Raw genomic sequence first — 144,179 nt, 5'->3', positions numbered from 1 at the left:
GGCAGCTGAGGTGCTATTGAGAGGGAAGGTTCTATAGGTGTAGTACCAGTGTAGCTGCCGCTAGAGGGCGCTGGTTTGCAACCTGGTTTTTTCCACCAGAATGCATTTTTGTCTGAGTGGTGTTTTTTGAAACACGGGGTTTTGGGGGTTTTATCAGGCACAGGTGTGACGTCTGTCTTTGAAAACAGTATGGGCTTGCTCTCATATTCGCATGCAGCATTGTGTCAAAATTTGAACGCAATCTGTCAAGTGGTTTTGGTGAAATGTGGATACTAACGGACATGGCCAGTTTACATTTACACACACACACACACACACACACACACACACACACAAATGAGCAAGAAGAATTTCTCCAACTAAGCCATGCAAAATAACAGCACACTATAACTAAATGCAACTAATAAATTGGAGGTGCTTCCTCACTTTGATGATTTAGCAGCACCCAATAATTCCTGCTCTATTTTCAGCAGCAAGTGGAATAGCAAATCTGCTTTCAATCTCCTGGACTCCAAATAACATCCACACGGGGGCAGTCCTGTTTGCCCAGCTGCAGTTTTTCCCTTGGGGTGGGTGGGTGCTGATATAGAGGCAAAGCTGTTTAGAAAAAGAAAGGTGGAATTGATAAGAGTTGAAAGGCGAGATGGACCACACAAAAGGGAAATGGTCAGGGCTGGCTCTAGGGGTAGGCTGGGTGGCGCGGGGAGCAGGGAGGCGCCGCACATCACGCGGCGCCCACCCACCAGGGCGGGGGCGCCGGAGCGATCTCCGCACCACGCTGCCAGGGCACCCGACCTGCTTGAGACGGCCCTGGAAATGGCTATACAATCCATGCATGTAGAAGACCATAACCAACCAGAATAGCAGTGTAATAGGCCATCTATACCTGGAGAGATAGCACAGCTGTTCCAACAGGTTTAAAAAGAGAGACAGATTTCCTGAGCTTTAAAGATGAACAGGGAAAGTGAACAAGGGCAAACATGGGAGGAGGAGCTTTTGCTCACAATATCATGCAGATGCCTTGTAAAAAATGAGTGAACAGATAGTTGCTTTTCTGCAGTACTTCTGCAGATTCTTTTTCTGAAAGAAGTGGCTAACTAACATAACCCTCACCAGGGGCGTAGACGGGGGGGCAGTTGCCCCCCCCGAACACAGGCATACCCAGGGGAAGTACGCCCCTAAAAAAGGAGAGAGAAAAGCAACTCTCTCCGCGCCTCACTCTCCCCAGTGCGCACTGGCAGGGCCATCTCTAGGCCCGGGTCCGATGGTGCGGGGCGCCAGGCCACCAGGGGAGCCACTGTGCCGGAGGTGCGCGGACCTGGGGCCGCCTCCGCCACGCGCAGGGGCATTGCAACAGGGGGCAGGCAGTGCCCCCTGGCGTAGGGCCGGCCCTATGGCCAGGCTGGGTTGCGCAGGGATCCGGCCCTCCAGGCGGCAGCCGCGCTGCGTGCTGTGCCCTCCTGCCCGTCGCGCCGGGAAACAGGGCAGGGTGGGGGCGCCGGAGGGATTTGGTGCACCACAAGAAGGGGCTTTGCACCGGCCAAGAGAGGGGGGTCATCTCCCAGTTGCCTACAGTTGCAGAAGGTGCCTAACCTTTTTCGATAGTTCCTGGGGACTCGGAGGGGGGTGGAGGAAAGGGAAAGAAAGGGCAGGAGGGGGGAGGGAGGCAGAGGACGAGGGGGCGGGGGCGGAATCTCCCCCAACCCCCTCCCCAAATTTTGCTCTCAGGTGTCCGCGTTTTCAAGACAGTTTCGGCAAAACATTTCTCCCCCTTCCCACTTTTTTTTTTAAGGTGAGTGCAGGTTGTCCCGGGGGGGGGCAGGGAAAAGAGCAGGGGACTGCCCCCTCCCCTTGGGGGGGCCTGGATGTTGGCCACGCCCCCTGGGGATCCCGGCAACGTCATCGCCAGCAAGCCAATCGGGTGGCTGGAGGTGGGGGCATGGCCGGGCCCCTTTTAAACTTGACCCCCCCCCCTAGATTTGATCCTGGGAACGCTCATGACCCTCACCATTCAACATTGGTTCCCATCTCTTTTCCTTGCAGAACTGTGTCACTTCATCATGCATTGCAGATTCGAAGACTAATAATAGATAAATTATCTCAATCATAGCAATTATATCAGTAATTATATCAAGTAATTGTAATCATCTCAGTCCGCCACATATTACAGCAGAATTTTCTTAAACACAGGTTTGGTATGAGCAATGATACAAAGGTGAGTCTAAACTCAGTGTTTTGTAATTTCACAGTTTTTGTTATTTAGTTGTTTAATCGTGTCTGACTCTATGTGACCCCATGGACCAGAGCACGCCAGGCACTCCTGCCTTCCACTGCCTCCTACAGTTTGGTTGGACTCATGTTCGTAGCTTCGAGAACACTGTCCAACCATCTTGTCCTCTTTCATCCCCTTCTCCTTGTGCCCTCCATCTTTCCCAACATTAGGGTTTTTTCCAGGGAGTCTTCTCTTCTCATGAGGTGGCCAAAGTATTGGAGCCTCAGCTTCAGGATCTGACCTTCCAGTGAGCACTCCGGGCTGATTTCCTTCAGAATGGAGAGGTTTGATCTTCTTGCAGTCCAAGGGACTCTCAAGAGTCTGCTCCAGCACCATAATTCAAAAGCATCAATTCTTCGGCAATCAGCCTTCTTTATGGTCCAGCTCTCACTTCCATACATCACTACTGGGAAAACCATAGCTTTAACTATACAGACCTTTGTCGGCAAGGTGATGTCTCTGCTTTTTTTAATTTCACAGTTAGAATTTTACAAAGAGGCAAAGATGCATTTCAAGTAAAAGTTGCAGGAAGAATTTGATGGAGTCCCATATAATTGAAATTGGGAGGAGATGGAAGTGAGGGTGGGGGGGGGGAGGGTTCAGGCTCTTTAGCTATCCTTGTTCTATGTAATAGATAATATATGTCATACGCAAAAATATTCCATAGCTTTTTTATGGGAGCTGTCTCAGGCAATCCACCAGGCTGGGATGTCTGTAGATTGGGGGATGGTTTTCCTCCACTCAGCCTTCCCATCTTCTGCCTGAGGAATGATGCCAGTCATGGACATAGCCGGGATTTTTGCTGGGGGGGGGGGGAAGAGAACCTCAGATCTGTATTGATTTTTATTGATGGGTGTGGGGTGCAGCTATGCCCATAATGCCAGTGACATTCTGCCAGAGGAGAGCTCCAGCATTCTCAAGGAAATGTGTGAACAGACCAAAGTGCAACTGGTAGGAAGCCCCCAAATGAATCACACTGTGGCTGGGGTGTGGCTGAGAGCCAGGTCAGGACCCTGATCCAGCCTCATTTGCCAGGATGGCACCAGGATGGGTCCAATTGCCTGGTGCAGTGCTTTTCCTGCTCCCCACCTTCCCTGCTGGCTGGCTTGCATTGCAGGGCTATAGATCAGGGATAGGCAACCTAAGGCCCGGGGGCCGGATGCGGCCCAATCGCCTTCTCAATCCGGCCCACGGACGGTCTGGGAATCAGCGTGTTTTTACATGAGTAGAATGTGTCCTTTTATTAAAAATGCATCTGTGGGTTATTTGTGGGGCATAGGAATTCGTTCATTTCTCCCCCCCAAAAAAAACACCCCCAAAATATATAGTCCTGCCCACCACATGTTCTGAGGGACGGTGGACCAGCCCACGGCTGAAAAAGGTTGCTGACCACTGCTATAGATGCTACAGTGGCCCACAACTGCATTAACCGCCACCAGGCAGCAGTCAGGGTCAGGATTGCAACCAAAGACAGTAATTACTAGACAATGGGAACAAAGACTCTCTACTTGAAAGACTTACAAGTAGGTGTCACGTGGTGGCTATTCTGAAGATGATAGAGAAAATTATACATCAGGCTAACATTTTGATCTTTGTTTATCCATTTTTTTCTGCATCCTTTCTCTCTATGAAAATAAATAAAAATGGAGCAAGATTCTCTGGAGTCGACCCCTAGGATGAAAACACTCCAAATGGTATTCAGAAAATAATATCACTGCGGATAATAATAATAATAATAATAATAATAATAATAATAGTCCCCATCTCTAATGCTGTTCATTCTACACAAAACCCTGTTAAGACAAAGGCTATATTCTGCAAGATATAAAGTACTTACTGCTCTGCTAAGCTAGTGATCATGTGGCAAAACAGGTTAGCTTTGTATAAGGCATTAAAAAGATTTTTGGGATAAAATACATTGTTCCCAGGAAAACTTTGATTCCATATAGTAACATTTAAACTCTATAAGAAGGGTTTTGGTTATGCTTCTTTTAGATCTGGTTTCCATGAAATTGGATGTGTGCTGTTTTGGGGTATCTCTAGAGAAAGTTGCATATAAATATTACAGTGCATAGATCAGTTTTAATAGCATAGATCAGTTACACAGTAACTGTTATGGGGATATCTGAACTGGCGATATCTGAAAAAATGGGTCCTAGGCAGAAGCCAATACAAACTGCTGTTTGTCTAGCTTCTGTTCATTTTAAATGAATTTGCACAGGAAGCTCCATTGAAATGAATGAACACTTGGGCAGTAATGGTGCCAGTGGCTCATGCAAAGTGCCATTAGAGTTGATATTCTGCTGCTAAACTCCACACCTCTATTTGAGTGAAACCCACCATGGCATTTTCTCTTCCTTTGAAAAGAAGCTTCTTCAAACATCTGTCAGTATCATCGGAAATGAAGGACCATTATGTGGCGGAGAAGAACATAATACCGTTAAGATTTAAAGAACCAAAGAATGAGTAAGGAGACTTTTCTCCGCTAAGCAGTTCCTTTCAATATTGAATAAGTTTGAGAACAATCCAATCTGCTGGGTCAAGACGGGGTCAGATTTCCTGACCTCCCCGCTCCCACATCTTGATAATCTAGAAAAGAAAATCAATTTTGGTCTCCGAGTTTGTGAAGAGCTCATAATTGCTTTAGTCCAAAGCAGAGAATTGCTGCTATTTCTGCCACCTTTCAATCCTTAAGAGATGGGGTATCATTTTTCAAGGCCAGTATACTGTCAGGATTAAATTGTGTGGTAACCAAGTAGAAAGATTTCTACTTGGAATTAGATTTCTCCTCATCACAGTGGTCCTTTGCTCAGAACCAAGAGGCTTTCTTCACCATTATCTATGGCAAGATTGCCACATGTGGTTGTGGTTTTTTTGTTTTGTTTTCTTGTGGGGTGTGGGGAGCAAATTGCTGATGGGAAACAATTTTGTCTTTTCAAGGCCGTATTTGGTGTTGATGGGCATGGTGTGCCTTAACACGATTGGACAGGTGAAGCTCAGTCCAGAATTTGAACTTCAGTCTTTATTTACTTTACAGTAAGATGCATTGCCCAGTTATGCTGCTGTGACTTCAGACAGAAACTGAATCCTATGGCTTTTATTTTCCCTGCATTCACACTGTTGTATGTTTCATATGGGTGCTGATTGCATTGAACCTAGAATCCATGAAAACGTACCATTGTCAATCTGTTAAGAAGCTATTGTAGGTGAACTAATGGGACATGCAACAGAATATTGTATTGTAGTGTGCTCCTAGGCAGAAATTCAGCTCAGATTTTAACACAAATCTAACTAATTCACTAATTAGTGAATTAATCTCTAATAGGGACGTGGATGGTGCTGTGGTGTAAACCGCTTGCCAATCAGAAAGTCGGCGGTTCGAATCCCCACGACGGGGTGAGCTCCCATTGTTCGGTCCCAGCTCCTGCCAACCTAGCAGTTCAAAAGCACCAAGTGCAAGTAGATAAATAGGTACCGCTCCGGCGGGAAGGTAAACAACGTTTCTGTGTGCTGCTCTGGTTTTGCCAGAAGCGGCTTAGTCATGCTGGCCACATGACCCAGAAAAACTGTCTGCGGACAAACATCGGCTCCCTCGGCCAGTAAAGCGAGATGAGCACCGCAACCCCAGAGTCGTTCGTGACTGGACTTAACTAACCTTTTAACTAATTCACACTTTCCCCAAGTAATATGCAAACTGAAGCACAGCTAGCCTTAAAAACCCATACTTCTCTGAATTTGGGGACACAGTTCTTCGACCAAATAATGTGCACAAAACTGTGTATACTGAGGGGAAGGTGTGTGCAGATTTATATATATATCTGCAACTAATATTCAGAAAATGCATACTATTAGGGATCATTGCTTGCAGAATGTGTATATCAGGGGAAATGCCATTTAGAAATGTGTCTGGCTAGGGTAAAGGAACTGCGAGATAAGATTGAACAATAAAGCCAAATGGCGGGAGGGAGGGAAGTCATAGCTCGACAGAGCGATGTGTAAGAGGAGGAGATAAGAGGTTTTGTATTCCTTTTGTTTCTGTGTTGTTTGTTTATTTGGAAAATTGAATAAAAATGATTTTGAAAAAAATATATAGAAATGTGTCTGGCTAGCATCCTGTATCAACTATTCCAAAGGTGCTTTCATGACAATGTATGTCATCGTAGATGTGTGACATACCGTAGTTTGCCCAGAGATAAACTAAGTAAAATAAGGTGGAAAATTAGATTTCAACCTACGTTCTTGATCCAGCAAACTATTTTCCTTTTGACGTGGTTAAATAAGGGGGTTTGTCATGCTGGTCATATGACCCGGAAGCTGTCTGCAGGCAAACGCCGGCTCCCTCGGCCTATAGAGCGAGATGAGCGCCGCAACCCCAGAGTCGGACATGACTGGACCTGATGGTCAGGGGCCCTTTACCTTTACCTATTGTTAAAAGATGGAGATTATGGAGGTCTAGCTTCCCCCTAATAATACAGAGGTATAGATAGGGGGATGGGATTCACCTAACAAGTCCCATCAACAAAAGCCCTGCGCAAGGTCTTTCACTTGCGCAAATGGGAATTGCCCCCACTCCTCCATCCATGTGGCACCATCATGCCCCTGAAATTGGTTCAGGGAGAGGTGGGAGACCTCCACATTTTTCCCACCTCGAAGTAGCAGATTGAGAAGTTTGCTGAGGACTGAATAATACAACATTCCTCCCCAAGAAAATTCACAAGAATAGAGGGCATTTTTTGTTTGTTTGTTTGTTTGTTTGTTTGTTTGTAAACAGTTAGTAGGCACAGGGGTTCAGTTTAAGGCAGAGAACCTGTAGTCCTTGAGATCAGGGTAGTGAATCTTTTTTTAGCCTGAGGGGCCAGATGCAGAAATGCATCACCTACCCTGGAGCCAAATGTTGTTGAATTCCAGCTCCCATCAGCCTTGGCCAGCCAGCATGCCCAATGGTTAGGGATGGTTGGAACTGTAGCCCAGCACATCTGGAGGGGCCACAGGTTCCTCAGCCCTGGTTTAAGGACGGGGGAAGAGAAGCCATTCAGATAAGTGGAGGACAGATGGTTGTATTGGAGGAAATAATAATTTCATAAAACTGTATTTTGATGATTCCATTTTCTTTTGAGTCTATGGCCTAGCTCAGGGGTTCCCAACAAAATTTTCTCGAGGACCCCTCATCGAGCCGCTATTGTGACAAGGACCCCCATTAATTCCTAATCCTAAAATTAAAAAGTGAGAGCCAAATTAAGAGTCTTTTTATATTTTATATTTATACGTTTTTTACAGTTCTTCCTCTTCATCTGTAGGCCTTTGTCATTTTAACGAACCACTTTTTAACCAACGGTCCATTTTTAACTACGCGAACTGTAGCTTCCGCGAAAAACAACGCTTTGTTTACAAACACTACTGTTTTGCAAAGAGGCAGCGCGCGCCAGGGAGGAGGGAGGGGAATGGAGAAGACAGGGTACCTGCGCAGTAGCGCACAAATGAAGCTGACGCGCGCAAAGCATCTTGGGGAGGTGAGCGTTAGTAGAATGTGCGCGCTGCCTCTTTGCAAAACAGTAGTGTTTGTAAAGTGCCACCTAACGGCATACAGCAGGACTACTGCCTCTATCTAATTCTAGTTTTGCGCTAGACTCTGCTCATGCAGGAAGCGGCCAAAACAAAAAATCTGTTATCATACGAAATATATTTAATATATTATTTATTCTAATAGCATCTTGCGGACCCCTCTGGCATAGCTCGCGGACCCCTGGGGGTCCCCGGACCACCTGTTGGGAACCACTGGCCTAGCTAAACTAAAATGGCCTGCACCTGTCTTTTGCAGTACAGAACTAGCTACTTTTAGGTACTGTACACTGTGAACAACCATTTCGGAACACTAAAAAGAAAGAAAAAACAATTGTCAGAATCTATGGTGGCCATTGTATGCATGGAAAGAGAATCAGCTAGGCATGGCAATTGTGATTAATCTTGAATTGTTTTGTAGGCAGATGAAACGAAACACTGGAAGGCATTTAACGAACAGGAAAATTAGTCAAAGTCTTAAAAAAGAAAGACGCTGAAAAATGGCTATGTATAATCATGTGATATTATGATGAGGGCTGATCTGAAGAGCCAAATGATTTTGATTGGTTCAGGATGATGACATTGTGTTGCAAGTACAGTGGTACCTTGGTACTCAAATGGCTTGGCTCCTGAACAAATTAGCTCCCAAACGCCGCAAATCCAGAAGTGAGTGTTCCGGTTTGCGAACATTTTTCGGAAGCCAAATGTCCGATACGGCTTCCGCGGCTTCTGATTGAGTGCAGGAAGCTCCTGCAGCCAATCAGAAGCTGCGCCTTGGTCGTCGAACCGTTTTGAGAGTTGAACAGACTGCCAGAATGGATTAAGTCCGAGAACCAAGGTCCCATTGTATTAAGACTGCTGTGATCCTTTGATTGGTGAATAGAAATGATATGTGTAATTTGGAAGTGTATTAAAAACACTTTTGATGTGGTTCTTTGCAGCCTCCTCCTTATTTTTGAATGCCAATGCTTATCACCTATGGGGGGTGGCAGCCCCCTCAAATATTTTATTGGGGGGGGCAAAGGGACCTTGGCCCCTAGGAGTTGGTTCCTATGCCCCAGAGACTGATAAGGTTCAATGGGTAGCAGCTGAAAAATATAGAGGATGGAGGACTTTGAATCTGTTACAAAGGCATCAGCTTTATGGGCAATCGGGAGTGCCAACTTGGCCCCGCGACCATGGGTGCCCGGGTCCGTGGGTGCCATGCAGCGTGCATGGCCCTGGCACTGAAATTTGTGGGTGCCTGGACTCTTATGGGGAATTTTGTGGGTGCCCGGGCACCCAGGGCCCCAGAGAGTTGGCACCTATGTGGGCAATTGTATTGAAACCTCTTTGGATTGTTCTGTGGTGGAGGGAATTCAACCAGGAAAAAACCCGCTCCACCCTGTGAAATTGTTCGATTTGATCAGCAGGACAGGCAGCAATTTGGAGTCTAAGCGCCTGCCATGCTTTTAAATATACACCAGGGGGCACCATGCTACCACATATGCTACAGTTTTGCTAATTGCGTACCCTCCCCCCACATTTTACTTTTCTTTCTCTCTCTCTCTTTTTTTTTTTGGTAGATGCAGTTGGGGAGAAAACAAACCAACAGCCATTCCGAAAGATGATGTTTCCCAAGGGGGCAAAGAACAAATCCAAATGCAGGCACGATGGAAAGGGTTGGTTTTTGCACCACGTAATGTAGAGAAAATAAATTCTTTCCCTACTAAAGTGCGGCTGATCATATTTGCAATGTATTTTATGGCAATTTCTCAAATGCAAGACCTGCTTATCTTTTGCCATACTGAATTGCAACACTCCCAAGTTACACTTTGGGGTTGTCTCTTCTTCTTTCAGAAGATGGAAGTTGCGTTTTATTTGAACTCTCCACTCCCCCCTTTTTTTGCAGCGACTTTGCCATCATTTCCCTCCTACTTTGTAGTATTTTTAGATCTCCGTTCCAAGTCTGATGGACTGATTTAGCATTGCCATTCGGAGGAACTGTCTTTCTTCTGCTCTGGTTGAATTAAAACAAAACAAAACAAAACCCTACAACAGATGTACCCATTTCATTCCCCCTCTCCTTTGTTTGATTATCTTTGCTTCTGCCACTGTATAGAATCACTTTCTGGGCGCTGCTCCCTCCTTCCAGATTTCTCCTTGTATCGAGTTATTCTTCCTGCCTGCTAGTGGCAGCCCTACAGTTAGGCTGAGTGAGGCAGTTGTCTCAGGCAGCAGAAGCTGAGGGACAGGCAGTGGGCAATGATATGTGTAGCACTGTACCCTGTGCTCCCAAAGCTAGCCTGCTGCTTTCAAGTGTGGGGTATATCCAGCCTCATATAACCTACATACATAACTTTAATTAGTGCTTGAAGGGGTTAAGACCATAGAGTAAGCTGTCCTGCCAGGTTACACACTCTCACATTCCACCATATGAACCCTACCAATAAGGAGGTCTAAGCTGGATGCTCCAAACTTGGACCACATGGCTTAAGTAAGCCATCTTTGCATGGGTGTAGCTTGGGGGGGGGGAGCTGCTGTCCCAGGATCAAGTAAAACAATAGAAATACTTAACCAATTGACCAATCACGTCAGTTCTGCCCCCCCCAATAAAAACCCTGGCTACGCCCATGCATCTTTGTGCTTCTATACAAATAATTTAGAAACCCTTACCATTTTGGAACCTAAGTCATATTGCCTGTGTTTCCTTGCTGGTGTATGGGAAAGCACATGAATGTGACCTTTGAGGAGTTTGTAAGGAAACTATTTTTTAACATATGGTCTCTTCTATGCTAAGGGAAGTGGGGAACTTAGGAAGCAACTTAGAAGGGGACATTTTAAAGGTCTGACAGCCTATATTTCCACGCTTTACTTTGCTGCTGCATCCTTTGTGATTTTAAATCTCTGTTGGGGCTCTCTCATGAAAGAGTACTTGCCCCAAACCTGGATCTAGGCATCCAACAAATTGTCCTTTTTATATTTTACCCAATCTACGGTATTTCCCCTTTTAACCAACTCAACCAACATCAAGTGCAATTGAGGATGGCCCTTCCATTGCCTCAGGCCTTGCTACCTGGTTTTTTTAACTCTCATTTGTTCCACCCATATGGATACAGGATAGCATGAGCTAACCATGGGTGATGTTTACACAGAAACAGATCTCCAAATGTGGATTCTCCTACAGACGGTGCAACAGCATTCAGGCTTAGCAGCGTCAGTTATGACAAAATTGATTGCCTACTTCCAGTAATTCTTTCCACCTGCTGTCTCACAGAATGATCCACACTGACAGGCTCTTCAAGGGTCTTTTGATGGGCAGCTGGTGTTAACAGGGGCAAGCTTTTAGAAGAATCCATTACAATAAGTGATCCAACACAAACAGATTAAAAACCATGCTGCAGAATGGGCTCTGGTTCACATTCTCTATTTAAAAACCCTGTTATTATTTTTTTTTAAAGACTCCTTTACTGTTCTTTACTGTTGATCTAGGGAAATGGAAATGCATATTTGCATTTTCTGTACTTTTGGTGAGGAGAAATACGAGAATTCAGTAAATTTACTTTGGTCTTATAGTCAGGGTACTAAAGCTTATATGCCAAGGAAGGGGAACTTGAACCCTCATCTCATAGTTCCATGCTTCTTTTGCTCTACTGGACCATGTTGTCTGACATCCTGGGCACCTGCAGACAGTCACTTTTGGGGGGCAGGATTCAATGGCATACTGGCAAATTCAGGTTGCACAATTAAAGTTCATTATTGCTCTTGCACAACAACCCTCCCATCCGACTTTTTGCAGCAAAGAAAGTGGCAGGAAAACACACTGGATAAGGAATGACAATCACTCGATGCAACATCATATAGCCTCCCTGAAAACAAATCAGAATGAATGATCCATAAGTAGCCACCCCCTGCATCTAACCTCTTTGAAAATCTGGTGCAAACAAATCAGGTTGAATGCTCAATATGCAGGTGGTCTGGAAGTAGGGATGGGGAAGAAATAGGACTCTGTTCACATTCAAAGGCAAGCTACCTAGTTTTCACTTGCTGAAACAATATGCGCACCAAAACACAGGCCGCCTTCAAAATTCCCACATCCTCAAATTTAGCAGTGCTGTTCTCCAGCCAAGTAACCAGTGTAAAGTGTGCACAAAACTGTGTATATTGGTGGGAAATGACATACCAAAAATGCATGATGTTAGGCAATTTTATTTTTAAAAAACATGTTTTAAACTTTAGAAAAAAATTATTAGAAAAAAAAGACACACTAAAATGTTGTTGAGTTTTCATGTGGGCTTCTTTGTGTTAAAAAAAGAGAAACATCACAAACCGATGTAAAAATTTGGGCAGTTGGTCTTAAAAATGGGGAAAGGGGTAACGGAGAAAAACTGAAATGTACCCCTAACTGGAGGCCCCCCCCCTGTCTGTATAGCACAGTGATAATCTAAACCATGTAGGTGGGCTCTGTTGTGACGTGGGGTTTGTGATTTCAGCTCTTTTCACATAACATGCTGGAGACAGTTCTCTAGTAACAGCTCTTTATTAAAGTGAACAAGACTGAAGACTGAGGAGAGGAAAGCTACATTTATAGGGACAGGGGACTAGCTAGGAAGGGATACATTTTGGAGGGAACAATATCAAGCAATCACAGTGCTGCCTTTTGGAGGGAACCAATAAGACAGAGGATCCAAATACAGCAGCTTAATGAACCAATAGTAGCTGTACCCTCTGGAACCAAAAGGCAGTTACTTTATCCTAATGCAAATACAGACAATAATAATACAGATATAAAATCCTTTGACTCAATACACAACACCCCTCCCCCCCTAGTGAGCACAGCAGACGTAATCCCTCAGGTACTGTGGGGTCCTACAACTTCTACCTGATCTCCTGACAACAGGTGTTGCAGGTTCTGGATTGGGTGTTACCTGTGGTGGAGGGGCTGCTATAGGGGTTTCATCAGGAACAGATGGAGTCCCAGACATCTCAGGGTCCCCGACCTGTACCTCGTCATCCTGAGGACTAGCAGACCCTGGTTCATTTGCTGAAGCCCCTGGTGACTGCACCTCTGGGCCATCTTCACTCTGGTCTCGCAGCTGTGCGTCATTAGCCAGGGATGAATTATCTGACTCCTCCCTGCTGAGCGCCCGGCGCCTCAGCTGATCTATATGTCTCTTCCAAACTTGCCCATTTTCCAAGGTCACATAATAGGACACAGGTCCACTAGCCCGGGTGATCACACCGGCCACCCACCGCGGACCTCGTGAATAGTTCCTCACCCAGACCAGATCTTCAGGGGCGAGATACCTTGTTGTGTCAGTCTCAGCCTGGGGGGTTGCTCTTGAATTACGGTTTGGCATTTTATCTGGGTGGACATAATCCAGCACCGTTACCAGTCTTCTACCTAAGAGCAGCTCGGCTCCAGGGAGTCCTGGACTGCTCCCACCAGTGGACTGGTGCTCTGGCCACTTCTGGCCGCACCTCTTGGCATGCCTTGCATGTTCGTACCCATTGTTCTATGTTCTGGTCCATTCCAGGCCACCACACATAACATCGGGCTAGTGACTTCATTCTGACCATTCCCGGGTGTCCCATGTGAAGCGTCTCAAGAACCCTGTTTCTCAGTGGTGCTGGGATGATCACCCTATCTCCCCATAGGAGACAACCCTTATGCATGGACAATTCGTGCTGCCTTGTCGCATAAGGCCTGAATTTTTCTTCATGCGGACCACCTGGCCACCCCCTCCCCACCCAAGTGAGCACACGGGAGAGAACAGCATCTTTCCTAGTTTTCTCAGCTATATCCGTAGCTGTTACAGGAGCCCCCGGAAGTGTTTCTAGCATCATAATGTGCTCCGCCGGAGCAGGATCCTCATTGCTCCCGCCAGGAAGGGGCAATCGACTCAGCGCATCAGCATGGCACAACTGTTTCCCTGGCACATGGGTCAAGGTGTACTGGAACCCATTCAGGAATATTGACCAACGCAACATTCTGGGGGAGAGAATTTGTGGCGTTTGTTTGTTTGGGTTGAACAACCCTAACAGTGGTTTGTGGTCCGTTTCAATGGAGAAATGGCGACCGTACAAATAATCATAGAACCTTTTGATTCCGGACACAATAGCCAGTGCCTCTTTATCAATTTGAGCATAGTTGCGCTCTGTGGGCGACAACGTACGGGAATAGAAAGAGATGGGCTTTTCCGACCCATCCGGTTCCCTATGACTCAGCACAGCCCCCAGACCGTATTGAGAGGCATCACATGCCAGGACCAGCGGCTTTGACTCATCATAATGAGCAAGGACGCTCCTGCTACTCAGCATTCCTCGCAAGGAGTCAAAAGCCTTCTGCTGCTCCCGCCCCCATCGCCACACATTCTTTTTCTGCAATAGTCTATGTAATGGTTCAGCTACCGAAGCTTTCTGGGGTAAGAACGAATGATAAAAGTTAATAAGTCCCAGGAATGACTGCAACTCCGTCTTGTTCTGTGGTCGTGGTGCCTCGATGATGGCCTTAATCTTAGCATCTGTGGGGTGGATGCCTGATGCATCAATTTTAAACCCCAAGAAATCCACAGTTGGCACCCCAAAACTGCATTTTTCTTTTTTCAGTTGCAACCCCACCTCCTTGAACTTGAGCAACACTGCACGGACACGCGCAACCAGTTCCTGTGGGTCTTTTCCAGCAATCAAAACGTCATCAAAAAATGGCAAGACCCCCGGCAGACCTCTTAACAGGCGTTCCATGAGCCCTTGAAAAATCCCTGGGGCCACACAAACTCCGAACTGTAATCTGTTAACTCTGAACGCCCCTTTATGTGTGACAATAGTCTGTGCTTCCGCTGATTGTGGGGTTACTGGCAGCTGTTGGTAAGCTTGTGCCAGGTCAATTTTGGCGAACACCTTGCCCCCAGCCAGTTTAGCCAACAGATGTGATACGACTGGAATGGGGTATGAGTTTCCCCTGAGTGCCTTATTGATAGTACATTTGTAATCTGCACATATCCTGACTTCCCCATTTGCTTTAAGGGGCGTGACGATTGGAGTCTCCCACTTAGCAGAGTCCACGGGTGAGAGAACTCCCTGCTTGACCAATTTATCCAGCTCTGCCTCGATCTTGGGTTGCAGTGCAAATGGCACTCGCCTTGGTTTGAGTCGGATTGGGGCCACCCCGGGGTCCAACTCGAAGTCAACTGGGGGCCCTTTGTAACAACCCAGTTTTCCATTAAAGAGACCAGCAAATTCCTTGCATAATGCCTCGCTCATCTCAGGGCAGGTTTGGATTGAATTAAGCCCTGAGATACTCAGTCCCAGGGCGGGGAACCAGTCAGTGCCCAGGAGACTGGGGCGACTGCCCTTCGCAATCACCAGTTTGAGTACAGCCTGTTTGTCCCGGAACTGTACTCTCACGGCACACATTCCCATAACATGGATGCGGCCTGCTGAGTACGACTGCAAGGTTGCCGGGAAGGGCTCCAGAGGGGGCAACTTACCCCTGAGGAAGAATGTCTTCGCGGTCTGCTCCGACACGATGGTGAATGCAGATCCGGAGTCCACCTCCATGTCGCACTGCTGACCCTCAATCTTCACCTTGACGTGTGCCTTGCCTTGCGCTGGAAACTGCACGGCCCTCCCGTTGATCTCCGTTACGTAGTGGCAGTCCTTTAGAAAATGAGTTGCTGTGGGCGGTCTGCGATGCTCCAGTCTAGGTGCTCCTGTTGCTCCCGACGCCGCCGATCTACAGACCCTGGCGATGTGACCCGTCTTTCCGCACGTCCGGCACATAGCATCCCTGAAACGACAACTCTTCCGCTCATGGTTTCCGCCACAACCTGGGCAACTGCCTCGGCGATCTTTGTGCACTGTGCAGGCCTGACGCACCAACTCGACCCCACGGACTGGGCTCTGGCTCGGAGTAGCCTCTAGCTCGTCCATGGCATGCGCAACTTCTATCTGTGGCTTAGTGGCCTTGCGACTGGCATCAAGCTCCTCTCTTTCATAATTCTCCGTGGCGGTGGCCTCCTTCAAGGCTGAAGCAAGGGTAACCTCTTCTTTAGCCACGATGCGTCTTCTGGCTTTCTTGCTGCTCAGACCACCAATAAACCGATCCAGGAGAGTCTCTTCCAGATTTTGGAAGCCGCAATGCTGAGCGAGCTTCCGGAGCTCAGCCAGAAATGTGGATACAGACTCCCCAGCACGCTGCTGCCTCTTATGGAACTCCATCCGCCGGGCCATCTTGGTCTCAGTAGGCGCCAAGTGGCTTGTTAGGCAGGCAAGAATATCTTTGAGAGATGTCTCACTCAGCTTCGCTGGAGCAAGTAATGCCTTGGCCAGCTTGAAGGTCTCGGGCCCACAGTAGCTCAGGAATGTGGCCCTTCTTTTGCTGGCATCGGTGATCCCTTGAGCCACTGCAAAGAACTCGAAGCGTTCGACGTAGTCTTCCCATGTGTGGGGCTCTGATGGCTGGAAGGGCTCCAATACCCTTGGACTCTCCATTGTCCTAGCGGGCAGGGTCGTCTTCTCAGCTGGCCAGTGAGTCTTGTTCTCAGCTGCAATCCGGACTCTGAGGCAGGGCTGTGTTTAACCGCTCCTCAGCATTCCGGATCCCACCTTCGTCGCCAGTTGTTGTGACGTGGGGTTTGTGATTTCAGCTCTTTTCACATAACATGCTGGAGACAGTTCTCTAGTAACAGCTCTTTATTAAAGTGAACAAGACTGAAGACTGAGGAGAGGAAAGCTACATTTATAGGGACAGGGGACTAGCTAGGAAGGGATACATTTTGGAGGGAACAATATCAAGCAATCACAGTGCTGCCTTTTGGAGGGAACCAATAAGACAGAGGATCCAAATACAGCAGCTTAATGAACCAATAGTAGCTGTACCCTCTGGAACCAAAAGGCAGTTACTTTATCCTAATGCAAATACAGACAATAATAATACAGATATAAAATCCTTTGACTCAATACACAACAGGCTCTGTGTGTGCTTGTCTAGTAAGATGGTTCAATGTTAGAAAGGGGAAGGAAAAAGAAAGAAAAACATGGGCTTTGGGGGAGGGATAGAAAAAAAGGGAAACCAGCTGACTGACTTCCGTTTGAAAAGCAGGGCTTGTGACTATGACAAATGCAAAAATACAAAATAAAAAGAGAAGCACTGGTGCCGGGGTTTATTGGAAGATCTCAGCTGCTCAGTAAACATCAAAATGCGGTAAACAAACACTGGGCCGAAGTCATGAATTGTTTGCCTTGCCTTCTTGATCATCAAGAAAAGCAAGTTTGAATGCTGCTCATAGGAATTCAGAGTTTTCCAATCCCCCCTCCCCGGTTGTGTCCCTGTGTTAACACGGCGATGCACACCATTGGCCCAATCTGACATTTCATATTGGAGCTGCCCATGAAACAGCCAACCGGAGCTGTTGACACACAAACCTTTGGAACACTCTCCTCTTATTGAGGCAAGGGTGACCAGCTCTAGTTCACAGCGCATTGATATTTCGATGCATCCAGTTGCTCCCAAAAGATTCATTGGGTAATTCGTTACAAATGTTAAAAAAAACAAAACAGCAAAGGCTGCCAGAGTCATGGAAACTGTAGAACCGCAAGGGTACTGAGTTACATAGCATGGGGCCATTCTGCGATGGGAGAGTAGATGTCAGGTAATGTTCTAGGACAGGCACCCCCAAACTTTGGCCCTCCAGATGTTTTGGACTATAATTCCCATCTTCCCCAACCATTGGTCCTGTTAGCTAGGGATCATGGGAGTTGTAGGGCCGCAGTTTGGGGATGCCTGTTCTAGGAGAAAACAGATACTTTGGCATTAACTGCCGGATCCATGGCAGAGCAGCTGTTTGGGATGAAGGAGGTCCCAAACTTGGTCCCTGGCATCTCCAAATAGGGCTGTCTGAAACCTGCCTGCGTAGACAATATTGAGCTAGATGGAACAATGGTCTGACCCAACATAAGGCAACTTTCTATGTTGCTAACCTTCACCTGGGAGAACTAAAAAAAAGACATAGACATCCAATGAAGCTGAATGTTAGAAGAGTCAAAAGAATGTACTTCATGCAGCACGTGGTGAAATTATGGAAATTGTTCACAGTGATGGCCACCAACTTGGATGTCTTGGATTAGAAGAATGATTATGGCTATTTATTGTTGTTGTTGTTGTTGTTGTTGTTGTTGTTGTTGTTGTTGTTGTTATTTATATGCCACCGTTCATCATAAGATCTCAGGGTAGTTCAAATAATAAAGGATTAAAAACAAGTAAATAATTGAAATAAAACAGCAAAACAATAAACCCCCCCTTCCCACAGACACATTTAAAAGGCTGCAGAATATTAACCGGCCCAAGGCCTGGTTGAAGAGGAACGTTTTCATCTAACACCTAAAATATATACGTATAATGAAGGCGCCAGGCAAGTTTCCCTGGGGAAAGCATTCGACAAACAGGGAGCCACTACAGAAAAGGCCCGTTCTTGTGTTGCAGCCCTCCAGACGCCATGTGGAGGAGGCACATGAAGAAGGGCCTCAGAGTCTGGGAAGATTTATGGAAAAAATACATGGAGGATCAGGCTATCAGGGGCTATTCGGCATGCTATGCTCTGTCTCCATATTCAGAGGCAGTAATGCTTTTGAATACCAGTTGCTGGACACCACAGGAGGGGAGGGGGCTCTTGGGCTTGGATCCTGCCTGGGGGGGTTTCCCACAGGCATTTGGTTGGCCACTGTGAGAATAGGATGCTGGACTGGATGGGCCACTGGCCTGATCCATCGGGCTTTTCTTAGATTCTCCCCTGTTCCAACGGCGCTGGCAGTAGACTTTTTACCTCAACGCTGTTGACGGGGCCACGTCCTCCAGTGCACCTGAGGAGAGCAGATTAGCTTACAAAGCGCAGCGCAGGCAGCTTAGCATGCAGACACACAGAGACAGAAATCCCTCAAGACTTCACCAGACCTCACAGCATTTACCACACCCCTTTTGCCAGTCCCATGGGCGTAGCCAGAATTTATGGTAGTGGGGGCAGGACACCCACCTGTCACGTTCCAGAACCTGCGACGCAATTGGTCCGTTCGCAGAAGCCACGCCTATCGCTCAGTCGGGCTGCCAGTTGTATCGCTAGAATGCGCCACAACATCATCCAAGCGACTTCAACGAGCATTTCAATCTCAAAGACAGTGGTACCTTGGTTCTCGAACTCAATCCATTCTGGAAGTCTGTTCGACTTCCAAAACGTTCGAAAACCAAGGCGTGGCTTCTGATTGGCCCCGGAAATAATGCCGACAGCCAAAACGAATGTTCGGCTTCCGAAAAATGTTTGCAAACCAGAACACTTACTTCCGGGTTTGCGGCGTTCGGGAGCCAATTTTTTTGTCCACTAAGCCGTTCAGGAACCAAGGTACCACTGTATTCTAATTATTTCTACTTTTAATTAAATGTTTTTCTTTCTTTCCTTGATTTAGGGGAGGGCACATGCCCCCCTGCCCTGCCCTGCCCCCGGCTATGCGCATGCCTAGCCCTGGAACTAGAAGTGACTACCATTTTCAGGATTGTGACCATTGCCTTAATTTGTCACTTCAGGAAGGGCTGTAGTCAGAGACACCAACCTCTGCCAAAGATTGCAGGGGCGCTGTTGGTGTGAGCAGCACAAGTCTCGAACTCATGTCGTCGGGAGGAGCCAGGGCAGAGCCCAATGCAGTGCCAGCTTGGCTTCAATGGCTGTTGGCTCCTCCTTTCTGACACTCGGCCTTCTCCTGGTGCTGCCATTGGGGTGGCAAACCCACTCAAAAATATTGGAGGGTCCAAAAGAGCTTGGCCCCTAGAAGATGTTGCCCCTGGCTGTAGCAGATATGCTTTGCTTGCAAAAGATTCCAGGTTCAACTCCTGACATCTCCAGATGGGCCTGAGAAGGAATCACATCTCAACTCCTGTATATAGACAGACCTTGTATAGGGCCATTATTATTATTATTATTATTATTATTATTATTATTATTAGGGTTTATATCTGCCCTATACCCGGAAGTCTCAGGGCGGTTCACAGAAAAGATCACAACATATATAATCGGAATAAAAACAACCACCCAATAATGCACCCCCCTCCCCGAAAAGAGACACATTTTAAATGGCTAAAAAAAAAAATCCTTCCAGTAGCACCTTAGAGACCAACTAAGTTTGCCATAGGTATGAGCTTTTGTGTGCATGCACGCTTCTTCAGATACACTGAAACACTGTATCTGAAGAAGTGTGCATGCACACGAAGGCTCATACCTATGGCAAACTTAGTTGGTCTCTAAGGTGCTACTGGAAGGATTTTTTTTATTTTTTGTTTCGACAACGTCAGACCAACATGCCTACCTGTAACATTTTAAAAGGGCCAAGGTAAAGGTAAAGGGACCCCTGACCATTAGGTCCAGTCGTGACCGACTCTGGGGTTGCGGCGCTCATCTTGCGTTATTGGCCGAGGGAGCCGGCGTACAGCTTCCAAGTCATGTGGCCAGCATGACAAAGCCGCTTCTGGCGAACCAGAGCAGCGCATGGAAACGCTGTTTACCTTCCCGCTTGGTAAACAAATAAGTACCTATTTATCTACTTGCACCTTGACGTGCTTTCGAACTGCTAGGTTGGCAGGAGCTGGGACCGAACAACGGGAGCTCACCCCGTCGCAGGGATTCGAACCGCCGACCTTCTGATCAGCAAGCCCTAGGCTCTAACAGATCAGCCAAAGGCCTGGTTAAAAAGGAATGTTTTCGCCTGGTGCCCAAAGGTGTGTAATGAAGACGCCAGGCGAACGTCCGTGGGGAGAGCATTTCACAGACAGGGAGCCACTGCAGAGAAGGCCCATTCTCGTGTTGCCACACTCCAGACCTCTCAAGGAGGAGGCACACGAAGAAGGGCCTCTGAAGATGATCTCAGGGTCCAAGCAGGTTCATATGGAAAGAGGCGGTCCTTGAAGTATTGCGGTCCTGAGCTAGATGGAATAAGGGTCTGATTTGGTGCAAGGCAGCTGCTTTTTTTGACTTTTATCCTATGCCCACTTTCCTGGGAGCAAGTCCCCCCCCCCTAATATAGTGGGGTTTACTTCTAGCAAACATGCCTTGGGTTGTGCTGCACAGCACTGGAAATTTAAACTTGCTGGTGTTTTTCATTCCCAGCAAGGGAAAAGGTTTATCGTCTATGCAGTAAGGACATTTCTACTACAGTTCTGAAGCTATTGTGCCTCGTATGTCAGAGCGGATAGAGCAGTAGAATTCACATTAGTGGCCATTATCTACTTAACTTTATAGGAAGACTGAAAAGAAGTCACATTTATGGATTATTGATTTAATGATTTTATTGCAGAGCGCACCGAGGGGGCCAGGCTTTTAAGCTTACCATTTTCCAAATAGTTCCCCGCTGAAGTCCCAAGTCATATATATCCGGTAAAACCAGCTACCTATGCTTAACGTTATTGGAGAGAGTTGAGCAATAAGTTTGCACAAGTTATTTTCCCATGACAGCCACAAATACAATACTAAGGATGTCAAGAGCTGATGGATGACAGATAAAGATGCCTTGGAAGCCTCCATCTTTTGGAGTATTAGAGATATTAATCAGATTTGTCTTGTCTAAAAAAGGGGGGGGCCTTCCAGATGCCCAATTAAATCCACAGAAAACCTACATCCTCCCAACAGCAGAGTGCTTTCCTTAAAGTTTTGCCTGATGATGTCAGCCCCTTTGTCTTTAAATTCTGTAGCACAAATTGATCATATGATTATTATTTTTCATTGGACAGGGGGGTTCTCATGGGAGTACTCTCAAAGTATTGTATTGTTCAGGGGGAGGGGCTGGATCATAGCCAGACCCTTTGCTTAATTTCCAAAATGAGAAATGCTCTAGTCTGCCTTGGAAGTCAAGGTCCATAAAATCGTTTTGCTGTTACTACTGTTTGGACTACTACAGAGGCCCTAACTGCATGTGATGCTAAACACCTTGTTGGAAAGCACATCAGGGGCATGCGGGAAATTTCCATCAGGACTGTGGCATGTGGAGAAGGGAAACTTAACTCCCCCCCCCTTGCTGCAATCGCAACAAAATTTGCTCTCCATACTGCTTTTAGCTTTAGGGGGGAAGTGTGGGGCAATCAGCCTCATACAACCAACGTGCTTAAGTTCAACTTAATGCATGAATGGGTTAAGACCATAGAGTAAGTTGTTCTGCCAGGCTTAGCTCACCTTGGGAGGGACAAGGTAATCAAGGCTTTATTCCCCTCAGTCTACCAGAGAAGGTCAATGTGCAAGGAGGTCTGAGCTGGTTGCTGCAGCTCAGACCGCATGCCACTTAGAAGCCACTCTTGAGTTCCTATACCAATAGTTTACTTACAAACTCTCCAGGACAGATTCATGTGCCTTTCCATACAGCATTCAGAAAAAAGTTGCACAGGCAGTAAAACTTGGCTTATTTCCTCACTGTAACTAAGCCAAGTTTTACTGCCTGTGCAACTTTTTCTGAACGCCAGCAAAACTTTTTCTTTCCCGCCAGCAAAGTTAAGCCCTGTTGACAGAAGACCTGGGCATTGTGTGAAGCTACTTAGCTGGTGCATGTGCTGTGAAAACACAATGATTTTAGTGTATGCAAACTGCTTTGAAAACAGTTTATGTAAAGTTCTAAAAACTGCAAAAACGCCAGAATACTTGCCCCAAACTTGGATCTTGGCATCCAGGAATTCTTTTTATATTTTTTTCTCCCTTGCCACCAACAGAAAGCTCCTATTGGAGTAAATGGGAGCTTTATTCGCGATAATAACAGAATCGTGGCAATAGGGCCATGGGGAAACCTCCACTCTCTGTAAGATGAGGTTATTTCTGTATTAATACTATTATTTTAAATCCTTCAAATATGCTTTCAAAACACACATTTACTGCACTTCCAGGCTGGCACCGTTTGGGGTAGGATTCATTTGCATACCAACAAATTTAGGTTGCACAATTATAAGAACATGCACAACAAACCCACTTCAGCAAGTGACCAGACTTTTTGTAATAAGGAAAGGGACAGGAACATGCAATGGAAAGTGTGGGGTAATGCTTGCTTTGACACATCATCTAACATCCCTACAAACAAATCGTAATGAGTGCTCATTAAGCAGCCAACATCATCTACAAATAAATCAGGGACTCGTCTACATTCGTGGACTTATGACATTATAAATGTGTTCTAACAATGTGACACCAGGTGGTGCTGTAGAGCTGAAATACCAAGTCAACGTGAGTTTCTATTGTGATATTTTATAACGTTTCTTTTCATAGGGCTTCACAGCGTTTTTATAGCTGTATAGATCCAGCCCAGGATGAATGTTCCATAAACAGGTCACCTGAAAGCACCCTTAGCTTCATGTGCAATTTGGCCCGAAGATGGCTTTCTAAGAATACAAATGGCAAGGAGCTATATTTTTGATATGCAAATGAGGCTAGTGGAACAATAGGAAAGCCATGTTATCATAGCACAGAAGTCAGATATCATTAATTCCAGAAGAAAGGTAAAGTACAAATGTGTCAGAAGTAACGGTAAAGGTAAACTGACCATTAGGTCCAGTTGCAGACAACTCTGGGGTTGCGGAGCTCATCTCGCTTCACTGACCCAGGGAGCCGGCGTACATCTTCCGGGTCATGTGGCCAGCATGACTAAGCAGCTTCTGGCGAACCAGAGCAGCACACAGAAACGCTGTTTACCTTCCTGCCAGAGCGATACCTATTTATCTACTTGCACTTTGACGTGCTTTTGAACTGCTAGGTTGGCAGGAGCTGGGACCGAGCAACAGGAGCTCACCCCATCACGGGGATTTGAACTGCCAACCTTCTGATTGGCAAGCCCTAGGCTCAGTGGTTTAACCCGAGCACCACCCGCTTCCTCCCCTCACAGTTGGCAACATCAGGCTACAGAAGTTTTTGCACCTAAGTCATGAGTCCAATGGAGAAGAATCATGGTATCTTCTTCACAATGATATGACACAGACAGTTCCCATATAGCAAGAAAGCAGGTTGTTCCTTAAAAAGGGGAACAATCTCCTACTCGAATTACAGAAAGAAGATAACTAGCTCCTATCCACAAACAAATCTCCGGCTCAGAAGTATACCACTCACAGGTGGGGGGAGCATTTCCAGATTATGGCGGTCTCAGAGGCAGGGGGTTAGCAGGTGCTCCCCCTCCAATATTTCCTGCAACCTCATTCGCTCTCCAGTTCATTCACTGTACATTCGTATTTAACATGCCACAGGTGGTGCTGTGGTCTAAACCACTGAGCATCTTGAGCTTGCTGATCAGGTCTGTCCCAGCTTCTGCCAACCTAGCAGTTCAGAAGCATACCAGTGCAAGTAGATAAATAGGTAAACGGAGAGTCCATGCACTCTGCATTGTGCCAGAAGTGGTTCAGTCATGCTGGCCACATGACCCAGAAAGCTGTCTGTGGACTGGACAAATGCCGGTTCCCTCAGCCTGAAAGCAGAGATGAGCACCGTACCCCATAGTCAAATTTGACTGACCTTAACCATCCTTTACCTTTTACCTTTTGTTTAATGTACACAGCAAAAGTTTTGCTCCCCAATAATTCCCAGTGTTACCCCTTTGCTCCTCTAAACCAGTTTTTCTGTAGTCATCCTGGTATGAAACACTTTTATGAAAACATAAAGTCTTTTACAAGTCAAATCTGTCTGCCTGAAATCTGTTTCAAAATCAAATTACCACTTTGGGGGGGGGGACCCACAGCAAATGATCTCCCTTGGCCTGTATTTTAACTGTCTGTTGACCTATGTGTGACACACACGTAGAATTGCAGCAGCCAAGGAAACAGCAGAAAGTCAAGTGCCAGTGTCCATTCTAACAGGTGTGTCAGCAACTTGTAAAGAAGAGGATGCGTTTTATTTTTTTTAATAGGTTTCTAGCCCTCATGGTTGCTGGGGAAATTGTGTAGACTATTTGTGCCCTCAGTGTCCAGCACTACATACCACAGCTTCAACAAATGCATAAATCACAGCAAAAGAGACAGACTTGCAAAATATTTTTCATACATATTTTATAGGAAAGTAAATGAACATTAAAAATACAGCAACTGAAACATAGTAGGAAATATATAGAGGGTTGTATCCAACAAAGTTATACTTGGAGTAGAGCCATTGACATTAATGGATCTGAGTTATTCATTCCTAAGTTATTAATCCATACATTATTTCTGAGCGGGCTCAGTAGAACAGACTGTTAGGAATGAGGGAAACGGAAAGCTGCGAAGGCAAATGGAATACAATATCCTAAACTCTCCACACGGCAACATTTTGTTGCAGCTTATAGGCACACTTACGAGTTATATTTATTTTTCCTCAAAAAAACACACTATGGCTTATTTTCAAGGGATGTCTTGTTTTTTCCTCCTCCTCCTGCCGCGGCCGGCATTGCTGCTGCACCTATCACTATGTCTTATTTTCGGGGTATGGCTTATATTCCTTGAATACTTAAAAATCCTGCTATGGCTTATTTTATGGGTATGTCTTAAAATATGAGAAACAGGGTAATTTGTCTCTGGACTTAGCTAGCTAGGGCAGGTCAATTTGCAGAGCAGGCACTTATGGCGGCACCTGCACATTGGAACTCCTTGCCCTTTGATGCCTTTGCTGTACTGTTTTCAGAGGCTGCTGGAAGCTGCTTCTCTTTACAGCAAGCCCACCCAAACATGCATATTCACCATGTATCTTATTATGTACATTTTATCTTATAGCGTATATTTTTTAAACTGTCAATTTTATTTTGGGAGGAAAAGATTAGGCCGGCTCCCCACCCCCCACCCCGCCAGCATCCAATTATGTCAGAAATTTTAGCGTAAAAGTGCTTAGAGGTTTTGATGATTAAATGGCATATAAAGCCTGTCAAAATAATTATTATATAATTAATATTCCCCCTCCCTATTAACCTTTAAAGCCTTATGCAACTTGTACCTAAAAGGACTACCTTCTCACAAAAAAAAGGCTGCCCCACCTTTGAGGTGGTCTTCTGGGTTCCTTTGCAGGGTGTCCATGCCTTCTTTCCAGCAGAAGTGCTTCATTTTGGTTGAGGGGAAAATTCTTGTGGAAGAATTGTTGTTGTTGTTGTTGTTGTTGTTGTTGTTGTTGTTGTTGTTGTTGTTGTTGTAATAACCCACCTTTTACGATTTCCTCCATAAATGGTGCAGAACTTCCTTACTCCTCTGGAGAATATTCAAGATAATGTGGATAATTTTGGTATGCCGGGTTGCAGTTAGGCAATTTGAGACTCTTGGACTTAATTTTTTTATTTACTGCTATAGCTGCCAACTCCTAGGGGTCCAAGATTCATTCACCACTAACACCACCAAATATTTGAGGGTGCTGCAACCCGCCCCACCCCACCCCCAGTTTATGGGCATTGCCATTCAAATGGTGTGTCTGTGCTGAATCTTCTGATTGATTATGCAGGGCAGAGCAGGGCATTTATATCCCACTTTTTATCCAAGGAGCTCAAGGTGGTCTACATGGCTCTCCCCCTCCTCATTTAATCCCCACAACCACCCTGTGAGGTGGGTTAGGCTGAGAGGCAGTGACTAGCCCAAGGTGAGCTTCGTGGCCAAGTGGAGATCTGAACCCTGGTCTCCCAAGCTCTACTAGTCTGACACTCTAACCACTGCCTCAGGCTGACTCTCTTAAATTGTCTTATGTGATGCTGGTCCAAGACATTTTGGTATCTAAGGGGCTCCCCTCCTCCCTGCCAGGGGAGGAGTGAAGATCTACATCAGGAATAAAGGGGGAGAGTGACATTGAGATCCGCTGCTGCTGGGAATTCTGGCGCCTGAGGCAGTCAGCTCACCTTGCCTCATGGGTGGACCAGCCCTGAACTTAAAGCCTCCCTCATTTACTTCAACATGTATAGTCAGCCCTGCTGAATGGGGTGCCTCCATGAATTTTGCTCAACACTTCCCTCAAAATCCTACCCCGATGGTGCCCTTGTCAGAGAGGCCATTTTTGCTCAGCCTTACCCAAAACAGGAAAGGCTTTAATGGCAGCATTTAAGTGAAAAGTTAAAATGGTAATATCCCTTTTTTAAGCAATTACTCTCCTGTTTTATTGGGCTTACGATTCTTGCTGCTGGCTGCCTTCGTTCTCCTTTAATGTTCTCCTTTATTGTTTTAACCTTTATAATTTTTATCCGCATTTACCATTGTACGTCACTTCAGAATTTTTGTACGGAAGATTCAAAGATTGAAATGAGCTCTCTGCACTGCAGATGGGGGGGGAAAGGGGCACAGTTTGCAAACATGGCAGGGGGGCAGCTTGCCCCATGCCACATTGAGCTTCCTTCACCTTTGCAGAGATGGGGAAGCATTTCCCACCCAAGGGCCACATTCCTTTCATGGGGCTGCAAGCCAATGAACTGTAGTGCCAGAAAAATGATTTTCACCTTTGTGCAGTAGGCAGAGCTGTACAAAGCTCCCCAGAGCGGCTGGGGAAACCCAACCAGATGGGTGGGCTACAAATAAATAATAATAATAATACACACACACACATTTCTCTCTATCCATCATAAGCCCAAGGTGCCATCATTAAGCCCAAACTTCACTAGACAGTCATCCGAACATGGCCGACCTCTCCCTGTTACTGGACCACCAGCCATGCCATCTGTGGTCAAGCAAAGCCCACACCAAGAACACTGTGCATTTGGACAAGAGAGACCTGGGTCATCCCCAGCTATCATGGAGGCCACAAAGCTCTGGGCTGGTCCAGAGGAATTCTGCATGAAGCTGCCAATAACTACCATCCTGGGTTGCTCTAACACCCTGTCGGAGATCACCTCTAATAGCTTGGAAAGGGGTGTTGCTGGGTACTGGCGCCATCTCCATCCTCTCTCTTTGGCCCAAGGCACTTGAGCTCTGGCCGAAACAAGTTAGTATCTGGCCACTGTACGAAATCCCACCCTGCTCGTTATATGGTGGACAATGCTGAGCGCCGCCGAACGGCCCTCCTCAATCGAGATAAATTGTGCTCCGCGTGATTAAACGTAAGGGGATTATATTATAGTTAGGCAAGACAATGATGAACACTACTTCTGCTAGTACACAATGACCATGTCATCTAACTCAATTAATCACCATTTCGCACAAACACAGCAAGTCTTGTAATATAGTCAAGGATTAGATGAATGAGTCTCTGTTAGGCCTGGCGTTTCCCTGGGCTCCTGAGCCCTGATCAAGCATTTCAAAGCAGATCCTTTGAGCTGGTGAATCCTATCAGACAGGCACATGCACTCGAGGGTGCACAAGGCAGGTGTCCAGGAAATACAGCGCTGATGCACCTAATTTACTACATCCATAGGAGCCAACTCCTAGAGGCCAAGGTCCCTTCAGCCTTCCCCCCAATTAAAATATTTGAGGGGTCCAGCCGCCCCCCCAGAAGTTGATGGGCATTGCCATTCCAACGGTGTGTGTGTTTAGCATGTCTTGTGATCAATTATGTGGGGCAGGACTTACCTGGGCCCTCCCGATATTTTATTCAAGTTGCCACTCCTGGCTGCATCCGTGCCCCCTCCCCTGCAAAGCTGTGCAACCTGCTGCCATTTTTATTCCCAGAGAAATAGGCAAGGGATGTCATTGATCGGATGAATGAGCCTCTCAGCTGCTTGGGGACTTTTGTTTCATAGACTGAACCACAATAAGCTGGTAAAAACCAGTGACGAATTTGACAGGTGTATAGCCTACTTCCTCTCTTTTTAGCTTTCTTCTCCGTGGGTCAGATTTGTGCCAGAAGTCTATTCACTTGCATGAGTTGCATAAGAAGTTTCATACCCTCCAACATTTCTCCAGTGAAAATAGGGACATCCTATTCAATAATAATAATAGTCCTTTTTATACCCCACCAAAAAGAACGGGTTGCCCCAGCCACTCTGGGAGCTTCCAACATATTAATAATAAAAAAACATCCCTATACAGAGCTGCCTTCAGATGTCTTCTAAAGGTTGTATTATCTCCTTGGCTCAGGGGTTATACAACTCCATACCCTCCAACATTTCTCCAATGAAAACAAGGGTGTCTTATGGAAAAGCAGGACATTCTGGGATCAATCAGAAACAGAGATGGCTTCTGTAAATCCTGGACTGTTCCTGGAAATAAGGATACTTGGAGGGTCTGCAGTTCGCCCTGTGGACACAGCCAAAGGAAAAACACTGGATACTTTCCCATCATTAATCTGCACTAGGTACCATCTGTTGATACAATTCTGCTTTTTAAGAGATTCTCATATCCTTCAGCCCTCGTAGCCTAAACTTGTTATCCTCCTTCACCTGGGTACAGCTTTGTTGAAGTTAGTCAGAACCTCATCTATTGATCTTCTGCTTTTGAAATCCCCTCTGGTGCTTGAGCAGGAAGGAGAGACCTGATCAGGTTGCAAACAACGCCTGCTTCAAACCAGCAAGATGCTTTTATATATTAGTTTCTGTGATGACTTACTCTCTCCTCACCCATGAGATCTGTGTGTTCAATTTATTTTCAGCTTGTAGATTTCACATGTAGTTTCATTGTTCTTTATATTGCTTCCGCTTAAACTTTCCATATACAGATGATTAATTATAGAATTAAGGGTTGCACTGATCACAATGCTTCCTTTCTTTCTGTAAAACGCTTTTGAGTGTTTTTTCCCCTACAATCCAGCAGTATATGAATGTAATGGAATAAATAAATAAAATGAGTGATATTTGGTTCCAACTTTGATTTGGCACTTCAGAAATTGGCCTGTGCTGAGCTTTGACTGCTTGGGAGAACACCTGCTTTGCCTTTGGTACAAATCAGAACCTTTCTGAATGCTCATTGGCTCTCGTGTGAAAAAAATCCACCAACGGCAGTAACTGTTTCTTGGCGGAACTTAATGAAACTTGCAGACAGAGCAGCCTCTTTTAAGTGGACAAGACCTGTCAAGTCCCAAATAAATAGGTTCAGGGTTTGTTCTGGGCACTCTTAAAGTTTGAGATTACTCCAGATTTGTGTGTAGTAGTAGTAGTAGTAGCTCCTACTGAGAGGATGAACACTGTCAAGTTTTAGAAGGCATATGGGGGTTTGGAGATGGTAAAAAACCCAAACTTTGTCTCTCTCTCTCTCACACACACACAATTGTTTTGGTAAGACACTTTCTAAATTTCAGAAGGATAAACACAAGGGGGTTTATGCTCGGCACAAGCCAACTCACAGAAGCCAAGTGCAGAGCAGATTTGACAAGACTGGACATGTGCAGATGTGGCAGAAGCAAAAGGAACTGAGCAAAAGGAACTAATGTTTTCCAAGCAAGCAGTACCTGCAGAATTAGCAACAGCTACAGAGCCCCAAAAGCATTGTGATTGGAGAGCCCCTTGTAGAAGCCAGGTACGAAACTATATGCCCCCCCTGCTCCTAGCATTTCCCTTATATGCAAAACTTGGGGAGATAATGCTACGTTTTGCCAATACATTGTCTGCAGCTTTGTTCTGTTCCAAATTGCTTTGGGAAGGCCTAGATTTGCCTTGGGAGAATTCAGAATGAGCTTGCTGCTTCAGACAAGTCCCATTATCTTCCCACAAAATTGAAGCTCAGTGTCAAGTACAACTAACACCCCTATGTGCAGAACCTACTTTTCAGGTACAGTGGTGCCTCGCTTAACGAATGCCCTGCTTAACAAAATTTCCGCTTAACGAAAGGATTTTTCGAGCGGAGGTTGCCTCGTTAGACAAATTCGTTTTATGAAAAAATCGTCTAGCGAATCGTGGTTTCCCATAGGAATGCATTGAAATTCAATTAATGCGTTCCTATGGGCAAAAAAAAATTTCAATGCATTCCTATGGGATTCGTTAGACGAATTTTTCATTATAAGAAAAGACCCGTGGAACGAATTAAATTCGTCTAGCGAGGCACCACTGCACCTAGATCCAATAAATCTTCATTCAGGAGCATTTCGGAGTGTAAAATTCTGCATTTAAATTTGTATCCGATCAAGCTGGAGACAGAATTAGTTGTGCCTACACCCGACGTCTCCCGTTCTATGAACATGGGAGGGGAAAGCACATGATTTGATCACCTGTTTACATCTATTACACACACACACACACACACACATATACACACACACACATAGAAAAGGTGGGGAATGTCAGCTCACATTAATAATAAAATAATACATCAATTCTGACATACATCGTAGAATCATAGGATCGGGACCTCAAGGGTCATCTAGTCTGCCCATCTCCTTGCAATGCAGGAATCTCAGCTAAAGCGTCCATGACAGATGGCTACCAAACCTCTGCTTAAAATCCTCCCAAGGAAGCAATCTCTATGTCCAAATGGATATTCAAACAAGGTATACTCTCAGATTTTGAAAAGGAAGCAAGCTACCTGTTCTGCAAACCAGGTTTTCAGCATACCTGAATTTTAGGCACAGATTCAACTCCACCAAACTTGGCCACACTGAACTAACTGGGGTCAACCTGTTCTACTGATAGCTAACAGAAAGAACACGGCTGTGTGGGTGCCTTAAAGATTAAAAGTACTTTCCGTACTGTGTCTCAAAAATGTAGCAACATGGTGAATGGGACGTGGGTGATGGAACTACTTCATCTTGCTCTTTGCTTTGGGCAGCAGCTGTCGGAAAATGCTGGGCCCCTGCCTGTGACCAGCTAGCTAGCCAGGCACCATCGCTCTTTGTACGCATCACAAGCAAACAACATTCAGATGTGGGTGTCTGATCCCTGGCCTTGCCCATCTTAGTCCTTAGCCTGTCAAGAGGGTTTCGGGACACAATTGCTGCTCTCTCTCTCTCAAGCACACTCCAACCCAATCATTTTGACATTATGCTCGGGTATCTCCAAAGCATGCTGAAATTAAGCCAACAGACCATTTAGACTGCCAATATTAATCTATACGTTTAAGTTAGGACTGATGAGATATTCTTTTTGTCAATTCCACAGAGATGTTTCATCTTGTTATCTTTGTTATATTTGCAAAATAAAATAAAAAAAGACCATCAGAGCCTGTGCTCACTGTAGATGAAGAATCAAAGTGTATAAAGTTTATTTACTTCAAAATTTGAAGCAAATACAGTGGTACCTCGGGTTAAGAACTTAATTCATTCTGGAGGTCCGTTCTTAACTTGAAACTGTTCTTAACCTGAGGTACCACTTTAGCTAATGGGGCCTCCTGCTGTCACCGCGCGATTTCTGTTCTCATCCTGAAGCAAAGTTCTTAACCCGAGGTACTATTTCTGGGTTAGCGGAGTCTGTTACCTGAAACATCTGTAACCCAAGGTACCACTGTACTGACAAGGAATAGGATAGTAATGTTTAAAGGGGGGGATCGGATACCTGTACTGACATTTTAAAGGAGGGACCCCACAAAATAATTTAAGCTTTATTCTTGACTACTAGAATCCTCCCTTAGCCCTGTCATTCTGGACAAACTGGGCCCTCAAATCACTTGGCAATGCAACACCATTAAAAAAACAACAACATCCAACCCTCTCATTAACACATTCTATTATCAAAGACTAGGTAAAGGTAAAGGGACCCCTGACCATTAGGTCCAGTCGTGACCGACTCTGGGGTTGCGCGCTCATCTCGCATTATTGGCCGAGGGAGCCGGCGTATAGCTTCCAGGTCATGTGGCCAGCATGACAAAGCCGCTTCTGGCAAACCAGAGCAGCACATGGAAACGTCGTTTACCTTCCCGCTGTAGCGGTTCCTATTTATCTACTTGCATGTTGATGTGCTTTCAAACTGCTAGGTTGGCAGGAGCTGGGACCAAGCAACGGGAGCTCACCCCGTCACAGGTATTTGAACCGCCGACCTTCTGATCAGCAAGCCCTAGGCTCAGTGGTTTAACCACAGCGCCACCTGTTCAAAGACTAAAAAACAGAATAAAATCAAAGAAGAACATCAAGCATTAAGAGCAAGCACGAAGTAGAAGTTTGAAAAGTGAAGGTAGATTCTCAGGGTGCCCAATTGCAAACATGGTTTAATCAAAGGAATGCTGCCCTACAACCAGTTCAGATCTAAAGGCAGATGGAAAAGCGAAGTACACAAAGCAAGTTCTCAACAAATCTTAAGTTTAGATGCTGCGAAAGCTTTGGCAATCATTTGGTTTGCATCTGGCACCTACAAAATGTTAACAATACACCTGGGAAGTGTGATTAGGGATGGTGCTGCCACAATCTGGGTGCCACCACAGAAAAGGATCTGCACCCAGCAGCCAACTCATCTCACCTCTGAAGGTGAGCCACCCAGGTTCATAAGGGAATATAATAATAATAATAATAATAATAATAATAATAATAATAATAATAATTTATTATTTATACCCCGCCCATCTGGCCGGGTTCCCCCAGCCACTCTGGGCGGCTTCCAACAAACAGAGATTCTAAAATACAGAAATCCATCAAACATTAAAATACAGAAATCCATCAAACATCAAAAGCTTCCCTAAACAGGGCTGCCTTGAGATGCCTTCTAAAGGTCTGGTAATTGTTGTTCTCTTTGACCTCTAGTGGGAGGGCATTCCACAGGGTGGGTGCCACTACCGAGAAGGCCCTCTGCCTGGTTCCCTGTAACTTGGCTTCTCGTAGTGAGGGAACCGCCAGAAGGCCCTCGGAGCTGGACCTCAGTGTCCGGGCAGAACAACGGGGGTGGAGACGCTCCTTCAGGTATACCGGACCGAGGCCGTTTAGGGCTTTAAAGGTCAACACCAACACTTTGAATTGTGCTCGGAAACGTACTGGGAGCCAATGTAGGTCTTTCAGGACCGGTGTTATGTGGTCTCGGCGGCCGCTCCCAGTCACCAGTCTAGCTGCCGCATTCTGGATTAGTTGTAGTTTCCGGGTCACCTTCAAAGGTAGCCCCACGTAGAGTGCATTGCAGTAGTCCAAGCGAGAGATAACTAGAGCATGCACCACTCTGGAGAGACAGTGGGCAGGTAGGGTCTCAGCCTGCGTACCAGATGGAGCTGATAAACAGCTGCCTTGGACACAGAATTGGCCTGCGCCTCCATGGCAGTAATTTTGAGTCCAAAATGACTCCCAGGCTGCGCACCTGGTCCTTCAGGGGCACAGTTACCCCATTCAGGACCAGGGAGTCCTCCACACCCGCCCGCCTCCTGTCCCCCACAAACAGTACTTCTGTCTTGTCAGGATTCAATCTCAATCTGTTAGCCGCCATCCATCCTCCAACCGCCTCCAAGCACTCACACAGGACCTTCACCGCCTTCACTGGTTCTGATTTAAAAGAGAGGTAGAGCTGGGTATCATCAGCATACTGATGGACACCCAGCCCAAACCCCCTGATGATCTCTCCCAGCGGCTGCATATAGATGTTAAAAAGCATGGGGGAGAGGACAGAACCCTGAGGCACCCCACAAGTGAGAGCCCAGGGGTCTGAACACTCATCCCCCACCACCACTTTCTGAACACGACCCAGGAGGAAGGAGCGGAACCACTGCATGACAGTGCCCCCAGCTCCCAAGCCCTCTAGACGGTCCAGAAGGATGTTATGGTCGAAAGCCGCTGAGAGATCCAGCAGAACAAGGAAACAGCTCTTACCTTTGTCCCTAGCCCGGCAGAGATCATCGACCAGTGCGACCAAGGCAGTTTCAGTCCCATGATGAGGCCTGAATCCTGACTGGAAGGGATCCAAATGGTCCGCTTCTTCCAGGCGTGCCTGGAACAGTTACTCCTTTAGATACCCAGATTCCTTTACATTTATGGCTCTCTAGATCAGAACCAACATTTTTTAAATAGCACATTGCAGAAGTCCCATTTAATTCTGCACATGAAATAGCAAAAACAATGGCTATTTCCAAATTCATTCAGATTTGCCCAATACTGTCTCCTCCTCCTATTTATAGTACTGCTCAACCCCCATTTCACAAGGAGTTATTTTTCAGGCTTGTGATCTTAATGCAGAACAAGGAATTGCCTACAGGTTTCACAAACTCAATCCACAGTAGTGCACAGATTTCTAAATGTGTTCAGAGAGTTTTGAATAATCGCTTTTCCAAATTTTTAACAGCCACTTATTTACCTCAGATTGACTTTGAATACTTATTAAGGGGAAAAAGGCTATTTAACAATTGACTCAAAAACTGTTCCTGCATATTCAAAATAAGATGATTTTTAGATGCACTTGCTGGGCAACACTCAATAGCATAAAACAGCGACTGCAGAAATTAGTGCTGTGAAAAATCTCCCAATCCTTCAAGCGTTTTATTCTGCTGCAAGAAGCGCTTCATTTTTTCTGCCTCATTTGAGAATTTCGTTCGGCCCAGCACTATAAACTTACCTTATTACTGTGAGGCGATCGAGGGTGGTGCGTTTTTATTTCCAATAAACATTTTCCCCACTCTCTGCAACCTTCCAAGCTGCCTGAGCTTCCCGATTTGAAAGCGTCATGGGAGGATCCACCTTGTGGTATCTTCCCCTGAGCTTTAATTGAAACACAGACACCTGAGAAGACGGAAGAGCACAGACCACTGTTGAAAATTTATAGAATGAAAGACTCACAAAAGCTCTTCTGCCAACTCGGAAGGCAAGCACTACAAAAATTATGCACCAGTACCATGATTTCACTGCCAGCGTTCTCCTGCTATAGTACCACTGTATTCTGCTCTGGTCAGACCTCACCTGGAGTACTGTGTCCAGTTCTGGGCACCACAGTTCAAAAAGGATACTGACAAGCTGGAACGTGTCCAGAGGAGGGCAACCAAAATGGTCAAAGGCCTGGAAACAATGCCTTATGAAGAACGGCTTAGGGAGCTGGGTATGTTTAGCCTCGAGAAGAGAAGGTTAAGGGGTGATATGATAGCCATGTTCAAATATATAAAAGGATGTCATATAGAGGAGGGTGAAAGGTTGTTTTCTGCTGCTCCAGAGAAGCGGACACGGAGCAATGGATTCAAACTACAAGAAAGAAGATTCCACCTAAATATTAGGAAGAAGTTCCTGACAGTAAGAGCTGTTCGACAGTGGAATTTGCTGCCAAGAAGTGTGGTGGAGTCTCCTTCTTTGGAGGTATTTAAGCGGAGGCTTGACAGCCATCTGTCAGGAATGCTTTGATGGTGTTTCCTGCTTGGCAGGGGGTTGGACTGGATGGCCCTTGTGGTCTCTTCTAACTCTATAATTCTATGAAGAGTTTCCAAATGCAATTTCTTCTCTCCTTATTTGATGCATAATGCTTGAAAAACACAGGAGAAAATTGCAGCACAGGACTAGCAGAAACAATTCAGAAGTATTTAATAGCAGCCGAATAAAATGCAGGGCACCATAAGGGGGTGACCTTTGGCTTTCCAGGTGTTGCTGAAGGACAACTCCAATCAGCCCCAGCAAGCCAGGCCAGTGATGATGAGGTAAGGTAAAGGTAAAGGACCCCAGGATGGTTAGGTCAAGTCAAAGGCGACTATGGGGTTGCGGTGCTCATCTCGTTTTCAGGCCGATGGAGCCGGCGTTTGTCCACAGACAGCTTTCCGGCTCATGTGGCCAGCATGACTAAACCGCTTCTGGCACAATGGGACACTGTGACGGAAACCAGAGCACATGGAAATGCCGTTTACCTTCCCACCAGAGAGGTACCTATTAATCTACTTGCACTGGCATGCTTCCAAACTTCTCGGTTGGAAGGAACTGGGGCAGAGCAACAGGAGCTCATCCCGTTGCTGGGATTTAAACCGCTGACCTTCTGATCGGCAAGCCCAAGAGCAGGCATCCCCAAACTCAGCCCTCCAGATGTTTTTCAGACTACAACTCCCATCATCCCTAGCTAACAGGACCAGTGGTCAGGGATGGTGGGAATTGTAGTCCCCAAACATCTGAAGGCTGAGTTTGGGGATGCCTGCCAAAGAGGCTGTGGTTTAGACCAGTGTTTCTCAACCAGTGTGCCTCCAGATGTTTTGGGACTACAACTCCCATCATCCCTAGCTAGCAAGATCAGTGGTCAGGAATGATGGGAGTTGTAGTCCCAAAACATCTGGAGGCACACTGGTTGAGAAACACTGGTTTAGACCACAGCACCACCCGCATCCCTATGATGAACTATAGTTCTGCAACATCTGAAAAGCCAAAGGTCATCCACATCTGAAATACCAGCTTAAGTCTCTGCCCACTTCATTACTACCACACCAGCAAGTCACTGCCCCTATCCAAAGCTTGCTGTCAATCAAACTTTACGTACCTAAGTTCTCAGGTGTCCAAATTTGCCATTTTAATAGTGGTCATTCTTTTTCTACAATGTAAAAGAACAGTTCCAAGCACAATGTTGACTTAAAATGTACCCGGAACACAACTTGATATTGCATACTGGGATTGGGAGAGAAACCCGTTTATTTTTTAAACTCAAAGTGCCACTAAACAATATAGCTCTATAACAATCTGTATAACTGTGAAATGAGCTCAGAGCTGTCACACATGGAAAGGGAGAGAGAACTAGACAAGTCTTCAAACAATGGTTTATCAGTCAAGAGACTGAGCTACAAATCCTATTGTCCCCAAGTGAAATATCGCTCTACCATTCAATTAATAGTGGTCTTAGGAAAACCACTCACACCCACCATACGGGGACAATATTTGCCTTTCTTACAGGGCTGTTTGTGAGGATCACAATACAATACGGGATGTGAAATGCATCTAACACTGCGGGCACTTCACCAAATGCTATGTTTATTATTGCTACGTACCGTTTTCCTTTTGTTTATGGGTACTATGCATACCTAGACGAAGCAAGTCCTGCTAAAATCCACTGGATAAATGCACCAGAGAAAGCCAAAAAGGAGTGTGGTATTAGATGACCCAAAGGGGGAGGGGGGAACTGTTTCAAGGAAAGGGGAATATTTGGGTGCAGCTGTAATGCAAAATCCGCTAAGTGCCTTAGAATGGAGTGACATGCTGTTTTTAAAAATGGCAAAATGGCCCTGTGCATCTAGTTCAGATATCCGGGTTTTGGTTTTTTTCCTGGGGGGGGGGGTAGAGAATCAAATGCTTTAAAACAGATTGGTTATTACCAGAGAATTATTCTTACGTGATGCAGACTGAATTAGCAAACTATCAAGATCTTTGGATTATTCTAAGAAAAGGTTATGCCTTGAAAAGTATGCCACCCAAATTTCAAGCTAGATTTCAAGGCTTTTCCAGGTCTGCCTTAAGATCAAACAGCTTCCTGCTATTAACATTTAATCAAAATGCCCCTTTAAGCATATTTCTAAATCTGGCAAATGTACCACATGACCTGCTAAGGTAAACACATTGTGGGAAAGCAGCAGATGAATGACATGCATTTTACCAACTGCTGCACCAGTACAAGGCCAAACCATGTTTGCACAGTTGATCAGTGTCTGGAAAATGTTCTGCTCGAGATGCAAACTGCACTCCTCAAACCACTTGCGCCAGAGGACAAGTTCCACACGCTTTATTGAAGTTACCCAATAAATGCATTAGAAGGTGCAGTTTAGAGAAAGTAAAACACACACACAAGGTTTCAACATGCACACCAAAACGAAGCAGCACTCAATAGCGTGAGCTATTGTTAAAAACATCGGCTACGGCATAAGCAAACAACTGGGTTTTCTAGCAAATTACCAGGTCAGGTTTTTAATAGTAATAGATTTTATTTGTATCCCGCCCTCCCCGGCCGGTGTTCAAGTCGCATCCTGCGCTTAACCCCCAAAAAGTAAATGGAAGGTTCTTTTAAATGCAACATTGAAAGCACATCAACTCTATAGAGCTGATTCAACGCTGGAGGTCTTGCTTCAAATGTCACTTTCATTCTTACACTGTTTTATAGAGAGCTGCTGGTTCTGAGCAAGACTTCCACTGCAAGAGTTGAAGTGGGTGTCCATTTTGGAATTTGAATAGCTTGAAGCAGATGTTAGGCAAATAATAGAACTTTAATTGAAAGAAGTGTTTCTACATAGTCTTATGTTTCAAGATGTTGCAAAATTTGATATAAGCCACACTCAAAGCATAAACAAAAGGTCTTGCACCACCTTAAGTACTAACCAATAAACTGTTGGCATAGGGTTTTTTGGATTACAGTCCACATGAACCCACCTGCAACATTCTGGGCTGCAAGTATGGTATATAAGCCCGCCATCCCTGAACCATGTGCACAGATCCCACAGCATCATCTGAAGAAGTGGACTGTAGCCCCAGGGAAGCTTGTGCCAAAATGAGTTTGTAAATCTTTAAGGCAACACAATACTGTTGGGTGCAGTAAAAACAAACATTGCTGCTCTTCTGAAAAAAGTTTCAAAGCAGAAAACAGTTGGTGCAAAGATATTCAGCAAAAGTATGTCTCCAACATCCCCTCTACCAAAGTTTGCATGAAACGGGCTATAAAAGACTGTCTTGCTGATGGAAAAGGGTCAGGGTCAGTAACGTTTTCTATTATGGCTAAAAATTACTTTCCCCTCCCCCAGCTTGGCTGATGGGAGTAACTACTTTTGCTATTGCCAAATCTCAGGAAGTCTCCACGCTGGAAGTGAAAGGTTGCTTAATTATGGAAAAACTTAAGTCTTAAGAACATGTTTCGTCTCAGAATTAACATATTAGACTAACGTTATACTAAAGTTTGAGGATAGATCTTTTAGCTAAAGTGTCTAGCGGTTAACATACTTAATTGCATTTTCAATAATGTATTAGTACAGCTTCCATTCAGGCACACTATCCGTTGTGTTCTTACTAAAATGTTTATCTTTACAAAAAAGGATTTTGAATTTTACAGATATTTCATTCTTCAAATATCTTTCTTTAGAAAAAAATAAAGGTTACGTGATTTAGACCCTGATCAATTTTCCAAAGCCCTTTTACCATAAGACAGCAAAACCTACTCCAACAGTCTAATAGGTGACAACATACTACTATACCCTGAACAAAAGCTTTCATATTAAATATTACTCTTTAAAAACCTTCATACAATTGAGGGGTGATGTCAAGAAAGCAAAAATCTGGTATCTGTTAAGTATTCAAGAAAAATAGCAAGCATTCTGAACTTGTGGCATGAACCCATCTATGCATCTAAGTTTCACCAGGTTCACCAAGTTCTACGAAACTTACTTCTGAGTGAGTCTAGGATTGTAGCTTAGGTCAGATTCTGCTACAGAAACTGTTCCAGGCCCCATCAAAGTGCCTGTAGCCTTTTTTACCTAGTCTCTTAACTACATGACAAGTTCAAAGACTAGGTAAGAAAGGCTACTGTTAGTTCCTTTAGAATATTAGTATATTTAGCAAAGCAATTTTTACAGTTGCATTGAGATAAAACGGGTAATTTTACAGAACACAACAGCCAGCACAGTTATTAGCATTTACATTGTGGCACCTTAAAGACCAACTTTATTGTGACATTAAGAGAGCTCTCAGCTAGCGTTCGGTTGATCTCAGCGTATCATTCACCTTTCCCCATTCAGTAAAACAGCACATTTAAATATCCAGATGTTATGCTATTTCAGCTTTCAGAAACTAGGAGGCCACAATCTTCAAAAGAGCAAAGGCTTTATTTAAACACAGGCATACAGTTTGGTGCTTTTGCATAACCACTCTGAGTAGTGCCACCTCTTCCAGCCCATTTGCTTTCAAGCCCTCCCATCCCACCCTGTTGGAAGCAGCTTGTAGTGACGTGTCCACCTGGGTTTCAGGAGTGCTGCATTAACTCCTTGGCTGCTGCAGCCCCTGGAGACAAAGTTCTGTAGTGCACTGACTTCTATCATAATCAGAGTCTGAGTGTCACAGAACTTTGCTTCCAAAGGCCAAATCTTCTTTTTCTCCACCAAAGGGAGTTTCGTCAACTGCAAAGCATCCTTTTCTTGCCAAATAAGAGGAGGATGAAGGAATTGAGAGATGCTGTTAAGACAACAAGCAAGCAACTTGTATACAATTAGGTAACCCAAGGAGCCAGAACTTGGCATTTAACAGTTCCTAGATAGCATATTCCAGTTTGGGGGTCCCAAGAAACTGAGCTGAAAACTACAGAGGGAAACAAATTTGTCACCAGCTGGATTCCCAGCTGCAAGCAGGGGCCTATCCTTAGGTACTCTCCAACTTGGCACCACTGGGGGTGGGGTGGGGGCTTCCTTCAAAGCACAGCCCAGGTTGGCAGCTTACTCCCCCCGCCACACCAGCTGGGGAATAAGGGGCAGCTGGAAAACAAAAGATGACAAGGCAGGGGCAAAGCCCATTCCCCATAGGACACCAGGCACCTATTACAGGGACTGCCTTAAAAAAAGGGTGGAGGCAGCAAAGCGCTACTAGGGAAGATCACAGGCGGCCACGTATACATATACCGTCCATGTAGAATGCACACGCTGCACATGCAAGCTTACCAATGCTCCCCCACAACCCACCCACCCAGGGAATTAAAAACCCCTCTTTGCACCAAACGACGCCCGAGAGAAACCAACCCCCTTACATGCAAGGTTCTGCAGCCTGGTCCAGGGAGGGGGAAGCCCACCTGTCTCGTTCCGCGCGCGGATCCGGATATGCACGAGCCCGGGCGAGACGCCTCCGAAGGCAGGAGCCTCCGCCACCCACCCACCCCGGCTGCGAGCGTGCACGGCGAAGCGGAGGCGTCGTCGCAGGCAAGAGAGCCCTGCCCGTGCAAGAGGGAAGCGAGCCCCCACCCCACCCCCAGCCACGCGAAGGTGCAGAGGCGGCGGCGGCCACACAGCAAGCAATTCCGTCCTGTGTCTCTCTCCCCTCTCAAAAAAAAACCCCACACACCTCGCCCCCTTTTGCACATGGAGCAGCTCCCAACGCAACAGGTCCTTGCCAGCTGCAGCGGCCCCCCGGTGCAAAAAGGGAGGGAGGGAAGGGCCGGGCGGGCGGGCGTCGTCCCTCCCCCCCAGCGCAGGAGAGAGGGGAAGGGGCTGGTGCAGCGCCGAGCGGCGGCGCATCTTGGCCGCGGCTGCTGGCGGAGGCAGCGCCCCCACTTCCCACTCCGGGGTTGCAACGGCTGCAGCAGCAGCCGCCACCGCCTCTTCCTCCTGCTGCTTGCCTGCACCGCACCGCACCCCGCTGCCTGCCTGCCTGCCTGCCTCCCTCCGTCCTCCTCCTCCCCGTCGGCCGCCGCCGCCTGCCGCTCTCCCTTTCCTCATCCTCCTGCTGCTGCTGCTCGCTCGCTCGCACCCGGCTCCCGCGAGCCCCGCTCCATCTTGACTTTTGCCGACGTGGAAATTTTGGGTTCGGAGACGAGCTGCGCTCTTATTGGCTGGCGGAGGGCGGGGTCGGAGGTCACGGCTGCTATCGCTGCTCCGCGCCAAGGAGTCTCTCTCTCTCTCTCAGGCAGCGGCAGAGAGAGAGAGAGAGAAAGAGAGAAAAGGGGTGGGGCGCAGCCAGCCGCACGGCCACGCCCACCCCGGGGAGAGGCGGAGGGAGCACCTGGGGGAGCGAGTTTGGGGGAGGAGGGGGAGAGAGAGAAAGGAATGGGGCGGGAGGGGGGAGTGCGCGTGCCCCGTCCCAAGCGGTGCGCTGCCCTCGGCGGGGAGGGGTTCGTGAAGGCGGGCAGGGTGGGGTTGGGGTGGGGAGAAAAGGAGGGGAGGGGAGGGAAATGGGTGTGCCTGGAGTTCGAGGAAACCTAAGGGCCCCGGTAGAAGGAGGGGGCGAAAAAGGGGAGCCCCTCCCCCCCAACCAGGTTGTCCTGCCCTGCAGAGCTGCAATGGGCAGCTTAGGTGGGTTGAAAGAAATGACATTAGCCTATTAGGGTCACTCAGCAGGATCGGTGGGGTAAGGGATAGCGAGCAAAGCGAAATGCCTTCAGAAAAGGTAGAAGGGGGTTATCTGAATTGTAGGATGTGTATAGAAGCTAGGAGAGGATATATTTATTAGATATTTAGTCTTCCTTCCTCCCATGAATGGGAAGCAGTTTGTAACACCCACCCACACACCCCAGTGGGAATGTGCTAAGGTGATGTAATGGCATCTTAGGGGTGAGTTGAGGTGGCTGGGAAAGCAAGCAAGTCAGGTGACGTTTGAGCAAGGGTTTGTTTCAAATAGCAGGCCTCGGTCCCTGGATTGTATGAGGTATTAAATCAAGACAAGAATATATCTGAGCATGCCAAGAGTACCCAGGCCAATGCAGGAGGCCATAACCGGCCTTGACCCCTCTGGGGCAGCACGGCTTCACTTCCCAATGCAGTTGCCACCTCTGGGCGACTGTTACCCTGATGTAAGCAGACACATAGACACTACATAGTAAATAGATATTTAATGCACCTTGTGTGTATCGTCAAGTTTAAAGTTGGAGGCCCTAAGCTTGGAAGGAATTATGCATGTGTTAACCTTTGAGGCTTGTCGTAGTTGTTATTTACCAAGTAGTAAACCAGGTGGTGCTGTGGGTTAAACCACTGAGCCTAGGCCTTGCTGATCAGAAGGTCGGCGGTTCGAATCCCTGTGAGCTCCCGTTGCTTGGTCCCAGCTCCTGCCAACCTAGCAGTTCGAAAGCACGTCAAAATGCAAGTAGATAAATAGGAACCGCTACAGCAGGAAGGTAAACGGCGTTTCCATGTGCTGCTCTGGTTTGCCAGAAGCAGCTTTGTCATGCTGGCCACATGACCTGGAAGCTATACGCCGGCTCCCTCAGCCAATAATGTGAGATGAGCGCGCAACCCCAGAGTTGGTCAAGACTGGACCTAATGGTCAGGGGTACCTTTACCTTTTAAACCAAGAAAGGAGCAATTGCAAATTTCCACTCTGATCCTCAGCCCAGTTGGGTGTCCAGCCTGAACATAACTACCCTATGAGGAAAAGTTACAATGCTTGGTACTTTTTTCGCTAAGAAAAAAGGGAAGTAAACGAAGGGTTGTGTGGCTGAGATATGTAAAATTAAGCATAGTGTGGAGAAAACGGATGGGGAGGGGGGGGGGAATTCTCCCTCTCCTATTTCTGGAACATGGGATCATCCAGTGAAACTAAATGTTGGGGAGATTGAGCACTGCGAAAAGGAATTACTTTTCCATGTAGCACATAGATAAGCTAAATTATTTGCTGTAGGATGTGATGGTGGCTGTCAAATTGGACAGCTGTCTAAGGTGATTAGACAAATCTATGGAAGATAAGTCGTATCAATGGTGGCTGTATATTGCCACCAGTACCAGAGGCAATATGCTGGGAAACAAGGGCTGTTGCATTTGGTGTCCTGCTTGCGAGTTTCCCATTTGCACCTAGTAGTCCTACTGTGGGACCAGATAGAATACGCCTTTGGTCTGATGACCCCCCAACTCTTCTCACATTCTTTTGTATTCAGTTCCAAGTAAGTATGTGTAGGTTTGCAATAGTTTAAAGTTAATGGAGTTATCTTCAGTTAGATCAAGACAACTCCAGGTTGGTGGACCAGGGCTGCACATATTTAAATAGCTGCAAAGTTAGAACCTGCTGTCCCTTAAAAAACAACATGTACCTACAGAACATACTGCAAGTGCAAGTTGTGCGTAACAGTTCTGATTTATATCAAATCAGCTGCCACAACCCAATTATCTGGTCAATGTGTTTTTAGGCACTGTGACAAAAAAAAGAGGGTCTTATGCGGAGTGTTGACTGTATGATAGCAATGCAGATTTTTGCTGGGGGACTGGTCTTCCATTGATAAATAGGATGCGTAAGGCCGATAACTGCAGCCCTCAAGTAGTAAAATTATATCAGTAACCTAAAGCAGCTGGGAGATGGCATTCCACACCAAAGGAGCCAAAGTAGGTGTAAATCTTCACCCTCATCTTGAGCTGACCAGTAGCAAAACAATTAATTCAAGGTAAGGCGTTTTCCAGCGAGCACAATGTTAACTCGACTTGCATGAACACACATAAGTCTGCCAGCTTCTGAACCGTGTCTATGCAGCTGTCGCTATGATAGGTCTAAGCACAATGCTTAGCTTGGATAAGATTTTGCAATGACCAATCAGCAATTCTTCTCAATAGTTTTCTAGGGTTGTTTAGCTCATAAATATGCATTGCTCAAAGGGCCCCAATGAAACAGTCAGACTAAGCTGATTTGTTACCACACCCTGAAGTTGCCTTTGTGCACTCATTTTCAAACTAGCTTAAGGGGCAGACATGCTAGCACAAAACCAGGCTTACAGTTGTCACAGCTACAGCTTTCTAAGGCTTCCCTTTCTTGCTGCACAAATTTGCTGCAGTTTCCCCTTTCTGGTCTGCAGACCTAGGCTCCCTCCCCCCCCCTCTTCAAAGCACAGTGCAGTCTCAATAAAACCACTGTCGCCAATCTAAAAGAAATGTTTTATCAGATCCTTTTCCATGAAAGGCTTCTAAACCTAATGGTGACAGAACAGCTGCGTTCTAGTATCTTAGAAGATGCCGGTTTCCTGCAAGCAACACATAAAACACAGCAGTATCTGAAACTAGCAGCTGACCAATACGTTGTTACCTTAAGAGACCAAAGATTTCTGGAAGGTTGGAGCTGTGACCCATTTATCATGGGAACAGAGGGTACGTCTACACTGTTGTAGCTATTTCATTGTCTGATGTTGCACATCTAAGCATCACTGAACATAGCAAGAACTTCCAAGGATACGTAGGACCAGGCCAACTGGTCCCATATTTGTGATGGCCAACAGGTGGCCTGTAGGTTAAATCTGGCTTTGGGGACAATTTTGCTTGGCTCTCGCAGTTACATTAGTAAGGGATGGGTAAGTTACGAGACAGAACTTTTCTATACCTTAATGTTATATTTATGGGTGGGGTTCCCTGCAATGCAGCTGCTGTGTCCAGGTCCATGGATTCCATAGCAATATGTAGGCCTTAAGTTTAGGAAGCACCAAAATTAATATAAACATAGACAAGGATTGAGAACATCAGCTTATTTATCTGGACTTCAGTTTGGTGAACAGAGTATCTTTTCAGAAAGAAGAAGGGCTCCTCCAGCCATTCTGTTTATCCAGCATTCATCCCGATTTGTTTGCACAAAGCTTACTGTGGTGGTTAGACTATATCCATTCTTCACTGAGCATTTGTTCTGATTTGTTTACGGAGCAGTTAGACAACGTGCTTTCATCCTGATTTGTTTGTGTTTGTGGTGTGTTTACACTTCTTCCTGTTAATCATTCATTCATCCCATACTTTTCGGTGCATTTCCTATGGCATCTTGGAGGTGTGAATAGAATCCCTTCAAAGTTATGAAAAGTGGATGAAGAATACCTGGGTCTCTGGAGTATGCCACTTTTCCTCTCAATGTCTAACATTATCTCCATCTCTTCTGAGGAGCCTTCTGACTATATAGATTGGAGCCTTCTCTCAGTAACGTAGAGCTCTCATCTTAGCCCGCTGCTGTGCAGAACCACATACACATCTCTGCTTCTTGGAGGGAGGGTTGGATATAAAAGGAATCAAGAAAAATGAAGAGCTGACAATTCTCAAATTAGGATTTAAAGATATAAATGAACAAAGGCTTGGGGAACGCGGTTCATGAAAATGATTAGCAATGCCTTGTGCAAGATCACTTTAGCCTTATGCCCCTGATATATCTCCCTGTGGTCACCAGTGGAGAGAAAAAAAATTATCCTGATCTACCCTATGTGATAAATGGAAATGTTTACCCTTACAGACTTAAGCACCAGTATAATTTCCTTTGAAGATGCCTGGTTAATAGGTTTTGCTGACATTCAAGGTCTGTTTGATCATTACATTTTGGGTCAGAAAGGAATTTCCCTCAGGTCAAGTTAGCTGCTACTGACTCAGTGCTTTTCTTTTCCCCTTCTATAGAAGTGGTCTGAAAACCTGCTTCTGTGGGTATTCTACAGCAGATCTCTTGCTCTCTGGATTACATGGATCAGTTGATGGCTATAGCTCAGTGCTCTAGCCTGCAAAAGGTCCCCGTTTAAATCAGCAGCATCTCCAGCTAGGGCTGAGCAAGAATCCTGCACGAAATCCTGGAGAGCCACTTCCAGTCAACATCACTGCACCTTGGGCTATGTGTGGATCATGAGCAGGTCAATCTCAAAGCACGGGCTGCTTGGTATTGTGGGAGACACTCATTTAATAACTTAGGTTAAAGGTAAAGGGACCCCTGACCATTAGGTCCAGTCGTGACCAACTCTGGGGTTGTGATGCTCATCTCGCTTTACTGGCCCAGAGAGCCGGCGTACAGCTTCCGGGTCATGTGGCCAGCATGACTAAGCCGCTTCTGGCAAACCAGAGCAGCGCACAGAAACGCCGTTTACCTTCCCGCTACTTGCACTTTGAAGTGCTTTCGAACTGCTAGGTTGGCAGGAGCTGGGACTGAGCAACAGGAGCTCACTCCGTCACGGGGATTCGAACCGCCAACCTTTAGCTTCCCGCTGACACGGTACCTATTTATCTACTTGCACTTTGACGTGCTTTCAAACTGCTAGGCTGGCAGGAGCTGGGACCGAGCAATGGAAGCTCACTCTGTTGCGGGGATTCGAACCGCCAACCTTCTGATCGGCAAGCCCTAGGCTCTGTTGTTTAACCCACAGCGCCACCCGCGTCCTAACTTAGGTTATGAATGGCTATATTAGTACAGGGTTTCCCCAACATGCGTCTCCAGCTGCTTTTGGACTACAGTTCCCATCATCCCTGACCACTGGTCCTGCTAAATAGGGATGATGAGAGTTGTAGTTCAAAAAACAGCGGCAGACACAAGTTTGGTACTAGTACCAAACCCTTGAATTGAGCCCAGTAGCTCACAGGCAACCAGTGGTGTTTTAAGGACCTCCTCTAACTGCCCCTCATTTAACAGGTGGGCAGTCATATAATGTATCAGGACCATCTTCAGGTGTAGCCCATATACTGTACAGGATGCTGCATCTGTCCACTGAGGCTAGGCTATCCTGGTCCAGGAATGGCCAGAGTTGGGCAGAGGCACAATAATCCATAATAACCCATCTCCCTAATTCCTAAAGTTGAGAACCACCTACTCACCGTACCTCTGTCTTGTCAGAATTCAAGCTCCGTTTATTGACCTTCACCCAGTCCATCATTGAATCCAGGCATCTGTCCAGCACCTGCACAGACTCTTCTGGTTCGGGTGAAATGAAGAGCAAGCGAGAGAGCTGCAGCCCAGTTCCCAGGGGCTTCATACAGAGGTTGAACAGAATGTGGGGACAGACTCGAACCCCAAGCACAAAGGGAATGGGCATGAGACCCCTCAACACTATTCTCTGGTACCAACCCTGCAAGTAGGAGCAGAATAACCAAAAGACAAGTAAAACACCACTGAAGGATTGAGGAGAATTGACTAGGAACGTTGCCCAGTCTGCCAATAGATGTGATTTGGACCCAAGAGGCTTCTTTCAGCTTCCAAGCAGAGCATAAGACACTTGGGTAGCTCTTGCAAAAGCCTCCTGTTTTCATCTGCAAGCAGTGCTTGCCCCTTTGCCAATATTGGATTGTGTTGTTCAACCCCTTGGGATGCTTAGTCCCTTCTCAAACATCAGCTTTTAACTTCTTAAGGAGCAAACGGAATGTTCCGCTTTAGGAATTGAAAGAAATTTTGCAATGTTTTGGTCAGCATGGGAGCATCAGTATTAGTGTGTACAATCAGGCTGATTGACAGCAAGCTGATTGAGATCCTGGCCTTTCCTTTTAGCAGTTGCTGGTCTCCTGCAGATGACCTCTTCATTGAGCTTTATTGCACAAAGCTTACATGGAGGTGAGAATATGCCCAGCCTTTATTTATTGAGTGTTGGTTGTGATTTGTTGGTGGGTAGCTTATCTGACAATAAGCATTCATCATTGTACTGTACATTTGCACTGTGTTTATGCAACTTCCCATCATTCATTGGTTCATCCATACTTCCCCCTGTCGTGTTCCTAACTGCAAAAAACCTGGATTAGGACGGCAGATGCTTTCATCCACTTTAATTGTGCACAACCTCAATTTGCAGTATGTGGTAGAATCCCTCGTGCGAAATATTGACAGGCCAGAGTGTGCATTGCGGTCCGCAGTTCCCATTGCAAGCACCAGCTGGAGCAAAGAGGGCCTGTGTATTTTAGCAGCCCCTACTATTACTGAGGGGGATGCGGATGGCGCTGTGGGTTAAACCACAGAGCCTAGGGCTTGCTGATCAGAAGGTTGGCGGTTTGAATCCCCACGACAGGGTGAGCTCCCGTTGCTCGGTCCCTGCTCCTGCCAACCTAGCAGTTTGAAAGCACATCAAAGTGCAAGTAGATAAATAGGTATCGCTCTAGTGGGAAGGTAAACAGCGTTTCTGTGCGCTGCTCTGGTTCGCCAGAAGCAGCTTAGTCATGCTGGCCACATGACCCGGAAGCTGTACGCCGACTCCCTTGTCCAATAAAGCAAGATGAGCGCCGCAACACCAGAGTCGTCCGCGACTGGACCTAACGGTCAGGGGTCCCTTTACACTTTACCATTACTGAGAGCTGGTCAAATTGAAGAGAGCCTCCTTTTACTACAGGAGGTGCTACAAGTACATGTGAAAAAGATCTAGGAGTCTTGGTAGACCACAAACTTGACATGAGTCAACAGTGTGATGCAGCAGCTAAAAAAAGCCAATGCAATTCTGGGCTGCATCAATAGGAGTATAGCATCTAGATCAAGGGAAGTAATAGTACCACTGTATTCTGCTCTGGTCAGACCTCACCTGGAGTACTGTGTCCAGTTCTGGGCACCACAGTTCAGGAAGGATACAGACAAGCTGGAAGGTGTCCAGAAGAGGGCAACCAAAATGGTCAAAGGCCTGGAAACGATGCCTTAGGAGGAACGGCTTAGGGAGCTGGGTATGTCTAGCCTGGAGAAGAGAAGGTTAAGGGGTGATATGATAGCCATGTTCAAATATATAAAAGGATGTCATATAGAGGAGGGAGAAAGGTTGTTTTCTGCTGCTCCAGAGAAGCGGACACGGAGCAATGGATTCAAACTACAAGAAAGAAGATTCCACCTAAACATTAGGAAGAACTTCCTGACAGTAAGAGCTGTTCGGCAGTGGAATTTGCTGCCAAGGCGTGTGGTGGAGTCTCCTTCTTTGGAGGTCTTTAAGCAGAGGCTTGACAAGCATATGTCAAGAATGCTTTGATGGTGTTTCCTGCTTGGCAGGGGGTTGGACTGGATGGCCCTTGTGGTCTCTTCCAACTCTATGATTCTATGAATTCCATGCATGCTCCAAGTCCTAGAAAGATCTGAGCTAGGGTGAATTGATGTCATCAGCTTGCCCCTTCATAGCCAAAAACATCCTGAGTTGGAGAGGGAAGTATAACCCACTTCCTTACCCCCAGGCCACAATGACACTTTGGGGGATTTGGGACCCAAGAACGTATGCTGGGGACGCACACCCTCGGAGTTCAGTTTTCTTATCCCAAGCTTTCAGTTATGAAAGCACAATGCCACAGGGCACACACCATGGAGCCCAGTATTGTTCTCCATACCATCAAAGGTCCTTGCCATTGTCAAGGGGTAGCTCTCCCTGAACACCAACAAAATCTGGGGAAGATGTACACCTGGGAAATGTTCACAGGTTGCCACAGTAGCAGCCCCTCCACTACCATGTCTCCCCCCCCCCAGATGGGGGACCACATTTGCCGAAAGGCCACTGTGTAATGCAGCCTCCACAACAGCCTCCTGCTGAATACGAGGCACTCTTGGTCTTCTCCGAGCCCTAGGGAGGAAATGGCAGGGACTGCCCTCTAGGGTGTCCTGTCTGGCATGATTCAGAGTGTCCCCCAAGACAGCCTTGGAGGATTCCCAGTTCAACCACTGGGCAAAGTTGGTTTGATTCCCTCCACCCTTGTTCCTGATGTAGAGCTTCACTCACCCCTTCTTCCCTGGGGCGGGACTGTTTTGTGGTTTGCCTCAGGTGGCAAAATGTATTGAACCAGCTCTGTTCACAGGCCTCCTCTTGGGTAATACCTTTCCAAATTAAAATAAGTAAGCGATTGCTGAGTATAAGGCCATGAGATTTGTAGTGCTGGATCAAAGGATACGTCCATCTGGCCCAGTCCATTTGTTTCCCAACAGTGGAAAGCAAGATGCATCTAGCCAATATTTGGTGATCAGCGGTATTAGTGCCTCTCCATATGGAGGTTTCCTATTTACCGTAGCTGCTATAGTTAATGGTCATTGACAAAACCTATCCTCCACTTATTTGTCTGTTGCTTTGTAAAAAATGAACAAGTCAGTTGCCATCACCATGGCTTTCTACATGGTTTCTCTCATCCTTAATACATTAGTTAATGTACATTATAGTAGTTAAATAAGGGATGCGGGTGGTGGTGTGGGTTAAACCACACAGACTAGGGCTTGCCGATCAGAAGATCGGTGGTTCGAATCCCCGCAACGGGGTGAGATCACCTGCCCACCTAGCAGTTCGAAAGCACGTCAAAGTGCAAGTAGATTCATAGGTACCGCTCCAAGCAGGAAGGTAAACGGCGTTTCCACGCGCTGCTCTGGTTGGCCAGAAGCGGCTTAGTCATGCTGGCCACATGACTCAGAAGCTGTACGCTGGCTCCCTTGGCCAATAACGCGAGATGAGCACTGCAACCCCAGAGTCGTCTGCAACTGGACCTAATGGTCAGGGGTCCCTTTACCCTTTACCTATAGTGCTTAAATATTGTTATTTTTATCCTGTATCTTTATTCATTTCCCCCACCTTGCATCCAAGCAGCTTAGGGTTGTATATATGGTTCTCAGCACTACCGTTTTATGAGCCTAGCATAAAACAGTATGAAAAAAAACATGTAGAATATAAAGTGATCATCTCAGCAAGTACAGAATATGTTTAAAAACTGGGATCACATGAATGAACAAAGGCTAAACACCGAAGTTGACCCTGGAGCTAAATCACTTTCCTTACACCTATTAGGAAGTAGCAAGTGCATAATCAGGGAGCATTGCCGCAATGTTTTTGTTTCATGCACTTGTGACAGTTCGTGTACATAACCTTCAACACAAGTGGAAGCATTTATCTAAATGACGAAAGACCTTTCCAGAGAAATCTGCATGTCTTGACTTTTCAAACTATTTCAGTGTCATCCTTATCATCCTTACTAGTTGCTACTCCCAATCTGGACATACATCACAATAATATAAGTGAATCAGCCTATGAATACAGGATCTAAATTACAGCCTTACATACCAATATTCATCTCATGAAATTGTTATGTGAAGGTAAATTTTGGAGAAAGCATTTCTCACCTTCTTTATATCCTCTCCTTCCATCCCTTTGTCTTCATATAGACTCCCCTTCAGTTTTTTTTTTCTTCTTTTCCATGTGATTCTTTTTGCCTTCTATATTTTCCTGCCTTTCATTGTGCTTCTTTTTCATCTGGGATGTTGCCTTTTCTTGCCTACATTTTGTCCCCCCCCCCCATTTTTTTCTTATTGCATCTCAATATTTGGGCATGGGCCCGTATATACAAATGCCACAGCGTTGGCCTTTATACTGTAACCACTCAGCTATGTGTACTGGATATTGATTTTACACTCTGTGTGTGTGCAGCCCAAAAATCAATATTTCAGTAGACTGTTCAGTGTGTGTGTGTGCTGGTGTAATGGAGCCCAGCCTGTAATGCAACACGCAGGGGTCCTCATTCAGAGATTGAGGTCAGTCACTAAATGGAAATGCGTTTTCTTATTTTGTCGACTTCAGAGTTAGTGTAAGGGCCAGTCCATTTAACATATTAGGTTGCCTCAACAGAACATTGCACTGCCCACACTCTATATTTCTATAATATACTATAAATTTCAAAAGCAAATGCTTTTCCTGATAAATTTTGCTTCTGCTCCATATTGAACACAATAGGCTTTCTTTCCTCTCTAGGAATGCCAGATTCAGTCTAACAGCGCAGTCCTATGGAGTTTTAACAGCTCTGTAGTCCAATGCAGAGCTAACATTTCTCAGGAAGCACTATTTCTGAGATGTTTCTTTTTCTCCGCCACCTAGAAAAAGAAGGTCATTTTGAAGAGTTTTCTCCAGATATTCTCCAGCCCATTCTTGTGATGGGTGCCTTCTTCCTCGCCCCCACCCCAAACACCACACAGCAATGGCAGAATCAGGGAATTTCCGAAGACCACGTTGGGCAGTGTAGCAATTTAGAGTGTCCTGTGCGCACATTTTCCTTCTGGCGCCCATTTCTCTGAATTGGAAATTGGGAGGGTCCTTGGCTGCCAAGAAAATTCAATCTATTTGCTGAGTCTTGTGTTTCAGTGAGACAAGGAGGTCGCTCAGAAGGTATCAGTAAAGGCTCACATAATGTCTCCAGGATTAATGTCCAATCAAGTAAATAAATGGTGGAACTCGTTTTTCCAGAGATTAGTCTACCTCCGTCACTCCAAGCCAAGGCTGCTATCCTTAAATCAGTGGTGCATGTTACTGTAACTGATTGAAATCAATGGGACACAACTGGGCATAAATGAGAGAATTGCAACCATAAGGTTTATTTTATCTGAAGCTCTGGTTGTCCTGGTTAGCTTCACTATATCAGTGCAATAAACTGTTGGGAGGAGAAGATAAATTTATTAAAATTATTGTACAGCATCATAATATCTCATCATATATAGGTAAAGCTAAGGTAAAGGACACCTGGACGGTTAAGTCCAGTCAAAGGCGACTATGGGATGCAGTGCTCATCTCGCTTACAGGCCAAGGGAGCCAGTGTTTGTCCGCAGACAGCTTTCCGGGTCATGTGGCCAACATGACTAAAAAGCTTCTGGCGCAACAGGACACTGTGACAGAAACCAGAGTGCATGGAAATGCCATTTACCTTCCCGCTGCAGTGGTACCTATTTATCTACTTGCACTGCCGTGCTTTCGAATTGCTAGGTTGGCAGGAGCTGAGACAGAGCAACGGGAACTCACTCCATCACAGGGATTCGAACCGCCAACCTTCTGATTGGCAAGCCCAAGAGGCTCAGTGGTTTAGACCACAATGCCACTCGCATCCCTGTTCATCATATATGCACCATATCTCACACTATGAATACAAATATAGTCATCACCACACACAGGTCAACTAAGATTAATAGCTAAACCTTTCAGGATAAGCAGCCCAACTAAAGAGAACCCTATAATGAATTTGAATTATTAGGTGGCAGCAGCAATGATGATAATTAATATATGTGATAATCTGAGAGCATTGCAGTGCATGGCAAAAGCCATATTATGTTGAAGTTAGATATTCCTGCTTCTGGTGAAAAGGAACAACCGGGCTATTTGTGCTGAGAAATTAATTTTGCTATTAAAGTGTAGGCTTTATGACATATAGGTCATTCAATGAATACTCCATTATCCACATGAATCAATACGAGAGTACATTAACATTAACTTTAGCCCTTTTGTTTTCTAAAAGTTGACAATACGTGTTGATAAAATTATGCATATTGATTGGGAGAATTTCTTAGGTTTAATTTGGCGTTGCTATGTCATTTGTAGTTGATTACAGATTAATAGAGTAATTAGTGCAATAGAGGACGGGCAGCTGTATTGTCAGAGTTAAGTAGTACAGGAAATTCTGAGCAGGTAGAGATGTGATTCCTCTCATGGTGACAGCTAGGGGAGAAGTAAACAATGCTGAAATTCTGTTTGCTGAAATTCTGTTTTTGGCACAGCTGTTAAAGATACCCAAACCTTGCCCTAGCTGATAACACCTCAAGACTGCCCCTTCAGCAGGGCTGGCCCAAGATATTTTGGAACCTGAGGCAAATCCCAAAATTCCTACGCCCTTGTCAGAGAAGAAGGGGTGAAAAGGTTTGCCATACCTCCAGAATTTCCCAGGCATAGCCAATATTTGGCAACTGGAAACAGTGCCCAGGCGTAAGTTTCCTGGAAATTTGGATATATGGCAGGCCATGTTGGAAGTGGAGATTCTGGCAATTTTTATTTTAAAAATACCTCATAAATTGTTGTTGTTGTTAGCAAGAAAAGCTCAACAATTTTGGGCAAAGAAAAAAAAAGCTCAACAATAAATAAAACAAAATGGCACAGGCAAAATGCAAAACAGAAGCAGGAACTAACAGAAAATCCCCTCAAACTCTGAGGGTCCTGAGTTCCTCTGAAACAGCACACCTGCACTTGCCACCTAAATGGAAACAGAAACTGGGCAAAGCAAACTCCCTCAGAGGAGTTCTACAACTTTGATGCAACTGTAGAAAAGACAACTGTCTCAGGTAACCTTCCAAAGTGCAGCAAAGGCAGCTGGAGCAAAATCCCAGAGGAAGATCTCAAGGAAGACCTTTTCCCCTTGGGCTGTAGAACAGGGAAACATTCTATAGACACAGCATAGGGAACACGTGGCCTATGAGATGCTTGTGGTCCTTAGTCTGATTTCATGAGGCCCCCGAAAAGGGCTGGTTCTGAGAGAAAGAAACAGGCGGGGTGTGGTGTCGTGAGAGCATTGCACAAGCCTGCAATGCTGTAGACTCTACCCATGCTTGGCTCTGGCTAATAGATTAGCTCCTGCCCTGCTTGATATGATATGGAGATCTTGCTTCTAACCCACTTTGCACCTCTAGGCAGGGGCGTAGCCAGGATGAAAATCAGGGGGGGCAAGGGGCGGGGCCAAGGGGCGGGGGCGGGGCCACATCGGAGCAGCCCGAAATCGGGCTGCTCCGACTCCCTCCTCCCCCTCCGCGATAGGAAGGGACGAGGGGGAGCCAGGATCAGCCCGAAATCGGGCTGCTCCGACTCCCTCCTCCCCCTCCGCGATCGGAAGGGACGAGGGGGAGCCAGGATCAGCCCGAAATCGGGCTGCTCTGACTCCCTCCTCCCCCTCCGCGATAGGAAGGGACGAGGGGGAGCCAGGATCAGCCCGAAATCGGGCTGCTCCGACTCCCTCCTCCCCCTCCGCGATAGGAAGGGACGAGGGGGAGCCAGGATCAGCCCGAAATCGGGCTGCTCCGACTCCCTCCTCCCCCTCCGCGATCGGAAGGGACGAGGGGGAGCCAGGATCAGCCCGAAATCGGGCTGCTCTGACTCCCTCCTCCCCCTCCACGATCGGAAGGGACGAGGGGGAGCCAGGATCAGCCCGAAATCAGGCTGCTCCGATCCCCTCCTCCCCCTCTGCAATCGCTGGGGCAGGTGGAGGGAAAGCCCCAGAGCCGCGCAAAGCGGTTGCCTGGCTTTCCCTCCACCCGCCCCACAGCCAGCCGGCTAGAAGGGACGTCTCCCTTCTCCCTTGCTGGCTGTGGGGCGGAGGGAGGGAAAGCCAGCCAAACGCTTTGCGCGGCTCTGGTGCTTTCCCGCCGCCCGCCCCACAGCCAGCCAGGGAGAAGGGAGACAGCACCGGGCGGGCAGTGGGGCATCCTGGCCAGTGGCCCTGCTTCTAGGGGGGGCAATTGCCCCCTCCTGCCCCCCTGCCTACGCCCATGCCTCTAGGAGGAACATAGCTCAGTTGTAGAACATGTATTTTGCTTGCAAAAGACCCACATTCAATCCATTGCTCTCTGGGAAAGACTATGGTTCTATTGTTGTATTCTGTCTTGAATGCTTTAGTCGAGATTCTTGCCTTGCAGGGGGTTGGACCAGATGACCCTTGGATTCCCTCTCTATAATATAATCCCTCTATAATTCTAAGCCAGGGATAGGCAAACTCGTCCCTCCAGATGTTTTGGGACTACAACTCCCATCATCCCTGACCACTGGTCCTGTTAGCTAGGGATGATGGGAGTTGTAGTCCCAAAACATCTGGAGGGACGAGTTTGCCTATGCCTGTTCTAAGCCCTGAAGAGCAGCTGGCAGTCAGTGTGGACAAAACCAAGCTAGCTGGACCATTGGTCTGGCTTGGCATAACACAGGTTCTCAGGAAAATCTTTTAGATCCTTCCTCTTTATATTTACATATATTTGCATGATGCAGGTGGCACTGTGGGTTAAACCACTGAGCCTAGGGCTTGCCGATCAGAAGGTCGGCGGTTCGAATCCCCGTGATGGGGTGAGCTCCTGTTGCTCGGTCCCAGCTCCTGCCAACCTAGCAGTTTGAAAGCCCCTCAAAGTGCAAGTAGATAAATAGGAACCGCTACAGCGGGAAGGTAAACGGCGTTTCTGTGTGCTGCTCTGGTTTGCCAGAAATGGCTTTGTCATGCTGGCCACATGACCTGGAAGCTGTAGGCCGTCTCCCTCGGCCAATAACACGAGATGAGCGCTGCAACCCCAGAGTCAGTCACGACTGGACCTAATGGTCAGGGGTCCCTTTACCTTTACCTTATATTTGCCACACTGAATATTTAAATTCTCTCTTATATAGGTACATTTTTTTATACCTGTTGTTATCCGATGTGAATCTTAAGGGGGGGTCAGGTGTAAATAGGTACAGTAGATGTTTAAAGAATAAGAATGTTAATAAGTAACAAGATGAAATAAATAAACCTTTTTTCACTTGTATGTGGATTATATAAGGTTGCACTCTGTTTTTTGGGGGGGAAACAAATATTTTAAAATGTGTTAGAGAATTTTAGCTGTGAAACTGATTTCAAAGAACTGCAGCTAATTAAAATCGTTCTGTACAATCTGCTTCTAGTGCTCTCCAAGATATTTATATCCTGAGAACATCTTCGGTTCACACATTGTCCCATGGAAGACAAAGGAATGACTGCTGCATTTGTAAAGTAAAGCCATTGCAGCCCCAATGTCTGTGGTGGGTTTTGCAGAAAGATCCGAGAGAAACGAGCGGGGCACACAAATAGGACCACCGCATCTTGTGAAAAAGTTAATTAGGTAATTAGACTGAAAGCTGGCGTCTGGTCCAAATTCAAACCAATGAAGCTTTGTATTTGAGTGGGGATTTGAACCTGGGTCCTTCTGGAACTAGGAAAGAGAGAGAAATTGAGTTCACATTTAAAGGTGAGTTTACCTAATTCACACCTTCTGAAACAATACATGAGCTGGGACAGCTCAGTTGGTAGATTATGAGGCTTTGCATCTTAGGGTTGTGGGTTCAAGCCCCACATTGGGCAAAAGATTCCTGCATTGCAGGGGGTTGGACTAGATGGGCCTGGTGGTCCCTTCCAACTCTATGATTCTATGAAATGGAACCATCCTTTGAAATTCCCACTACCCTGAATTTTGCCATGCAGCTCCCCAGCCAAGTAACATGTACATAAATGCATATTCTAGTGTAATCTGTGCTTTAAAATGTATGGGATGAAAAGGGGGGGGGGGACATTAAAAAAAATGCATCACGTTTGGGGAAACTGCTTTGCAAAAATGTGCATATTTGGAAAAAGTTGCCTTCGGAAATGTTTGTTTTAGGAGAAATTTGTACTACGATGCTGATTAATTAACACAATTACTTTTTTCTTTTTCAATTGCAAACTGGTATGGAAATGCGGAGAACTGAATTTAAGATTGCCAAGAGAGAAATTGGAACTGACATAATCTCCTATCCCAAATTTGTAACACACAAGCCACTCTGCTAGCTCTCATGAACATCATGAAGTTTTTCCGCAACACCACTCCTCCTTTCTATTGTATATTCAGAATCAATGGATCCGAACACAAGTTCACACTCTGTAAGAGCCCATTGTTGCACATGTAATTCCAAAATCCTGTCTAGCAAGTTTGTCCTTTATTCAAAGTGTTTGTTTAATCTGAATGTGAGAATTGTCTTTGGGGGTTTTTAAACAGCAGCATTATGATTAAAGGTATAACACAATGCCCATTTGACTGGGCTTTTGGAAAAAACCACACAAAACAGTTCATTGTTTGAAACCTGGATAAAACCCGAAAAGGGCCTTTGATGTTAGAAATACAACACGTTGTTTAACTTATGAATGATTTCGCGGGAAGGGAAATGTATAGAAATACAGTGGAGATTTTGCAGTTGTTCTTGTGAAACATCTTTAATATTTCAAACATGGCAAGATCCTTGCAGAATGTTAACTATCTCTCCTTTTGCCCTGTGTGAAGAAGTACTAATCTGGATCAATTAATCTGAAATGAAGACCACCCTGCTTCAACTTCACCATGATTACCTCAGATTTAAAACTCCCAGTCCTATGCAGGTCTACTCAGAAGTAAACCCAACTGGGTTTGATAGGGTTGCTCTCAACTAAATATAGAAGCAATCTTTTCAGTACAACAGACCAACACTGCTACTATTCTGAAAAACAAGTGAAACCGATTCCTTTCTGACTTTTGTGTGCTGTGTTAAACACATACACACATGGCAGAAGGCTGTCTATTTGTTTTCAGACAGCTGGAGGGGGCTTATTTTGTCCAAGACATACAACCAAGAAATAAGTTATTTAAAAATTTACCTTTTTTATCAAAGAAACAGCTTTCCAATTGCCCTTTCTAATTGTTTGACTGATCCTGCTTGTGAGCATCCAACTGCATATTCTTTAAGTGTCCCGATTTTCCTGGGACATCCTGGAATTACAGACACCATCCCAGCTTCTGATTTGACCCTGGAATGTCCCATTTCCCCCTTCCAATGCAGCTTCTGTCAAGCTTGGGGACACTGACAGAGGAAGATGGGTGCAGGGGGGCACGCATCGCCCCTGGGGTGTGTGTGTGACAAAATCCCCCTGTGTGGATCTTTGTGGCGGTGCTCCCCCCCCCCGGTGGGTGGATTTGCACAGCGCTACAAGCACCCCCGGCAGGCGTCACACACACTCCTGGGGGTCGGCGCTGTCACACCCGGCAGCTGGCACTGGCAACCCCGGTGGGATTTTTCGTGGGATCTGCGTGCTGATTTCCGCGATCGCAGCAGGCGGATCTGTAGTGCGTTGCTGCAGAAATCCGGCCGCCGATCGCTCAAATCCACTCGCTGACCACACAAAAACGTCTGATGGGCATTGCATGAACCCCCCCTAAAAAAGCTAGCACTCTGGGCCACCTTCCCTAGAAAAAGCTCAACAACTTTGGGGCACCCTCCCTAAAAGAAGGTCAACAGCTCCAGGAGGGTGTGGCAAAAAAAAATTCGCCCCGGGTACCACCTGACCTTGCTACGCCTCTGCTTGGGGAGAAGGATGAGCCAGTGTTTGCAGCCGGCGCTGGTGCTTGCAGCACAAGTCAACTACCGGTAGCTCCCACAAGAGCATGACACCCAAAGATGTGTGTCCTGGTTTTAGTCAGAGGGTATGCTGTACCAATGCAATGTATGTGCTAGCCCACTAAGCTATGGCTCCTCCCCTATAAACCTTGCTAGTGTTTCTCAACAGCGGTGCTGCTTCTAGCGCGGCATCTCGCTGGGATTTTTTTCCACGTCTCTTTCGAAACGGCACACTACTGTTTTATATCCTTCAGTTACGAAGAAAGTTGTGTGGAACATGCAGCAACAGAGAGAATGATTGATAGCCGTATTATTCAGTTTTATTCACAGCTGCCCTTTGGAAACACTGTACTTCCATACAGTTCTAGGAACAGAGGTTGCCTTGCCAGCTTCGTAGAAATACATTTTTGTTTTGTTTTGTTAATCCTCCACAATTACTAGTGTTTGACTAAGAGGTGCATACATGGAAATACATTGCTTTGGTAAGAAACGGCTGGATTCCGCCCCGTAGCTCTTATGTTATTATTCAATATATCTCTTGTTCCCTACCCTGATGAAGCAATGTTGTTATCGCAAAATTAGGAAATGTTTTTATTTACTTCTTTACTAGGTTCTTGGTCTCATTTTTTTCTGGGTAAAAACCCTCGCATGGTAGATTACAGCATACTTTAAAATACCCGGTAAACAATCAAACCATAAAAACCATTAGAAAATGTTCAGTACACGAATCATTAAGTTTTGAAATAAGATAGCAGCAGTAGATAAAACCTCAGTTCCTTAATAGTACCCAAAAGTAGACTGAAATAATAATTTTTAAAAAATACTTCAAAATCCTCCAAACAACCAGCAAAGAGGGAGAGCAGCATATGCAGTTCCTGGGAAAGGTTATTCAAAAAGGGGACACTACCGGCAAGGACCTGTCCTTGGTACTTCCTTGTTTGGTACCTATGTGGGTTTTGCCAGTGGCTTCCATTTTGTGTTCAGAAGCGAAACAAAAACGAATGTGGCTAAGGTGGATGACCGTAGGAGTCCCAACCCTTGTAGTTCATTTCTCATGGTTTGGCCCCACAGACAGTGTCATGGCTAATCCCCCTTTCATTCTGCCTGACCAACTTGCCAGAGGCCAGAAGGATCCACAAAGTTCGTTCCTCCAAAGGAAACTAGGCTGCAATAATGATATAACTGATCAGACCATATGCAGGCTTTAACATCCAAAAGTTGCTTCAGCCAGTTGGGAATCCCATAGAATTGCAGATGCAAACTAACATAGAACAGAGGGCACTTCTAGGATGAGTCAGGCAGCCTCAAGCCATAGCTATTGTTCTCAAAAGGCAAATCCATTCCGGAAGGCCATTCCCCCAAGCTAACCTCCAGATGAATCCTCCTTAATGGACCACTTGCTCAAAATGAACTTTCCTAGATTATACCCTTTCATTTCCTCATTTTTACCCAATCGCCTTCCACTATCCCCTTTCCTTCTCCCAGTTTGAACCCTTCTCATTGGTTGCTCTTTCAATTCCCCTGGAATAAACTTTGTGCCCTTTTGAACACATCGGCTAGAGAACTGCATTGCAAAACTCAGAGAAGTGCAGATTCCAAAGGATTGCTGTGTTTCTGTTTGGATATTGTATAAAGTGCAGGTTAGGTTAGCTTGCCTTTCAGTGTCAACGGAATTGAAATTCTCTCCCCTCCGTAGCTATTGCCTTCCCCGTATTTGTAGGCAAGGCCTGAATCCTGCCAAATTTCAGGACAGATGCAGTGGTTTCCATACAAGGGTAGCCATTTCAGTTTTTGGTGTGTGTAAAAAAAAAAATTCACTTCATCTCCTCTGGTCTGAAAATTGCAGACATGAAAGCGCTGCCTCTAGGGAAGAAAGCTGCAAAATTGCAGACAGATAGGCCCCGGGACTTTTGCTCTAGGCATCTTTGAAGTTTATTTTGGGATGGGGAGGACTAAAAGGGATTTGTTTTCTGAGGAAAATAATTCCTCCTGATTACAAACTACACCTGTCAGTCATGAAGAAGCTCTCCCTTCCGCTTCCTGATCCTGGCATTTTCCTTAACGCAGATAACATACATTTTGCTCTTTCAAAGCTTCTCCCTTCCTTGAAAAGCCATGGGATTGGAGTGCACTGGTAAAATCATTCCCTCTGATTGAAAGTTACATCTGTCAGTCATAAAGGAGCTTCCCTTCCACACACCCCTGATCCATGTACAGTGGTGCCTCGCAAGACAAATTTAATTCGTTCTGTGAGTCAATTCATTTTGCGAAAAATTCGTCTTGCGAATCCCATAGGAATGCATTGAATTTTTTTTTTTGCCCATAGGAATGCATTAATTGAATTTCAATGCATTCCTATGGGAAACCGCGATTCGCTAGACGAATTTGTATTTCCCTTAATCTAGAGACATAAATTGCAGCTTTGCAAGCTGCTCTTTCTCCCCCTCTCCTAGCATTTTCCTAATATGGTAGGCTTGGTCACAGTTTTGCATTTAGTTGATTATTGTATGTTTGTTTTTTAAATGACTGGATCCCCTGCTAAAACTTGTGTAGCCTTGGACAAATCCCACTTCAACTCTGCCAAGCCCTAAATCTCTCTGAGGCACCCAACCTTGCCTCGAGATTTGAACTTTGACTGAATCCAATACTCATTCCCATCCTACATCAGTTATACTGGTTCCAATTTAAGCTGCTAATAATAACCAGGGAAGTCCTACGCTGTCTGGGACCTGGTTGTTTACAGGACTCTCTTTGCTTTACAGGTTCTCAGGACCATCTTCTCAAGCCCTGATCCCTGTTCTTGGTTCATATCAAACCCATTGGGTGAGAATCTGAGACGAGGCCTTCTCTGCTGTGGCACCTCAATTTTGGAATTCTCTCCCTGGGGTAATCCAGCAAGTCCACTACTAACGATTAATTAGGAAGAGTGGGTTTCCTTAAGGAAGCTTGGGTGCCATTGTTGATTTTCCCTCTGTGAAACATCCGGTTTGCTTCCAATGAGTCCCCAGGGTTCCTCAGAAGTTCTAAGAAAACAACTGGCTTTTTCTATCAGATTGCCAGAGATAATTGGACTGGCGGTCACAAGGTTCTTGCAACCCATGGAAATGAGAAGTCCTATATGACGACATAGGATTCTCATATCCAGTTGTTATTTTCGTTAACTGTACGTTCTCATCCTTTTGCCAGTGCAGTACACCTGGACATTGCTCTGGCTGGCTCTGACAAAGCACCCCAATTATTATTATTATTATTATTATTATTATTATTATTATTATTATTATTAAAAAAGGAAAGGGAAGAGAAAACTCTATTAGAGTCGACACAGAAAATAGCTATTTATCTTGGGAAGGAAACAGAGCCTTTTGCAAAACAAAATTAGCTACTCCCCTTGCAATCTATGGAGTGAACTGAACTAAGAAGGCAGGTAACTGAAATTGACGTTGACCTTCCCATCATTCCAAGAGCAATATTTTCATTATGATAAAATGCTCTTTTAATAAAGTGTCTCCGGTGAAATAGGCATGAAGATTCATTTAAAGTAATGCTTACAAAGCTCCACTCTTACTCCCCACCTTTCTTCTTGCTGCCTATGCAATGCAAGAAATAAGAGACTCTTGTTCCTAATTTTAACTTTTGAGTTTATTTCTCCCCCCAAAAAAATGTTTGTCAGTTTTGGTTCTAAAATATGATTCTGTGGCACATAGAACCATATAACTGTAGAGTTGGAAGGGACCCCAAGGTTTTGCAATGCAGGAATCTTTGGCCCAATGTGGGGCTCGAACCCACAACCTTGAGATTAAGAGTCCCATGCTTTGCTGACTGAGTTATCCAATAGAGGATGTATTGAAGAAGCTGCTTCATACCAAGTCAGAAGATGGGCCTAGCAAGGCAGCTCGCAACACTGAAAAACCTCACTGTAAAAGTAATACAAAGCAAACTGGTTAAAAGCAATAATTAAAATATGGTACATCAGAACACATTTTGAACCATTTGCACTGTAGTTTTCAAAGGCATGTCTGAACAGAAAGCTCTTAGTCTGCTGACAGAAGATTAACCAGTCCGACCTCTCTCAGGAGGGAATTCCAAAACATGAGAGCAAAGTATAGCTAAGATCGTGTTATCCTTGGAGACACTCCGCAGCTAGCCATCCTGCCTTCTATAAGGCAGCCAGTGGGAGGTGGCAGAGAGGGAAGATCTCTACCAGTCCCAGAGCTGAAGCGCTGAGCTTGTAAGGTCTCAGCCTTGCTTTTGGGCAAGGCTTGCTTGGCATGTCAGCTCTGGGGCTGGTAAGGATGCTCTCGGAAGATTTTGTGGGGCCATCCAACTACTTATGAGAATCCCCACTTTGCCCATGCATAGATGAAATTGGCCCAAGTTCTATGCGCATAAGATGTAGGTGTAGTGAAGTGCTTTTTTTCCCTCGAAAAAGAGGTGCCAGAACTCACCATGAACTCACCTCCCTTGATCTCTTAGAATGGCAATGGCGCCCACCTGAGAGGAGTCGGAACTGAGCTCCAGCAAGTTCTGGCTGACAAAATATCCTGGCATACTACATTGTTACTGTAAACAACTTTGAAATTTCCCAAATTTCCTTTGTACGCATTTCAGTATGGATAACTCAGTTGCTTACAGCATGATTCTGATCAGGGGCCAGCAAACCTTTTCAGCAGGGGGCTGGTCCACTGTACCTCAGACCTTGGGGGGGGGGCAGACTATAAGCCACCCCCTGACTCTTCCCTCCCTTCTCCACAGCACTGGATGAGCCCCGGTGGCTGCTTACCTGTGTGTTGCGAGTGGCAGGGGCTGCCGGCGGCGGTGGGGAAATGAGCGGTGCGTGAAAGGGCTCCGGAGAGGGGCTGCTTAAAATGGGGGGGGGGCGCTCGAGCACTGCTGCTGCTGGAACCAACAAAGCCCAGCCCGCTTCCTCCTCTAGGCAGGGCAGGGAGGAGCCAGCAGGGAGGAGGTGCTGCCGCCGTGTGAGGGAGAGGGAGAGGGAAAGAACGTGTGTGCTGGCGATCCACGGGGCGATTCCTGGACCATCCGCGGGCTGGATCCAGAAGGCAGTTGGGCCTGATCTGGCCCGCGGGCCTTAGTTTGCCGACCCATGGTTCTGATGATGCCAAGGCTGCAAGTTGAAGCCCTGCATGGGCAGCTGCGTATTCCTACATTGCAGGGTATTGGACTAGATGATCTTCAGGGCCCCTTCCAACTCTACAATTCTACGATATATATCTAACACCTGCTACTTTATCCTTTTAACTAGAAGCGTCAGGGATGAAATCTTTTGCATACAAAGCACTGATGTGTTCTCTCAGTGCTCATACAGTGCTAATGGTTGCCTCGGGAGACGATGCAGGAGTACGCCTTTGGGGGTGAGGTGAAGCTGTTGGAAGGTTGCAACACCTGGTGCGGCTGTAGAGACCGATGCGGAAGAGACATGTTCATGCTCAACTGAAGCACTCTTTTCTTTGAGATGACAGTGTGAGGTGGATCTCCACACAGGGGGGAAACGCTATAAATAAATCAAAAACTGTATTGTTCTAACAAAAGGGGGGGAGATGCTTTGTAAAAATCGAATCAAAACTTTTCTAACAAATCCAAACTCTTGTTTTTTGACTAATGTAGCTGAGTCCTGAGTTCTAGCCCAGATGTTAGAAAGTAGACCTGAGGAGCAGTTCATTGAAAAGGTTACAGGTTTTCTGTATCAACCAGTCAGCCTTGCTGTTGTTTCTACAGTCTTCCCTTGAAATGCACAGCCAGCTACTCTTAGGAAAAGCTTGGGAGGAGCAGCCAAAGAGCACCTCACGCCAGGCCCAAATGACCCTTGGACAGAGGAAAGGAAAAGACTCCCTCTTCTTTAGGTGCCCTTCCAAATAGGAGGCAACCCCATTAGCCCACAGGTGGCCACCATGTGTCCGCACAGAACAAATTGATAGGCGGGTTCGGTGAAACATAACCACAGAAATCCCTTAGGCTATCATTTATAGAGCTGCTTTCATTGTGGATGAACTGCGCCATGCAATTAGAAAATGGAACACAGCAACAAGTTCTCTGCTATAGCCTCCGTAGAAAGCTTGCTGTAAAGAATGGCTGCATGAGTCAGACCTTTGTGCACTTCTATACTTTTGCATTTGAAAGGCACACATGTTGGAAACATCTTGGAAAACCTCAGCATTGCTAGAAGTCATGTAGTAAATCTGGTTCAGAGTTGCAGCTGCTGGTTTGGGGTCCCCCCCCCCCCAGTTTATGCACTCTGCTTATAGTCAGAGCTCGTGGTATTTTGCTTTCCACACATGATAATGTTTATTCCTTCCTCCCTATAACCTACAAATTATCTTCTGTTAACCCTCGGTTAATCATCATCTCCAGAAATTGCACTGCTTTCTAATTTGTTTTCTAGCACAATCCAAGGTCATGGTTTTGATCTGTGAAATCTTGTGCTATCCAGACCTTTCGGGTAAGTAGCTTTGCACTCTAATCTCTAGATATGTGTTGATCTTTCGAAAGGAGTGCCCGTTCGAGGTTTTGGAGAGCCCTTGGAAAAGAGACCCTCCGTGGGTCGCCTCCGTCCGTGAGTTTACCCTTAGCACTGCCATCGGTCAGAGGTCATTCCTGACCTTGCTGAACTGGGGCTGATGGGAGTTGTAGTTCAACAACATCTGGAGGCCGCCACATTGGCTATCCCTACATCAAACCATTTTGTTCAGAACTCAAGCGTCTTTGCTCACATCCACATCATACATTTAAAGAACTCTTACGCCACAGTTGTGGCTTCCCCCAAAGAATTCTGGGAACTGTAGTTCACCCCCACTTAGCTGCAATTATCGGCACGCAGACCAAACTACTGTTCCCAGGATTCTTTGGGGGGAAGCCATGTGCTTTAAATGTGTGGTGTGGATGTAACCTAGGATGAAGGCATTTTTCACCAAGATGCTTTTTAAAAGCATCACAATTCCTGATTTATCAATATTGTGCCTAATATGTTTATGAGCGATCAGTGGATTACTATTGTATAATAATCATGTGGAAAGCCCATAAATAAACACTTTCCATTTCCATTAGATGGCAGCATTGCTAGCCTTATCTAGGGTGGCACATGACAATCGGGCAGTGCTGAAGGAAATGTTAACTGCAAACTTCAGCAGGCTCTACACTGGAAATCGATGAACACACACACACACCCCTGCCTCTGATGTGGACCAATAGCAAAGGCAGCCTATGAATGCGTGTCATGGAACAAGCCGATCCCTGAGGCGAAATCCACAGAAGTGTGAGGATAACGGCTTAGAAATACAGCAAGCAGAAATGGAGTAAACAGAATGTTTTTTTTATTTATTTTCTGTGATCTATAAACTATTGCATACACAGTAAGGATATATGTGTGCTTGCATGCACACAAACACAAGCACATTTTTTTGGGTTACCAAGACCCTTCATTTTATCTGTTGTTTTTTTTAATGAGAAATTGAATGTAGGAGAATGAGAGGAATGGGGAACAGGAAAGCTGAGCACAGAATGTAATGTTTTTTTTCTGTAGGTTTTTGTTTTGTTTTGTTGCAAAAGTTGTCAAGCAACTGTAGAAAACTTCTTTTAAAATATAAATAGCTGCAAGAAAAAGAAAACACCACCCCTAGATTATGGCCTTTGCATTTTGTTATTGTCTGGTTTCATCTAGATATTCAAAACAAGGCTTTTACAAACACATTATTATTATTATTATTATTATTATTATTATTATTATTATTATTATTATTATCATCATCATCATTATCATATACCTCAGCCAATCTGAGCGGCTCCCAATAAAATATTTTTTTAAAAATCAAACATTAAAAACTTCTGTAAACAGGGCTGCCTTCAGATGTTTTCTAAAAGTCAGATAGTTGTTTATTTCCTTGAGATCTGATGGGAGGGCATTTCACAGGGTGGGCACCACCACTGAAAAGGCCCTCTGCCTGGTTCCCTGTAACCTCATTTCTCACAGTGAGGGAAGCGCCAGAAGGCCCTCGGAGCTGGACCTCAGTGTCTGGGCTGAAAGATGGGGATGGAGATGCTCCTTCAGTTATACTGGGCCAAGGCCGTTTAGGGTTTTAAATCACACACACACACACACACACACACACACACACACACACTACTGTTTTCCTGCTCACTTTGCTCACCTCCTTGGCTGGATGTTGACTCCAGGTAGGCTTCCCAGGCGCCATGGATAAGGAACTCTCCCACATCGCTCTCGATAATGAGAAGGTTCATTTCCATTCTCATTCCCATCCCCAATTCCAAAGAATCCAGAGACACCTAAATATATTGGTGTATTGTGATTCTTGGATTTGGGAGCTGTTCTGGGGGGTGGCTGCAGATACTGTGAGTCTCTCTCCAGTGGTGGCACCCAGAGCTTCTGAGGCTGGCTAGCAGAGATTGCACACACCCCAGCCAGGAGTGCAAAGCAGTGAGAGGTGTGGACAGGATAGTTCTGAGGCCCAGACGGAGAGGGCCAGAAGACCACATTTGGCCCGTGGGCTTGAGGTTCCCCACCCCTGGATCTTTGGTCTGATCCATCAGGGTTCTTAAGTGAGTAGGGACTATCCAACAGCCATAGACTTTGGTGCAAGAGCTTAGCACAGGCATCCCCAAACTGCGGCCCTCCAGATGTTTTAGCCCACAACTCCCATGATCCCTAGCTAATAGGACCAGTGGTCAGGGATGATGGGAATTGTAGTCCAAAACATCTGGAGGGCCGACGTTTGGGAATGCCTGGCTTAGCAAGTACTCTCCTCCATTGAAACCGGGGGGGGGGGGCTTCAAGATGCACAGAACTGGCTGGGGCATGTCTGTTTTTGGAACACCGGCGTTCAGGTTGCAGAATTCTAGACATCCTATTTTCATCTCTCGTGCGTTTGAGGTTCTGCTGTGATACTGCAGACCCTCCAAGTGTCCCTATTTTCCAGGGACACTCCCAGCTTTACAGAAGCCGTCCCAGTTTCTGATTCTGATCTCGGAATATCCCGCTTTTCCTTAGGACGTCCCTATTTCATCAGAGAAATGTTGGAGGGTATGCGAACCCTGAGCCAAGGAGAGAAGTGACTATATACAGCCTTTAGAAGACTTCCGAAGGCAGCCCTGTATAGGGACTTTTTTTGATGTTTAATGTTTTATCGTGTTTTTATATGTTGGGAGCTACCCAGATGGGCAGGGTATAAATAATAAGCTTCTTCTTCTTCTTCTTCTTCTTCTTCTTCTTCTTCTTCTTCTTCTTCTTCTTCTTCTTCTTCCTCTTCCTCTTCCTCTTCCTCTTCCTCTTCCTCTTCCTCTTCCTCTTCCTCTTCCTCTTCTTGAATAGGACATCCCTATTTTCACTTTTTAATGAACCTTTTAATGAGGGTGAAAGAGGAGAGCGCAAAATATGGTCTGAAGCTCAACATCAAAAAAACCAAGATCATGGCCACTGGTCCCATAACCTCCTAGCAAATAGAAGGGGAAGAAATGGAGGCAGTGAGAGATTTTACTTTCTTGGGCTCCTTGATCACTGCAGATGGTGACAGCAGTCACGAAATTAAAAGACGCCTGCTTCTTGGGAGAAAAGCAATGACAAACGTACACAGCATCTTAAAAAGCAGAGACATCACCTTGCCGACAAAGGTCCGTATAGTTAAAGCTATGGTTTTCCCAGTAGTGATGTATGGAAGTGAGAGCTGGACCATAAAGAAGGCTGATCGCCGAAGAATTGATGCTTTTGAATTATGGTGCTGGAGGAGACTCTTGAGAGTCCCATGGACTGCAAGAAGATCAAACCTATCCATTCTGAAGGAAATCAGCCCCGAGTGCTCACTGGAAGGACAGATCGTGAAGCTGAGGCTCCAATACTTTGGCCACCTCATGAGAAGAGAAAAATCCTTGGAAAAGACCCTGATGTTGGGAAAGATGGAGGGCACTAGGAGAAGGGGACGACAGAGAACGAGATGGTTGGACAGTGTTCTCGAAGCTACGAACATGAGTTTGACCAAACTGCGGGAGGCAGTGCAAGACAGGAGTGCCTGGCGTGCTATGGTCCATGGGGTCACAAAGAGTCGGACACGACTAAACGACTAAACAACAACATTTTCACTGGAGAAATGTTGGAGGGTATTGTATTATTCCTGCCAAACTGCTTGTCATGTTAAGTGTTTGTGTGGATGCCTTTGGCAGCATTGACTGTGAGACACAACTCAAGTGAACCCACAAGTCTCCTGATCTTCCCAAGCAAGTTTCAGATGAGTCTCTGTGTCATTATAGTTATCAGAGAACACAAGCTGCATGAGTCAATGGCACTTTGCTGGGGGAGCCAATATCCACCTGGAGCATCTGGGTTGCATAGAAAGATTCCCTGCAGTCAAGCGTGCCCGTCACGTTTAATTTTAGCCACTTGCTATTTCCATAAATCTGCAGTGCAGAGTCTAAATCACAGGGCTCGTCTCAATGGTGTGGATAAAATCAATAACTTTTTATTTCCTGAGCCAAAATAAAAGTCGCCACAGTAGCAATCTGTATTGTAACTTTATCGTTGATTATCATCATTCATCGCCAAACTGTAGTGAAATATTCTCAGCCTGCATTTATGAGCAAGGACACTTCAGCATAATGTATATAAAGGGAGTTTTATTGATCAGGGAACATCTGCTGGCACTTAAACATGCCGGCGTATAAACATGAACATAAGCTTTGCAAGTCTGCAATTTTTGATCCTCGTGAAATTAGAATTTATAATCAAGTGCACGATGTAATGTTTTCTTTATCACCTTCATAAAGATAAAGCAATGTACGTCAGGTCGGTGGATTACAAAACCATTACAAAACTGCAAATTCTTAGTTGTTGTTGGTTTTAAAAAAAATGATTTATGGAGGGAGAAACTTCATTATTTTCCCCTTAAACCTTACCCTCTCTAATTGCTTCTGCCTGTTGAACTAGAATGGATTCGGCAAAGCCTAGTTATTAAAACCAGGGAAAGAAATGATATAAAACAATAAATACCCGAAGCCACGAACTGAATGTTTAAAAGGTATCCTCAAAAGACATAAAAGGTTCTCCCCTGGATGCAGGGTAAAAGGGGAGAAGGACGATTCTCTGCAGAATGATGAAAAAGAAAGAGGAAAACCTTTTGTTTCCCCGGGATCCGGCAGCCCAGACAACCCAGCGAGCTGACAAGGATTTATAAATGAGTTTTACTTTATTTAGACTCTCAAGAAGCTAGGAGTATATGCTTTTGAAATGTTTGAATTGTGAAATGTTGGTTTGGACCTTTGTGAATCTGGAATTGGAAAATGCAACTACTTTGCTGAGACTGGGGAAATAAGCAGTGACCATTTTCCACCCCACACGATAAGCAGTGACCTTGACAAGACGGAACTATGTCAACAAAAAGTTACTCACCTGAGTTCCAGCGGATTGTTTTGACAGCCATGTGGGAACTAAAAATAGGACTATGCCGAGATGAGATTCAACAGCAAGAACTAAAGCAGCAATTTCAGATGGTGATTGCTGAATATGATTTTTCAGATGATGAGGATATTGAAATGGAAATGGAGGAGGAAGATAGCGACAATGATAGCGATAGCAATTTGGATGATCTGGTCAATGAGGTGGACTCTGACGTGGAGCATGAAGAGAACAACGATGATGACTGGGACAATACAACACAAAATGAAGCACACCACAAGGAAAAAGTTGATATTGCTTTACAAAAGGAGAAGCGGAGTACCCCTCCTTTGAGGAGGGAACGACAGGAACCAATGGAATTACAGATTTCCCACAAGGAGAAGGACATGAATAACTTAAGAAGGGGAGAAACTCAGGGGGGCCCCATGGATATCTGGGGGACAAAACATTGGAAAAAGGGGGTGGGATGAAGGAAAAATGGGAGTGTAATTATTAGGACGGATTATCAAGAGCAAATTAGGATTGTTGATTACGGAACTTGCTGGATTGGAGGGAGGTAGTCGGAATTTGGGGAAGAAAGGTTATATTGGAATTTTTTAGAGTGTAAGAGTTAATTATGGGAAAAGTTAAAATAAAAGAAGTTTAGGGATTTAAAATTTTAAGAAGTCTATTGAGGGGAAAGAAAAACTAGGCAAGGGAAGAAAAATTGGATAATGAATTATAAGGATTAAGAGATTCAGTGAAAATGGTATTAGCTAAGTTTAAAAATTTTATGAAGAGGAAAAGTAAGTTGTTTATAGATATGGAAACTGTTAAAGAGGATAGTAAAGGGATGAAAACTGGGAAAGGGGGGAGGTAGGGGAAGCCCACAAAATATGGTTTATCAATGTAAATTTGAAAAAGATTGTTTTTATTATTGTCTTTTTTCTTTTTTCTTTTTTATTATTCTTTTTTTGAAATTTTCTTTTAGTGTAGCTTTTTTCTTTTTGGATTGCTGGGTGGTTGTCTCTCTGCTTTCTGCTCCTGGAGCTCTCTGGTGGCAGGGGGGGACTCTGGGGGGGTGGGGGAGGGGGGGACATAAACTCATTTATAAAATGGAACATCTTCAACTGCCTGCCTGCATGGGATACTCCTGTGGCAGGGGAGGGCCCATGGGAGGGGGGGTGGAAAGAAGGTGGAAAATTTGTTTATGAAAGTGTTTCTTTTATATATGTTTCTTTTTGTAATCTGTAAAATCAATAAAAATTATATTAAAAGAAAAGAAAAGAAAAGAAATGATATAAAATATTGGGCACAATGCAGAAAAAGTGAAGTTCCCTTGATTTCAGTGGGAGGCCATTAAGCACATGCTCCCACGGAAACCAGTGGGTTACATACAAATAAAACAAGACAGTCCTTTCCTGCAGGCTTGTACAATCCAGAATACACAACACACAAGGGGAAAAGGACAAGGAGGGAAGAGGAAAATCAGAATCAAAACTCGGGCACCAATTTCTAACCAGTTGTCCCTATAACAACCCACCAGCCCAGTTCAGGGGCAGGAGGTGCTTGGTGTAGCCGGGCCTCCTGAGAAGCAGATGAAGTGAGCCCTGCTTCTTGTCTCTCTCACTCCTGATGGAATGGCTGCTCTCAGATGGTAGTTGAAGGGAGGCTTGGTGGAGCTGGCCTGCCTTAGCAGAAGGAGGGCACTCTGCTTCTCAGCCCTCCGGCGGAGGCAGTCAGATGGAGTTGCAGGCAAGAGGGCTCAGAGGATTCACAGGCACTAGGGGAAGCCCTCAAGGATGTCATTGTGCCCACAAATCTCGTGGTGGCCACCCCTGCTTTCTATTGTTAACTGTTTTGAAGTCAAGTGGATGAAAAGCGCACCATAAATTTCCAAAATTATCATAAAAATAATTTTGTTCTCTCCTAATGATCACTTTTAGACATACCCTTATGTCATTATGCCAAAGTGTGTTACAGTTTTAAAGGGGGATGAGCAGACTCCCCCTCGTCTGATTCAGAAATCGTTCAGACTTATTAGCAGATGAATTAAGTAGGTGCTTGGCCACTGCTGCACAAAACCTCCACATTGATTCACACAGAACGAGCTTGGAGCTCCGGAATAAAAGCAGTCAAAACTGAAGACCGGAGGATTGCCTTCATTTTAATCAATAAAAGCCCGACGGAACATAACTGGCTGTGTAGGGCATTATGGTGGTCTTGTTAATATGAATTAAGCCTTCCCTACTGCTTTTGCCTTCGTTTTGTGCAGTGGCGACATCAGGACTTTGGGGTTGGATGTTCAGGGGGGCCCTTCCAGCGGAAGACCAGGAGGTCACCCCCTTTCCAAAAAAACAACACAACCCTACACACAATATGGCTGGCTGGCCGCATTTTGAATTGGGTGAAGTAATTTGCATGGCAATTGAAAGGGATGGAGTGGAGGGCATAAGACTCTTAGATCCAGATTTTAAAATCACCTGCATTATTGCGTCACTTATCAGAGGCAAGGTGTGGAATTTTAGACCCTGATTCTCATTGCAAAGACCCCAGGTCAATCTGAAGCCAGATGCCTTCATGTCACCACTAAGTGGATTTCCCTATTGATATAAAGCCTAACATTCTATTGCCTATTGCCTGGTCTCTTTCCTAGTTTCCCCTTGGCAGACCTAAAATTCCTAGCACCCCTAACTACAATTCCCAGGATTCTTTTGGAGAGGCCGTGTGCTTGAAATGTATGGTGTGGGTGTGAGCCTTATATGGACACCCAAGTATTTAAAGTAACCTTCCAAAGTTGACCTGACTTTCTTAAGAGTCAGAGAATTAGGCAGGAAAACCACATATTCCTGGAATCTGCCAGCATCTCCATCTTTGAATAAACATTTTTCATCACCGAAATGCAAAAATGTTAATCACTTATTGTAACAGATTGGACCCAAAGAGTCCACCAGTCAAGAGCGGCCAAACTAATTTCATAGCCCGTTGGCACAGCACAAACCACGACACATAGCGCTGTATCTCTTGGCAACGAAAACAGGCATAGCCTGCCAAGCTGTACTTCAAAGGAAGCAAGGAGAAAACAGTAAGTCTATTCAAGTACATTTGCCATGTCTACCATATAGCCATTCCCGGGTTTCAAATGGAGGCAAGCACACATAACAAGGCAGAGGGAGATACAGTAATTTTCTGCAAAAACACCAAACAGTGTTGCATTAAAAAAAAATCACATTAAGTTGTTTTTAAAATGTGAATTGTTTATTTTCGACTCATGGCGACGACGAGGTACCAGGAACATTTCAGCCTTAAGTGAAAGAGCCCTCAGAACAACACAACACAAAGGATATAATTGTGGTTGTTTGATTTGTTCTTCTTCAAGGATTTTTCATCAGATCATAAGGAGCATTTTGTCCACTTCCACCCATTCGTTTGAAATGTGAGCTGAACTTTTATGATCAGAGTGAGAAGCTGGCATTCTGCATTTCCCTGAATTACCCTCCATTCGTAATCAAGTATTTGAACCATGCATTGAGAGAATGACAAATTCAGAAAAAACATACCATATTGCTCCTTCTCTCCACCCTTTTTGGGGGGTCCTGTGTCTTTAATAACTGCATGATATGAGGAACTACAACAAGGAAAGGGGGCATTCAATAACTTCTGCTTACACAATGGGGCTTTCCGTCATCTCCTCCTCTGACATGTATCACCCCACTCCCAAATTGGCTTGGGGAGGTCAAGAGAACCCCCTGAACAGGAGGAGGAGGATGATTATTCTGTCTGCCCAGCTGAAATACTTGCCCTGATGGAAAAATTGCCTTGATGCGAACCTGACTTCCACTCTAAGCTTCCTCCAATTATTCCATATTCTGAAAAGTTACACCTATTGAATGATGTCCAACATGGCGGTTTTCAAGGTTGAGGAGCCTTGCTAGGTGGAATTAAATAAAGCAGAGGTGGGGAAACTCTGGCTTGTTAAGTATATACTTTAATTGTTTAACTGTGCATTGAAATGGAAAATAACTCTGTATGTGTATGGCTAAAGGTTTAAAAATTGGGTGAAAATGCTTGCTGAAATGTGCACAAAATGTCATGCAAAATGTATTTATTGGGAGAAAACTGGGAGAAATGTGGAACAACTGACGCAAAAAAATCAAATCATTTGATTTCAGATTGGAAAAATGAGCAAAGGAGGGAGAGCCAAAATTGACAAGTTCTTTCATCTCTATCAATAACAAGAGAAATGTTGTGGGTTTCTAACACTCAGAAAAATACCAAGGAACATTTATCATTACAGTACCTAAATGTGAATGTCAGCAAAAGTGAAGCAGAATCTGAAGAGGGTGGGAGAGGACCACCTTTCCACAAACATTTTTAACCTCCCTACAAAAAGCACCCTTGTTTGGGATGATTTCTGCCATCCCTTTCTACATGAACAAGGATGGCAATAATTTGGCTCTTCCCACGGCAGTGCTTTGTAGCCTCACTTTGGCACCACGGTGCCATCACACATCACAATATTGTTCTTGAGTGGCTGTGATCACAATCTCAGGAGCAAGTCGATGCAGTTAAGGGAACAAATTGGGCTAGAACGACATTTGAGAAGGGCTACAAATAACCATAAAAGTTTGACCCTGGGGAGCTTGAGTGGGAGGGGGCTAAACTTCCCTTTCACGTGCACAAAATGGTTATTTGAGAATATATAAAAATGCAACCCTTCTGTGTTGCATCCAGCTAAATCCTACTCGCAGTAGACTCACTGAAATTAATGCACCCACAGGAAGTTCCTCACACCCATTAATGTCTACTCAGAACATGTCTAATGCTGGATACAACCCCATGTCACCATTCACTTGACTATGCCTGAAAAGTAGGGAAAATATGTATCTGCATTCAGGCATTCACAGGATTCACCGGGGATTGTTAGCATTTACATGTGAGCGTTAACGTTCACCACATTTCTGACACACTCTGTAACATATTCCATTGTGTAGTAGCAGGTGGCTTGAGTCTGTGTAATTAAACTGAGGCACGTGATAAATTTAGTGCATGCACACTCAGAACCTCTGCTAGAGTCTGATATTTGTTTGATTCAGCATAACATGCCTGAATAAGGTAATTCAATTCTTCCTCATTTTTAATGTTATTGGAGCCCTTTAATATAATTTGGTGGGCTATTACAGTTGTTACAGCTGCTAGTTTTGCCCTCAATACTGATTTCACTTATGACCTCAGTCAGAACAAGATTTAAACTTTGAGATGATGTAAGTGAATAAGGTTTATTAGATTTATTCATGGGGCAATTTAAATAAGAATCTGCCTGGCTTAAAATAAAAGCCAAATGAAAAATGCATGTGATTTATGGACCTGTCCGTTTTAAAGATTTATATGTAGTGTAGGATGATTAAGTAAGAGACAGGCCTGATTATATGAAATATGTAATTTTTGTAATGCAATATTGGAAGCAAGCTGCTAAACAGCACTGGCATAACAATGACTAGCCAAACATTTTTATTACAATATGACTGCACAGCTGGAATGCAGAGTCATATAAGTGTTGAATGCAAAGTTCTCTGATCATTTTGATTCCCCTTCCCTAGCAAAGGTAGAATAATAGGTTCAAAGTGGGGGGAGGGCACCCCTGCTTCATACAATGAAATCTGTATTCATTTTGTTTGTCTGCTCTATCTCTCTTGCAACCACGGTAATTTATTTCTGATGTTTGCTTCATTACATATAACTACACTTCAGTGCGAGGCCATGTGCTTTAGATCAGAACTCTCAAAAACCCGGTGCAATGAATCTCCCAATGTATATACACAAGGATATCTAAAAGCCTATTCACACAAATATTTCTTATGCTCTCCTTTTAAAGCAACTGGTTGGCATATAATTTTTTTGAGCATTTGGTTTTCTAGGTCATATATATACGGTATATATATTTGGCATTTGTCATGCTCTTGTTTGAGATTTCAGCCATTCGCTGGGGTGTTTTAGAAATAATTTATACCGTATGTTATGCTTTTTTTATTATTATTTCTGGCCTTACATTAACCTAATCAAAATTCAGCAGGCACTCTGAGGCATGCATGGCACTTCCTATGATCAAGGCCATCCAGAATGATGGCAGAAACTTGTCTACTCGGTTTGCCAACTTCTGCTCTCAAAAACTCTGCTTCCTAAGTTACCTCTACACAGAGTAACTTTCATTCTGGAAGGGAAATGGTTTCGTTGGATTCCCACCCAGGCCCTATGATTTTCCATTTTCTTACAACAAATCGATCCGGTAAAATTCTGATCATTTGGCAACCCCACCAGCTCCATGGATACTGTGTTGATGATGTGCATGTAGGAAATGGCCCCAATAATAAATGAAATGTGTGCACATCAGTGCTCCTACATGCGCTGCACATGCAGCTATTGGCTATGTTCCACACACTATAGTTTAGGTAGCCATGCATCATAAAATCCGAGGTTATCTCACCGTATCCTCTGAGAATCTTGTAGCTGTAATGAGATAAGTTGCTAACACGACGTAACTATCTTGGCTACAAATAGCTTTTCTTCAAAATTCCTCTTCAGAGGTTTGAAAGAGAGAGTGCTGTTCGAAGCATGACAATTAACTTTTGCTTCTGCTAAGCAGGATGTGCGCAAGACGCTTTATCGGTTCAACATTTTTCAAAGCCCGTTTGATCAGGCAGCAAGTGGGACAAAATACATCTATGTGAACACTCTGGGGTGCAAAATCTCTCTCACATCACTTTGTAAACATACACTCTGTCAAAAAACACACACACACACACACACACACACACACACACACACACACACACGACACTATTCTCGATCTCCAGACATGGAGGCATGGAAATTCAGGGTGAAATCATATGTTTTCCTGGGAATAAGAGCAAAGTGAGACCTACTTCTGACTGAGTAAATATGCATGTGATTCCACGGTCAAACACGTTTACATACTACAATATGTCAAAATGGTTCCTTAAAGTCCCTGAGGCAGAGAGAACTGAGGCGAGAAGGATGTTTTAAATTTGTTTTTTATTGAATGTATGAGGTTTTTTCCCCCGTTTCCTTTCTGTAAAGATGCCCCGAGTTGCCTGCAGCGAGGAAAAGAATCTATTAAATGTAATAAATAACAATAGCTATTATTCTCTGACCAATGAAATGTCAGGAAAGGACCACAGCTCAGTGCACATGCTCTGCATCTCGGCTTCAGTCCTCATCATCTTCACCTTAAGGATCAAGATAGCAGCTGATGTGAAAAGCTTTTGCCAGAGAGACCCTGGACAGCGGCTGGCAGGCAGTCTTGAAAACACTGGGAGAGATGGGCAGCCTGACCTCATAAAAGGCAGCTTGCCATTCTTCCCCCATACTTCTCCGCCCTCTCACATTTCCAAGCGATCCGATATTAATGCAGATCAATGTTCTACCAAGCAGGAACATTTAGGAAATATCTGCCCTCTTTCCTCTCTCCTTTCTACTCTCTGCAGCATACCTGGTTGCCCTGGTTGCTTTTGATAATGTTTTCAAGAGGTGGAGCAGAAACACTTTTGAAAATTTTGCTCATGGAAAATTATGGCTTCGTTTCCCTTCGATTCGTATGGTGGTCAGAGTGTTGCAGACCCTCCAAGTGTACCTATTTTCCAGAGACATTCCCAGATTTACAGAAGCAACCCCAGTTTCTGATTTGATCCTGGAATGTCCCACTTTCAGTGGCGGAACAACGGGGGGGGAGGGGGGCGGTACGCTCCCAGTGGCATGTCTCTGGGGGTGACAAGGCGGCGCCCTGCCACGGCGGCACGAGCAGCCATTGCGCCGCCGCAGCCGCATGTAGAGGATCCTCCGTTCGCTGTTGCAGCCATGAGCAGAGGATCCCGCCCCTTCCAGCCTCCCAGCCTCCCTACCCGGCTCGCAGTAAGCGGCTCCTGCTTTGTCGCTTTACAGTCAGCCAGGGAGGGAGGGAGGGGGACGGACAGGAGCTGTGGCTCCCAAGAGGGCACAGCTTTGCCAGCGCCCCGGCAAAGCGGTGTGGAGGGGTCACACAAAAAAATCCGCACTGGGCTTTCTATACCTCTGCCCGCTTTTCCTTCGGGTGTCCCTATTTTCATGTTGGAGGGTATGGAGTTATGTGACCCCCCCCCCCGAGCCAAGGAAATAAGTAACTCTACAAACTTTAGAAGGCATCTGAAGGAAGCCCTGCATAGGGAAGGTTTTTTTTTGATGTTTAATGTTTTTATATATATTAGGAGCCAGAGTGGCTGGGGCAAGGTATAAATAATAAAAAATATTATTATTAATATTGTGGAATAGGATGTCCCTATTGTTGTTGGAGGGTATGGTGTCAGACTAGGACAATAAAGATCTGTGTTCAAATCCCCACTCAGCCTTAGGCCAGTCACAATTTCTAAGCCTAACCTACCCATACAGGGCTGTTGTAAGGAAAGGAAACCACATATGCCTTCAGCTGCTTGCATGAAAGTTTGGATATACTGTAGATGCAATGAATAAAGGTAAAGGGACCCCTGACCATTAAGTCCAGTCGTGACCGACTCTGTGGTTGTGGCGCTCATCTCGCGTTATTGGCCGAGGGAGCCGGCGCACAGCTTCCGGGCCATGTGGCCGGCATGACAAAGCCTCTTCTGCCGAACCAGAGCAGCACACGGAAACACCGTTTACCTTCCCGCTGTAGCGGTACCTGTTTATCTACTTGCACTTTGACGTGCTTTCGAACAGCTAGGTGGGAAGGAGCAGGGACCGAGCAATGGGAGCTCAACCCGTCGCGGGGATTTGACCCGCTGACCTTCTGATCAGCAAGCCCTAGTCTCTGTGGTTTAACCCACAGCGCCACCCGCTTCCCTAGATGCAATGAATAGATCAATACAAATACATGGTGTGACTACATGGAGACATTAGGGGGAAGCCTAGCAACTTAGAATTACAGTGGTTTTAGTAATCCTAGGAAACTGCTTCAGGCTGAGTTTATCCATCTAGTTCAGTATTGTCTACACTGGCTGGCAGCAACTTTCAAGGAGTTCAGAAAGGAGTCTGTCCCAGCCCTGCCTGGAGATGCCAGGAATTGCACCTGGTACTGTTTGCATCTACCATTGAGATAAATACAGATAAATACAGTAGAAGATCCAAAGATCAGTGCAGAACCATGCATAGAAAAATCTTGACTGTGATTCTACCTGCTCAGCAGTGCAACAAGATCCTGTGAATTTTTTTCTCAGCTCTGCTAAATTCAGTGAGACTTACTCTTAAGTGTGTGTATGTGTAAAATTTGCCACTTCAGATTTTAGTCACTATCAACTTTCGTTTCCCACCTCTAACTTGGGAATAATGGTGATACAGGGTTATTGTGAGGACAAAGGCAATTAAAGATTGAGCCATTTGCTGCAAATTAATTTGCTACTTCAGGGTTGAAGTCTGGTCATAGTCCTTCATATACAAAAATTGAACCATTTTTGCATATGTATTTTTTGTGATTAAAAGTGTTGGTACTGTGCTGGTGCATAAGAAATCCGAGCCAGTAATCAGTATAGAGGCTTATGAGATGATAAGTGAAACAAATATACTTCTGATGAGAGAGCTTCCCAAATGTATTGTAAATCAAGGGGTCTTACCAGTAACACAATTTGCATGAAACCAAGTTGACCCAGAAAATTCTAATCTAAATTCCAATCTAATTTGTATAGGGTAATTTAATTTCCTCCCTGGTAAAACTACATGGATTTTATCAATTATACCAATTAAATTGTCAAACGGATTTATTGGCTAGTCATTTTCGAGACCCGTCGTTTGATATACTGTCTTGATGTCATCAATTGGTTCTGCCTGTTTAGTTTCAGATTTTGATATCCTTATGTGTATTGGAAAGCAAATAATCAGAACTGATTTAGAAAAGGGGGCATTCTTATGCGTTTTAGGGAAGCTTTGATAAAGGTTCTCAAAAAATTGTTGTGCCTGCAGTATGAGCGCATTAATTAATGCTGTCAATATTAATTCAATTTTAATGACTGGGTATCTGATATTTGGAACAAATGAGCTTGCCACATACCTTTTAATAACTTTACCAATTTTTGCAATCCAGGAGATAAATCTTCACACAGGAGAACCTATATCACCTGAAGATATTGGGCGGGGGTATAGCTTCAACCACTGGGCATTACTGCTCAAATTGTCTTCTATTGACTCTTTACTTAGTGCACCATCTAAAATTTAATTACCAGCTTTGTTTATTTAAAAACAGACATGTTTCTCTTCAAATGATATCTTTACTACTTCTGCACGCTTCCCAAAAGACCCATTTGTCCAGCTTAGGGCTGGTGACAAACCTGAGTCACAGATAGTGTTTACATTTTCAAAAACATGGGAGAACAGCCATCCCACTTCCTCAGTGCATTCTGAAATATGTTTGGCATCTAGCACTTTCTAATCTTATGAACACCACCATGCCATGCACACTTACACCATTAAACTCAATGGGACTTACTTAGTCCACTTGTATAGTTGGGGTTGGGACCCAGGTGGCGCTGTGGTTAAACCACAGAGCCTAGGGCTTGCTGATCAGAAGGTCGGCAGTTCGAATCCCTGTGACGGGGTGAGCTCCCGTTGCTTGGTCCCAGCTCCTGTCAACCTAGCAGTTCGAAAGCACGTCAAAATGCAAGTAGATAAATAGGAACCGCTACAGCGGGAAGGTAAACGGCGTTTCCATGTGCTGCTCTGGTTTGCCAGAAGCGGCTTTGTCATGCTGGCCACATGACCTGGAAGCTGTACGCCGGCTCCCTCGGCCAATAATGCGAGATGAGCGCGCAACCCCAGAGTCGGTCACGACTGGACCTAATGGTCAGGGGTCCCTTTACCTTTACCTTTATAGTTGGGGTAGGGAACATTTGGCCCTCCAGATGCAGTAAGACTCCCATCTCCCATCAGTCCCAATTGGCATTAGAGCCAATTGTCAGAGATGATGGGAGCTGTAGTTCAGCAACATCTGGAGCACCAAAGCTTGTCCACCCCTGGCTGTAATGGATTGCACTTTTAACACCTGCAAAATACCTCACGTCTTCCATCTTAAACATGTTGCGTTGCTTAACGTGCTTAAAGCTTAAACGTGCTTAAAGCTTAAAGCTTAACGTGCTTAAAGCTATGGGGAACTGAAAAGCTTGCTCGCAACATTTCATAATTCGGGAATGGGAAATCTGTGTCCCTTTAGTCAATATAGTTGGGACTTCATTTCTAACCACTGACCATGCTACCTAGGGCTGATGGGGAGTTGGGGAGTACAACATCTTCTTCTTCTTCTTCTTCTTCTTCTTCTTCTTCTTCTTCTTCTTCTTCTTCTTCTTCTTCTTCTTCTTCTGTTTAGTCGTTTAGTTGTGTCCGACTCTTCGTGACCCCATGGACCAGAGCATGCCAGGCACTCCCGTCTTCCACTGCCTCCCGCAGTTTGGTCAAACTCATGTTGGTAGCTTTGAGAACACTGTCCAACCATCTCATCCTCTGTCATCCCCTTCTCCTAGTGCCCTCCATCTTTCCCAACATCAGGGTCTTTTCCAGGGAGTCTTCTCTTCTCATGAGGTGGCCAAAGTATTGGAGCCTCAGCTTCCGGATCTGTCCTTCCACTCAGTGAGCACTCAGGGCTGATTTCCTTCAGAATGGATAGGTTTGATCTTCTCGCAGCCCATGGGACTCTCAAGAGTCTCCTCCAGCACCATAATTCAAAAGCATCAATTCTTCAGCGAAGAATTCTTCCAAGGGGGAACTGCTCTGAATAATGTCATCTCAAACTAACAACACCTTACCACAGGTAAATTGCACTCAATCTCAAGATGCATAATGGCACAAAAGGGCATCTTGACCTTATATCTCTGATCTTCCTATCCACCTTATTAACAAGCCATTCTTCATGGAACAATGTCTTGCCCAGGTGCAAGCTACGTATGAACCGAATACCCAATGCCACTAAGCAATCTAGTTCAATCATACTGCATATATTCTCCTTATTTTGTAGATTGGTGAAGAATCAGGCTTCCCTTTACTTCTGTCATTTCATACCACTACATCTGTGGTGGTAGTTGTCTTCTGTTATATAGCAGGAGGGGGGGGGGGAAACAACATCTGACAGGTGGCTCCAATAGCAGGGAAAATCAATACACGAAACAAAATACATCATTTGTGCAGGGCAGTTTGACTAAATGCCCACTCATTTTGTATCTCCAGAAGCTTTGATGTTCACTTTGACTGGGGTTTAGTGTGATCTGGAGAATATTATCAACTTCCTGCTTCCATTTAAGCTCTTCTTTGGTGTGCTTAAGATGAGGTCACCTCCAGACTATCAGTATTTTGCAGGAAGGATTCAAGTGCATATGGAAATTTAGGTTTAAGGTGGATTAAAGCACTCTGTCATCCTGCTACAGCAAATCCACTGTTTTTTAAAAAACTGCCTTTTGCAGAAAGGAAAGTGACGGGGGAAGGATGGGATGAAGAAATAATTAGCAGGAAGACATGTAAACACTGCGGAAGCAAATCAGGATGAATGCTCATTGCCATACAACTTCCCTCACAAATAAATTCACGAACCCTGGACGTAGTCTGACCTTGGTGTGAGTTTTGCGGTTAAATGCTCCACAAACAGTAATCTGGGGAAAACCTAAAATCTTCCTACCAGCCACGTGCTAGACCAGGCATCCCCTAACTTCGGCCCTCCAGATGTTTTGGACTACAATTCCCATCATCCCTGACCACTGGTCCTGTTAGCTAGGGAATCATGGGAGTTGTAGGCCAAAACATCTGGAGGGCCGCAGTTTGGGGGTGCCTGCACTAGACTAATGTCATTATAGGGAAAGAACAACAGCAAAAAAAAAAAGCCTTCTAGAAACTATCACAACATATTTTCCTTCAAGAAAGCAGCTACCTACAAATAACAGGCTATTTTCCCTAAATGTAGGAGTTCTTGATACTATTGTAAGCTGGGGGCGGGTTTGGACTTGTCTGGTCAGGCACATCCCTTTTGCCAGGGAAATATGAGCGATATGTTGCCACGAGAACTACACAGTTAGTCAACATACATAGGCAATTGAGAAGAATTTGTAAAAACGAAAATGCCCCTCAAGAGAAATTCTACCCTGCTAATCTAATCAATATATCTGTTATCATTCCCTTGTGTGGAAGCTACTCCTCACAGTTCATCCCTTTGGAACAAAATGCTTTGTAAGGCTTTTAAACTACAATCCAATAATGCTTAATTGGGAATAAAATCCCACTGAATTCATGGAGTTTAATTCTCAGAATATATGCAATGCACTGGGTTATACACAACCAAAGGGTTTCATTTCCATCTTAGTGGCTCATAAACCCAGCCATTGGGGGTAAGGGCAGAAGATTCATGGTTTCTGGTCAAGTCAGATGATCTGGAACCTAATGAAAAACTACGTAAATCCTGTGTCATTGTCCCTACTCACTGCTTGGGGAAGTGAGTGAGACAATGTTTTGTTTTCTACTATGCTTCTGCTTATTGCCAGTGTGGTGTAGTGGTTAAGAGCAGTGGACTCGTAATCTGGTGAACCGGGTTCGCTTCCCCGCTCCTCCACATGCAGCTGCTGGGTGACCCTGGGCTAGTCACACTTCTCTGAAGTCTCTCAGCCTCACTCACCTCACAGAGTGTTTGTTGTGGGGGAGGAAGGGAAAGGAAATGGTTAGCCACTTTGAGACTCCTTAAGGGGAATGAAAGGTGGGGTATCAAGTCCAAACTCTCCTCCTCCTCTTCTTCTTCTTGAAATTGATAAGGGTCTAGCAATGGGCTTCAATTAAAAATGCATAGAAGGAATAAAATAGGCACTGGCAAGAACAACTCATGACTCACCTAAGCAGAGGGTGTGTGTGTGTGTGTGTGTGTGGACAGATTATGTGTGGGATGCAAAGGGTTAAGTGCAGTCAAGTCACAACAATCCCTAGATAGTCCACTTGGAGGACTGAGGAGGAGGATATGACTAAGCGTAGTTTCCTCTTCCTTCACATGCAAATGAGTTGAGGAAGTGGCAGATAAATCCTGAAGGAAACAGCCATTTCCCCTCTCTTGGACCAGACCTCTTGGACTACACACATCTTAGTGAGTCTCTCCCTCAAGGCCTCCAGCCTAGAGAGAGAGATGAGATGGAGTCTCACTTCTTATAAGTGAACTTCACAATGTATATATTACCTTTTAACTAAGCAAGTCTACCTCTTGAGTGTGCTGTACCTCGAGATGCTTGTAAGTAAACATCTTTTATACTTTTAAGAGCATTGTGTTGTGTCTTTTCTTTTAAGAGGGAAAAAGGGGAAATACCAGGAAAATACACTTTATTTTAGTGGCTTAAATCAAGCCTGCGCAAACGTTCTTCTGCTGTGTATTTTGCAAAAGGGGAATGTTGTACTCTGCTAAAGTTTTGTGCTTGCTAGCGCAAGCGGGGATAGGATATATTAAACAATATCTCCTCATCCACATTCCTGAACATTCCCACATAGGGTTATTGCGGCCCAGAGTTGCGTATTTTGTGTATTTTTGAAGGATTGATTTGGATTGTGATTTTGAACTCTGTAGGATTTTTCCAGTTAGGATTTCCTGGTTGAGCACATGGTCTCTTTGTTCTGCAGTGTGCTTGGGGGATTAACTACCCCTCCCCTCCCTCAGAGTTTACAGCACTGAGAAAGCTCAGAGGTAGTGAAGATATTTTTGAGATTTTGAATTTGATTTTTGAAAGATTTTTGAATTTTGGAAATTTTTGAAGTTTTAAGATGGCAAGCTCCAGTTTTGATAGTGAGGCAAGACCAAGTTTTATGCTGCTGGATGACAATAATTTTGTGCAGTGGAAGCAGCGCGTTTTAGTTTATCTTGCTGCTAGGCGTGTTCTGCAGGCCATTAAGGAAGAAAAGCCTACAGGAACCGATGCAGAAGCTTTAGCTAAGATAGAAGCTTGGAGTATTAAAAATGATGAAGCCAAGCACATAATTTTGAGCAGTTTGAGGAATGAGCATCTATCAATGATAAATTTTGAAGATGATGCATCTAAGATCCTAGAGGACATTGAACGCATTTATGCACAATCTACAGAGAGTTCCTATAGATACTTGTTGGATAAGTTACTCAAGTTGAAGATGAATTCTAGAGAAGAGTTTACAGAGCATTTTAAGAATTTTTCTGAGATTGTTCAAAGAATTGCCCTTACTCCCAGAGCCTTTGATGATGTGACTAAAGTAACGTTTATGCTTGCATCATTGGGACCTACGTTTGCTCCATTTAAAAGTATAATGGATCACACAAAGGATTTAACTTTTAATGAGCTTATCAACCATTTAAGAGAGGAATGCAGAGATAGCCTTGATTCTCAAGAAAGGAATCCAAGGAGGAAGGATAGCAGCTATGCATCCAAGCATTTTGGAAAGTCCAGACAGACATCTAGAGAAATAATTTGTTTTAAATGCAATGGAAAAAACCACATAGCAAGGAACTGCAAGAGTCAAAATGGGGATAAAGTTGAATCCCACCCCTCAAAACCACAAGGTGTTAAGAAGGGGAGTCATGAGCAAACCATGTTGATGCAGGAGAGGAGTTTAGCTGTCCAGGATTGTGAAAATAAGCGCAATAAGTGGATTCTTGACAGTGGAGCGAGTTCTCATTTCTGTTATGAAAAGGAGTATTTTAATGAGATTAATGGGGATGAAACCTCTGAAATTGAGATTGCTGATGGCAACATTGTAAAGGCAATTGGTTCAGGAACTGTGAATTTGAAATTCAACGTAGATCATGAAACAATTAATACTAAGATAACTGAAGTTAAGTTTGCACCAAAGCTTAATTGCAACTTACTCAGCGTGTCCAGTTTGGACAGGAAAGGTTTTAAAATTACATTTGAAAAAGGACAATGTATTGTGACTAAGCATGATGAAGTTTATGTTCAAGGCACACTAAAGGATGGTGTATATGAGCTTAATGTTTCAGAGAACCAGCAGAACCAGTCTGCAAAGGTGGCGCAACCAAGTCAAAAGGACGAAGGAAGTCTGGAACTCTGGCACAAGAGACTTGGACACAGAGACACCAACGTTATTCTGGAACTACAGAAAGGTGATCTTGTGAGAGGTCTGCAGGTAAAGCAAAGCAACACAAATACACCAACATCAAAATGTATAACTTGTGTTAGTGAGAAAGCAACTAAACCTTCTTTCCCACGTTGTGCAGAGAAGAGAAGCACTAAAGTATTGGACATTGTCCATACAGATCTATGTGGACCAATGAATGTGTCTTCTCTAGGAGGTAATAAATATATTTTGATATTTTTGGACGATTTCTCGAGATTCTGCGTAGCCTACTTTATCAAGGAGAAGAGTGAGACAGTGGAATTGTTCAGGGACTATCTTAACATGGTCAAGAACAAGTTCCAGCGAGCCCCTTCCATTTTAATGTCCGATAATGGTGGGGAATTTTGTTCACATGAGATGCAGGCCGTCATGGCTAGAGAAGGCATATCACACGTGACCACAGTTGCCTACACACCCCAACAAAACTCAATTGCAGAGAGGAAATTTAGATCCATTTTGGAAATGACAAGGTGCATGCTAAAGGAAGCTAACTTGTCACACAGGCTGTGGGGTGAAGCGGCTCGTTGCTCAGTCTATCTTCAGAACAGACTGCCCACAAAAGGCGCAGAGCGCACACCATTTGAACTTTGGCATGGAAAAGCCCCAAATTTGTCACATATACGTGTATTTGGAAGTTTGTGCTACTATCATGTGCCCAAGGAGCACAGACACAAACTTGATTCCAGAGCGAAGGCAGGGATCCTAGTTGGGTACGCTTCTGGAGGAAAAGGATATAGAGTCTTGGATCCGCAAACTGGCAAGACAAGTTCGCAGCATGTAATTTACTTCGATGAGCAAGGCAAAGTTGATACAAAGGACACTGCCATTGATTGTTCCAAGGAGCCACAGGATGAGGAATTTGTGATTTTTCCTTTTGAACCAATACAAAGTACTAATCCAACTTCTAGTGTCGTAGCACCCCCTATAGGTGACACCCGAGAAGACGTGGAGGTCCAGGCCCCTGGCAGCACCAGAGACGAAGATGATGACGAGCAGCTGTATGGGGATATGCCACTGCTGGAGGAGGATGAGGAAGCTGATGCGGTCGAAAGACCAGAGGTCAGACGCTCATCCAGAACCAACAGAGGTGTTCCACCATTACGGCTGTCCTACCTTACAAGGTCGGCGTCTCCACAGGAACCTTCCAAATGGGAAGAGATAGAGAGGATGCCACCAGATGAAGCCAGTCTCTGGAGGAAAGCTGCTCAGGAGGAGATAGATGCACTTCATCGGAACAGGACCTGGACACTCACAGAACTACCTCCTGGTAAGGAAGCAATTGGAAGTAAATGGGTGTTCAAGGTTAAAAAGGGTTCAGAAGGGGAGGTGCAACGCTACAAAGCTAGGCTTGTGGCACAAGGTTTTTCCCAGAAGTATGGAGAGGATTACGATCAAGTGTTTGCACCGACAGTTCGATACAGCAGTGTCAGACTACTTTTAAGTATTGCAGCATCTAAGCAAATGTCAGTTTACCATATTGACATTGCGACAGCCTTTCTTCACGGCGAAATTTCTGAGCAGATTTATATGAAGCAGCCCAAAGGTTTCATTAAACCAAATGAGGCACATCTAGTGTGCAAGCTGCAGAAAGGACTTTATGGTTTGAAGCAAGCAGCGAGGGCTTGGAACCAGAAACTCCATGAGATGCTGGTGCAGCTTGGGTACAAGCAAGGGACTGCTGATAAGTGCTTGTACACCAAACAAAGGAATGGACAGTTTTCGTACATTTTAGCCTTTGTTGACGACCTTTTAATTTCTACGTCAAATGAGAAAGACTATAAAGACATAGTCAAACACCTCAACAGGGAAGTAGAGGTCAAGGAACTTGGAAAAGTGAAATACTACTTGGGAATTCAAGTTGAGAGAGAAGAGGATGGATCGTTCTTACTCAGCCAAAGGCAAAAGATAACTGAACTGATTGAAAGCATGCAGATGCAGGACGCACACCCAGTTGCGACACCGATGGCCACAGACTTCTTGAAGAATCAACAAGGTTCGAAGTTGCTGCCAAACAACACGCAATACAGGTCAGCGATTGGCAAACTTTTGTATTTGGTTACCACATGCAGACCTGACCTGGCAAGTGCAGTGGGGATCCTAAGTAGGAAAGTAAGTTGTCCCACTGAGCATGATTGGGCTGGAGTTAAGAGGGTTGTTCGTTATCTAAAGGGAACCATGGACTGTAAATTAAAACTGCCAGCTGTCAGAGACCCTAAACTGCTTGGGTACACTGATGCGGATTGGGCTGGGGACAATAAGGATTATAAATCCACAAGTGGCTATGTTTTTATGTATGGGGACGGAGCTATTGCATGGGGCAGCTATAAACAGAAATGTGTAGCTTTATCGTCCACAGAATCTGAGTACATTGCGGCTTCGGAAGCTTGCAGAGAGATCCCCTGGCTGGATCAGCTCCTGAAGGACTTTGGCGTGCCAAGAACGGGACCTGTCAGCTTGATGGAGGACAATCAGAGCAGTATGAAGCTGACACAAAGTGAAAAGTTCCTTGCACGCACCAAACACATTGGGGTCAGGTACCACTACATACGCCAGGTGATCGAGGATGGACTTGTTGAAATGTGTTACTGCAACACTGACCAGATGACTGCAGATGTCCTAACAAAGCCCCTGCCAAGAGAGAAGTTTCAGGATCTTCGTGGCAAGCTGGGACTCTTGGGTGGTTGATTAAAGTTATTTATGTATGTTTTTGTGTATGTTGTGAATTGCCTGAGAAGGGGTTTGTGGGATGCAAAGGGTTAAGTGCAGTCAAGTCACAACAATCCCTAGATAGTCCACTTGGAGGACTGAGGAGGAGGATATGACTAAGCGTAGTTTCCTCTTCCTTCACATGCAAATGAGTTGAGGAAGTGGCAGATAAATCCTGAAGGAAACAGCCATTTCCCCTCTCTTGGACCAGACCTCTTGGACTACACACATCTTAGTGAGTCTCTCCCTCAAGGCCTCCAGCCTAGAGAGAGAGATGAGATGGAGTCTCACTTCTTATAAGTGAACTTCACAATGTATATATTACCTTTTAACTAAGCAAGTCTACCTCTTGAGTGTGCTGTACCTCGAGATGCTTGTAAGTAAACATCTTTTATACTTTTAAGAGCATTGTGTTGTGTCTTTTCTTTTAAGAGGGAAAAAGGGGAAATACCAGGAAAATACACTTTATTTTAGTGGCTTAAATCAAGCCTGCGCAAACGTTCTTCTGCTGTGTATTTTGCAAAAGGGGAATGTTTTACTCTGCTAAAGTTTTGTGCTTGCTAGCGCAAGCGGGGATAGGATATATTAAACAATATCTCCTCATCCACATTCCTGAACATTCCCACATTATGAAGCTACATCAGTGCGATGATAAATTCCCCTCTTCCTCTGACATGCACACGTGTATATTATATTGGATCATGTTGTATGATGGATTTCAATAGTAAGCTGCCTTAGGAGCCAATACTGGACTTTAGTTGAGCATGCAGAGCATCCCAGATTCAATCCCCAGCATCTCCAAGCAGGGCTGGAAGAGACCCCCTGCCTGACATCCTGGAAAGCTTCTGCCAGTCAGCGCTGACAATACTGAGCTAGATAGACCAATGGTCTGACTCTCCGTAAGGCAGCTTCCTATGACCGGTGAAAAGCGAAGTAGGAATTAACAGATGCTTCCTGCTGTCTTCCAGGAAAGACAGCCCTGTACCGTTAAACATGTGTTCAAACAGCAAAACCCTCTGCATGGTTCCAGTTACACTGTGTTCAGTGGGACTAAGTCCAAGATATGTGTACCTACAATTGCAGCCTAAAATATATCAGTGATGAACAATGTCAGCCAGTAGAGGTCTCCCTGAATCTATTATGCTGACTATAATTCAGGGTTTTTTTGGGGGGGGGAGTTTGTTAATGACTTATATTGTGCTGACACAATCTATGTCCAAAGCTGAGATACAAAACGGTACAGATAAGCGTATTCTTGTGGTTGCTTCTCCGGAAGCTCTGCAGATCAGGAAGGATTTTAAAATGTACTGATTGAAGCACAATATGAGTTAAGGTAGCATGGTGAATTCGTGTGATTCCCCCCACCCCGGGTCTATCTGTCTGTCTGTCTGTCTCTCAGTCTAGAAAGAGATTTGAGAAAATCCATAACTTGCAATTTAAGTATTAAGCAGGAAAACAGTATTTCAGCCAGAATCATAGCTGTCAACCTTCCCATTTTTTGCTGGAAATTCCCTTATTCCAGCACTGTTTCCTGCTGCTATCCTGGATTGTTAAATACAGTAGTACCTCGGGTTACGAACACGATCCGTTCCGGATCGCGGTTCGTAACCCGAAAAGGTCGCAAACCGAGCGCCGCTTCTGCACATGCTCAAAGCGCGATTTTCACGCTTTTCACATGCGCAAAGCGTGTGCGCCGCTTCTGCGCATGCGCGGGACGCGCGCGCGCCGAAAACACTTCCGGGTTTACGGAGTTCGTAACCCGAAGTGTTTGCAACCCGAGCGGGTCGTAAACCGAAGTACGACTGTATACTGTACACCAGGGCTCAGCAGCCTTTTTCAGCCGTGGGCCGGTCCACCATCCCTCAGACCATGTGCTGGGCCGGACTATATTGGGTGGGTGGGGGGGAATGAACAAATTCCTATGCCCCACAAACAACCCAGAGATGCATTTTAAATAAAAGGACACATTCTACTCATGTAAAAACATGCCGATTCCTGGACTGTCCACGGGCTGGATTGAGAAGGCGATTGGGCCGCATCCGGCCCACGGGCCTTAGGTTGCCTACCCCTGCCGTAGACTGTCCCTGAGACAGGTGGGGGGCTGCTGATCCCTTATTTTCAAATCCGAAAGTTGACAGCTATGGCCAGAATTAGGACAGATCTTCACAGGTTCACTTCTAGTTTGCTGGCAGCCTCAGAGGTGTGGGTGAATGAACACCAGCAGCACATGCAGACTTCAGCATGCAGTTTTCCAGCATGCTAGCGCAATCCCTTGAATGTGCATTGAGTTGCCATCAGACTGCATCTGATCACCACTACGGTATATGATAGCACAAATTACTAAATCAGCATGAGCTTTGCCTGTTTTGCTGAGGTTAGTCGGGGGGAAACTAGCCCTCAGCATCTTTCCTTTCTCTAAGAAGTATAGGTTGAATTTTCCCCAATATTCAATTTATTGGGGGGGGGGTGGCAGCACCAAGAAGTAAATTCCTTTAAGGCTGCAGTCCTATTCAGAAACAAGCCCCATTGAGCACAGTGGGACTTCCATGTAAACATGCAGGGGATCACAGTGCCCATTGTTCCACTTCTATACAAAGGTTGGATTAATAGTCACATTGGCACAGTAGTATTGCTCTGCATGCCAAAAGAGCACTGAGTACGATGAACTAGAAACCTTTGCAGGATCAAAATCCAGAATTATTGTAGGTCAGGCACCCCCGAACTCGGCCCTCCAGACGTTTTGGGACGGCAATTCCCATCATCCCTGACCACTGGTCCTGTTAGCTAGGGATGATGGGAGTTGTAGTCCCAAAACATCTGGAGGGCCGAGTTTGGGGATGCCTGTTGTAGGTTATCAGGACCAAATATTATTATGATTATGATTATGATTATGATACTGGGGTCACCTCTCACACCACTGCACAAAGCTGAGATGGAGAAAGAAATCAAGGAAGCAGCCCAGAGACTAAGTGCAATCATGATGAAGGACTTGCAATGAAGGTGAAAGAATGTTGCTAGGCCAGCCTTCCCCAATCTGGTTCCCTCCAGATTTTTTGGACTACAACTCCCATCAGCCCCAGCCAGCATGGCCAATGGTAGTTGTAGTCCAAAATATCTGGAGTACATCAGGTTGGAAAAGCTGCCCTAGGCAATGTGTTAGGATCGGTAGAATTGATCCACAGTTATGGTGGGACCCAGGTGGCTCTGTGGTTAAACCACTGAGCCTAGGGCTTGCTGATCAGAAGGTCGGCGGTTCGAATCCCTGTGACGGGGTGAGCTCCCGTTGCTTGGTCCCAGCTCCTGCCAACCTAGCAGTTCGAAAGCACGTCAAAATGCAAGTAGATAAATAGGAACTGCTACAGCGGGAAGGTAAACGGCATTTCCATGTGCTGCTCTGGTTTGCCAGAAGCGACTTTGTCATGCTGGCCACATGACCTGGAAGCTATATGCCGGCTCCCTCGGCCAATAATGCGGGATGAGCGCGCAACCCCAGAGTAGGTCACGACTGGACCTAATGGTCAGGGGTCCCTTTACCTTTACCTTATGGTGCTGCAAGCATAAAGAACTGTTTACCCTGCTGGCCTTACTGACAATGGCGGGCACTGATTTCTTTCAAAACATCATACAGTTATCTAGTTAAAATGAACAGGGCGAGCAATGGTTGGCTCAATTACACTATTTCCTAGGACTATTAATATTAAGAATAGCTACATTTTACTTCCAGCCTTCCTCCAAGGAGTGTTGCGTGTCTTTCCTTTTTATCCTTACAATCCTGTGAGATAATGACCGGCCCAGAGTCCCCCCAAGTGACCTTCAAGGACAGGTGGGGATTTGAACCGGGGTCTCCCCATTCCAGCCATCAAGTCATACTGAAACACTGAAAGATGGAAAACTCCTACGTTGTCCCTATTCCTGTTCTGACAATGTATTTATAGGGCACCACAGAGAGACAGCTGGCTGGCTGTAGCTATACTTCAATCCTGTGGTCTGAAACTACAGCTGTTTAGGGCAAGGGTGGCTAGCATGTGGCGCTGCAGAGGTTGGACTTCAATGTCCATCGGCCCAGCCAACATGGTCAATAGTCCCAGGTGAAGGCAGCTGTAGTCGAGCAACCCCTGCAAGGCCACAGGTTAGGCATCCTTGATCTAGGATCTACGACTCAACGAATATGAGCAGTTGATGTGGTTTGTGGAATGCAATAATTCTCCCACCCCCAGTTCCATTCACCTGTCTTCTGCGATACAGTTATGACATGCAATCTCTTTTTCCTTCACGCACCCACACAATGCTCTCACAACTTGGGTACAATTAATAAGACAGAGCAGCAGCATGTTCTCTTTCTCCAAGTAACCTTTAAATACGTATGTCCCTTAAGGTCTCTCACAATCAGGAGAAATCCACAGCAATACAGGAGGCTGGGTTGCCAGATTTTGAAGAGCAGAAAAAGAGGATGCTATGATGGCCATTCAAAGCAAATAGATGCAATTTGTCTCAAATTTTACCCCTGAAAAAAGGAGGACATGTCCTGGAAAAAGAGGACACAAGGCAACCCTCATTTTCTGAGTCAGACCATGTGCCCATCTAGTTCATGGGTAGGTAGACTAAGGCCCGGGGGCCGGATCCGGCCCAATCGGCTTCTAAATCCAGCCCCCGGACAGTCTGGGAATCAGCGTGTTTTTACATGAGTAGAATGTGTCCTTTTATTAAAAATGCATCTCTGGGTTATTTGTGGGGCCTGCCTGCCTGGTGTTTTTACATGAGTAGAATGTGTGCTTTTATTTAAAATGCATCTCTGGGTTATTTGTAGGGCATAGGAATTCGTTCATTTTTTCCCTCCAAAATATAGTCGGGCCTCCCCACAAGGTCTAAGGGACAGTGGACTGGCCCCCTGCTGAAAAAGTTTGCTGACCCCTGAATTCTAGTTCAATAATGTCTACACTGACTGGCAGCAGCTCTACAGGATGTCAGACTAGGATCTCTCTCGGCCCTACCTGGAGATGCCGCAGACTGAACCTGGCATGTGTGTTCTGCACGTTAAAGAGATGCTCTGCCACTGAGCTCAGCCTCTTTCCCAGGAGACTTTAACCTGAGAAGGTAAATGCTAGTGGCAGCCCTGATCTCTTTTTGTTGGGCTCCACCTGTTTCACACAATGACATGATGAGTCATGCTTACAGGCAAGAGTAGGAATAGCCACATCAAAACGATTATGGTGTGTTCCCCCCCCTTCCTGAAAGTACCAATCTCCGTGTCACCGTGTTCTATATGCCAATGACAAGCACAGAAAAGGAAGATCTTGACAAAAGAGGTCAGAGCCACACACCCAAAAACACCTTGGACCGTTTCCAGGGAAGGAACTCCCAGGCTGCCATCAGTTGAGCAATTTCCCCAAGCCTCATCGGACTGGCTTTGCCCCATGCAGACAGAGCACTAGAAGGTGATTTGTCTGCCATTATGTTTCTTTAATAACACAAAAGCAAGTTCAATAATAATAATAATTTAAAAACCGGGAGGCTGACTGAGAAAGTTTGAGAAGCTCTGCCTTCGCATCAGCATCCAAACAATAGTTACCATTTGTAACATTAGGGCTTTCTTCCTGTGGAGGTGAGTAGTCACAGGTAGAACCACTGACAACTACCGAGAAGGCTACATTTAGGCTGCCTTCTCCAACCTGGTGCCCTCCAGGAGTTTTGGATAAGAACTGTCCTTAGCCCATACCAGCCCAAACATCTGGTGGGTGAAGCCTGGGAGTTGTGGTGCTGAAAAGAAGGCTGTGCTGATGGGTGCCAGTGCCCAAAACATTTGGAGGATGCCAGTTTCGTGAAGGGTGTTTGGAAAGTAAAGAAAATCTTCAGGTCCCATGGATTCAGCTGGAACCCTCTAAAAGAAGGAAGCAAAGGCAATGCCGTAGCTACGGGGGAGCTAGCTGGGTGTTTTGCCCTGGGGTGAGGCCTCCAGAGAGGTGCCATTGAGGCTCCCAGTCTGTGTGTGAGTGTGGACACATATGCTTGTGTGGGTGGGTGCCAAAGGTCTTCCACTTGGGTGAAATAAAGCCTAGTTTCACCCCTGGTGAAGGATCACACCCTAAGCCAGTGGTTCCCAAAGTGGGTGGTACAACTCCCTGGTGGGGCAGTGGGATAACCTAGGGGGCTTCTGGAGGTGCAAATGACTATCAGACTTTGACAAGCTGGTCTCACTGGGTCAAGTTCATCGATGTTGTTGAATCAATTATACTAAAAGGTTTTCTCACTCACTGGATCATCACCTTGCTGTGGTTGAGTGCGCTTGCCTGTTCCCATGACCCTTGTGAGCGAAGATGTTGGGAGTCTTGTACTCCCAGCAGGGTCACCCAAGGCGGTAAGATCAAAGGGGAGGAGCTAGACAAAGAATGATCCAAAAAGTCCTCAGTGGCAGAACAGGCGGAAAATAACAAGATGTTACAACGGCTGTGAAGGCGGATGAAGGCTGCAGCAGATAAGAATCTACCGGTCATGGCCATCGGAACAAGAGCCTTACTGCGAAGACTGTGCATTGGTCAGCGTGCACTGCTCTACACACATAAAACAAATTCACACACAGGCGTCTTCCAAAAACCCATCCCAATGTTTATGGAAGACAATCTTACTCGGCTACGAGTAATCGCCAAAGAAGAATTAAAAGGTTTGAATTGGATTTGGAATAAACGTGCAATTAACTGTTACTGTTTTGAATTGCATTGTGTTCTTAACTTCCTTTGTGGGTCCTGCAAATCACTAATCTGAACAATGCTTTTTTTTTTTTACAGGGGCGTGTTCCCCAAATCCTACCGGAGCCTAGAGATGAGCCCTGCCTGCTTCATAACACTCTCTTCCTCAGGTGGTGCAGCAGCAGCAACAACTAAGCTGTGGTTTCAAACTGGTGTTGACGTTCCTGCATTGCAACGGGTCGGACTAGATGACCCTCGGGGGGAGGGTTCATTCTGCGATTCCTCCTCCGCCAACCGCCTCGCCGGCAATTCACACACAGGCCTAAACACACGTGCTCAGTTCCTCCTCCTCCCGCCCCCCGTCTCAGCCTTCATTGGCGGCCTCCAAGCGGGGCTGGCTCAGCCTGCGGGCGGTTGGTTGCTGCTCCTCCGCCCGAGACCCGGCGCGGCGGTTCCCAGAGTGCGCTCGCCGCCAGCCGCCACAGCGAGGAGCCGAGAGGCGGCGGCGGGGCGGAGGCGACGGAGTCCGGGTCCCTCCGGTCCCGGTCCCCGCGCTGGGGGGCTCGGCGCAGCGCTGCAGGAAGAGGCGGCCTGAAAGCGCCGGGGAGGCGTTGCCCGGCGAGACCGGGAGTTCGCCTCTGACTCTGAGTCCTGCCCCCTGCACGGGCTGCAGAACAACAAGCGAGGAGGAGGCCGCCCCCGAGCAACTCCTGCCGCGCGAAGTGGGCGAGCGCTGGGGACGCCGCGTCGCTTTCCGGCCACGAGGGGGGCCGCTTGGATAGCGCGGCGGGAGGGGCCTCAGCAGCAAGTGGCGCCGCCGCCGCCGCCCCGCGCAGATCTCGCAGGAGGCGGGAAGCGCAGCCGCGAGGAGGCAGCGCGCGGCGGCTCCCCCTGCTCCGGCCGGGCGCCATGGCTGCAGCGGCGGGGCGACGCCGAGGGACTCTCCTCTGGAGGAGTCAGAACCAAGCGCCCCAGTCGAGAAGAGGTAAGGGCTAGGAGCCGACGGGAAAACCCCTCTCCTCTTCACATATCCAAATATGCCAACTCCAAGGAGGCGAAATCCCTTTGGCATAAAAGATTCGAGCCCCCACCCCCTACCCCAGTTGATGGGCATGGCCATTCAAATGGTGTGCATGCCCCGCGTGCCGATTTTAAGTTGGCACCCTTGTAAAGCAGCCCAAAGAGCCAGTACGCTTTGAGCTGCCTTTCCTTTTTACCAGCCTGAGAAGGGAAGTATCTGCACCACTTCGGGGGGTCATTGTAGAACTCCTCCTCCTTTGCATGTTGCATTTATTTATTTGTTGCATTTACTTTTCCCAGCTTTGTTTTTTTTTAACGAAGAACGCCCCAAATCCCCTCCAAACCCATGCCAAAGTTTTGCTGCGAATTCGTAGTTAACGAAGCTCTCTCTCTCCCCCCCCCCCACTTCCCGGGAGCTCGAAAGTGGTGTATGTACATATACTGTAGTTCTTCGGCTACCCGTTTTATCCTCACAGGAACCCTGTGAGGTGGGTTAGGCAGAGAGGGAGTGACTGGCCCAAAGTCACCCAGTAAGTTTCGCGGCCAAGTGGGGATTTGAACCATGGTGTCTACCTCAAGTCCTAGTTTGACATCCTAACCATTTACCCCCTTGCTGGCCAATAATGAAGGACCTGGCTTTAAATGCAGGTTTGACATGAGCAAAAGGACCTTGAGGATCATTTAAAAAAATAAAAAAATTCCAGTTTTCACGTATTATCTCCCATCAGTTAAAGAGAGACAAATGTGTACTGCATGTGGGCTTACAAAGTAAGAGAAAAGCACAAGACTTTCTCTTAGTTTGGTAGATGTGGGAGATCAGTTTGACAGTGCCAGAATAAAGTGGTGCATTTATGGCTCATTGGGCTGGGTAGTCTTGCAAGGGATGTAAGTGCAGCAACTAACCCACCTGCCCTTGTTCCTCTGGCTGGTGGGAAAGGCTAACTAGGAAATGCTTCCACCCAGCACCCTAGAGCGTAGTGGCCTGGCAGGGGGATTACACTGCACTTGGACCAATAATCTGACGGCACCTCAAAGCCTTGTACAAAACCTGGCAAAGAGAGATTCTGCTGTGCCATGCCTTGCTTTATTTCATGTAAAGTACCAGCCTGCCTGGAAGTTGCATCTTCTGTTGTGCAGCGAAGTCAAAACCCAGAGTCTTCACAATAAATGAATAAAACTTTACTGAGTTAAACATATTTCTTTACAAATACATAATGGAGGAGAGCAAAGTAAAAACCAGGCATCCCCAAACTCAGCCCTCCAGATGTTTTGGGACTACAACTCCCATCATCCCTAGCTAACAGGACCAGTGTTCAGGGATGATGGGAATTGTAGTCCCAAAACATCTGGAGGGCCGAGTTTGGGGCTGCCTAGTAAAAACAGAAGAATATTAGACTAGGCTAGAGCAGCGTTTCTCAACCGCTGTTCCGCAGCACACTAGTGTGCCGCGAGACGCTGGCTGGTGTGCCGCGACGTGCGGCGACGAGAAGGGCGATTTGCATTGTCACGTGCCTGGCGGCCGCCAATACCCAGCACTGACCCGCCGGAAAGCAATATTTCTCCTCCTCTTTCCCAAAGCTCAGTGCAAACGAGCCTGGCGGCCGCCAATGCACACCACTGACCCACCGGAAAGCAATATTTGGCAAGTGTTTCTTACAGTCATAATTATAATATAGGGCGGCACAGAGTTAATTTTTTTAACTTTTTAAATGGTGGTGTGCCTCGTGATTTTTTTCACGGAACAAGTGTGCCGTGGCCCAAAAAAGGTTGAGAAACACTGGGCTAGAGAGCACACTGAGCCCGTTGTACAGTATTTATCCTTCCTGGCTCTGTGTGTCTTCCTGCAATTGATATAATATTTGTACAGTACAAGGAATGAGTCATCTAGCTGAATGAGTCTGCACTTTTCAGCATTTTCCAACACTTTCTACACTTTACTGCTTCTGCTCTCAAGATCTTTGTCACATTACATCTTCCGAGCTATAGCCATTGCCACAAGAAGCCATGGATAGCCTTATCCTCTGTGTCACAACTTATCCTTATTCCTGCATGTGTGGAGATGGGTGAGACCATTTAGTTAGCCTGCATGTGTTCAGTGATGCTCTCTTTTTCTCTTGTTTCACAGGATTAGGGGCTGCAGCCTGGCAGTGTAGACAGATCCCAAGGCGTAAGCTCAGATTCTCTTTATGATAACAGCAGTGCCTGTGGTGAGGAAACTCCCAGCTGCTTTCCCAGTTGCTATGAAATATATATCAGGGTGTTGACAAACTGCTGGAGAGGTCCTGGGCATTGAACAGAACTGTCTCTGTGCTGAAAGTTGTAGGGTTGGGAAGGGAGAGGAGCTGTTTGGGTTCTGATCCTTCAGGCATCTTAGACCATTTCCATTTTTTCTTTACACCTTGTATTACCTCTTCCATCCCCCATACTACTGTTACTTTGGGGGAAATGTGGATCCAAAGCTGTCTCTCTTACAAACTCTTCAATCTCTCAGTGGGTCTTGCTCCCAGTGATGATGTCCAAAACAGTCTTAGTCTTATGTCCAAAATAAAAGTGTGCACTGCACTGTGGGTTTGGGAACTTGATGGGAGCTGAAATTCAGAAATAAGAGAGGTCTTTCTATAAAGCTGTGGTGCTGTATACATCAACTTTTAAATGTGAGGGCATCTCACTACCATACAAAACAAAAAAGTTGGAGCTTCCAGCAGTACACATTTCTAGGAAATAACAATGGTTACCTTTTCAGATTGCTGGTTCACACTCACCCAAGCGGCCTTTCTTTAACAGACCAGTTTGTAGGGTAAGTGTTCTTCAGCTTACTTGCTTGCACATTCAGTTCCATTTATGTTTGGTTATGCAAACATCAACAGGAGTTTCTTTTTTCTCTTTTTTTGTTCTGAAGGTTGCATGTTGCTTTCTGACAGGCAATATACCTTTAGTCATTGTTCCAACTTTCACTGAAAGGGGAGTTTCCCCATTGACACTAATGAGAACTGGTTTTTGCTTTTTTAAATAATGGCTTGATTAAAGAGAATGTAATACCTTAAGAGCTTGCAGAGCAGCTCTGCTGCTGTGTAATTAAATGTAGGTACTGGAAAGCAGTGTCAGGTTTACACATTGGCCCTAATCCTGCTAAGAACAAAGTATATTTAAAGGTGATGCAAGAGCACAGTATCTTTTAGTTTATGCAACTAGTCTCTTGGCTGCAATTCGCAAGAAAAAAGTTTAGAAGCCATTTAAAAGTAAGAAAAATAGAAGACCAAACAATGCTAAAATAAGTGTGAAGATAAAGATATATTTTCCCCTCGCAGAAAGAGGTACATTTTAGTTCATTTAAATCAGTGGAATTAAGCTTGCTTTACTATATATATATATATATATATATATATATATATATATATATACGGTATATTTGATGGTGGTCATGGTATGTATGTAATATCCCTTCATGTACTTTCCACCAAAAAATATAGTTGAAGTATTCAGACTTAGAGTGTGGTAGATTCTAACAGTGCATTCTTACGCTGGGTCTTCTCAGAAGTAAGTCCCATTGAGTTCAACAAGATTTCCTCCCAGGTAAGAAGGTATAGTCTAAGTTCATTGACATTGTGGTTCCAGTATATGGTTTATGGATAATCCTCTGGTGCTTAAGACTGTTTGTTGTGTTGTATTGTTGTGTGTTGTGTTATCCACCTTTTAGTAATGCAAATTTATGTTATGTCTAGGGGGCAGTAGTATTGACACTACTGTCCAGGAGACGTAACGTAAATGTGCATGCTGCATCTACTTTGAATTTTGTTATATTAGCCTGTACTGCAAATGTTAAAAAAAACCTCTGTCAGCAAGAATACACACTTGATTTCTCTTCCACGTTCTGTCCTGAATAATCCTTGGAGCACAAGTAGTACACAAGAGGTGCGTAAGGAGAGCTCCGCTAGACCACAGATGAGCATCCTCGCTTGTGACAACAGCCTGCAGCAGAGTTGCTTCCACAAAACCCACAAGGAGGGCTTGAAGGCTACAGCTGTCTTCTCCTCAGCAAGTGGGACTTAGTGGCCTCCTGCCCCTCTGAACTTGGAGGTTACATACATGAATAGGCATTGATCAAAGAGGTTTAATTATGGTCTAGACTAGAGGGTCCCCAACATGCTGCAGATAGTACTTCAAATGCCTGGCTGAAGCTTGCAAGAAGGCATCCTTGATCAGCAAAGCTTTGTTTTTACTCAAGCTGAATGCAGCCCATAGTTGGTAAGGGTTTCAACAGCACTGCAATATAAGCTGCAATCGCATGCCATGCTCTTGCATGCTTCAAGATCCAATAGACTTCAGCGAGACATTTGCAAGCAGGTTTAATTATTCAGCCTTAGACTTAGGTTTCAAACATGTGCTTGCTTGTTCACAGTGACACTTACTGACAGGTAGAAGAGCATACAATTGTAGCCATAGAAAAAGAGATGGGGATTCTTTCAGTAAAAACAGCTTGTGCAAAATTGACCATGAGATTATTATTATTATTATTATTTATTATTTATACCCCGCCCATCTGGCTGGGTTTCCCCAACCACTCTGGGCGGCTTCCAACAGAAAAATAAAACACAGTGATCTATTAAACATTAAAAGCCTCCCTAAACAGGGCTGCCTTCAGATGTCTTCTAAAAGTCTGGTAGTTGTTTTTCTCTTTGACATCTGATGGGAGGGCGTTCCACAGGGCGGGCGCCACTACCGAGAAGGCCCTCTGTATATTAGACCATTTTATCCAGCTTGGTCTTGACAAATATTCGGTTGGGTAAGACTCTTAGGAGCATAATAATTGTCTTAGCGTTTCTGTTTAGGAACTCTTAAGAGAAGTGTGTGGAAATACCAATGCCTTTGCAAAAAGTAGGTTTTTAAATAAAATAAAAATTCTAATCCTGACTTTCAGTTCATTGCCTCATGACTTGAAATGCCTACTCTTTCTGTTTTTGATATACATTCCCCCCACTTGTAATGGAATTTTGTTTTTACTTGGCTATGATTCGAGATCTGTTACTTCCGTAGGTAGTTGTAAAACTAGTTTCTCCACCCTAACCTAGAGGGATCTGAGCACTGGAGCAAGAGGTGACTAATTTTCAATTCTAGTTAACACCGAACTTCTCTTGAGAACTTCAGCTGGAGTGTCTAAAAGATGCACAGGGTGGAAGGCAGGTGGTGGGCCTGTTTAGATGGCCCACCCTCAGAGTCTAATGGATCCTGGTGTCTTCCTGAATGCAGGAATTTTCCAGTGCAAAAAGCTGATTATCCTGTTGAAACTCTCACTGTGGAATGGTGAGATCGGATGTGCAGTTGGCACAATACTTCCAGAATGGCTTTTCCAGCATTGCGGAGCCTGCATGCCTCCTTGGTAATCTGGGGAGCTTCAGGCTAGACTTAGACTAGAACGTAAGTAGTGCTCTCCTAATTTCATTCTGAAACCGACCAAGCACTGGCCAGGGCACATAATTGTGTCTACCATGTGGCAGTGTGAGCTGCGAAGGCTCATTTTGCAGCTTTCATTGTATCCTCTAGTAGCTGGCAGGAGGACAGTCTAGAGGTTGCTGATCCCTGCAACGGGAAGGGGCCTCTGGAAAATTCAAGGACCTGCTGTGACCAGCTGACTACACATTTTGTGGATAAAGTTGCTTGACTTCGGAGTGGCCTTGATTCAGTGGTCGTTGCAGTTCCGGAGGAAGTACCCAGTGCCAGAGTTGGTGAGATTGGTTTCAGCTTATGCAGGCGGCTAACGTGGGCAAGGCTGTATGCTGACCATGCGTTCTCTTGACCCCTAACCCTTCTGGGCTTATTAAATCTAGCAGAGGGGGTTTAATTATCTGGGCCTAGAGTATGGTCAGTGCTTCATTGCATCAGCAATAACTATCAACCAGTTGCAAATACCCTCTTGCTGGGGAAGTGGATGCAGAGAATTATGGTGGGGAACCTCCAAGCATTTGTGGTTAACACACATTATTTTGATTGATTCCCTGGGTCCAGGCCTGGCCATGGGACAAAGTCTGCCTTGGCTTCCCCGATGAATGACATTTACAAATAGAGGGACAGGGTATGTGTGAGTTTGCTTCTGCTTTTTGACCTCACTGCAACATTCGCTACTGGCTCAACCGGCTCCAGGGAATTGGAATGGGGTCACTGTGGTACAGTGATTCCGGTACTATCTACAGGACCAGGTCCAGAAAGCAGCATTGGTAAAGTACTATTTGGCTCCCTGGAAGTTATGCTATGGGGTGCTGCTCTATAATATCCATATGAAGTCCCTGGGAGTGGTGGTTGGGCATTTGGGGGCAAGGTGCCATCAATGTGTTGATGTCTCTCGAGCCTCTGTTTCTCTATCACATCTGAATCAGGAGAGGCTGTACAGGCCCTGGACCAGTGCTAGACACAGTGGTAGGATGGATGAGCAGGGCATTTTTTAAACATATAAACTAAGTATGGGCAAAATTCCTTCACCACAGCCCTTATGACTCCTCCCCACCTGTGACGTGTGCTTTTGCTTGATCCTAGTTTATATTTGGAGAAAACAAAATGCCTATTTAGAAGCTGTTTGCATTCTCATCTAGACACTGTGATTATAGATTTGCCCAGCCTGTTTCACATAAAACTAAGTTTGTGGGTCACCAGTGCAATTGAGGCCAGAAGAACCACCTGGTTCAAGGCATGCTGCCGCTGATTTGGATATTGGTGTTTTGTTGAGGTGCGCAATGCCAAAATGCTGAAAGTCATGGAAAGTGAGAACTGGTGGAAAGTGAGGTCTCTCTCACTGGTGTGTTTCCTGAAGCTGATAGCACCGTCCACCCAGATGTACCCTTGCTTGAGAGGTGTTGGTTCACCCAGCACACTAAGCCAAGCCATTGCTTTGCAAGATAGCTTGAATGTGTGGGCTTCCAGAGAGGAACTTGCATCTACTTTGCTCCTCCCTGGTTCTTTTTGCTGCTGTTCCTTGCTAAGCTTAGCCATGGCTTGGCTTTGGGTGCCATTTGAACTGGGACCAGGGCCGGCGCGTCCATTTAGGCAAAGTAGGCAGCTGCCTAGGGCGCCAAAAGGGAGGGGACGCTGGCCAGCCTGCCCGCCGCCCCCCGGTGCTGCCTGGGGCCGCCTCCACTGTGGCTGTCACCTGTTGAGCGGCTTCAGGCCGCTATCCCGAGGTGCGCGCGTGCCTCCGGAGAGTGGCCTGAAGCCGCTCAGCAGCTGACAGCCGCGGTGGAGGCGGCCCCAGGCTCGCGCTCCCCACGTGAAGCTCCAGAAGCGTGCAGGGAGCGCGAGCCTGGGGCCACCTCACCGCACCTCTCAGCTGTTTTTTATTTTATTTTTCATTTTTCTACTTTTTATTTTTTTCTATTTTCTATTTTTATTTTTTCTACTTTTTATTTTTACTTTTTTTATTAATGGGGGAGGGGGCGCCACAAGGTGATCTCGCCTAGGGCGCAAAAAACCCTAGCACCGGCCCTGACTGGGACTCACTGCTAACCACAAACTGTAACCAAGAATGGGAGACCAAGGTTTGGCTTAGTGTGACATGCATACATTTTCTCCTCTGCTTATATTTGATGCAATATCCATTCCTGGTTGACTTCTTTTAAACAACATCTCTCTTACATGATGTTCATGTACAGTTCTTGCAAAAACATGTTTTGAGCGTGTTTGCAGTGCTGTAGCCTTGAGCAGCTGAGAAGGGCTTGGGGATGTACCAGACCAACTTGCACCGCTGCAAAAGGTTTTGTGTTTTGACATAAATAGAAACATTGAGGGTTGTGGAGTATATAGGGGAGGAGGAGATGTGGGTGGTGAAGTGTTGTGTTGAAGCAAACATACTTTCTCCAATTAGGTAGGACTCACAGCAGCAGCAACTTTGCACCTTAACAATGAAGCACAGGAATAAAAGCCGGGAAGAGGAGAGTGGGTGTTGAGGTAGGGCGGGAGGCAGTTCAAAATGAGGTTCTGTTCCTTGCAGTCATTGCAATTAATTGATGAAGCTACTTAAGTGTGCACTTCTAAAAGCAGTCCTTTCAAATCCCTGCTAACAGCAGAGGGCTTGGGGAGAGGGAGGAGGAATGCCTACTATACTCAAAGCATAAATTCACATGCTGGAGAGAAGGGATTTTTTAAAACAAAACAAAACACTGATTGCAGAGCTGAGTGGAAGACCTCCTACAACCTGCAAAGGGGAGTGGGTTTTTCTTTAGCGACATGGGAATGGGTTTGACAACAACTGCTGCAGAATGCCAAGATTTCCACACCCTTGCTCTTGCTGTCAGTCAGTGGAAAGGGAAAAGTTGGCACAATGAGGCAATGCCAACAGTTGGCTTCTACAAAGTCTTGAGGAATGTCAAGCAGGAGAGACAGGCAGAGTGGAGGAAAGCAGAGTACAGTATGACCAAACATACCCTAGTTACTGTGATCATATGCAGAATGTCCGTTGGCTTAAATGTGGTTTGTACGATAAACCATGGTTTTAAAACTGCAGCTGACTTACACCCCTGTGGTCTAACCATGGAGACAGGTGCATAAAGAACAGTGAAGTGGGATTTCACTCACTATCCCCCCCCCCCAAATAATACAAACATATGCCTAATATAATGAAGCACAGATGCAACCAGATCTTTCAAGTTTAAATGGTTTATATATAAGACTGAGTGAATATATATATATTTCCAATCTTTTGTTGCTGTCTGGTGTTACAGCATTGCATGAAAAATGTATATTTGAGGTTTGGTGGCCACATGCAAAAGAGCTTATTTGGACACTGTGTCATTTACTTGCCAGGAAAAGGGTTAGGGGTTGATGGGCTGCAACTGATGAAAAATTACTAGAGAAACAAAATACTATTCTGACGTGTGTCATTTCCTAGTATGCTGGTCGCTGACACATCACCGTGCTGAAAATTACTGTTGCTTGTTTCTCCTGATATTTACAGGATGTAGACTTAAAAGTGAGCCAGGGACGTTTGGAACACTGTTACGTTATGGAAGATGAAGACTCAGAATCTCAAGAGGAAGAAGAGGGTAAAGAGAGTGATAAAAGCGACCAAGTGGATTGGAGAGAGAAGCAGAGTCCAGTTTCCAGCTCTTCGGTGAGAGTCATGAAAGAAGTTGTATTGGGCCGTATACGGTTAAGTTCTACTCAGCATAGACCCATTGAAATTAATAGTCTTTGGTAGTCTTGCCCATTAAGGTCAATGGTTCTATACTGAGTATGACTCACATTGAATTCAGTCCATTGCCTGGGATCCTAAATCGCTCTTCCATTCATGTATGATGGCGGAGATTCTCACCAAGTCCCCTGCCTCATATCCCACACCCACACCATATCCTCAAACTCCCTGGGGTAGATTTTCAAAGGGCTGCAGAAAGAAGGGGGAGGAAGGAAAGTCTATTTCCATAAGCAAGACTTCTGTTCCATTCACAGACGGAAAATTATAACCCCAGCCGTCAATATTAGTGTTTTTGAAAACTGATTCAGATATTGATTTATTCATGGCAAGTCATTTTTGAAATGTATATATTCGCAAATACCATCGTGGGAATTACCTGCCATGTCTTAAAAGATATCGTTAACTTCTTGCTGCACCAGTTACTTGGTTATTAATTCCCCCAACCCCAAATTTGTGGTCTGCTCTTTCCTCTTTAACATCTCTGATTTTTATTTTTTTAAGTTGATGTAGTTTTGCTTTAAATCATAAAACAGCTTTGGTATCAAAAGACTCCAGTTCTGACCATTATAAACAAAGAATTTATGAAGGCAAGCATGTTCAGATAACTGCTGCTTACTAAAAAGTTTTACAGTGTGGCATTTTTTAAAAAAAACAACAACTATAGAAGCGGCAGCAGCTTGCAATTGTCAAACTATTAGGGCAAGTATTACCACTTCCTCTGTAGCTGCATGAAAATCTAATGGAATGGTGAGCCTTAACTGCTAGTCAGGGGTCAACAAGGTTTAACTCACCTGGGGTGGTTCCCTCCAGCGGAGATCCTTCCACGGGCCGGATCGCGGGTGCAATTTCCAGCCTCTGCGCAGACGCGATTTCCGGCGCCGCGGAAGTGAGTCCCTGCGCTGGTTTAGCACAGCGGGCGGCTCAATTCGGGGCGGCTCGTGGGCCGGTTAAATGACCCCCATTGGGCCTTAGGCTGCCGACCCCTGTGCTAGATGGAAGACAGCAGTCCAGTTCTGGGGTCCTGTTGTAAGCTTTTAATTGGCTGTCACGTGAACTCCCGGTTGTCTGAATCCACTCTCTGTGTGCAGTGAACAACATCTCAGAATGTGCTATCCTATAGTGCTTCTTCACAGATGTACTGCTGGCCAGTTAACATGGTATGAAGATAGCATGCTTTGTTGTTTGCAAATGTTACTGTCACTCAGTGGCATGCATATTTACTTAATACATTTTATAAACCACCTGTCAGCCAGTTGGTTCCTATGGCAGTTGAGAACAGGATAAGGGGGTTGTCAGCCTCTTTGAAGCCCCTGGGCACATTTAGAATTTTGAGTTTTGCAGCTGTATACATCTCCTGTGGCTTGAAGTGGTGTCTTTTTCCTGATCCCCCTTACAATTCTAATTACAACTTTCCACTAACAATGGAGAAATGTCTATTAATTGTGGATTGTGGGGTGGGGTGGGGTTACAACAGGTTTACAGAAGCACTACTGGTTCTACTTTCCCGTTGGAAGGTTATTTTCCACTGCCAGCATCACTGACTGAAAATACAGTGGAAGTGTTGCAATTTGCACATAAGCTTGTAAACTATCTCAAACAGTTGGAAGCATGCTTCTACAATAACCCAGTTAAAGCAACTCTCTTTCAGATCATGATCTTGTCAGAAATTCTGCAACTCAACTGCACCATCTTCCCCCCCCTTTACCATTTACTTGCTTCCGAAAAGTGTGATTTGCCGAAGTAGAATCTGAAGAATTGTTTTAAAACCATCCCCCCGATTTCTACAACTCCATTCTATGACAGAAGCCTTTGCTTACACCATGGGGGCTAAAGTAGTAAGATGAACCTGTAGTGAATGAAATGTAGCACGTGACTTAGGGGTGCATTCATTTTTCCTCAATTTGACTCAAGGGTTCCACGTGGCACACCTTTCCCAAGGGTGCATGCCAGTGGTAGGTGGAACAAGTGTGGCACTTAGCTTTGAGCTGTTGGCTACATTTCAGCCAGGCAAGATCACTCAAGAGCAGGGTAAGGTGTGTGTCTCGGAAAGACAGGGTGTGACCTGGCGAGAGTCATGCGGGTCAAATGGAAAAGCCCTGGGGGGGCCTCATATTGTCCCAGGCCCTGAGGTTGCTTGACCCTGATTTTAGAAAATACCATCAGCCTTGTTGTTGTCTTGTGGTGTCTTACGAGGTTCATCATAATCACCTGTATTGTTAATCTTATCTGTGTGGAATTGATAAAATGATAACTCTCCTGCCTTTGGACAGCACAATAATCAACATGCTTCCCTCCAAGTCTGTATTTTATTAACATAAGCACCCAGTAGAAGCTGTATCTATTCTAAACCAAAGTTTGGATAGTAGGGAAGAGTGTGTAGATATTTCTAAATGGATGCAAGTACTGTATGTGAGGAACTACCTAGCTAGGGCAAACACCCAAAGATGCTTTTATTTAATATAATAATAGTTGGAAAGGATCCTAAGGGATCATCTAGTCCAACCCCCTGCAATGAAGGAATATGCAGCTATCCCTTACGGGGATCGAACCTGCAACCTTTGAATTCTCAGCACCACACTCTAGCCAGGATGATGGGCCAAATAGTCAAGATGTTTGTTTTGAACCCTTTCAAGCTCTTCTTGCATGCCTCAGTATATCTTTCCCCACATTACCTCCACCCCAATGTCTGCTGGATAAGCTCGTAAGAATTCTGCCTTTAAAAAAGGTGAAGACAAGGTGTAGGCTGTGAAACTCGTGCCTCTATGTTGCGCACAATTAATTTTTAGGAAAACAATTCAAGCTGCTCCTGTTTTAGCAGAGGTGGGTAGTGGTGGTTTTCCAATTTGTATTGCAGCAGATAGCAGACAAACTACTGCATCTTACTGGGTTCTTTTTGATGCTTTCCCCAATACTCTTTTAGGCTGCCATTTTTGTTGATCATACTCTTTCTGTAACAGCTGGTATTTTCAGAAAGCATTCTGTGTTGTGGCGGGTGGGGGTGAGAAATAACACATTTTAAATTATAAAAAGGCTGCTGTTGAACTGGCTAGAAACTATTTAACCATAGGGAGAGTTGCAAGGTTTCATCAACATAACATTTCATTTTGCTCCCTCTTTTAGGAACCCTGGTTGGGAAATACTGTGCCTGTTATCAACAGCAGAGGTATGAACCTGCCAAACTTCCACAATACTGTTAATTTGACTCAGGCTATTAGCCGTGATGTTAGTCTTCATGATGCTACAATGGTGAAATCAGACCACAATACTACAGTAAATGCAGAGAGAAGGAATTTGGAGATACTGGAAAATCTGTCATTAACAGATTCTCACACATCACTAATGAATGGCGTCAACATGCTTGGGGTTTTTGCATCTGATAATTGTACGAATCTAACAAGCCAGGATTTGTTCTTGAGCCTGGATGGACACGGATTTGAGGCTTCCTGTTTCTTTGAAGAACGGGATTCTGATTCTGGACTCTCTTTGGATTTAAATCATAGCAATTCATCCCTTGTTTTCACCTGTGACAGTGATGCTGAATCTGCTACCTATGATTTAGCTGTAGGAGGCTGCTGCGTAGAATACAGCAAATGTTACCACACAGATTATCAAAGCAATTATGACCTCAGTGCAGAATTGTTTGTAGATGTGTTGCATGATCACACATACAGCCAAATCCCACAACAGCTGGTACCCTGTGTGCCAGAAGAATATGACTTCATGTGGCCAGAGAAATCCAATAAAGCCAGAAGTAGAAATGGAGATAACGCAGAGAGAAACCAAAGCCGTGACGAATACCGCGCAGAAGCCCTGAGAATTCCATTCTCTGTAAATGACATTGTGACTCTGCCTGTTGATTCCTTTAATAGCTTGTTATCAAAATACTACTTGACAGATAACCAGCTATCGCTCATACGTGACATAAGGCGGAGAGGAAAAAACAAAGTCGCTGCTCAAAACTGCCGCAAACGTAAACTAGATGCAATTATGAACCTGGAAGATCAGGTGTGTCACCTTCAAGCACAAAAGGAAAAGCTCAAGAAGGAAAAAGCCCAGTGTAATAGATCAATTAGCAACATAAAACAAAAACTAAATGATCTTTATTGGGACATTTTGAGTAGATTAAGAGATGACCAAGGAAGACCTGTTAACCCAAGCCAATACTCTCTACAATGTTGTAAAAATGGCAGTGTTTTGGTTGTACCTGGAAAAGCCATCAAACTGGAACTGAAACAAAATAATCCAACCAAAAAAGTAGCCCGATAGAAAATATTTCTCTTTAGCTATTGAAATTGAAAGGGATGTTTCTTAATTATTCTTAAATTAATAATTAAATTCTTAAATTAAGAATAAATTAAGAAAAAATATTCTTTTAGTTTACACAGGGGAAAATAAAGTTTGATAAGGATCTACTTTGATTACCCACATTATCAAAAAAAAATTAAGACTTGTGTACCAAAATTTTTTTGTGTATTATAAACAAAATGTCCAAGTAGGTCTGTGAACACAGACCTAATAGAATCAGTTCTTGACTGAAGATTTCATCTGAATAAATTATTGGTTAAACCATATTGCATGTTTTGCATAATTTATTCAGTTTTGCTAATCTCCTAGGGGAGTTCTTGTAACTTAAAACTTCAGCTTAAATGCTGAAAATGGCATTGCTATCTTTTATTTAGTTTTATTCCTAAAACTTGTCTACCGCTTGATTACTCACAATCCGAAGTGGTGTACATAAAAATCCACACGCAATAAAGTTGTCTTAAGACCAAACACTACCTAAAAATGCCTGTTAGAACAAGGAAGTCTTAACAATGTGCCTGAAGTTTCTCAAGGGTGCGTCTTGTTGAGATTTCCACAGGTTTGTGCCCGCTTCACGAAATACAACTTCAAGAAGTTACAAGTCATGCATCCAAAAAATAGAGAACCACCAGCAAAAGACTCTCCCAAAGACCTCAGTGATTGGCCCAGGTTATAATGGATCCGATAGTGATCCTGTAACTATGTTGTCAAGAGCCTTGTAAATTGTCAGAGCTGTGAGCTTGGTCTGGAAACATTGGCAGCCATTTCAGTGGCCACTGGTATCAACAGCTGCTGACAGACTGAGATGGAGCAGAGCTATCCATTCCCACAATCCTGCTTTTGATACAGATCATCCCTCAAGGCGACCAAGGCAGATTCAGTTCCACAAGGCACATAAATGGAAATCAGTCCTATAAAATATGTGAAGGTGCTGCATTAGACACAAAAACTGCTACACCTATGGCACCACGGAGCAGTGATGTTACCTTTGAAGTGCTGGACAATGTGCTACTGAGTGTTCAAAGAACCACCCACCACTTCTGGTAGCTAGTCTCTAGGTCACCTGCAGTAACAGCTCATCAAGGACACAATGCTGGCTGTGAAGTAGTTCTTTGCAGTCTTCACTGCCACTTGGTAGACAAAACTGTGCGACCTTACAAGTGTTTGATCAGCTTTGAAGTGTTTTCCATCTTCCGCGCTCCAGTTGTGTCCCAGCCTCTTTCATTGCCTGCAGCAGCTCCTCGGCAAACCAAGGAGCAGTGCAGGCCCTGGGAATGAATACTGTACCCCCATTCCACAATGAGACCAGGGTCTCAAGAGAATCACTGGGTCTATCCACTGGAAAATCATTTAGTCTCCACAGATGCACCATCCAAATTGGTTCCCAACATTTGCAGTGTTGAGGTTGCTGCCAGAAACCCAAACTTCACCAGAAAGTGATCTGACCATGACAAGGGGGGTATGGACCACCCTTGTATAGAATCCTCCTACTTGCTACAAGCAAATACTAAATCATGGTTAAGTCCTGTGAATAACACATTTCCCCCCATTGGCTCCTTGTCTAACAGGTTTTTGAAACTCTGTACTGACCTGCTAATCGGGTTTGATAAGGTATGGTAGTTATTTGAAAGTATGCATCATGAAGGTGTCTTGTAAGCCCAAGCCTATCTTAACAGCAAATTAATTGCCACATGAAATGTAAAATGACCACTTAACTGAATGCATTGAAATGCAAGTAGAATTTTGGATGGACCCTGTTAGCATGGTCTAAATTACAAACGCCTTAAATTTATAACTTATTTAAATTGATATTTTATATTTTTACCTTTGTATAGTAGTATAAAGTGTTTCTGTTTGCATACTGTTGTCATTATTAGGATTTCTGGTACTGTTGCAATTACTTTATTTTTGGAGGAACATGCCAATGAGCTTCTGCAATATAACCAAGCCATGCACACACAGTACATCTGGTAGCAGAGTCCTGGAATTGAAACTTTTCACTCTACAAGAGCTGCGTTAAATTCAGCTCCCTATTTACAATCAACAAGTACGTATGCTTCAAAATAATGTGTGTAACAAACAGTAGAGTAAAATAAAAAAAAATTCCTTCAGTAGCACCTTAAAGACCAACTAAGTTTTTATTTTGGTATGAGCTTTCGTGTGCATGCACACGAAAGCTCATACCAAAATAAAAACTTAGTTGGTCTTTAAGGTGCTACTGAAGGAATTTTTTTTTATTTTACTTCGATCCAGACCAACACGGCTACCTACCTGTAACCAAAACAGTAGAGTAGGTTAACTTTTCCAACACCATGTTCATGCAGTTTCTTAAATTTAACACAACTTAAGTACACTTTGTTTTTGAAGAGGGCCAGAGTATTGCCCTTAACCATAAAAACACAGTGGTACCTCTACTTACGAATGTGCGTTCGGAACGCATTAAATTCGTAATTCGAAAAAAATTGTAAGTCGAGTCCCATAGGAATGCATTGGGAGAAAAAATTCGTAAGTCGAAGCAACCCTATCTAAAAATTCGTAAGTAGAAAAAATCCTATCTAAACCGCATCCAAGATGGCGGACGGATCTCCGTTCGTAAGTAGAAACATTCGTAAGTCGAGTAATTCGTAAGTAGAGGTACCACTGTAAGGCATGCCCTTTGGAATAAATCCTAGCTCAGATATGCAAGAATATCTGGAAAGAGATCATATGTAGCTTTAAAGAAAACCATGGGCTTTACTGCAAGATATGTTAAAAACAAGATTCACACAGGCAATGTCTTTTTAATGATTTCCCCCAACATTGTGTCAGTGCTTAAGAACTGTATCTAAAACGACATTCTAGTTCAAAGGTGTTTCTGTGCATGCAAGCAAGGTTCAGTAGATCAGTGACTATATTTTCAGACCCTAAAATGACTCTTGGTCAACTGTTTACCATTCACCCATGCTTGCTTCTGTTCAGTGCTTCAGCCAACCACACCGCCTTTGAGGTTACTACATTCTATGCCCACACCGCATTCTGGAACCCATGAGCATGTTTAGGCCTTAGCTTTAGTTCTCTGGGGAATAGAGTGCAGAAAAGGGGTTGACCCACTTAACCAAATACTTCTACAGATATTGACGTTGTACCTACAGCATATTGATACCTCCCTCTTACTTGCGGCTGTCTTTTTGGGGGGGGGGGCGCTACACAGCCATTGTAAATCAACACCCAAAGTCGATGAGTTCCTATCTTCTAGACTGAAGTGTCATGTAGTGGCATGGTTTATATTTTAACTGTGTGAAATGTTAAAATGTTATCAGACTAGAAATATTTTTGTAGAAAAGTTTATTATCACTTATAAAAAATATGACACAGTATTTGCTGTCTTAAAACATTAATTCTGATTTCCTATTCAGGCTGAATTCTAAGAACAGTTTATTTTAAAAAGCATTACAATAGGCTGCACTAATATTAATTTAACCTAAAAAGGTTTTATAAAACCAGCAAAACCATCTATTTTGTGACGAGCATAGAAAAATCTTATTTCTTGAATTTTCTGTGGTTGACCACTTCTTCATTAGTTACCTGCAGCTGGCACCTTCCTGCCAAAGAAAAAGAAAGTATCTGAAGAAGTTTATCATGTATGCTTCTTTGTATCACCTATAGGAAAACTTCAGCAAATGGCTATAATCTAGATGAGGCAAACCAAGACCTTTTAGTGTACAGATTGTACCAGAGACAAACTTTAAAAGACAAATATTTGAGCTGAAAAAGCTGTGGCTCGTATGCCTATGGCTACAACAGCCAAATTAAACAATATGCTACTCTTTAAATTGCAGCAACAATACATAACAGTATAAAAAAATGACAAAGGAACCTGACATTTAACACATCTTCCACAAATATGCAAGAAAAACAAATTAGCATCCTAGCCAAATTCATTTAGCAAGTCATAAAAATTCCACATCATATATTAATTTCTTGTATACAACTATCACGCAAGAATGGGTGCTATAAACCAATGAGTAAAATTATTCCTACATTTTAAGTTCTACAATAAGCATCTTCAGACAACGCAGTAGACAATTTTCATGACAGTAAGATTTCAGCTGCCCTGAATACCTAAGAGTTCACCATTTTCCTACCCACCTTTAGTGTTTATTTTTTTTAAAAAAATTGAAGGATAAAAACATGAAATTGTACCAGGTAAGTGAGCTGCAACATACCATTTTAACTAACCATAGCAGGGATGGGACCCTTGCAAAGTTTTAATGGACACTTGGCTGGTTCATTTGCTCAGCAGGTCTATTGCTTGTCCATGGTGCATAAAGCTAGATTCCAGCAGGGGGAAAGATAGGTTAAGCAGCTGAAGTTAAAATAAATGAAAATATAATAGCAAAAACAAAAACCCACATCCCAAGAAACAAACAAAAACAGCAATCTTAAATTTTTCAACCACAATTGTTAACTTGGTTCATTGCTATGTTAAACTAGATAATATACCACTATACTGAAACAGTACACTGTCATATAGTATTAGTTTCTTGTTTTTGGAATATTAAGAAAGGAAAAGTAAATAAGATCTTACCTAAAGAAGTTTAACTGAAGCTTAGAACTATTTTGCTCTACACCCTCAGCTCTCGTTGGCATCCTTATAAAACTACTGTAGTTAAAGCTCTGCAGAAGTACAGCACAGCTTTTTAAGACTGGCTGAACTTAGTGCCGTTCTCAAGAGTTCTCTTGCACTAGACCTGTGTCCCTGGAAGAGTACCTCGCTGGGGATATTTCCTTTCCTTGCCATTGAAGAAGCAGCATCTAAAAGATCTAAAAAGGTGTTTCTCCTTGCAGAGATATCCCTTAAGTTATCTAGGTATTTTAAACCTGGTGATTTACAGAAAACATTATCTGACCACATTTACATGTACAACAATGACTTTGTAGTATTTGTGGGACCTTCTACTACCCACTCCTTGCCTTAATTTACAACGTATTTTAAATAAATCTAAGATTACACAACATTTCCTTTAGAATTATTTTATTAAATCATAAATGTACAACAGCTTCTTAACTCTACACACGCACTTAAATTTTTAAAAGGAAAACGTTATGTCTTATTACACCATGATCCTGGCTAATAGCTTTTCAAAACTTTGATAAAATTCTTTAAAAAAGGTTTCACATGTCACCTGAAACTTACAAATTTAACATTATCAAAGGAATGCTTCTACACTCTTACAAAGACCACTAGAAAGAAACAACAATTAAAAAGCTAAGAAACTGTCTCAAAGGCATTTTTACAATCCTTCCTCCACAGTAAGGTATGTTATTAAATAATCCAATCCATTCACAAAATGGCTCTCTGCATCTGCTCTGGTGTCTTCTGCCATATCACTGCATATTTATGCATGACTGAGATAAGTTTCCTTAACAATGTTATTCGAAAACCTGAAGCTGTTCTTTTACCTCTGGGCTCATCCTCTCCTATTTATACAGTGAAGCCTGTTTCAACAGAAGTAAAGAGTAAAAAAATAGGTTATGAAGTTATCCATCTACCCAATTTCTTTTTTAAAGGAAAGATAATATCCTAAAAAGCTTTTACCCCTGCAGCTAAAGTCAAGAAACACTGCAATTTTAGCATTTTAAAAATGTACTCACCCATGAAAAGCTTACAGAAGATCAGTAACGGCTCCGCCCTCCATATCCCCCACTTCCTCCACTTCCTCCAGGACCATAGTTTCCTGCATTGTTAAAACGGAAAGCATTAAATTAACACAGATGAACAGCCATTCTCAAGCTTCATCAAAATCTTACTTTTAAACTGTAATCACCCAAATTGCTCAATTCTACAACAATCAATGTGCTCCCAACATATTTCAATCAAAATTGACATCAAAGTAGATCACCAGATCTAATTAAATCTAACAAACACAACTCTTAAAGTACATTCCTGTCTTAGAACTGTGTAAACGGGGATGTGGTAGCTGCCCTTTTCTTTAATTGCTGTGTCACCAGGGGCAGTCCACTTCAATTGCAAGTTACCTCTTGCCTTTCTACTATGTATGAACGGCTTTCACGCCTATAGGGAAAAATAAAGCACTACAATGGGAGTGGGTTGTAGGGTGCAAACCCACCCACCACCTCAACACTATGTAAGCCCAGCAATCACTCACTGATATGCTATTAGGGAAAGATAGCAATGACCCTCTTCCTCTCCTAAAGGCAAATCCAGGATTTTTTTGGGGGGGGGGGGTACTTTTCTATTTTACTTTTCGTATTACCTCCACCATATGGTCCTCCCATGTTCCTGCTTCCACCAAAATTTCCACTCTTCATTGGACCATAGTTTGAGGGCTGTTGGTTGTAGTTTCCAAAATCATTGTAATTTCCTCCTCCATAATTGCCTGAATAAATAAAAAGTTTATGCTGAATAATCAAAATGCTGGCTCTGAATATAGAATGTCACACAAAACATGCCTTCAACTTATATAGAACGCTGTTGGCAGTCACATGGACTGGAATGTTTTTTTTAATACTCTACTATCAAGCTTTGGATCAGCCATGATAAACACATTTTTAGACCTTGTAGTTATCAAACGCTTCAGAACACCTTTTGTGTTCCAGTTTCAAGAGCAATGTATTTTTATCTTGCCTTTCAGGCAATTATTATCCCCCACAGCACCTCAAATAATTTTTTAATAAAAAGACATACTCTGCCACCACAAATTCTTTTGAATTCCCACCACAACAGAGAGAACTAAAGCTAAGGCCCTGTGTTCTATTTCCTTCCAACGTTACCTCCTCCGTAGTTGTCATAGCCACCTCCATAGCCCCCACCCTGGTTGCCATATCCAGGTCCTCCACCACCATATCCTCCTCTTCCTCCGCCATAACCAGGACTGCCTCCAAAATTGCCACCTATTGTAAAATAAGTCTCAGTAAACATGCAGTAAAACATGCAGCTTATATCAGAGTTGAACTTATATTTCATATAGGGTATTATGGCCACAACCATATCATTTTAAAGAAATAATATGCATTTAAAGAAATAATATGAATTTTTGTTGGAAACAAGACTTTTATACCACATGATTTTCCTCTATAAAGCAATGTGTCACATAGTGTGGGGGCTGCTGCTTGACAAGAACCAAATTGATAGAAACATCAATATATGCTGCTATCCTGCAAGCCACTTGATACAATTACTCATGTAATTGCACTTTGCAATAATAAAATCTGGTACTTACAAAGGCACATGGCCTTTGTAATCAGCAATGCTTGCCAAGGTGCAATACACACACACGTACTTGAAGCCTCATGGGCATTATTAGGTCTGAAGGCTAGAGGTCCTCCATCACCAATTTGTTGGAGGAATGATTTGGTTCCAAATGAAAACTATTTGAATTACAGCGTATTTATATAGATTACAATGGATTACGGGCATATGATGGCAATTACATTGATTTTGAGTATTTTTAGACCTTATTGGACCATAAAGAAAATTTAATTGCTTATACCATAGACCACACATACATACTATGTCTTCTTAAGCAAATTAAAGAGACTAACCTCCTGGTCCCCCGCCATATCCATTATATCCATCGCCAAATCCACGACCACCTCCATAGCCATCTGTCAAAAATAAACTTTTTCCTATTAGTTTACCTAGTGCAAAAAACGAAAACATTAATGGTTGCTGGTCATATCATTTTCACATAAGGAAAAGGAAGACCACTGTAACAGACAGTGTTCTTTTTATGGAACCCTGGGTCATAAAAACTTGTAACAGATTAATCTAGGTGGGCTTACTTAGTGCTTTGCAAATATCACCTATGAACTGACTTACCAGATCCACCTCTGAAGTTACTTCCAGGTCCAGGTCCAAAGTTTCCACCACCTCCACGTGAGTCTCCGAAGCCAAAGTTACCTGAAAGTGTTCATCAGCTTAAGTTAACTACAATACTATTTCCAAAACATTTAATGTAAATAGGATGCAATTTGCAAACATACCTCCTCGTCCACTCCTTGAGCTCTGAACCTCTTGCATTTCTTGTCTAGATAAAGCTTTTCTTACTTCTGCATTATGACCATTAATAGTATGGTATTTCTGCACTGTGTTCACAAAAGATGGGGGGAAATAAACAAATGATACAACCTTCAATCTAATCCCTCACAGCAGTCTCAGTTCAAAATTAGAGAAAACAATAATGAAGACTGCAACACTATGGTGAAATTCAATTTTATACACTTCTACACTAGTAGAAACCTGACCTAGAAATAATTCTATGCTCTTCATTGATGCTTACTCCCCCCCAAAAAAAATATGTATAGAATTGCAGCCAGGCTTCTATGTTTTTGTTCAGTGTGCTTGCCAAGGTTGAAATAGCCACTGCCTTCTGGAGAGGTTGCAGCTGCAGAGTAGACAGTAATCATTTTAGCAGTTGTGTGGCGATCCTTGCCACTCCTAATCTCTGAGCTTCAAAGGAAAGTTAGGGGTTGCTTGGCCCAGAATAAAAGGGAAATGAGATTACTTGCTCAACATGAAATTTGCAAGTACTTTCGTGAACCTGAGGTCAGGCACACTCCGCACCACTTTTTCCTGCTGGAGGGCAGGAGACCCCAGTTCTAGTTTGTTGTTCAGCAGGCAGTGAATACCTTCAACAAGAAAGATGTGCATGGTCCCCCATGACACCTTCCTGCAGGAAAGTGGAAGATGTTCTTGCCACTGCTCAGCAGAAGAGATCAAAATACCTCTGCCATATCACAATTTGGCAAGCAACACTAATAACATGGCTACCAAGGCTGGCTTAAAACAGCAGCAACCATTTTCTTGCACAGAATAGGCATGGTATGCAATTTACATACATCCTGAAATGACTTGCTTGCTGATAGTGATATATAGAACCAGGCCCAAACATGGGTACATAAAATATGTAACAGTGACAAAGATTATTAATAATATTTACTTACATACAATTTTATCCACTGGATCATGGTCATCAAAAGTTACAAATCCAAAGCCCCTCTTTTTACCAGATTGTCTGTCTGTAATTATTTCAATTGTGTCGATTTTTCCATATTCCGAGAAGTAGTCTCTAAGGTGATGTTCCTCAGTATCTTCTTTAATTCCACCAACAAACAATTTTTTCACAGTAACATGAGCTCCAGGTTTTCCAGATTCCTTGAAAAATAAGTTTAGAAAATCTGCCTAGTTAATTGTTGGTCAAACGAAAAACAAAACAAAACCCTGAATTTCTAGCTGCTGGTGTTAATAAGTAACTAAAAATGAGAAAACTTTCAATTTCTATTTCAGCTGCATCAAATAAACATCAGAAAATTTTAATAACAGTGTGGGAAACTGACACCTTAAACATTATGAGGTGGATTATTTTTATTGCTTTATTTCAGGAACGTTTCAGCAGTTGTCTTTTTCTGTTACCGCTATGACCTATAATTTTGGCCACGTGTAACATTCATAAACACTAAGACTGCTTGGATCACTTCACATACATTAGCATGTTGTATTGCTGAGAACAATCCTGTGAAATTGTTTTATTATCCCCATATATTGGGGCTTGAGTGGCTTGCCTAATTGAGTTCACAGCAGAGGCAAGACTTGAAGTAGGAGTTTCCTGATTTGTAACACAGTTTGAGGCAATATGCTATGCCAACGCTGAGTTTCTATCATCAAAAATATATTAACTTTAGATCCCTGGCTTTTGTTGTATGATCACAGAATTGAAAGGAACCCCGAGGATAATCTAGTTCAGTTTTTCCCTCAGCTGCACACTGCCAACATTCCATGAACTGCTTTAGACCTGCCACAGAAAAGTCACTGCATGAAATCCGTACCTCAGCACAGGTTAAGGAAGTATTGCTGAATGGGTCTAACCCATTGGGCATGTACGTATGTCCTCCAAGTTGCAAAAACATTTTCTGAATAATATAAACGTGTCTAAGAGACAGGTAAGAAATAAAAATATCTCAAACTTAAAACAAAACAAACTTACCTCCCTGGCTACAGCTCTTTTCGGCTCAACTACTCTTCCATCAATGGAATGAGGTCTGGCAGCCATTGCTGCATCAACTTCAGCCATGGAAGAGAATGTTACAAAACCAAATCCTCGTGAGCGTTTGCTTGCAGGATCTCTCATAACCTACAAGATGAAGGTTGTGCATTTCAACTATTAAGTTCTAAATTACTAGACAATTTTTGCCACACACATTTTGCTATCGCCAATAATTGTTTAGCAATTACATTTCTAAGCAGTTGCTAAGAAGAAATACAACTGTACCCCAAAGAATGTAGTTTGAGAATTGAAGTCTGAACAAATAACTGAGTAGAAAAATACTGTAGCTGAGGGAAAGAGAGTTTGGAAACTATCAAAGGTTGTCAGCATATAGTACTGCTGCTAACAGAGATTGCTCATCTGTAGCTCTCACAGATGTTATTGGACTTAAACTCTCTTCAACTCTGGAAGATCACAGGTTCCTCACCTTGACCTACAACATGGTGTGCTGCAAAAATAAAGTATTTGTCAAGATGATAAAGATGGCTGCTGTGGCTTAGAAAAACAACCAATAATACACACAACACCCATCTGAAATGGTAAAAAAAAGATGAAACATTTCCTCTTTCAGAATAAGTACTTTTTAAAAGAGTATTTTAAAATAAAATTAATGGCCAGCTGCTATTGCTGGAAATATTTGATCAATAACTCAAAGATAACTATATGAATTGTGTTAACATTGGTAAACAAGTGCAACATAGGTACAAAAAAGAAACATTAATATAACAAATGGCACAATTTTATAGCTCTAATTCTACATGGACATGGGTTTATATTTCTAAAATGCCTGTCATACTACACAGCAACCCATGAAAACTTTTATAAAGCAGACTGCAACGTGCCACAGGGTGTAAAGTTCTAAGAAAATATAGTCAACATCTCAATGGGAACTCCAAAAATAGGTGTTTGCATCCCTCCCCTATATTCTAAGTTATACAAAATATATTTCATGGAAGATGAATTATAGGCTTCATAAAAAGTGATGATTGAATGTTTCAATTTTCTGATTTTAAAAATCACAATCTATGTTAATCAATGGTTAAGTCAGGAAAGCTTAGTGACATTAACCTGTCACTACCCAAAAATAACATTTTCTATTTGTGTTATTAAAAAATATTCTAGACCTAAAGTTAAAAAGAGTATACAAGCACCATTAGCTTCAAGGAAGAACTAGACTTCTTAATCTCAGAAAATATGTTCTCATGGGTGATCAATGCCTATTAATAATAATCATTGAAGTGGGTTTCTCACACTTCAGCACAAAGGAAAAAGAAATCTGAAGACAGTTATGGCTGCTAATAAACCAAACATGGTTTCATCTTGCATGCTGTCTTCCAATGCATCTGGGTTCAAAGAGGACCAGAATAGCAACGAGAATATATTGCCTATTTTTTCCAGATTAATTTTTTCCCCATACCCAAAGCTAGCTAAAAGCAAAGATTAATGCACACAACTTACCACACAATCCGTTAACTTTCCCCATTGCTCATAGTAGTTTCTCAAACTTTCTTCTGTTGTTTCGAAGCTTAAGCCACCAATGAATAGTTTGCGGAACTGTTCTTTTTCCCTCTAATTCAAAGAGAAAAATCCCCGGTAATATAGCATACAATTTCTTCCTAAACACTTTCTAATACTATTTTTTTTATATCCAACAATAACTGGGACACTATCTTTTCTATTTGGGCCAAGCACTTCAGTTGGAAAAATATAAAAAATACATAATCTAGGCTCTATGTTTGCCAGGAAACAACTGAGAGAAGCCTTTTTGAACTTGATGCCTACCCAAAGAAACCCAGGATTTAATACAAACAAGAAAATAGTTGTAGCTAATCTTTTTATTATTATTTACAGCAGGGGGATGATGTTGAGAGCTGAGAATGGGAAAACACGCCTTGGTTTTGGAATGGACTTCTGGAACGGATTAAGTTGCCACTGTATTTCATTGTTCCCTGCCAAAGGTCTGACTATCTCCATCACTCCCAGACACTGGAATAAATAATATTCAGGAGTGAGAAAATCTACTTCTAAAAATACAGCAGATTTAAATTACAGTATTGTGACCTAGTACAGAAGACATAGCTAGAAAGGTTCAATGTGAAAACAGTTTAGAATACTTCACCCATTTCACAATGATGTAACCATTCATACTCCTGGTTTCTCAAAAATGCAGTAAGAAACACTGCCAGTTTTTCTCTTTTTCAAAGTCTGCAACATAGTTGCACACTAAAACTACTATACATACCGGTAGTACTGTGTTTCTATGTATGCTATTCAAACAATTATTATGTGGATATTTAGTATAAGACAACCTGCAAGTTCAGGGGTTCTTTCTATCCCTATGGCCCACTTGAGAGGGCAAAATGGTGAAGGGCAGGCAGTCACAAGATGGACCAAGCTTATTTTTTTCAGCTCTGGAGGGTAGGACCTGTATGATTTAGTTGCAGGGGGTTGGACTAGATGACCCTTGTGGTTCCTTCCAACTCTACAATTCAATGATTCTAAGAGCTCATAACCAACTGGCAATTACAGATATCACCACTATGTACTTACATGTGATCCCTCTTGATAATTGCTATACTTTTTGACACAGTAATTTCCTTGTAGCATTGAGTTCTATAGTTCAGCTTTCCTCAAGCCAAAAACACTGGTTCAGGAGGTGACATGCCCTAGCATTCCCATTTTAGGCAGAATTTGCTGATCTAGAGTCTCTGAACAGAGCCTCTCAAAGTATTCATTTATCCATCAGTTTGTAGAGAATAGTATTAAATTATTTCATCACTTATCCTTGCTCTATAAACTTTTACTTCCTCCAACACTAGCTTCCTTTTCCAACCACCTTGCTCTCTATTCCCAAATTAATAAATATTAACCCACTCTTCTTTCATCTCCAGGCCATCTTTACTCAATTCAGGGAGGTGATTAATGCCTTCATGTGAAAGCGGGTGGTGCCTAACTGCTTGAAGGAAGCAGTGGTAAGACCACTCTTTAATACTCTCACTGGATTCAGAAAATCTAAGTACAGTGGTACCTCTGGTTGCGGACGAGATCTGTTCTGGAGCTCCGGTCAGATCCCGAGGTTTCCGCAACCGGAGGGACCGCTTCTGCGCATGCGTGCGCGGTGAAACCGGAAAAAATACTTCTGGGTTTGCAGATACATAACCAGAGATGGGTGTAAGTAGATGTAAGGGTGATCCCTGACCATTAGGTCCAGCCGTGACAGACTCTGGGGTTGCGCGCTCATCTCGCATTATTGGCCGAGGGAGCCGGCGTACAGCTTCCAGGTCATGTGGCAAGCATGACAAAGCCGCTTCTGGCGAACCAGAGCAGCACACAGAAACGCAGTTTACCTTCCCGCTGTAGCGGTCCCTATTTATCTACTTGCACTTTGACTTGCTTTCGAACTGCTAGGTTGGCAGGAGCTGGGACCGAGCAACAGGAGCTCACCCCGTCTCAGGGATTCGAACCGCCGACCTTCTGATCAGCAAGCCCTGATCACCTGTGTCCCTTGTAAGTAGAGGTACCACTATAATTACTGGCCAGCTGCCAATCTTCCCTTCTTGGGCAAGGTTCTTGAGCTGGTGGTTGCAGACCAGATCCTGGTACTCATGTAGGAAACTGGTTTTCTAGATTCATTTCAATCAGAGTTTAGGCCCACTTTAAGCAAAGAAATTACTTTTGTTGCCCTGTATCTCTGTCAGGAGAGATAGGAGATATGCATCCCTGTTAATTCTCCTTCACCTCTCAGCGGCTTTCAGTACCATCAACCATGGTATCCTTGAGTGAAAGTCCGGGGTGGGGTTGGTGGCACCAATTTGCAGTGGTTCTGGTCCTACTTGGATGGTAATTTCCAAAAGGTTATGCTTGGGGAGAGCTCTTCAGCCCCAGAGCCTTCAATGTGGGGTTCCTTGGGGTTCAATTTTATCCCCTATACTGTTTTATAAACATCTACATCAAACTGCTGAGCTTTGTAGTATATTGCCAGCAATATGCTGTTGGTGCACAGCCTCAAGGACTGACTCTTCCCATAAGAACCAACCTAAGCCCTATAATAACATCTCAGGCCCTTCTTTGTGTGCCTCCTCCATGAAGTCATAGAATCATGGAACTATAGAGTTGGAAGGGATCGCAGTGATCATCTAGTCCAATCCCCTTCAAGGCAGGAAATTCCAATTTTTCTCCTTCCCTCACACTTGGCCAGCCACATTGTCATCTATTTACGCTTTCCTCCCGTCTACCTGCTGCCACTCTCCCCATATACAGTGGTACCTCTACTTACAAATAACTCTACTTACGAATGTTTCTACTTACGAATGTAGCTCCGTCCGCCATCTTGGATGCGGTTTAGATAGGGTTGCTTCTACTTACGGACTTTTTCTCCCAATGCATTCCTATGGGATTCGACTTACAAATGTGTGTTCGGAACGCATTAAATTCATAAGTAGAGGTACCACTGTACCTATTACTGTGCACATGGGGACCTGCTGTTGAGATACAGTGGATGTATGAAAAGAGGCTGAGGCCCATCAATAATCCATGTCCACAGCTTGAGAAATGTACTGGTTTTTTTTTCTTTTTGCCACCACTACTCCAAGCAGTTTGTGGGTCAGACCTAGAAAGGTCGCCATGGGGATTTTAACATTACTACCGGTACTGACTCTTAACGAATAGCAGTCTGGAATTACCTTTAATTGAAATTTAGCCCTATAATCAGGTACCTAATAACTGCAACTAACGCCACTGGATATTACCTGGGAAATACTAATGCCACTGGATATTGCCTGGGAAATACTATTTAAAAAGTTCCCGAAGCAAACTAACGCCATTTGTTAAGTGCGATAAGGCCCCGCGCTTCGCTGCGTTTAAGCCTTCAAGACCCAAAGGTTCAAGAAAGCAAGCGGTAACATGTCTGCTGAGGCAAACTCTTTTGATTTATCGACTTTAATATAACGATCTGAAACACCTTATGAGGAAGGCAGGCGCGAGTTTATAAGCCTTGCTCACCCTTCAAGAACTTAATGCCACAGAGTTGGCTGCTCCTCCGCCTCTCCAGCGAGGATGGCTCCGCCATGTGACGGCTCCGAGAACCCGAGGTGCACAGCGGGCTGAGAGAAAATGGCGCCGAGCACCACCGGGAGGGGGCTCGTTCCCAGAAGGCCAAGAAAGGCTACAGTATTCCGCTCTGCTGCGCACGCGCGCTCCCCCTCCCTATCAGATTAGGGAGGAGGGCGAGGGAACCCGCCTTTTGTCTTTACTCGCTCCTTCACTTCGTACATATTCGCTCCCTCCTTTCCGTACTATACGTACGGCTCAGAACTACTGACCTCCATAATTCTCCCTAGTCCTATGTGGGAGGGCCCCCAACTTGTCGTAACTACTTAGCCGCCACAGCCTCCCCCCGCCCCCTCAAGTGCTGCCGTCCCTTCCAGAACCTTCCCCACTAACGTCTTCCGTAGCAGGCAACAAGCGCCGCCAACTGCGCCACCAAGTGTTTTCCAGTTAACGGACTCTGCGTCATCTCAAGTACCTACGCTACTGGCGTATTGTGCCGCAGTTAGTCCCCGCACTCGTCAGCACCACTATACCGCAATCCCTTCCACGCAAAGACCCGAGCTTAAGGTTTCTCCCGCTAACGGAACGGAGCTACGTGCTTTGCGTAACGCGATTGGAGAATGCCATCCCGTCTTTCTGGTAATGGCGGACCTCATTCTTACGTAGTTAAAAATTCACACATCCCTGCAGCCCCAGGGTTGTTTTTTAAATACGCAAAGCCACAAAATTGGCGCGACGTAACCGGGGCAAAAAGTAATAATGAATCGAGCACTGTTCCACATTGTACTGCTTTTTGCTTAAACCATCGTTAACCTGAGGTAACGCAAAGCCGTTTATCATGGCGAGAGATGCTTTTGAAAGGGACACCCAAAATGCGCATCGTCATCTCCAGCGAGGCCTTCGACTGTTTCCGGACGCAGCCGACGACGTCCGGCCTCGGCCGAAGAGTACTCGAACCTCGAAAAAGCACCTTCGATAATTTCCGGACAGAGCCGAAGGCAACAAAAGCCCACCCATTGCTGTAGTCCGGAAATTGCCGAAGATTCACGAAGACTAATAATCGCGCCAAAAAGGGGGAGTATAATTAACCAAGGCCCCATCCACACCGCTTTCTATCTTAAATCAGCTTAACTAGCACTAACCTAGCGGCGCAAACGGTATAAAAGAGCGCGCTTTCTCCTCCCGCCCCCTCAAGCGCTTCCTTTGCTGCTTGGGGAAAATAAAAGCCCTGTTGCTAATGGTATTCAAATTCAGTGCTGTATTAAACAGGTCCTGGCAAAAATATCTTCGGCGAGCGAGCGGCTAACGGCACCCGCCATTAGGCGCTTCCTGAGCCCCTTCAAAAAAAACAACCCACGAGACCAAATCTAACCGCTTTTCCCAGCACCCGCCATTTCCACCCCATCCCCGCTCTCTCTCTAGCGCCTTGGCTTTCCAGGAGGCTCGCCCGCCCGCTGGCCCGCCCGGAAACCCCATAAGGACACAATGAGTGTAAAAAGGTCGGCCATTACTGAGCCACGCCGTCCGTTACCTCACTCACCCAGTCGCTCTCCCGATCTCCGCGAGGCATTTTCGGCTGGTTGAGGAAGCAAAGAGAAGCAAGGGAGGAGGCGAAAGGGTCTTTTTTTAAAAAATAAAATAAAAATCGCTGCGGTCTTTTTTTTCTGAAGCGGCCTTAGGCGAGCCCCCCTCTGCAGGCGCGGTAGCGGCGGCGGCGGCAGCAATGGAAGTGTGTGAAGCGGCTAACGACTGCGCGGGCGGCGGCGGTGACGACGTTGACGGCGGCGCAGCAGCGAAGGGCGGGAACGAAAGAGGGCGGAGCCTCTGCTTCCTCGCGCAGCGGCGCTGAGGGGGAAAAAACCTTGCCCAGCCCCCCTCCGCGCTCCCGCCCTTGGCTGCGGCTCCCTCCCCGCCCCCACTCTTCCTTCCTTCCCTCCCGCTCTGCCGCGCGCGCGCACTCCCCGCCCCCTCAGATGTAGCTGCTGCCGTTGCTGCCGCCTCAGTGCGCGCCGGGAGCCAGGAGACTTCGCGGGAGCCGAGCGCCGCTGTGCACGCCATTGGAAGTCCGTATCTTTCGCTTTCTTCACCCCCCCTCGCTTTCCTCTCTCCTCCTCCCGTCTTCTAACTCGACCGTTCCGAATAACAGGACGGCGAGGGGTGGGAGGGAAACCAGGGCGACTCTCTTGTTTCCCTTTCTCTCATTATTAGGATTATGTTTTATGTAACTCTGTGAGGGAGGCTCAGGCGTGGCCGATTTCCCTTCCCCACCCCGCTCCTCCCGCCTCAGGTTTTGGCCGCCGCCGTTTCTTTCCGCGCCTTGTGGGGCCTTAGTAATTAAAAAACCGCCCACAAGTGCTCCTACCAGGTAGGCATTTCCTACCTTCGATCACGCTTCGGGGTCTATTTGTTTGTAGGTGGGGGAGGGGGAAGAGGACGATGACCACGCATCCCCATCCCCCCCACCCCGCCTCGGGCCTTCACTTCTGAAGTTTAAAAATCGCTTGCTTCCTAGTTGGTGTCTTAATGGGGATTGTCGCCAGGGCTGTTTCTTACTCCGCTCCCGCTTCTCCCCCCCCCCTCAAAAAAAGAAAAAGAATCAGCAGATGGTGAGGGGAGGAAGAGCCACAGGCCGCGAACAAAGCAGAGATCAGAGGCGTGGACTTCTTTAAATATAGATCTATAGATAAAGGTTCAATGCCTTGGATGGGGGTGGCGTTGGGGTTGCAGATGGGGGTCAAAGCATGGCGCTGTCTTTTCAAGCTCGTTGAAGAGAGAGGAGGAGGAGGAGGCGGCGGGGGCAGGAAGTCGTCCTGAACGACGCGGTGATATGGCGCTTTCCACCGCAGCCGATCCTGCATCTTTGCCTTCTCATGTTCTTGGTGATGGGAGAGGCCGGTTTGGGTCTGCTTTCCTTCCCCCATGCGCGCTCACCTCGTGCTATTAAGACCTATTTTATAGCTTTCATTTCTTTGCAACTGGCCTTTGTTGCTCTCGCGTTCCGGGTTTCTTTTCTTTCCTTTCTCCTAAATGGAAGCACGATTGGCCTGGCTTGAAATTGTTCTATGATACCTTATCTCCTGCAAGGTGGTGGTGGGAGGCGCTCAGGATTGCTGAGTGCAAGAGAGCTGCGGGGGAGGAGGGGTGTATGGTCTCTTCCTTGCTTTGCAGAATCTCATGGCTGTGCTGCTACTTTTATAGCTCTGCAGAGGAAACACCATGAATCAGAACTGCAGGATTTGAGAAAGTATTTTGTATTTATGTATCTAATGTTTTGGAATTGGAAAAATGTTTTATTGTACAGTTTATGTGTAAAGTTATGTGTCAAAAGTTATGTGTCAAATGGTCACCTATATAGTAGATGTACTGCTGATTAATAGACTAATCCTGAATCTTCTTGAATGGTTGCATCTACCACTGATCTAAGTAGATACAAATGGATTCAGGATTCTGTAATATACCTTACAGTTGAAGATTTTATTTCATTACAGCTTGTTGTCTTAGAGTTTTTCAAAATAACTATTTCCTTCAAACTTTTTTTTAGTGCTAACTCAGAATGTGTGAGATTTGACTAGTGAAAAGGCATATCATGTATTGTAGGTAACTGTTATTCCAAATAATACCTAGCATAATGGAGGCTTAACTCCATACTCTATTAATGTATTTTGAGTTTCCCCCCATCACCTGGATAGAAGGACCATACTTGTACTGAGATGCCTTTCTCTGAGTAATGCAACATTCCTTTTGTCATGCATTTTTCTAGTAAAAGCTCAGCAAGTCTGCAATAAAAATGGCCACCAATAAATCTACATTGGTAAGTTCATGACCACCTAAAATATGTAAGGATTTTACCACCATATTTCTTCGGATTTATTAAGTTGGCATCTCTGTGTAAAAAGATACATCCACATCTCCCCTCCCCAGCATTATTTTCCAAAAAACACCAGACACTGAAAGTGGGTGATATCCAAATGACTTGGACTCATTTGGCTCAAGTAACATAAATCCATTGATTTCAGTGCATCTTCTGAGTATGGCTACATTGGATATCAACAAGTAAGGTTGCTGGAAACTGCTTTGAGGTAAAATTTTGTAGCAATGTGTTTTGCTATTGAACAATTCCTCGCCTCTGTTTTAGAGAGGTAATAATGTACGTTTCGCTTGAGGAAATAGTATTGCGTGGGTGGTAGATTGCAATCTATTTAAGAGGGCATGTGGTGGCATCTAGTGCCAGTTCCAGTTTATATTAACAATTATATTGTGCTAGCAACATACGTAAGGGACGTGGGTGACGCTGTGGTCTAAACCACTGAGCCCCTTGGGCTTGCCTTATCTTCATAGGCAGTAAATATGTAAGCTATGGTTTGTTTGCGTATGATTATTTAATATAACTGATCATGATTCCAGCACATAGTAAAACACTGGACATAGGGTCAGAGTTGGAGGTATTGGTTTAATTGACAGGCATTAAAGCCCTTTGATGGTTGGAATCATGCAAAGGGGGAAAGTGAGACACTTGCTGGCCCTGCTACCTGCAAGGTGTAATGTGATTTAGAACCCTGCACCATGAGCGCAAGTACTGCAGACCTTTGTCCTCCAATGTGTGGAGGGCAGTGGGGACAGGGCAGAAGAGGCAGATCCCTGGTGCCCCCTAATTTCCAGAGTTCTAATGTATGAATAAGGCTTTGTAATATTTTTCCTTCTGAATTAACTGTCACCCTTCATTCTTACACTTAAAATGATAAATATATACGTGCTTCCTGGATCCGCACCTTGAAAATTTGGCACATGTTTTTTTGCAACTACAGGATGGTGGCCTGCCCCCTTGTTAACCTGTGTTCACTCAGTCAAGGATGAAGCTGTGTTTCTAAGCAGTAGGAATATTTTTGGGAATTCCCATGTTTTAGTTAACTTTGTAGCATAATGCAGTACTATTCAAAGTGGTGGTCCTTGATCAGCAGCTGGTCCAAGGCAACCCCACCATAATCCAGGTTGGGATGCTTCAGGGACCAAGTAAAGATATTGGTCCCTGGCACATGGAAGTGGAAAATGTTGCCCATCCACCACATCAGATAGTTTGAGAAGCACTGACATAATGGACATCCTTCCTCACTTTTGCAAGCTGAACACAACTTCAGGGAAGATCCATGTGCTTCTCTAGCTCCTAGTTGAAGGTGATCATTAGAATGGCTATGGTCCTCCAAGATGTAGCGTGTGTTACCCACTGCACAAATTAGTCTCTCTTACCTCTGGAGCTGGAGAAAAAAAGCTAGAATAATTTACATGGTAACAAAGGTACCGTACACTGAGTGCCTTGGCTTCCTAGCACCCAAATGGATTCTTACTTTCCTCCCTTCCACATTTGCAGCGGGAAGGGAAGGGAAGTCAGTAGCACTGGGTGTCTGAAGCACTTTAGGGTGTCTGGTTCCCATCACTTTTGGAGCTGGGAAAGCAGCACTAGGGATAATTTCTGGGCTGAAGCAGAAATACAGTGCAAGGTGAGGGACAAACTGCTCAGTTTTGTGCAGATCTACTCTAGTAAGTCTTGGATGAGGCAAACTTCCATGCAAGTGTGCATAAAATTGTGGCTAGCCTGTGAGTAGAATGGCTAGGTTCTTGAATCCTAGAGTTCTGCTAGATAACTGAGGCCAGGCCAACCAGCACTTAGGGACTTGTGATCATGCAGTCCGATGCATCATTCTTTTTTTCTTGGGATAATGTTTTGCTGCACATATATTACTAAAGAGAGGAGAAAGCATGGAATGAGGATGCAGCCAACATAGTAGCTTCATTTTTCAAGATACACTTCAGCCGCTCTCTTGGAGCAGTATTGGCCCTTGGCATCCAAGGTGTTGAACTAGAAGTGTTATCAAATGGTTCCTGAGAGAGGAAAGTGATCTCTTAAGACAGGTGGGAATGGGAATTCAAGAGTAAAAATTAGTTGTGTCTGTAAGATTCAATAAGTAAATCTAGAGATGTAGCATTTCTAGAAATTTGAAGCTATGGAGGAAAAATACTCATTTTTTATTTGAAAAAATGGAATTCAATGGGGACAGGTTAAATATGGACACAATACTGGCTTTGCTATCAAACTTAAACTTTATTTTACTGTATTAAGAACATATAATTCATCATTGATCTATCAGTTGTCCTATTTAGTGTATTTATTAAATTACATATTAATCCAATGGATGTTTACGCAGAAAACACACCCATTTGGTTTTACTCCCAGGTGAGGAGACAGGAAATGTAAGAGACAAGTTCTGGCGCTATGTATTTTGTTATTGCTCATCACATTTCAGAGTTTAAAACTCCTTCAGGAACTGTAAACAAAATGGATCTCCAAAAACATTGAAGTGTGAACTTAAGCTTAAAGAAAAAACATTTTCAAACAGGCTGTGAAGGTTGTAAAGTAACAGAAATTTCTTTCTGTGTATCTGCATAATACTCCGATCATTCCTGATAGCAGTATTCCATGCAGAAAGAAATTTCTGGGAATTTCACAGGACAATGCTTTTGGGGAACCTAGAAATTTGCAAGTGTTTACAGTTCCTGAAGGAGTGCTTAACTCCTAACAATGCATACTCTTGCCCAGTAAGCACTGGGTCTTGTATGCTTTTTCTGGCTCATCATGGTGCTTCCTGCTCACACATAGGATTGCATCTGTAAAAGTATTGATGCATTTAACTAATTTCAAAGAGATGGTGATGGATTTTTTCAGTGTTCCCCCAGAATTTTCCTTTGGGAGGGGGGAAGCTCCACAGGAGGAGACAGATAATGTCCCCAGTCAGTAATTCTCAGCTTTTTTCCACAGAGCCTAGGGCTTGCCGATCTGATCGGCGCGGTTTGAATCCCTGCTCCTGCCAACCTAGCTGTTTGAAAGCATGAAGTGCAAGTAGACAAATAGGTACTGCTCTGGCGGGAAGGTAAATGGTGTTTCCGTGTGCTGCTTTGGTTCGCCAGAAGCGGCTTAGTCATGCTGGCCACATGACCCAGAAGCTGTACGCCGGCTCCCTCGGCCAGTAAAGCGAGATGAGGGCCACAACCCCAGAGTCGTCCGTGACTGGACCTAACGGTCAGGGGTCCCTTTACCTTTCTACAGTATAGGTCTTACATAATATATTTTTACATTGTACAGTGGTATGCTAGATCAACAGTTGCGCTTTTAACAGGGTGCATTTTGAAAATTGAGAAGTCATTTTATCAGTGCATAGTTTCTAAGGAAGGGATAACATGAATTGCATATCCCTCCACTCCGCTAAGAGCTTAAAATACTGTAGGTCTGTTTGACATACCAGTGTATGCCCCCTCCTCACATGCAAGATTGGACATGAATGATCAGCTGTGTAAAGCTACATAAAGCTGAATTTCAAATGGTGGGTGGGAAATACTCACTTGGATGTGGGGAGTGTCAATGCAGAGACTTAATTAGCAATATGGCATGCATATATTCGTAAACCTTTTTTATTTCTTTTGTGCTTTATTCCAAATGTTTTCAGGGATATGACAGTATAACTGTACAAGTAGGTTGCTAGTTTTGTATTATCTCCGAAATTCCCATAGTTAGAGAGGAAACAACCCCCACACACTGGCAGTCTTACCTGCTGGAAACTATCTCCACATATTCACATTCCGTTGGTAATCTTGGTACCACTTGGAGGGCAAGAGACATTAACATTCCTGTTTGGGCATATTATGTGCAAGGTACTTGTGCATATGTATTTTTTCATTTTTGCCATACCCATTCTGAATAGGTGATTTCCTATGTCATACCTCTGTCAAGCTGTTTTTGACACTTAACTGTCAAAACTGAGTATCAAAAGACATTTGCTATCTGGCACTCAAGAAAAGCAAGTATATTATTATGGAGCTGACAGAACTTGGGGTTTCTGAATTGTGACCATTTCTTCCTTCAGTCTAGTTTTCTCCAAAGGTCTACTCCAAAGGTCTACTCCTGGGGGGGGGGGACTGGCAGTGATCTACCCATTTTAGGGGGGCAGGTCAAAGTTGTTAAGCTTTTTTAAGAGGAGTTGGTCAGACTTCTAAGTGTGCAAAATTAAATAAATCGCTCACCAATAACACAGCCGCCAACAGATGAATTCAGCGCTACAGCAGACAACAAAGGAATGCACACTAAACACGACGCAGGGAAAGACCATGGGGGGGAGAGACATGATTCTAAATGCGAGCAATAAGGATCGATCAACAACGATCATCTGAGGATCAATCACAGTCGACCGGTTGGACACCCCTGGTCTAGTCCTTCCCCTGCCCACCCCCAATATTCTTAAGAGGGTTTCTTTTTCAATCTTCAAAGAATAGCTGGAAGTGGGGAGGCAGAAAAAGCTCCTTCTTTCCTTCCACTCTGCAGTTTTAATCTGAAGTCTTAGGCGCAGTACTGTGCCCAGAGCTCAGAAACTGCTTGCACTAATTAAATTACCTGTCACAAAATGCACCTGAACAATAGGAGTTTCAAACACTGCCTAAGGAGTGCTTCCAAAACTGTCCACTATTCTGCACTTGACTCTTGAACTGCAGCACTTCTAGCATGACACTAATATACTGGTTTCAAGCCAATGCATAGGGAAAATTTGGAAAAATAATAATCCTGTTACACTAAATTGTGCATTATTGAAGTTGGAATGCTTTGAGGATGATGTGGATGTAGTACTTTGTTATCTGAATGTTTGACTGTTAAGTGGAGCTTAAAGTGATTTTCCGTCTTATTTAAAGTGTGCTGTGCTTGATTTATAAAGTTCCAGCAATGCAATAGGCATTTGTATTAGTGAACAGTAAACACATAGTTTCAACCTAGCTTTATCAAGAGCAACCCTGAAACTTTTGCACAAGTATGTTTTTGCACATGTATGTTCTGCTGTCCATAATGAAAGTCAAAATCATGCATGGATGTAATTGTTAAATAAATGTTTCAGATTTAGCATCTGAAAAATGCTCAAGCTGCTATTAACTGTTGTTGAATTTCTATTAACAAGTCATATATAACTCACTGGTCTTCAACTAATGGCTTAGGATCCACTACTGGGTTGCTAACTGATTGAAGGTGGCTTGCAGCAGCAGCACCACCAGAATATAAAGTGAAAATTTTGCCATTTGTAGTAAAATTTAAGAAATGGGTTCCCAAATGCATGTTTCAGTTGAAGGTCTGAAAAAGTTGAAGACTATTGGTCTAACATGTATGCAAGTAATTTAAAAAGCTAAAGAAGCTCATCCTCCTATCTTATGTGCACCTTCCCAAAATTCAATTTTAAAGCTTACTTTTTATGCAATATATTCTATTACCCATCAGACAAGGCAAATGGCAATAAGCTATTTGGAACAAAATAGCAAACAATTATTTCAAACAAAATGATTTAGAATTCATTGCAAAAGAGATTTGGAATTAATTTCATTGACCCAGAAGGGTTCTTTTTACAATAATTTGTTCTCTCACTGAGCAAAATAGGAAATTTTCCATGAGAATCTTAAGTCATGTAGACCTATAATTGAGTAGCAGTATAACTGTTAAAATACATACTTTCAAATGATTTTGTTTTGTAGCATAAAATGGGGAAAAAGCAGAACGGCAAAGGCAAAAAAGTTGAAGAAACAGAACCTGAAGAATTCGTTGTGGAGAAAGTCCTGGACAGGCGTGTAGTTAATGGCAAGGTTGAGTACTTCTTGAAATGGAAAGGATTTACTGAGTAAGGAGCTTCATCCAGAACTACTATTTTCAGTGTTTGGTTGGTTGGGGGTGTACTGGTCCTTGTTGAGTGCACGACCACCTCTCACCCCATCTAGTTTGCAAGGTTGTGTAAAGTGTAGCATAGTCTCTCCCACTTATACACAATTAACAAGAATATGTTTTTCTAGAACCTTGCTTTGTTATTGAGCTAAACATGCTACTTGTTTACTATAAATAGCAATATAGTAGCATAGACCAAAGTAAGCATTCCAGGGTTTTTTAAAACAAAAATCCAGTTTACCAGCAACAGAAGAATATTGATTCATTTCTCTCTGGCACTTGTGAAAGGCTAGAAAAGTCACCCTAAGTCTAGAAACATCCAAAAATATTTGTCCTTATGTGCAGTTCTGCATGTTTGCAAACTGAACATTATTATAGGGCTCAATTGACCTATATAGTGTTGCTTAAGTACTATTTGTGGACTCTGAAATAATAATTCAGCTCATTTAACAAACCTTACTGTCTACACCTGGGTAACCCATGACGATAATTTTTCAGGCTTATAACCATAATCTTAAGTCTAAATGATTGTGCACAAGTAGGTTGGAAATATTTTATAGAATCTGTTGTAACTGTTGGCCCACATAAAATTAAGTAGCAGAGAAATATGACTTCAGTGTCTTTAATAACTGAGCACAATTTAGCATTTTGTTAGGGTGGTTTGTTTTACTTTTATAGAGTTTGTCCATTTGATCCAGATTTCTACCGTAATTACTTCCATTCTTTTTTCATGAATTTCATTTCAGTGCCGATAACACATGGGAACCAGAAGAAAACTTGGATTGTCCAGAGTTAATAGAAGCTTTTCTGAGTTCCCAGAAAGCTGGTAAAGAAAAAACAGAGGGTGCCAAAAGAAAATCTCTTTCAGATAGTGAGTCTGATGACAGCAAATCAAAGAAAAAAAGAGATTCTGTAAGTTTGTTTGGTGTTTGGATTTCTCCTAATATTCATTGATGAGGTGTAGTGGTTAGTGTGTTGGACTAGGGTCAGGGACACCCAGGTTCAAATGCCTATTCAGCCATGCTACTCATCCCAACCTATTTCATGGAGTTGGGAAGATACCCTGCAGGTGTGGGAGGAGCAGGTCTGCTAGGCATGGTGGTGACCTGGTGGATGTGATACAACTTCCATCATCCTGTCCAGTGGTCATGATGGCAATACTGACAGGAGTTTTGAGTCCGACAAAATCTGGAAGGCTATAGGTTCCCTATTCCTGATGTAAAGTATCCTCCGTTCCTTGAACAAAGGTTGGTATAAAATCATAATATAGTGGTTAGCCATGCAGCTTTTAACATGTGTTGAACACAAACTTAAGTATCTCCTAAGAGCTGTTATAGCCCAGTTTTGCAAGCTGCTTGTTCTAAGTTACATCTTGGTAGCCTCTTTAACATTCAGTCTGAAAAGTTTCTAAAAATGTCTTCTGATCTGCAGAAAGTTAATTCTTTAGTACTGTGAAGTTATAAGTATGTTCATGGAAAGTGAAATGAAACAATTGATGGGTAAAAGAACTTAAAGCTTGGTGTAATTTTTTTTGCTGACATTCTGGAAGACCTTTGAGAAGATTTATGTGTTCTATGGCAGCTTTTCTACAATAGTTGGAACATATTTAAATGTTACTCCATATTTAATCAAACAGGTTGATAAACCCAGGGGATTTGCAAGAGGTCTTGATCCTGAGCGAATAATTGGAGCCACAGACAGTAGTGGGGAACTTATGTTTCTTATGAAATGGTAAGTGGTAGAATGGAAAGTTCAGCAGCAATGCAACATTTGTCTTTGACCTTGATAAAAGAATATACTGTAATTTTTCTGTTTTAAACTGATAGGATGTAAAGGCTGTTGGTGGTTTGGTTGGTCCTCACTCTGAGCATTGATAATTCTGGTTCTTTACTACCTAAGGAGTTTAGAAAACTTAAGGGCACTCTTGTTGCTGTTTAGTACCAAACTAACTAGTACTAGACTTTAAACTGAAGAGAGCCCTAGCCTATTTTGTCACCACGTCTTTCAAACTTAAACCACTATTGCTGGTATTTAGTTTTACTGTACTTTTATGTACGATTATTTAAATGGTTACAGTTTAAGGGTGAATTTCTACTCCAAAGAGCATAGCTACACACTTGCAGCTCAGTTTTATTCATGTGTTCTTGAAACCAAGTCCACTTACTCCTGCAGCATTAGCAGCTACATTCAGAAATCTCTCCCATCAGTTACTATTGACTACTTTACCTCAGTTCCAATTGACTGCTTTACTGATGGTATAAGTGAACAGCAACTAAGGTTTTGTTACAATACCTAGTATGCCTCCCCTCTTTGAAGAGCTGCTACTGTCCAAGATTCTCAGTTAAGCAAACTTTGAATGATTAGAGCAGGAATTCTGAATTCCTTTGACCCTTTTAATGATAAGTCTATGATAATCATGTACATACTTGCCTGGGAGAAAGGTCTGCTGCGTTAAATCAGGCAGACTTTTGCATACATATGTCTAGGATTGGGTTGTGTGCATAACTACTACTGAAAAGTTCGAGTAGTGGTACTTCAGATTGGAGGCTCACAAAATCCTAAACACATGTTCTTTTCTTAAAACAGGAAAGATTCTGATGAAGCAGACCTGGTGCTCGCCAAAGAAGCAAATGTTAAATGCCCTCAGATTGTAATTGCTTTTTATGAAGAACGACTAACCTGGCACTCATGCCCAGAGGATGAAGCGCAATAATTGTTTGGGTTATCCCCCTCCCCCTCCCTTTTTATATATGTATGATTATAACTTACCAGAAATGTTGAAAGCTACGTTTTAATGAGACAAGTTTGATTATTTTTGAAGTAATGTGTTTTGCATAAACAGAAAGGAAAGAAGAGTTTGTGCTATTTGCTTTGTTTTATTACCGGAGAGCATTTGGTACTGCTTTCTTCATTTTAGGCAAAGTGTTTTATAAAACTTGATAGTTAATAGTGAACCCTAATGGCAGATTGAACAAATTCACAAGTGTTTTTGTAGTTCTATATGACTGTTGTGCATGCATCTTTCCCCCAGTTTAGTCCTTTTAAGTCTTTAGTACTTGTGGCTACTTGGTTCTAAAGGGACCAGGTAAAAACTTTTTAGTAAGTGGAAGGTGCAGACTGTATATTATTTACTTTATTGTAAATACTGGTGAACACTTATCAATAAAATAGTTTTATATTATTGTTCCTTGTTTTCCAAACAGCGATAAGCTTAATAATCTTCAGAAAAATAGCATCCTCCAATAAAAGCACTGGCACAATGTTCACCAAGCAGAATTGCTGCAATGAGATTTTCCATGGCCCCTACTGTTTTGCCCACAACTTTCCTTGGCTTGTGTCTTAGAATAAACTAACTTTTGTTTCAGGTGGCCATACAAATCTCTAGTAGCATGCTTTAAAGTTTGACCCAACTGGATCATGAGCAGTATTACATTTCTCAGTTTCTAGAAGGTCAATGTCCAGCCTTTGTTGCCATTTCTCCAGTCAAAGCAATTTGGTTTCTAAGGTGTTTACGCCGGATTGAGATGAGTTTGGCATAAGTGTGTGAGAGGATACAAAGCCATGTTTTTACCTAGCGTCATACTACAGACTGCTCTGGCATGATATGTGCAACACAACAGCATAGCTCAGCTAGTTAGAGCATGGTGCTGATAACACCAAGGTTGCAGGTTTGATTCCCGTACCTACATTGCAGGGGGTTGGACTAGATGACCCTCAGGGTACCTTCCAACTCTGTGATTCTATGCAATATGGGCTAGTTCCTAGAAAACATACAAATTGTTGATTTTGTGCAGTGACGTCATGAGAAACAACCCAGTATGTATAATAGTGCTGTGAAAATAACTTTTTTCTAAAGTGAGCTAAACTCACTCTCACTGCTACTTTAACTGCAGGTGGAGCAAATTTCTGGGTGCTATCTTGCCTTGCATTACAGAAGTGTATACCTAAGTTCACATATGGCCTTTACACAGTACAGTTGTACCTTGGAACTAAAACGGCTTTGTTGCCTAACATTTTGACTCCTGAACGATTGAAAACCGGAAATGATGGTTCCGGTGTTCGAACGTTCTTTTGGAAGCCGAATGTCCAGTCGGGCTTCGCGGTGATTGGCTGCAGGAGCTTCTTGCGGCCAATTGGAAGCAGCACCTTGGTTCCTGAACGTTTTGGAAGTCGAACAGACTTCCGGAACAGATTCTGTTCGACTTCCAAGGTACTGTATATGTGAATAGCAATTTTGAATAGTTCCTTCCTTTACACGCACATGGAAATACTAGCAATGTATACACACACGCACGCGTGTGTGTGTGTGTGTATAAATATATAATTTGGCCATTCAAGCCACAGTAGTTTTTTGCTTTCTAATTCATTGAATTGCAATCACAGGAAAGGGGCTGCCCACAATGGCTGAGTCATTATATCCCCTGCCAGTCTGTCTTGTCCAAATGAGGGTATTCTTGCAATATTATTATAAGAGTGTGAAAAAGAGAGCAGGACTGCACTCATGCAGGTACAACTATCTATTACATCTTTGACATAGTCCACAGTGGAGGGAAAAGTGAAGAGGGGAAGCTGTTGTATACATGTGGATTTCTGGTATAATTTTGAACCCTGTGTCCTGACAGTTCTTAATCATACTGACCTCTCTTCAGACCCCACCAGCGTGGAATATGGCATAGAGATGTGATGGGGCAGCACCAGTGCAGTCCTTTTCTTTACATGATTATAATTGTATTATGGGATGAATGCAACTGATAAAACTGTAAATTATTATTATTTTTAAGTAATAAAATATTTTTTAAAATGTGGATAATTGCCATCATAAAGCTGTTACGTATTCCTCTTCTGCAGGTGATTATTCATCATAAGCTGTCTTTACTGAGCAGGTTCCCCAATGCTCTGGTGTTACAGGAGTTGTACTGGTCCTATTTTAAAAATGGCATTCCATAAAATGCAGCAAAACCATTAGCCATAGAAATGGGGTTTCAACTATTTTGGGTAAATGGCAGTTTCTGAAATAAAACTTGTTCCAGTCTCAATCTTGATAGTATTAAATCAACATGATCATTTGAGAAAACAACTTTATTTTCTTTTCTAATAATACTGTAGCATATTAGGACCAAAATGCATACTAGGATGTCAGGGATTTACCTGCTAGTATGCACATAATTTTCTTGCTAAGGATAGAATAAGCAACAAATAAAAAATCACTAGTGCTGAAATGAGAGCTTTTAAATTTCAAGATGCCAACTTTACAACAGCAACTAAATTTAAAACGAGCTGCATACAGGGCAGTGAAAAGTTTTTGAGATACCTGGACTGCCACTAAATACCAGCTTCCTAGTAGACATTTTCATCTGCATTGCTACAGTCAGAAAAGGAAAGGAGGCATCCAATTCCTTACCTTTAGAAAAGCTTTCTATTGATTCAATGTGTTACTGCTTGATGGGAAGATTACTGTAATTGGAGATGTAGTAAACTTAACAGTCTGAAGCCCCTTGGAACACAAGGTGGTAAATGTGAGCTCTCTCTCTTTTTTTTTTTTTACTGACTTGAGTATTATTGTGCTTTCCCTTGTCGGGTCAGTACATGAGCTGGTTTTAACAAGAAGTCTCAAAACTGGTCAAAGTGAGCTATAATGCATCAAGTATCTCAGAAGTGATAAAATGGATAGAACGGAACCTTTCATTTATGAGAAAATTGAGTCTTCTGAATATGGTATTGAAAAAAATAAGGTTTTCATATGTGACTCCCTACATTTCAATAAAACATTTCCTTGCTCCTGTTGTTGCTCCCATCCTTATTTTTCCATCTTTTTGTGCTGCCCAACAGTGTTGGTTTTGCAGATATATATGCTTTGGGACCCAAACCTTGAGAGTATATGAATGTATTGGTTTTACAAGTGAGCAGGTGAAAGTTGTGTGTGAGTAACCTGCTTGCTGTGTGCACAAAGATTAATTCCACCCATCCTGGACAGGCATAGCTTCCTAAAACTCTCCATCTCCTCCCATATTTTAGTGTCATGCAAAAGTCCTGTTCCACTTCAGCAGCTGCAGTTTCAAACCTGGCTAGTGGGGGACGGGCGGACAAGGAAGGCTTCCCATTTCTAGATGGCAGGGTGCATGAATAAAAATCACATTCATTTTGTGAACATGGAAAGGAAAAGCTATCTTGGCCATGGCATCTGTATACTTTTCAATCTCTGGGTGAGAATTCATTTTTTGCTGAAAGTTACACGTGAGTGGTTATTGCAGAGATAGGCTTGGGCCATATTGGTAAAGACTTAATTCTGCAACAACGGATAATTTACGGTTCTTCCCCTCCAGCCTTTGAATTAAATGGTAATTGCTACACAGTTGCTGCTTTCTGTGCATGCAAACAAGCTCTCATTTGTGCATGTTACTCCGCTAAGTGATTTGCATTTGATCATGCAGGTTTGGGGAACTTTATGGTTATTTATCAAATAGTACCTTGTAGGTTAGTACCTTTTGAATTATGGTGCTGGAGGAGACTCTTGAGAGTCCCATGGACTGCAAGAAGATCAAACCTATCCATTCTTAAGGAAACCAGCCCTGAGTGCTCACTGGAAGGACAGATCGTGAAGCTGAGGCTCCAATACTTTGGCCACCTCATGAGAAGAGAAGAATCCTTGGAAAAGACCTTGATGTTGGGAAAGATGGAGGGCACTAGGAGAAGGGGACAACAGAGGACGAGATGGTTGGACAGTGTTCTCGAAGCTACCAACATGAGTTTGACCAGACTGCGGGAGGCAGTGGAAGACGAGTGCCTGGCGTGCTATGGTCCATGGGGTCACGAAGAGTCGGACACGACTAAACAACAACAACCTTGTAGGTTACTAACAGGCAACCAACAAGAATGTGGTTTGCAGAATAAGATCCAAGAACATAGCCTTATTTGTTAAATTACATTACCAGTAATTTTTTTTTAAAAAATAAATATTTTGGGTTTAAACCAGGGTTTCCCAAAGCTGGGTCTCCAGTTATTGGACTATAGTTCCCATCATCCCTGACCACTGATCCTGATAGCTAGGGATGATGGGAGTTGTAGTCCAAAAACAGCTGGAGGCCCGAGTTTGGGAAACCCTGGTTTAAACCAAAATATTTCATGGCATGATGCATCTGGCATCTGAATCCTCACCCCCTCCTTGTTAAGATGGTTGATTTTTGTTCAGCTTTGTTCTTTGTAAAGCAAGGATCTGCCCCTGATACTGCATTATATGTATTTATCATACAAAATACATGGAAGCTGTTAATAGCCCTTTGTGTTATAGCGCCTTCATTACAGATGCCCAAATCCTTTAAAATGTTGCACACTTCAGATTTGGGAGCGGTGAGCGGTATTTGTGTGACGTTATTGATAATCTCCCATCCTGACATCTGGATGTCAAGGGCTGATTTTATAATGAATATGAGATAGGCATAAGTCAAACCAGCGTAATATTCATTACTGATCGCACCCGCAGTCCTGGAAAGACTGCATGCTGTAAAAGATGCAACGTTTTCTTTTTGTGGAAAGAAGATCTCTTGATCTGACAAGTTCAAGGACCAATGATCAGATTTCCAGCACCTTCCCCCGCACCCCGCTCCCATTGCTCTTTGCAGCACCTGCATTTCCGCATGCGCGATCTACGCTTGCCGCTCCTTCCTCTGCGGCTGCTCCATCGCAAACCCGACCAATAAGAGATCGCCTGCAATGACAGGAAGTAGATCCCTTCCATATTGCGTTCGTTTCCCGCTCTCGATTCTCTTCCTAGATCTCACTGTCGGAGCCTGAATTAAAGTTTAATCTTGGCAAACCGTTGACTCGAAATAAATGGCTTTTATCTAGTTTTGCTCAGGCTGCAGAAACATCAGCAACAAAATACGGTACTAACGCATTGGGAAGCCCCACCCACCCACTCCGGAAAGGGTGAAGATGGGCTGTGCGACATTCGCCTATTTCTCAGTTGGTTAAGCTTGTAAAAAACACAAGTCGCTCCACGTCAAAAACAAGGATTCGGAAGAGTTTTCATGTGCTCCTCTATGAAGATGCGTCTCTTGTCTTTTGTGAAATTCGTGGGTTTAAGTGCAGTTAAGCATTTGAGTCAAGTTGTATTCTATAGGATCAGGCATGCCTAGCATACATATTTTAGTTTATAACCCAAGGTCATAGAATCATAAGAGTTGGAAGGTACCCCCAAGGGTCATCTAGTCCAAC

General features: G+C 44.3%; 3 protein-coding genes across 17 annotated transcripts; 2 read left to right on the top strand and 1 right to left on the bottom strand.

The window, feature by feature from the left end:
• Positions 1-96,883: 96,883 nt before the first annotated feature.
• On the top strand, positions 96,884-112,989 carry NFE2L3 (NFE2 like bZIP transcription factor 3). Of its 6 annotated transcripts, XM_035129591.2 has the most exons (5): positions 96,884-97,619; positions 100,398-100,451; positions 102,902-103,069; positions 106,593-106,748; positions 109,950-112,989. In XM_035129591.2, the coding sequence occupies exons 4-5, from the start codon at positions 106,641-106,643 to the stop codon at positions 111,093-111,095; spliced, it is 1,254 nt and encodes a 417-aa protein (XP_034985482.2). In that variant the 5' UTR covers positions 96,884-97,619; positions 100,398-100,451; positions 102,902-103,069; positions 106,593-106,640; the 3' UTR covers positions 111,096-112,989. The 6 variants fall into 6 exon arrangements, with proteins under 6 accessions (XP_034985482.2, XP_034985480.2, XP_034985483.2 ...); XM_035129589.2 differs by lacking the exon at positions 102,902-103,069 and having other exon boundaries at positions 96,885-97,619; XM_035129592.2 differs by lacking the exons at positions 100,398-100,451; positions 102,902-103,069 and having other exon boundaries at positions 96,885-97,619.
• A 329-nt stretch (positions 112,990-113,318) lies between these two features.
• On the bottom strand, positions 113,319-128,010 carry HNRNPA2B1 (heterogeneous nuclear ribonucleoprotein A2/B1). Of its 4 annotated transcripts, XR_004693421.2 has the most exons (12): positions 127,758-128,010; positions 122,636-122,746; positions 121,118-121,264; positions 120,078-120,288; positions 119,118-119,219; positions 118,954-119,034; positions 118,677-118,739; positions 117,906-118,025; positions 117,389-117,511; positions 116,766-116,848; positions 115,337-115,441; positions 113,322-114,712 (listed from the first exon to the last, which is right to left on the bottom strand). XR_004693421.2 is itself a non-coding variant. In XM_035128907.2 (11 exons), exons 1-10 carry the CDS (start codon positions 127,794-127,796, stop codon positions 116,787-116,789), a joined length of 1,059 nt encoding a protein of 352 aa, XP_034984798.1. In that variant the 5' UTR covers positions 127,797-128,010; the 3' UTR covers positions 113,319-115,441; positions 116,766-116,786. The 4 variants fall into 4 exon arrangements, 3 of the variants coding, with proteins under 3 accessions (XP_034984798.1, XP_034984797.1, XP_034984799.1); XM_035128907.2 differs by having other exon boundaries at positions 113,319-115,441; XM_035128906.2 differs by lacking the exons at positions 113,322-114,712; positions 115,337-115,441 and adding an exon at positions 116,129-116,609 and having other exon boundaries at positions 127,758-128,009.
• Positions 128,011-128,160: 150 nt separating this feature from the next.
• Positions 128,161-141,748, top strand: CBX3 (chromobox 3). Of its 7 annotated transcripts, XM_035128915.2 has the most exons (7): positions 128,190-128,289; positions 129,987-130,037; positions 133,038-133,130; positions 135,782-135,924; positions 136,712-136,877; positions 137,602-137,696; positions 138,552-141,748. In XM_035128915.2, exons 4-7 carry the CDS (start codon positions 135,788-135,790, stop codon positions 138,676-138,678), a joined length of 525 nt encoding a protein of 174 aa, XP_034984806.1. In that variant the 5' UTR covers positions 128,190-128,289; positions 129,987-130,037; positions 133,038-133,130; positions 135,782-135,787; the 3' UTR covers positions 138,679-141,748. The 7 variants fall into 7 exon arrangements, with proteins under 7 accessions (XP_034984802.1, XP_034984806.1, XP_034984805.1 ...); XM_035128911.2 differs by lacking the exon at positions 133,038-133,130 and having other exon boundaries at positions 128,161-128,289; XM_035128914.2 differs by lacking the exons at positions 128,190-128,289; positions 133,038-133,130 and adding an exon at positions 128,298-128,591.
• The last annotated feature ends 2,431 nt before the right edge of the window (positions 141,749-144,179 follow it).

The sequence above is a fragment of the Zootoca vivipara genome, chromosome 12 (assembly GCF_963506605.1).
Source record: "Zootoca vivipara chromosome 12, rZooViv1.1, whole genome shotgun sequence".
NCBI lineage: Eukaryota > Metazoa > Chordata > Lepidosauria > Squamata > Lacertidae > Zootoca > Zootoca vivipara.
This window is presented reverse-complemented; position numbering and strand designations above follow the sequence as displayed.

What these genes read in the sequence shown, in the direction of transcription:
- NFE2L3 (XM_035129591.2), top strand. Translation starts at nt 106,641, where the DNA reads ATGGAAGATGAAGACTCAGAATCTCAAGAGGAAGAAGAGGGTAAAGAG. An exon ending in GTCCAGTTTCCAGCTCTTCG is followed by an intron (nt 106,749 to 109,949) that starts GTGAGAGTCATG and finishes TCCCTCTTTTAG; the next exon opens with GAACCCTGGTTGGGAAATAC.
- HNRNPA2B1 (XM_035128907.2), bottom strand. Translation starts at nt 127,796, where the DNA reads ATGCCTCGCGGAGATCGGGAGAGCGACTGGGTGAGTGAG. An exon ending in GAAAGTTAACGGATTGTGTG is followed by an intron (nt 121,265 to 122,635) that starts GTAAGTTGTGTG and finishes TTCATCTTGTAG; the next exon opens with GTTATGAGAGATCCTGCAAG. An exon ending in TAACTTCAGAGGTGGATCTG is followed by an intron (nt 118,740 to 118,953) that starts GTAAGTCAGTTC and finishes TATTTTTGACAG; the next exon opens with ATGGCTATGGAGGTGGTCGT.
- CBX3 (XM_035128911.2), top strand. Translation starts at nt 130,014, where the DNA reads ATGGCCACCAATAAATCTACATTG. An exon ending in CCACCAATAAATCTACATTG is followed by an intron (nt 130,038 to 135,781) that starts GTAAGTTCATGA and finishes TTTGTTTTGTAG; the next exon opens with CATAAAATGGGGAAAAAGCA. An exon ending in CTTATGTTTCTTATGAAATG is followed by an intron (nt 137,697 to 138,551) that starts GTAAGTGGTAGA and finishes TTCTTAAAACAG; the next exon opens with GAAAGATTCTGATGAAGCAG.